The sequence below is a fragment of the Leopardus geoffroyi genome, chromosome B4, assembly GCF_018350155.1.
Source record: "Leopardus geoffroyi isolate Oge1 chromosome B4, O.geoffroyi_Oge1_pat1.0, whole genome shotgun sequence".
Classification (NCBI taxonomy): Eukaryota; Metazoa; Chordata; class Mammalia; order Carnivora; family Felidae; genus Leopardus; species Leopardus geoffroyi.
The window spans coordinates 23,022,363-23,150,919 of record NC_059341.1 but is presented as its reverse complement, the minus strand read 5'-3'; the positions used below and the strand labels follow the sequence as shown (position 1 = coordinate 23,150,919).

General features: G+C 41.7%; 1 protein-coding gene, 1 long non-coding RNA gene and 1 pseudogene across 3 annotated transcripts; 2 read left to right on the top strand and 1 right to left on the bottom strand.

Moving 5' to 3' along the window:
- Nucleotides 1-5,998: 5,998 nt before the first annotated feature.
- Nucleotides 5,999-6,599, bottom strand: LOC123591969 (annotated as a pseudogene).
- A 20,279-nt stretch (nt 6,600-26,878) lies between these two features.
- PRTFDC1 (phosphoribosyl transferase domain containing 1) lies at nt 26,879-126,395 on the top strand. Of its 2 annotated transcripts, XM_045462637.1 has the most exons (9): nt 26,879-27,043; nt 37,129-37,235; nt 43,351-43,534; nt 107,247-107,312; nt 118,792-118,809; nt 120,162-120,244; nt 120,704-120,750; nt 123,740-123,816; nt 125,105-126,395. In XM_045462637.1, exons 1-9 carry the CDS (start codon nt 26,996-26,998, stop codon nt 125,150-125,152), a joined length of 678 nt encoding a protein of 225 aa, XP_045318593.1. In that variant the 5' UTR covers nt 26,879-26,995; the 3' UTR covers nt 125,153-126,395. The 2 variants fall into 2 exon arrangements, with proteins under 2 accessions (XP_045318593.1, XP_045318595.1); XM_045462639.1 differs by lacking the exon at nt 107,247-107,312.
- LOC123589965 lies at nt 72,364-81,980 on the top strand. The gene is made up of 2 exons (XR_006708534.1): nt 72,364-74,208; nt 81,809-81,980. It is a non-coding gene; the product is annotated as an uncharacterized LOC123589965 (long non-coding RNA).
- Nucleotides 126,396-128,557: the final 2,162 nt, after the last annotated feature.

Below are 128,557 nucleotides of genomic sequence, written 5' to 3'. Positions count from 1 at the left end.
CCCATATCCACATCCAAACACACACATATACACACACACACACACACACACACACACACACACACATACACACACACACCTGGGTCATCCTACCAGGCAGGGGAGGGACAGACACCTGACTCAGGCGTTTGGTCAGTGACTGATCAGATTCTCTTTCTTGAGAACGTGAATTAAGAGACACAAGACCACAGGCATTTGGGAGAAGGCACTCGAGCCTAAAAGGTCAAACTTCATGCCTGCAGCTAGTTTGACTTGGTTTCTATTCCTATTCGAAAGAGCTCTGAATAGAATAAACATCTGATATGGTCTGGCCCCTTGCCTGTGATTTCTTCCAATTGGTTCCTTGAAATGCTACCCCCACCCCACTGTGACAGGCGTTCCTTTAATACTGAAGTATAGAAGCCTCCCAAAATTTTGCACAGTGTTTTTCTCTACCCTTTTTTTTCTCCTCCTGCCTATCTGCCTGGAAGATGTCTGCTCTTCAAGAGTTGGGTCACATTACATTTCTGTGACATCCCTTTTTGATGCCTCAGACTCTGTCCTCCTATTCTAGCATTGCTCATATCGTATTGTGCATATGTGGTTATCTGCTGCTTCCCACAAAACGGCAAGCTTCTGGGTGAGAAGGGACTGTATCTCATCATCTGCATTCCTTAGAATCTACATAATAACTGGTAGATAGAAGGTGCTCAGAAAAGTCTTTGTTGAATAAATTAATGATGCCCAAGCATATATATTAATGACCCTTTGGTATCATTAATTATCATGACAAAAATCAGACTTAGAAGATAGGGATTACTAAACAAAGCAGTTAATACAACAGCAGCTTGCTGCATGATCAAGTCAGGGGAAGGCAATTTCACGTAGTGCTTATGAACTTAAGCATTGGAGTTGGGTGGACTCAGGTTCACATCCCAGCTCAACACTTACTAACTGTGCTAAAATCTTTTAAAGCTATGTTTTCCTGGGGCACCTGGGTGGCTCAGAGAGTTGAGCACCCAACTCTTGATCTCAGCTCAGGTCATGATCTCACGGTTCATGAGATGGGGCCCTGCGCTGGGCTTTGCACTGACAATGTGGAGCCTGCATGGGATTCTCTCTCTCCTCCTCTCTCTTCCCATCTCCCCTTCTCTCTCAAAATAAATAAATAAACTTAAAGAAAAAGATATGTTTTCTTAATCTATGCGATGGGGTCAATAACCCATAGCCATGCTTTGCGGAGCTGTGATGAGAACAGAATGAAACAATACGTGTATAAAAGCATAGTCCCTGGCATGTAGAAGGATAATACATTTATTGCTAAGATTTATTATTAAGAATCCTTCAATTCTGTAGTACTTCTGTCCAATTGGTTCTGGGTCCATTAGTATACTGTCAATAGCATTTCCCAAACTTATAAAATCCAGTTGCTGGGAAGGACCTAACTGAACATTTTAGAAGTCCTGAAATTAGCCTAGTCTGGCTAATCTCTTTAGTGGCACATGCAGATGATAACTGTATTTGGAAACTGCTATCTTTAATAACTGGCAAAAATTTGGCAATACTTCCTGAATTACTCAGCACAGATATTCCCTTCTCAAAAAGATAAGCTTAAATCGTAAGGCTGCCAAGCATCACTAAGGAAAAAGGTTTGCAAGGCTATCTCTAACAAAGCCTCACGGGTTATATTTATTAGTGAATTAATGTGACCCAGGGCCTGACCCCAAGTCTGAGGTCCCACAGGTTCACTGTTCTCAGGACCTCAGAGACTGATACACATGAATGAAAAGGTACATGAGTCTGAGTTGTCATCTGAAAATCAATTTTTTTTACTGTAATCAAACACATAACAAAATTCATCATCTTAACCATTTTGAAGCATACAGTTCAGTTGTATTAAGTACATTCAATATGTTGTACAACCATCACCAGCATCCTTCTCCATTAATATTTTCATCTTATGAAACAAACTCTATAGCCATTAAAGAAGAACTCCCCATTCAGTCCCTTCCCCCCACCCCCTGACAACTGTCATTCTACCTTCTGTCTCTATGACACTTAAAAATAGTCTGAAGAATTAATAGAAGTTGGGAGAGGTGGGGAAGAGAAAGGTTGTGGGAGGGAAAGAATTCCAAGCAGAGAGAATAAAATGTGTCAAGAATCTGGGGCAGGAAACCCTCAACCCTTAGGAGGAAGGCAGCCATTGGAGCTGGAGTGTACAGAGAAGGGAGAAAGATTCAAGCTGAAGATGAAGAGGGAAGTGATGGGCATTAGTGTGTTCTAAGCAGGGAAGTGGCATGATCCAGTCCATTTTTAAATGATCACTTGCTACATGGATTAAAGTAGAATGAATGAATGGATGGATGAATGAATGTGGGAAACTAGGAGATTATCCTAATCCTGCAGGTAAAGAAAATTGTGGTATAAAATCAGTGCTGTGGTAGTGAAGACAAAGCGTAGCTGTTGGCTTCAAAGAAATATATAACAAATAAAAATATAACTTTGTGATGGGTTGAAAGAGGAGGAAGAGGGAGATTTCAAGGACGACCACCAAATTTATGGTTTTAGCAGCCAGTCAGTGGAGGTGCCATTTTCTGAGTTGGGGAAATGCAAAGGTGAACTGGATTGGGGAGGATAGGTAAAGAGATCATGAATACAATTTTAGACCTCTTGTATTTATGACAATCTTGTGATTTCTAGTTGGAGATAAATGATGACAATGGTGATGATAGACAGAATTTTACACATGTATTTGTGACAATCCTGTGACATCTAGTTGGAGATAGATGAGATAGATAGATAGATAGATAGATAGATAGATAGATAGATAATTTGAGTCAGAAAAGAGATCTGGGACAGAACTATAAATCTGGGGATTCATCAGCATGAATGAAATCACCTTGGGACAAAGTATTGAGTGAGAAGACAAATACATGTCAATGACTCTACCATGTAGAAGTCAGATGGGAGAGCAGGAAGGAGCAAGTAGATGACAGAATGAGTGGCCTGTGAGGTTAGAAGAAAACCAGGAAGCCAAGAAAATTCAAAAAAGGAGCACCCTTTTAGTAAGGGAGAGCCTTGACAATGGGAATGAAACTCTCAACATCCCAGCTGAGAGGCTTCCCTCTCCTCTGCTCTGAGCAGGATACTGGTCAACTCCTACATTGGCTCCTCTTTTCCTCTTTTATATTTGCAGTTCAAGCTCTTATGCTGAAATCCTTTTATCTCTCTAGATATGTTAATGTCATTGGCCAATGTCACAACATTAGCAGGTGACTTACGTGTCTATTAATACAACCCACATTAATAGTTTGACCACCAAAGCAAAGGATACTTTCCAACAGCTCAAGGAAATTTTTCAGTAGGTAAGAAGGCCAATGCTAGTTAATATCATAATCAACTCTTAAGAGGGCAATCTAACTTCTCTCATTTCCACATTCCTAGGAACCCGTAGAATATGATTTGTTCATAAACACTGGTGATTCCAAGCAGAAGACAAGCATAGAAGGGACAAAAAAGGGCAAGATAATTTTTCTGGAGGGTTTGTTTCTTCCTGACTGAGATGTGTTATGGTGAAAAAAAAAATCAGCAAGTTTGGCTCTGACAGTAAGTTATGCAATCTTTGGGAAATCACTTAGTGTCCCTCAACTTTAGTCTTCTCATCTGTAAAGCAACGAAACTGAAGTCGATTTTGTTCAACCCTCCCTCTGGTTCTAATCGTCTGTCATTCTAAAAATACATGACGATTAAAAAAAAAGTAAATGACCGTTTTCAATTTAGCTTAAGCAGAAGTTTGGTCTCTAAATTCATCAGGACACAAAAAAGCACTAGAAGACCCAGAGCCAATGATTTGCAACAACACTTATCAGCCCAATCTGCCATTTGCCGTACCGGAAAGAGTGTTAAGTAAAGCAAAACTCTCACTAGTTTTTTGGTCTTTTTAGATGTAAGCTTTCTTAATAATAGTCATTTGAGGTTTTCAACCACAGAGTGTTCATTCCTCTAAGGATTTTAAATAGACGGTCTCTCTAGGACGCTAGTGCAGCAAGAAAGAAGGAAAAGAGGGGAGAACAAAAAGAAGGAGGGAGGGGAACAGGGACAGAAGGAGAAAATTTTTAAAAGAAATGCAGTATGTCTTATTAACTAGAAAGAGTGGTTCCCATTAGAAAAGAACATTCTCTTTGACTGTATCACAGACTCTGTGCTCTTAGAACAATGTGGCAAAAAAATTTTAAAAAGAGGAATTTTGTCTTCATGATAAAAGATTGATTGATTCATTCATTGGTGAGTGACATCAAAGGTGGCAGCATTTTTTCTTCATAATGTACTTGGTGAGAAATAACTGAAATTAGCAACAGACTAAGTTAATGCTAATTATCCCTGGAAACTGAGCATACTTTTAACAAGATTGGTGTAAAAAAGCCATGAGCATATTAATTTTTTTAAATTGCATATGCAGATATGGCCTTTAGAATCAGACTTATTATTCCACAGGATGCTGCCTATATAAAGAAATGAGGATGGATGGGTGATATATATATGATATATATATTTCATATATATATATATGACATATATACACACATATGCAAACACACACATACACATAGACTTTTTAAATGCCTTAACTTTAGGCACTCAAATGTAGTCTATGAAGCAAGCATATACACTTATCTAAATGTTGTTATTGATATGGAAATGTTACTATCTATGGAATTCTTTTTTTTAAATTTTTTTCCAATGTTTATTTTTGAGAGACAGAGAAAGAGTGTGAGTGGGGGAGGGGCAGAGAGAGAAGGAGACACAGAATCTGAAGCAGGATCCAGGCTCTGAGGTGTCAGCACAGAGCCCGATGTGGGGTTTGAACTCACGAACCATGAGCTCATGACCTGAGCCGAAGTCGGACACCCAACTGACCGACACACCCAGGCGCCCCTCTATGGAATTCTTTTGGAGTAAAAACTATCTACCCCACCCATGAACCTCTGCCACCAAATTCTCTTTTCCTGAAACAGCCAATGTTATCAGTTTTTATGTACCTTTCAGAAATATTTTATAAAAAGAAGTGAATATATGTATGTATATGTATACATAAGACATACATAACTGTACATACATATAGACATATGTGTATATATGTATAAATATATATATATATATATATATATATATATATATATTCCTTTCATTTTGTTACCTCAAAGGAGAGGAGGATGAAATACTTACCCTCTTCAGTTAGTAATATTGTAGAGCTCATTTTTTATCAACACATAATGTTCTTCATTTCTTTTTTGTGGATGTGTGGTATTAAATTGTATGGGTCTATATAATTTGTTTCATCAGGGCTCTATTGACAGACATTTAATATTTCACTTAAGTTGTTTTCAATATTTGCTATTAAAAGCAACGCTGCAGTGAATGACTTTGAACATACATCATTTCACACATTTGGCTATATTTGCAGGGAATCATTCCCAGGAGAGAAATAAGGAGGTCAAAAGGTATGTGCACTTGTAATTTTATTAGGAACTATTTTCTACTTTGCTGTGTGTGTGTGTGTGTGTGTGTGTGTGTGTGTGTGAGAGAGAGAGAGAGAATAAGCGATGTATATACAAGGACCAATGATTTACCAAAATGGAAGTTGGGGAAAGTAAGTCTCCCACATACCTATTTCCCACAGTCACTGAATCCCCCAGAAGAAACCATTGTGACCAGTGTCTTGTGTAAGTTTCCAAATAATAGTCTATGCAGATATGTATCTATAATATAAAAACAATCATATATGTATCTATAGGAGAATTATGACAATTTGACAGATATGCACTTTTCTTCTGTTAGTTTGTGGGGATCAGAAGACTCTTGCCAAGAGAGGTTTTTGTTTTTGTTTTTGTTTTTTAAAGTCACAGACAGTTAATCTTTCTACAATGAGATTAGGAGGGGAAAAAAATGAAGAACCCACTGGTAGCAGTAGGAAGCAAGAGCCTTCTAGGGTCTGGCATTTGATGAGATAGATATTCAGTTATTGTGCATTTCCGTTGATTTTACATGGCAGAACATATGGCAGAGATTTGGGAACATGCATGCCTGAAACCAGGTTACTGTTATGCTCCCTAACTATGTTGCTCGCAGGGCTGTTGTTGCCACAGTAGTTGGCTGTGCCCACGAAAAATGGGGTGCTGGTCTGTTCCCACAGATTGTAATCCTACTCCTCAAGGTAAGGAGGGCACTGCCATGTGTTCTCAGCCAGAGTCTCTTGTCCAAGGTTCCTGGTTTGGTTGACAACATCCTCCTGTTCGATACAACTTGTATCATCACAGTTTGAGATATGGTGGCCGATTTCAGCCTGAGCAACAAGCATTGAAGGGAGAAGTGGCCAATTTGTTTGCGACATCAGGTTATTTCTTTCTGCACTTGATAAGATGATAAGGAAACCTGCAGGCCCTGATCTGGTGGTTTTTGTCATAGGGACATTGTAATAGCTTTTCAGGGTCCAGGGAATCGGTGTAAGTTTCTTCCATGTTGGAAATGAAGGAGCTAAATCCAAGTGCTTTCCCCTAGAACTAGACTGCGATGAAATGGACAAATTACATGAAGCAGTCAAGTTTGGGGGCTGGATGTATCTCCTAAAGCAACTGGTTAAACACTTAACAGGGCTGAGGTATCCGTAAAACAATGGTTTTTCTTCCTCCGTGGAGACGCGCTCTTCTTACAGTCGCTTTCTCCCCACACTGGCGCCCCTGCTTCTGGCTTCAGACATTAAGGGGCGGAGACACCCCACTTCCTGCGACGCTGGTCTTGGCTTTGCGGGAGCCTGGGCCTCCTGGAGCCTCCTTCCCCTTTGAGGGGCACACCACCCTAGGCCCTTCCCACTCTTTAGGTTCCTGTTTGTTTGTTTGTTTGATGTTTATTTATTCATTTTAGAGAAGCGGGCGGGGGGGTGGGGTGGGGTGCGGGCACAGTGAATCCCAAGCAGGCTCCATGCTATCAGCACAGAGCCGGAACTGGGGCTTGAACTCAGTAAGCATTAAATCACTTGAGCCGAGATCAAGAGTCGATGCTTAATGGACTGAGCCACCCAGGTGCTCCAGGAATAACTTTTTTGTTGTCTTGTCATTCTTTATCAGCCCACACACCAACAACATTGTGGATTCCATCAGGAAAGTTATGGTTCTACTGACCTTTACTATGCCTGTATGTACATTCTGGATGGAAGAGGGGCCATGGATAAGGGTTGAATTTTCTAATCTGTATTCGCTGCAAACATCTGAGATCTTTCATCTTCCCAGTGGTAGAGGCTGTGATGGGTCTACTGCTCCCTTTGTTTTGTGTTTTTCTCTTTCTTTACTGGGTTTTTTTTAAACACTAGAAGGTTACACATTTGGATTTTAAATTGCAAGCTGCATTCGAAGAATCTCTCCTTAACACAACTCTGTTCACTTCCATCTCTCTGTACAAACTGCATGGCCCTTGCCGGAGCTCTTTTCTCCCATTATGTCTTGCTAAAAGCAACCAAGAGCAGTCAACCCACTGTAATATTCTCCGTTTATCCAAACAGTTCCCTTCGAGGGGGTAGATAAGCAGATGATTTCTTCTCTATGACAGTTCAAGTGACAATTTTACCAAATACTTTAGCCATGGAATAACAAGGTCAACAGCTTTCCAGTCTGCCCAAGAATCTTGCCTATCATGTGTATGTCATAAAGTTCAATCACTATTAAGAGGAATCACACCTTTGTAAGGTACAGAAAGCCTGTCAAGTCTTACCTTTCATAGAATTCTGTTCCAATGATGTGGCTGTATCACCTAAGTGCCCATAAGCACCAGAGTTTGCTATCACATGCTCAAGGACCCCTGTTCACCAATAGAGTTAATCAAGACAAAGGTAACTGTCCAAAGCTGCTCATCAGCAAGGAAACCAACAGAACAGAGGCACTTAGCAGCTGTCTACTTTCCTTTCTATTCCCTGGCTTTTGTGAGGCCAATACAGAGGACAAACCCTAATCTTGTGCAATTCCCACACATGAACTGTGCTGGTTTGGACTAATGCAGGTTTCTTTTATCTTTCCTGGCTTTGAGGAGACATCAAATTTTCTTCTGGATGAGCTCTGTGGCTCTGCATAGCCAGCAGGCTTAGGCATCAGGCCCAGAGCACCCTGGAGGCCACATGTGGCTTCATCTGGACAAATACTTTAAAACAAATTCCCTGGCTTTTCTTCAGAGTTATAGAGATGACAGGCAAGTGCCACCCACGTAGTAAGACGGTGTCCAGCACTAACCTGAGGGTCTTCTAGGGTATGGGTAGTATAAACAAGTGAGATGGGTGAGTTAAGCCTGAAATTATAACATTATCTTAGAATTTGGATCACCATCTTACTATAGCATTGAACTGCTGTAGTTCTTTTGTAATGCATCTAAAGTTTTTTTTTTTTTTTTTATCACTTTGACACACCCTTTGGAGAATTAAAATACGGTAGTAAAGCCTAAAAGACTCCGTTTCTTCTAAGTATATTTTATAAAATAAAAAGTAAAATAAAGAATGTGCCAAGATTCTAAGTGTTCAAAATTTCTAATTACTTTAGTATGAGCCAGGAAATTGATGGAAACTGACCTTATGCTTTTAAAACTTTAAATAAAATGGAGAATTCTAAAAAAAGTAAAATGTAAGCCAAGGGCTTTAAGCAGAATATGCTCTTTGTAAAAGACGCATTATTCTATCAGCATTTACTCTTATGTTTCTAGTATTATCTCATAAGTTTAAGTATATTTTAAGTAATAACCTGGCATTGATTCATCATCTGGTATTTGAGGATTTTTTTTTAGACTTTAAATGTCATGTAAATTCAATTCAATTCAGTTATAATGAGTCTTTAGATTGATACTTTATTATTATAATCATTTGAATACACACATTGAGACCAATTTTCTGAAAAATGTTAGATTTTAAAACTATTTTAATTTGTTAGATTCTTTCACAGCTCACATCAGAATTCATGTGTGCTAGATAGTTTATTCAAGTGTTTAAGAGAAAACTAAATCTAAAATTATTATATTTGCTAACTAGTATTTTTCTGGGGGTCTTATGTTGTATGATCTTTCACTCGACCCCCACCTCACATATTGAACTTCTGCTTTTTTAAATGTTTATTTATTTATTTATTTATTTATTTATTTATTTATTTAGAGAGAGCCAGACTGCATGGGGAAGGGTTAGAGAGAGAGGGAGAGAGAATCCCAGTGAAGAGCCTGATGTGGGGCCCGATCCCACAAACCATGAGATCAGGTTATCATGATCTGAGCTGAACTCAAGAGTCAGATGCTTAACCAACGGCCACCCAGGTGCCCCTGAACTTCTGCTTTTCTACCGCGTATTCTCAAGATCAGATTTTCCTTATTCATCCTTCTCCCATGCCCATATCTCATTAAATCTATCATCATAGATATATCATTTTACATACCATTAAGAAAAAAAACCTTAACATACTGTCACAATGCTTTCTTATCACTCAGAATTTTTGTTTAAAAGGAAAAGAACCCTTTTCAACTTAAGATGCATATTTCTCCATGTAGTCTTATGTGAAATAGAAAGATCAAGGTTAAGGTAACCCTAAAATGTCTTTGCATTCAGAGCTGCACTCCAATCCAGCTCATTTTGGAAGCATCCAGAACTGGAACCCCATTGGATACTTCCCATTGCTCACGGAACCCTATGAAGCTGCTTACGTGGTGCTATTACGTTTGCCCTCTTTTTCAGGATAAATTCTTATGAACCATGCTGTAAGAATCCTCTCTGATATTGGTTAGCACAGCTGCCAGCTGAGAGTTGGGGTGATGCCCTTCTGGGAAATTAGAGCAGAATATAAAAGCGATGGGCACTAAGGTGCCTATTTTGATGGTCTGTTTATCAAACCTGGTTTGATCATTGGATGTGCAAAAATTTTTCCTTATATTACAGTTCGTATCCTTTCCCTCTAACGTCAGTCTAGTAAATCCACAATCTGTTGGATTTGACTCCCAACTGATGCTCAATTGATGTAGCTCAGACATTTGTGTGGAAATTTACTACAGTGACTCCTTTTCCATCTAATAGGGAAAAAGTTTTGTTCCTATGGTAACTGTTTCAGAGCAACGCATACTTACTATACTTCTAAAATATGCAGCCCATCCTTATGGGAGTACACATCATCTTGAAAGATTTTTTACCCCTTCAACAAACATTGATTTTTTTTTTCCTTTTCACCTGATTTCAGAATAACATAAAGCTTTGTTTGTAAGAACTGCTAAGGAAGAGCTTCAGGAAATAAGAACTATGGATGAGACTGGCCCCTGGCAGCTGTCGTGTGAGAGCAGAAACACAGTCCTCAAGTGATTTCTGGGAACCCACGACCAGTCCCTCCATAGCTGTATTTCTACCAGACTCTTTCTATTTTCCATGCATCATCATGTTTGCTGTGTTTGGGATGTTGCTATGCAAAACGATATAAAAGAGTGGATTTTTTTTCCTGAGGCAATTAAGTTTAGCAAATGCTACTTTAGCATGATACAAAAGTTCCTTAGAAAAATTTTAGAATTCCTTGGGGAATGATCTAAGAATGTTCATGATAAGAAAGGATAAATTTCAATAATGGCCTAAAATGTCATTCTGCATGATAAAATTCATCAGTTCCAGGGGCTTTGTGACAACTGACATCACTTAAGCCACAGTTTTCAAAAGGGTTCTTATTTGTATTTTGCAAACAAAAGGCCCTTGCCATCTTTTTCTTCAAATTCATTGGCCTCTATCAATTTTTCCCTTTAAAAATTATATACTACAATCCTGTTATAGCCAAAAAATAAAAAATAAAAAAAAAGGGAAGAAAGAAAGAAAGAAAGAAAGAAAGAAAGAAAGAAAGAAAGAACCAAAACTACAACTTACAGCATTTGTTAGAAAAGTTTGCATCATGGGGTGCCTGGGTAGCTTCAGTCAGTCAAACTGACTCTTGGTTTCGGCTCAGGTCATGATCTCATGGTTTGTGAGTTTGAGCTCCACATCAGGCTCTGTGCTTACAGCACAGAGCTTGCTTGGGATTCTCTTTCTCCCTCTCTCTCCGACTCTCTCTCTCTCAAAATAAATAAACATTAAAGAAAAACTTTTAAAAAAGTGTGCATCATGGTCTCCTTTTCATTTTATCTTTCTTTTGTGGGTGTGTGTGTGAATCGTTTTCAGAGCTCACTCACAGAAAGAGGGGTGTGGATTCTGTAGTTCTGTGATAGAACATGTAGAAGAGGAGTCATAAAGCATGTTCATAGTATCTTAAGCCTGTGACCCCCCCATCCTCAGCAAACATGGCGTATGGACTCTAAAATAGTGAGTCTTCATAACTAAAGGGGCAGCATGAACTTACCCAAGGTTTGGCAGCAGCATCTTGCTGCTTATAAAGAAGCCAAAATACAAGGGTTGGGAGAGTAGAGAGTGAGTGCTTCTATATGATCCAACTTTGGGGCCTCCATAGATAGCAGTGCCTATGTGCAGATCAACCCAGAGTAAGATACAGAATTCCTAGGTAGATACTATGGGTTTCCAGACATCCTGCCTGCCCTCATCAACGTGCTACAGTACTGGAAAAGTCTTATCAGGTCCTCTGGAATTAGATTATCCAGATAGGTAGAAAGGCCCCAATGGAAGGAGTCAGAGGGCACGTAAGGGAGTAGGGGCAGTGCAGGGACCAAAAAAAAAACAGCCATGGGCATGCCGTAATTTTGTCGAGGCAGGTCTAGGGGGCAGGACCCTGGGGGAGCTTGGACAGCAAAGGATATTGTGAAGGACAGTGGCTGCTTGATGAGTGAGGGCGTGTCAACACCTGTAAGAGGAGATTGCTGAAAGACCTAGAAGCCTTTCCTTCTTGCTAAGTTTGCCTTGCAAGACACTAAATTGGTGTCATCTCATACCTTGTGGGCAGGAGTCCCTCGGCATGACTAGGCTTACTTTTTTTTTTTTTTTTTTTTTTTTTTTTTTGCCTTGTTCATTAGCCCTGGAAAGGATTGTTGTTAAGGAGAAAGCAAACAGAATTCTTCCTCTTGGGCCTAGGAAAACCTCACTTCCTGTATCGGGATGAGAAGGAAGAAGCAATGGTACAGTGCAACATCTTACTTGCTGATAGGCTTTTAAAAAATCTACCAGGTAATGACATTTCCTACCATTATTTTCCAGTCCTTTGGTGTCCCAATGATGATTTTGTTGATAACCAGAAACACCAGAAGCCTAGACTGTGGAAATCTGTTAAAATATTCTTTAAAAATTATGCATTGCGTTACTACATTTCCTTTTATTTTTAAGATGAGTAACTTCTTAAAAAAATTTTTTAATGCTTATTTATTTTTAGAGAGAGAGAGGGAGAGGGTAAGTGGGGGAGGGGAAGAGAGAGAGAGAGAGAGAGAGAGAAAGATACAGAATCTGCAGCAGGCTCCAGGCTCTGAGCTGTCAGCGCAGAGCCTGATGTGGAGCTCGAACCCACAAACGGTGAGATCATGACCTGAGCTGAAATCAAGAGTTGGACACCTAACTGACTGAGCCACCCAGGCACCCCGAAGATGACCAATTTCTTTCAGTGTTGGGTGTGTTAGGCCAAAACTATTTGGTCAAAATAAATATATATCTATACTTTTTACACACATATATACATATAGGTGTCACCACTGTCCAAGTAAGGGCATAAAGAAAGGTCAGGATCATGTTGAGACTACTGGAAAGTCTTTTGTAGAATTTCTATTCAAGGATATAAATATTGAATTAAGCAAAGAATCATGCAATGAGAAATACTAGGGCTTAACTGAATGAGAAAAAAATTACAATTTGTCAGCTTTCCTGCCCTACCTCCATGGTGAGTATTCAGCTCATTTGGAGGGCCATTCTCATTTGTGAGAGCCAAAGCTTTTCATCATTTCTGGGCATGGCGTCCATTAAAAGCAGGCCAGGCGGTGCCAGCTGCATGTGCTGAAAGAAATCACACGGTTTCATTATGTAGAGTAATGACGGAAGAAAGGACAGTCTGGACCAGCTGGATCCATCTCTGCCACTCTCTCAGTGTGTGTGAGCACACACACACATGCTCACACATGCACACACTACAGAAAAAGAAGGCTCGGAAGCTCTGAATTTGTGGAGGCAGAAATTGAATCTGGTACTCATGGAATCTAAAATCTTGTGATCTTGGGGCGTCTGGGTGGCTTAGTGGGTTATGCCTCCGGCTTCGGGTCAGGTCATGATTTCACAGTTGGTGAGCTCAAGCCCCATGCAGGGCTCGCTGCTGTTAGCATGGACCCCGCTTTGGATCCTCTCTCTCTGCCCCTCCCCTGCTCATGGTCTCTCTCTCTCTCAAAGATAAACATTAAAATAATTTTAAAAAATACAATCTTGTGGTCTGTTATGATGAGCAAAGCAGTGGGTCTTGCTCATAGTGGGGACTAAATCTGTTTACTAAATTAAAGAAAAAATAACTGAATTGTTATATAACTTTTTGAAGCCACAAATAGCCAATAAAATGATAAACAGAGACATTGCCACATTTTCTTCTCCGTGACAGTAATAATATCAAACATCTACAGTAGTTACAGCATCTGTATTGTTCTAAGTGCTTGACTTAAATAAACTCACTTAGCCTTCATAAAAACCTTATGATGTAAGTTTGATTATCACCCTCTCTTACCAATAGGGAAACTGAGGCATAGATAGGTGGTTAGGTAATTGTCCAAGATCCCACCGTTAATGGTTGGTTCTGGAAGTGTTGATACGAGAGTGTGGATGTCCATAAATAAAGGTATATATTCGAACAACTGAAGGAGGCTAACTGAAGGACATCTTACAAAGCTTTCACTTCATCTCGAGCATTCTTCCCATACCATATTCCATTGACTTCAATGTCTACGGATGCAGAGTGGCACGTTCTAACAGAGCGAGATTGCAGAATGGAAAAGGCATTCGGGAACCGGGCTGGCAGCATGGGCTGCTCGATTGACACTGGAAAGTGACTCAGAGGAAGATGTTTTGGGTGTCTAGACAAAACCCTAGAACACTGGGAGAAAGGATGAAAGGAAACCGGCCAGGGGGTTGGGGGGAGGCGGCAGGCATGGGATCAGGAAGGGGTGTTATGGTCCCAGAGAATGTCAGCACTGCTTTCAAATTCAGTGAGAACGTTGCACACACTACATGTAATGGGGTCTTTCCTTGATTAGCCGCGTTACTGTTAAGGTCTTTTCACATACTTTATTTTATTTATTTATTTTTTTTAATTTTTTTTTTCAACGTTTATTTATCTTTGGGACAGAGAGAGACAGAGCGTGAACGGCGGAGGGGCAGCGAGAGAAGGAGACACAGAATTGGAAACAGGCTCCAGGCTCCAGCCATCAGCCCAGAGCCCGAGGCGGACCGCGAGATCGTGACCTGGCTGAAGTCGGACGCTTAACCGACTGCGCCACCCAGGCGCCCCCACATACTTTATTTTTTAAAAAATGTTTTTATTTGAATATAGTTCACACACAACGTTACGTTAGTTTCAGGTGTACAACACAGTGATTCGACGTCTCCATACATTATGCGATGCTCACTACAACTGCAGCTACCGTGTGTCACCCTTACAGTGTCATTGCAATATCATTGGCTATGTTTGCACATATTTCATTTTTCTTCTCCAATTACAAGGGTGACATACATGCAAATTGCATAAAAGACACATTCAAGTTTCTTTTGCTATTTTCTAGACATCCCTGGGGGGGGGGGGTTCATTCATACTCCCTTGGGAGTGTGTTTGAAACTTATTCTGGAGAAAGAACAGTGAATCTGCATTTATTCTGTAAACCTTTTATCTGAAGGTTCTGATCACTAGGAGTTCGGGCACCTTCCAGTTGATACAATTCCCACTAAATGCAAGAAAGGAGACTAGGTTTCAGATGGCCGGGTGGCTGAGGAATTAGTTTCTTTATTTTGTATCTGGTATGTTCACATATAAAGCCATTAAATGCAGCAAACGTATACGCCCATGACTTGCCAGTGGGCACGCAGCTCATTAGTGAAGGAGGAAGAAGATGAGGAAGATTCATTAGTGAATGAGGAAGAAGGTTGTTCCAGAAGAAAACCCAAAATGTACAAGGTAGGGCAGTAGCAATAATTAGAACTTATCTAGACGGGTCTGAGCACCTCTCGGTGGAAGTATCCTGACCACCTGTCAGGAACCTGCCCCATCCTAGATTAATTTCACAGAGAACTTAATTGTTTATATGCATAGACATCTAAGCACTTGGCAATTTAATGAAACCACTTCAAGTAGTGATAAATTGAAAGACCACTCTTCTAATTTTTTGGAAACATGTGAACTTGGTTTTCTAAAAACCTGCAGGGTGGTGGTGATCTTTCCGTAGTGCTGGGACTCAGCATTGGGGCTAAGCAAGTATGTGAGGGCTGTGGCTCCAAAGAGCCTGGGCGTGTACAAGGAATAGACACAGCAAAGGGAAAGGAAAGGGAGGGAGGAAAATGAGAGTAACGTGGGTGACAGTGATCACGATGCTAATGTAACCATCACAACAATCCCATCAGTAAATCATGGTAATTCTCATTTTTCACTGGGAGGAACGGAGTCTTGGGCTCATGAGTCCCAAGGTCAACGTAAATTGGCAGAGGCAGGGCAAGGCTTCAGAGCTGTGACTCCTGATTCCAGGTTTGCCTGTGAGAACAGGTGGGCTCACCCATGCAGGGGCTTGATCAGCATAGCCTGCACAGCTCTATATTAAAGACAGGTGTAAGAAAAGAAGATCACTTCCAGATTCTGCTGCAAGCCTTGCGAATTCAAAGTATTAGTACTTTGGGAGTGTCTGGTGGCTCAGTCGGTTAAGCCTCTGGCTCTTGGTTTTGGCTCAGGTCACGATCTTGCAGTTCATGAGTTTGAGCCCCGCATTGGGCTCTGTGCTGACAGCCCAGAGCCTACTTAGGATTCTCTCTCTCCCTCTCTCTCTTCCCCTACTCTGCTTGCTCTCTCTTAAAATAAATACATGAATTTTAAAAAGTTAAAATATTAGTACTTTGGGGGCACCTGGGTGGCTCAGTTAGTTAAGCATCTGACTCTTGATTTCTGCTCAGGTCGTGATCCCGAGGTTCGTGAGGTCGAGTCCCGCGTAGGGCTCTGCGCTGGTGGTGTGGAGCCTGCTTGGGATTCTCTCTCTCTCTCTCTCTCTCCTTCTGCCCCTCTCCTGCTTGTGCATGCAGGCTTTCTTGTTCTCTCTTTCTCAAAAATAAATAAATAAGCTTAAAAACATTAATACTTTGGACAGTCTTGAGTGTATGGGTCATCCTCCCCCTGAGACTCATCTTTCTTTATATTAAATGGAAAGAATTTTTTAAAACTCTTTTAATGTTTATTTTTGAGAGACAGAGACAGAGAGAGAGAGAGACAGAGTTCAAGAAGCACAAACTGCGAGATCATGACCTGAGCCGAAGTTGGATGCTTAACCAACTGAGCCACCCAGGTGCCCCTCAAGTGGAAAGCATCTTTTTTTTTTTTTTTAAATTTTTTTTTTCAACGTTTATTTGTTTTTTTTTGGGACAGAGAGAGACAGAGCATGAACGGGGGAGGGGCAGAGAGAGAGGGAGACACAGAATCGGAAACAGGCTCCAGGCTCCGAGCCATCAGCAGAGCCCGACGCGGGGCTCGAACTCACGGACCGCGAGATCGTGACCTGGCTGAAGTCGGACGCTTAACCGACTGCGCCACCCAGGCGCCCCTCAAGTGGAAAGCATCTTAATGAACCTTAGGGCTCTATTAATATTATAAACTCAAATTCCTATTTTGAAGGACTAGGAGAAAATGAAAACTGATCGAGTCAATGAGAAAAATTGTAGAAACCAAGTTTTGGTTTTGCTTTTTGGCCCAAACTTTAATGTGTTTCTCTGTGTTGGAGACATAGTCAGTGTTTTCTTGATGTCTGGTTATGTTTCTCTATTCCAGGAAGCATGAAAGAGAAAAAACTCTCCCTCGAACTCTTCTCACATTATGCCACAGCCAAGAGGGCTATTAACATCCATGGGTCTGTTGGCTATCGGCTACCCATTTTCCTTTACCTCTTCAAAATAGAGTAGGAGACAGTTGAGGCCAGTATAAGAGCGGTTCTTCTAGGACATTCCTCACCGGGAACAATTGGGCTCCCACCCGCTGGGAGGGGTGTTTGTTACTCTCTGGAAATATTTTTAACTACCACAACTGGGACTGCTACATCCTACACGACGAAGACTGATTCCTCCTCAATGTCAATATTGTTGAGAAACCCTGGTCTAAGTCCAGATAAAATGCATGAGAGTTGACCCACTAGGACACTGCCACTGGTGGAATCTTTTAGGCCTTCAAACCTAAGGAATCTCACTGCAGTGGAGTTGCCTAGAGCTTTCTGACAGGTGGAGAAGGAACATCTTTCCTGCATTCTCCATTAGTTTTCAAAGTTCATCGAATGAGTTTAGATAATGACTTCTACCATCTCCTTTCTGGTTTTCTCATTACACGAAAGTAACCTGGCTTTTGAGAAATTTCGCTACTCTGTTGTACATCGCTTTTCGTAGTCTGATTGTAAAGCCAGAGTTTTATATATATATATATTTTTATATATATATATAATATATATATATATTTTATATATATATTATATATATATATATATATTTATATATATATAAGAAGGAGAAAATGTGGAAGAAGATTTGGAGAAACTTTTCCAAAAATGTCCCATCTCTCTAAGAATGGGAGAAATCATTGAAAACCTATGTTTTAGGTTTTCTGTATTAATACAAAGAGGGTTTCTAAATAAATGCCCAAATGACAACTTCTGTACCAATTCTCAACATTTATCATTTTTAAGAGTCTACTATTTTTAAAAACAATGCAATCCAGGGGCACCTGGGTGGCTCAGTCGGTTAAACGTCTGACTCTGGCTCAGGTCATGATCTTGCAGTTCCTGAGTTCGAGCCCCTCATCGGACTCGGTGTTGACAGCTCAGAGTCTGGAGCCTGCTTCAATTTCTGTGTCTCCCTGTCTCTCTACCCTCGCCCCCTGCCTCAAAGATAAATAAACATTAGAAAAAATGCAATCCAGTTGATTAGACCACTGCACCAGACCCAGGGTATGTGCCTAAATCAAGAACTTAGAAACACAGATTACTTTTAAGACTTAAAAAAAATAGTGAAAAAGAAGGCAAAAAGGTCCCAGATAACAAACAAGTCATAACATACAAGGTAACACGACGTGGCTGTCAAGGTGAAAAGGTAATGAGTACAGAGTTCAGGTGTGACATTTATCACATTGAAGACTGTCTACACCACTTAAGATTTGGCAGAATCCCCAGACGGTCAGAAAAGCCTGACTCACTTATCTCTCCTTCCTGTATTCTCTGTAAAAGGTGACCTGGGTGTATATTTTGTGGCCAAATGTGCAGAACGCACTGAGGAATCTGGGCTTGAAAGGCCAGTGACGTCAATCCTAGGTTGAGAAGGAAATTATTTCTCAGGTAAGCATTTGGCCTTTAGCATACAAACTAGATTCTTCTGATCTCCAACTCCTTGGAATGGCCCTAAGTTAAAGGTGTGTTAAAATGTTTCACCTTTGTGACTTTGAGGACTGGTTGGCATTTCTGTGTTTCGTATGAACCGAAGAGAACCTGAAGGTTATTTCTCCAGCCAGGAACAAAGTCCGATAATGTCCATGTTGGCCTGAGCTTCGAGTTTAAGAGGCTCCTGATCGTTTGGCTGAGCCAAGAAATAGTGGAGAATTTGGGGTAAAGTGAGGACCAAACCAAGAAAGCCACTGGCCGCAGTAACTGAATAGCATCTCAAATGGCCCACAAAAACAGAGCCCTGCTTCACCCAAGTACTACATGCAAATGCCCACTTCTGCACCAAGGGACACCTTTCCACTATGAGACCTTCCCAGTTGTTCCTTACAGAAACACTGTGAAAAATGGTGAAGACGTTTTTTTTTAATTAAGTAGGCTCCACACCCAACATGGGGCTTGAGCTCACAACCCTGAGATCAAGAGTCACATGCTCTACTGACTGAGCCAGTCAGGCATCCCTAAATGATTTTTTAATTTGGTCCATTTATACTTATTCTTTAGATATAAACTATAGATATTGAGATTAGTGATGCATTTATGTTTGAGAAAAGCTTATTCGAAGTATATTAATACACTTTGAAGTTCACTTTTACTGTTATCCTTCATATTCCAAAGATTAAAATCATTAAATCAAGCTAATTGTTTTCTTTCTAATGTAAAATTTAAAAATATAAAAAATAGGCTTCTTAATTAAGAATCCATCATTCTTGGTGCTCATTAAACAGAAGCTTTTCCTGTAGGTTATTTTTGCTTTACACACACACACACGCGCGCGCGCACGCACACACACACAATACATATGTAGAACAAATTGATAACACAGTTTTGAAGGAAAATGTTAGCTCATTTACATGAAGAAACTTTTATAGATTGTAGGTTTATTAATTCAAAACTCTTCAACTGATCCATTTATTAATGTAGAAGTTCCACTGACTAGAAATTCCATTTAAAATTATTCTATTTTGATAATAGATGAAATGTCCTAGGCACTCCTGAGGTACTCAGTATTTTGAATACCTTATTTTATCCAAGCTTCACAATGACGTTAAGAAGTAGGAACTAACATTATCTTCAATGAACAGATGCAGAAACTAAGGCAAAGAAGTTAAGAAAGTTGCCCAAGGTCAGCCGGTAGGTGGTGAGGTATGATTTTAAAGCTGACTTTGCCTGACTGGGAGCCAAAAGCCTGAAACAGAGCACCATAAACTTTTCATTAGTCTAGGTATTACTTTATGGACTATGACAATAAAAGCACCTTGTTTTAAAGTAATCTTTAGTTAAAAATTAATCACAAATTCAAACTCACTTTTCTCATTAGTTCTCATTGCTAAGCTTCTAACATATGTTAACTAACACCCTTTTCCTCAAACTTCAAAGCGTTTTTGCAATAAAATTTTACTCAATTTCAGTTAAAAATTGTATAAAGCTTACTATAATTTTCCATCGAAGAGAGACATTAATATTGGAAGCTAAATTTAGCAATATAGGTCAAGAGCCTTAAAATATTTATACCTTCTAACTTAGAAACTCCATTTCTGGAGAATTTATCCTCCAGAAATGGTTAAAGTGCATATAAATGTTTTATTACAAACGTATTTATTTGTATATACTTATGAAATCAAAATTTGGAAGTGATAAAAACATATTGGAGAATGGCTAAATAAATGTTGGCATTGCCGTTTCAAGTGATGTTTACACAGCATTTGTTAGACCATGGAAAAATACTTGTGTTATGTGTTTATTTTGCTTCGAGTGTAAAACAGAGAAGTGAAGTGTAGAAATACAGAGCAAGCATTTAGCCACAACTATGTCAGATACTTTCTAGAGTCGCAAATTGGAAGACCCCAGAACATGTTTAAAATGCCTTCATGTTTTACTTCTATTCTTCCAAATGTTCTGATTTAAAATTACTTGCACGTACTAAATTTGAAATGGAAAAATGTATTGGAATATTCTTTTTAAAAAGTTACAGGTCAGCAAGATGGCAGACTGGGAGGTCTCTTGCTCATAACCCCCACAACGACAATAATTTGGCAGATATCCTGGGATACAAACGCCTCTGTGGAAGCTCTGGATCCAGGCTGGAGGTTATGAAGCCCTGGTGGAGCCCAAGACCATTTGGAGAAAGCAGGCCGACACCCACATGGCGGACTCAACAGCCATGTACCTGGCCACAGACCCAGAAACAGCCCTGTGGACTTGCTACAGCCCTGTCTGGGGCTCGTCCTGCCACCAGCGCCATGCCAAGGGACACGGGAAGAGTCACACCCTCTGGGAATCAGACTCAGCTCGCCATGAATCCTACAGGTACAGCGGAGGCAGTGAGTAGAGTAAAGAGATTCCTAGTGAGAAAACAAAAAGAACTCAGTGCCGTCAAGTACAAACCACAGGACTATTAATGTGAGTGCTGCAGTAGATGTCCATTGTCCTGGATACGATAGAGACCTCCTCGGAAATACCAAGAGCCCAGCATGCCCACACCCAGCGTAACTTGCTATATCCCATGCCAACTTTGCTTACTGGTTCATCTGGATTGTCTCTATGCTGGCAATGTCAAAAACAATTGTCTTTGAAACCCACCACACTATCGTTAAGAGAGACCAAAGGGAATTGATGCGGTGAGATGGCGTTCTCTTTTCGCTACTCAGAAAGTTGATCTTGTTCACAAGCTGGGGGGAAGAAAGAAGGCATGAATGGGGGTGGGGTAAGTTCCTTGTCTTCTAGGACTATGCAGAGTTTCGTGTCAACTTGAAAGGCAGTACAGAGAGGCGGCCTTGCGAAAGGCCTTAGCCATGTCTATTTAAGTTTTTATTGCATATTTTAAAAAAGAAAAACATAGCAATAAATAGTTTGAGAACAATGCTGTATTGAAATACTTCGTTCTTTCAGTGTATCTTTAAGACCACATAAAACCTCTTACTGAGAGATAATATTAAGCGTATCAATTTGGGGCACCTGGGTGACTCAGTCAGTTGTGCTTCCAACTTCAGCTCAGGTCATGATCTCGTGGATTGTGGGTTTGAGCCCCCAGTCAGGCTCTGTGCTGACAGCTCCGAGCCTGGAGCCTGCTTTGGATTCTGTGTCTCCCCGTCTCTCCTCCCCTCCCCTGCTTGTGCTCTGTCTCTCTCTGACTCTCAAAAATAAATAAATCTTCAAAAAAAAATTTTAAAGCATGAATTTAAATATTTCATGATAGTGTAATTTTAAAAACCTTTTATAAAACACCCCTGCTAAGGTTTCCATGGTCAAAAAAGTTAAGAAAACACTGCATTTTGCTAAAGTCTTCTTGAATATTGACTGTACGTGTTGGCATATTACAAGCTCTGAGAAGTTCCACAAGATAGAAGTGTGTTTAACTTTACTTGTCTCATTATTTCTCCAGCCTAATGAATTACAACCTCATCTTTTTCAAATATAAAGACAAGCGACACAAAACACACCTTGGGAGGTATTGCTCTAGGTACGCCAGTGTCCAATCTCTTTTTCTTTCTCAGTCTCCTCCCTCCCATGAGAGAACTCCAGGCCTCAAGCCACACCTCCCCAACCTCTTTCCCAAGCTCCCCCTACTTCCTTTCTAAAATACAATCCAGAAACTGGCGATAACTGGAGTAGTTCCTGGGATCTTGCCCGTGAGTATAAGACATCTATGCTGATCAAAAGAGGGTCTATGTACAGTTAAGAGAATAAACAGCTTGGTTCCAATTCCAGGTGGTCTTCAACCTCCCCACCTGAGCCAAAGTTTAAGGAGATCTCCTTGGTTTGGGGTTTTTTATTTATTTATTTTTATTTTTTTGAAGTGGACTTCTGTTCATTAGAAACTCAGCACTGGCTGAGGCACCAATTAATTTTGCATAAACTGCCACAGCACCATCAGATGCTAATCCGTTCATTCATAACCACAAGGTATTGTGTTAGGGTCATGTACATGACTTGTGCCTCCAGCCCTGTGGATTTATTTAGTGCTTAGCCTCTAGTTCCTGCAGCTGTGTCCTTTCAATGACTGCTTTATGGTGGCCAAGAGAGTTGAGGTCGGCTGCCAGGACTCTGAGATCTGGAAGGACACATGGACACATTATTCTTTTACTCTGAAGCTATCCGATTCCTGTTCCGGTCAGATGGGGAGATAGTGGGAGAATATCTCTGAGGCAGCCCAGCACTTAGTGTTGACGATATTACTCATGCCTGACATCATTGCAAAAAAAGCAGGCTTAAACCTACCCATAGTGGGTTCTTCCATGGAAGGTTAATTACTAATGAAAGTGTAATCATACAAAACATAATTCTGAATGTAGCTCCTGGCTTTCTTTGTAAGAACTACTATGGAGCCATTATTTCCTTTACTCTAAGACTACACATTGGATCCAGTCTGCTTCAAACAAGAGGCCATGAAAGAGGGCTTACTATGCTAATTGAATACTAATGAGGCTCTTGCGTAAGTTGTTTTGTGTTACAATCATTTGCAACTATATTTCTTCTGGATTTATGTAAAGGGGAAAAATACGTCAAAGGTAGCAAGATTCTTAGCCTGAGTATTTGGGAGAAAGTATCTTGCCACTTTTTCTTCTGTTCTTGCAACATTTATAAAGGGTTTTGTGCAGCACTAAGGAAAAGCAAAATATCATCATCATTATTACTGGCCTTTGTCCACAGTGGATTTCATCCAGATTCTAACCAGTGACTCTGTGACTAACAATCTGAGTCACTAAGTTTCATATGTTCATGTATTTCAACACAATTCCCAGGCTGAGAGTTTTTTTTTTTTTTTATTTATTTTCATGTTTCAGGGCTCAGAAGAAATAAATGCCATTCTGTATTTTTGAATCCAGGGTTACTGAGCGACAGACTCTAAAGCAACTCAGTGCAAGGATTGAATTGCTCCTTCCGTAACAGGTTAGTATTGGCAAAAGTTTAAAAACCACCAAAGTGTCAAAAAATCAGTATGTACTTTTAGGACAAAAGTCTTTTAGCCTAGTGGAGAATTCAGGTGCCTATAAATATTTGTGTGTTTACCATGGTAGCGGTACAAGATAATCTCAGAATTTAAAATGCAGGGAACACACAACTAAAAGGTGAGACAGAGAATGACAGGCAAACTCAAGTATGGTCACTGGTTGTTAACTTCGCAAAGATGTACCTCTTTAACCTTACAGCTCCTTCAAGGAAATACCAGAAAATGGACAGTCCGAGCTAAAAATGCCCTTTTTGTGTGGAAAATTCCATTACTTTAATAATTTTCTCATTCCCTTATCCATTTGCACACCAGCCCCAACTTCTCCGGATTGGTCATGTCACACCCCTCTTAAAAAGGCAAGTACCTTGCCATTTCCAGATCAACCGACTTTACAAGCATTTGCTCATACATTTTCACAGCAGCTCAGATCAATGACACCTTACAGGCTCATAGGATTTGTCTAAGATTCTCTTCATGTCATCTTAGGTTAATCTCATCATTATATGCAATAGAGCAAATGATGCATCGCCCTCTCCTACAGATGAGCATATTAAGGCATATTATATTGATGTCATTGGCTCAGCCTCACTGGCTAAGATCATATGGCTTGTTAGTAAAAAAATAGAATCTTATTCCAAAGCTCTTCCACTCGGCATGCAGCAGAAATTTGAGATTTAAAAAGAATTTTTGCTTCTAAATTCTCATGATGCAAGATTGAGAATTAAGCCTGGACGGATGAGCTGTTATTCTTGGATATCGGTCCTTGTAATTACTATTTATGATATCACATATTGTATCTTATTATATTAAGGCTGTCCAAAGTACCAAAGTATAATTAGATCATACAAAATGTTATCAAAATATAACAAGATAATAAATTTACTTTTTGAAATGATTTGTTAAAAAAAATGGTACATTTAAAAACCGGAAGAAAGAAATCTAACCAGTTTGTGTCAACTTTTATATTGCTTATTATAATTTCTCCCAAGTTCTTCCTGGAAAGTTCATTAATCAATTATATTTGAAATCTCATCCTCTTCTTTTCTACTCCCTTTCACTTTAAGTCAATGCAATACATCCTGGAATACTCTTGATTTGCAATACCCAAGTCTGGAAACCACTAACCACATGTGGCCATTGAAAACTTTATATGTGGCTACTTCAAACTGAGATGTGCTGTAAGCATAACATACACACTGGAGTTCAAATATTATGAAAAAGTGAATAAACATGTCGCAATAAAGGTTGAAGTGATGTTTTTTCTATTGATTTAAATAAAATGACTTGTTAAAATTAAAAAAACAATGATTTGTTCCTCATGCCTCAAAAAAATAATTTGGTCTTCTTAGAATAGTCCTATACAGGTCTATACAGCAAGGTCTTGAGTGTACATTCATAAGGTTCCTGTTGTCATTCAAGCAAGTTATATTTTTTTTCACTGTGATCCTCTTTGGTTTTACATCTGAATTAATGGTCTTTGTAAGGAAAGATTTATGGACAGTTTTTCTTCCATCTTCCACAGTGTCTGAGCTGGGCTCAGGGTTGTTCCTTCTTGAGTTCTGTCTAGCAGCTACACCTCTCATTTGTTTTGAGGTTCTTGCCCCTAATCTGGCCCGTGCACCCACACTGAGCCTCTTGTGGGTGAATTTGATTTTGACTTTGCAGCAGTAAAAGACAAAGTGGGATATTTTAAAGCATACTTGGAGAACCACCTGCATTACATTCATCTGACAGCCTTAGTAAGCATGGATTCCCACCCAGGGCTTCTCCAGATAACTTGCGTGGTGGCGGTGGGGGCGCTGGGGGCCGGGGGCGGGGGGGGGGGTGGGGGGCAGAGAAAGCGGGGGAGTGCTGGCGTGAAATTGCCTTAACTTGCTCCCCAAGGGAGTGTTGTGAACCCTGAAGTTTGACCACACCGTAATGATAGTACCTTTCAGTTTCCTGAAAGGTTTAGTGACGTTGGTTGTGTAGATACTTCCTGGGTTTGGTTTTCGACAATGCCAATGCAAGGTAGACTTTCACCTTTGGGAAAAGAGGTGAGAGGCACACTATAAAAAACGGCCCTGAACCAGGACCGCTGACAAGTACTGAGCGGAAAATGTTTACCCATGCACTAGGAAAAGGTATCACCCAGTTCATAGGGGCCAGTGGGCAAGTCTGGTGCCCAGTCTTGGGGACCCAGGGTGCTGTCTTCCTTCCTCTGCGCTGGCATCTGGGAAAGCCTAACAAACAGTGCTCAGCACGGCCACGTCTGAATGACTAATAGTTTTCCAACCTAGAGCGACATCAACTGATTATTATTTTCCCCTCAAACCAGGCAAAATCAGCATTCCTCTCCCTGCCGTGTGCCAGAACCCGAGCATGAGCAAAATAGTCTTTTGGAGAGAGAGGGCTGAGTCTGAGAACTGTGTCCAGCTCAGGGCTTCAAACTCAAAGAGGGGCTCCAAAGCACGCGACGGGACTGCAGAGACCAGGGGAATGAATATATATATGCAAGGAAAGCGGAGACTCTGAGGAATGGACAAAGAACCGGCACATTCGGTTGTGGGGAGGCTGGGATTAGGGGTTCAATTAACAAAAGATTCATAAAAGAGGCTGTCGAATCTGAGAGCGATTGCTGTTAACCGCAACTCGAAAGCGTTAGAATCTGATCAGATGGTCTCACAAAAGTGGCAAAGAGGATAATCTGTCAAGAATCTCTCTTTTCCGCATGAATGCGGTGAAGGAAAGACCCTACTTGGAATTCCAGATCCCAAATTTTGGGCTCTGGCCGGGGTGAAAACAATCACAGGGCTCTTGCAAACTCCGGGCTTGGCGGTTCGAGGATTTAAAAACACACATTTGGGTTAGTTTCGTCCACAGCCATGCTTGGAGAACATCCCACATCGCAGACTCTTTGACGGATTCGCTTGGGATGAAGAGCGCGTAAAAAATTAGCAGGAACGATTCAACGACATTGTTCGCCTGAAAGCTGGGACCGTAGCCTTAGGGAGGCGGGGGCCATGAGAACACTTTCTCTTCCTGTAAAATTCCAGCCGCGGGCAGCCGGGTCCGCCCGAGTCCCAGCGGGGAGCAGGCGGCGGGGCTCCGGGGCTCGCAGACGGGCGGCGGCCGCGAGGGACGCGCCCTGGGCCCGCGCTCAGGTGGAGCGCGCGCGGCTCCGCAGCTGCGCCCCGCGCCGCCGCCCTGCGCTCCCCGCCGCCGCCCGCGCCCCGGGACCCGCCGGGGAGGGGCCGGGCGGGGGGGACGCGGCGGCCGAGGCGCTGGAGCCGCGCCAGAAGCGGGGTCCGCGGCGCGCGGTCCTTCTCCGCCGGCTGGCCCGGGGCGGGGCGGCCTCGTCCCCGTCCTCAGCCGGGTCCCTAGTCCCATCCCCCTCCCAGCCCTCGGCTCTCCCAGATCCTTCCCCCGCGCCCTTCTTTCCTTCCCGCTTTCCCCGGGAGAAACATGGCCGGGAGCAGCGAGGAGGCGCCAGACTACGGGCGAGGCGTCGTGGTAAATGCAAACTCCCGATTTCTGGGCTGAGTCGTGCGCTCCCCGCTCTCTCCCCTCCCCTCCCCTCCCCTCCCCTTCCTTCTTGGCTCCCTCCTTTTAGATTAAATGCTTGAAATGCATTCGGGTGAAATGCAAGCGGGCCACGGCTTTGTTCTCCCGTCCCGGCTCGGATCGCTTCCATACTCTCCTCCCAGCCGCCCCTCCCCGCGCCCGACCTGACCCCACACTTAACAGCCCTTCACCCCGCGTTCTCAGTGTCCCCCCTCCGCGTCCCCTCCCCTCCGCCCCCCAACTCGGGCCAGGAATCCAATACTCTAGCGCTAAGGCTGTGCGGTGCCGGGTTCCCACTCCTGCTAGCCACCAGGAGTCACCTTTGGGAGCAGGGCGGGTCTGTGAAGACCCCCGCGTGCTGCTCTTGTGGACCCCCTTCCCTTTGTGCTTCCTCTTGACCTTTCCACGGCAGGCTTTAGGTTTTGTTTTCCAAAAGGATACCGAGGATTCTCGAGGGCAGCTAGGAAATAAAGTAGCTCAAATGGACGGAATTTGAACTTTGAAACGTGGGCTGGGACGCTGGGGTCTTTGCAGGAGCTTGACACAGGCTAGTGCCTCTGGAGCGTCAGTTGCCTTGTCTACAAACGGGAGACAGGGCATGCTGGACCTTTGAGCGAATTGGAGAGGTTGTATGCAAAATATCTATCTAGTAGTGTGTCCGTATGGGAGGATGTGGGATGATGGGTTCCCAGACTAGAGCCTCTTTATGCCTGGGAATCCCTCAAAACGTCAACCAGAGGGTACCCATCTCTCAGTGCCCTGGAATCAAATCCGGTCTTACCCTGAGGCCACTGGCCTCCACTCCCAACTCCTGTCCAGAATGGTTTCTATAGAAGGTGGTGGGTTTTATTGTATCAGGTTTAACAATGGGGAGGGTGGAGAGTGGGCCTAACTTGTTACATTAACATTCCCTTTTTCCCAGAAATCTGTGGTATTCACAGATAAGGCATCTGTGACTATGCATGGATCCTGGAGTAAAGGGGGTTGGGGAAGGAAACCCCACATGCTCACATAGAACTTATCAGGCTGAAATGTGTTGCTCAGTTCTTAATTTAGCAGCAGGACTTTTCCATCTTATTTTTATTTTTTATGTTTTTTAAGTAGGCTCCATGCCCAACATGGGGTTTGAACTCACAGACCCTGAGATCAAGAGTAAGATGCTCTACTGACTCAGCCAGCCAGGTGCTCCAGGACCTTTGCATCTAAGGATGAGGAGTTCATTTATTTAATCACTCTACACCTGTTGACTGTCCTGCAGGATTCCAGCCGGTGTTCTAGTCTCTAGGGATACAGCAGGGAACCACACAAAGCCCTGTCTTCATGGGGCTCACATTCTAGAGAAGGGACATAAGTAAGCAAATACGTAAAGAAGATGAGCTCACGTAGTGACTTGTGCGATGAAAAGAAGAGCAGGTTGAGACACAGGGTGATTGGAGGAGGGCTGGGGAGCGCTGCTTTTGCTCAGGTGGTCAGGATGGCCTCTTGGCAGTGATATTTGAGCCATGACCTGAAGGCTGAGTAGGAGGTAACCATGTGAAAACTCAGAAGAAGAGATACAGGGCATACTGGTTGCAAAGAAACCATTGTATCCTGACAAGAAATCATCACACCCAATTTATGCTTAAAAAAAAAAAAAAAAAATCACTCTGGTTGCCATGGAGAGAACAGTCAAGCCTGGGGTGTGGGGAAGGAATGAAAATATAAAAAAGGAAATAAGTTCAATTCTGGACAAATTGAGTCTGTAAGGCCTACAGGTCAAGATGCACTGCAGGCAATTTAAAATTCATTTTTACAATTGAAGAGAGTGATTGGATAGACTTGGAAATCATCAGAAAATAGAAAAATATCTGATGCTTGGAGTGGATAGGGAAGCCCCCAGAAAATAGAAAAAACATCTGATACTTGGAGTGGATAGGGATGCCCCTTGAAAATGGGGGGAAAAATCATAAACTGTTGTTACGGGTAGAAATCTGGAAAGCCCCCAATGTAAGAGGCAGAGTGTCCAGGAGAAGTCCGATAAAGAGACCAAGAATGAATAGCAAAGTCCAAAAGAACAGAGAGGGTGGTAGGTGTCTAGGGAACAGAGTTTTTTTTGGGGGGGGGCAGGTAGGGGGGCCATTAAGAGTGTCAGATACTGCAGAAAGAGCAAATGGGATAAAGACAGAAAGAGGCCATTGTGTTTAACAATGACAAAGCCTTTAGCAGTGAGGATCATTTAAACAACCATCCCATCAGTTAGAATGGCTACAATATAGTACTTCTATTTAATAACATATACTCTTAAAAAGGAATTAGGTAAATTTATATGACTAATAAGATAGGCAGATTGTTTAAATGTAAAAAGCAAATGATGGAACAGTATAAATAGCCCATTCTCTTAGTATCAGAAGAAGCTCTCTGGGAAGCAAGATAACCTTGTGAAAGATGGAGGGAGGCAGTGAGAGGGTCTCATGAGAGGTTGGAAATGACATGTAATGGGGATAGCCCTGGCATTGATGCCATTTTCTCCAGTAGAACTCGGGATAGTTAGATTAACTCAAGTTGGAAACAGGTAGGGAAGGCAAATTCAGAGTGAGTTCAATGTGCTGATGAAGCCCATGATATCTAGGGTAGAGAGGAAAGGCAAAGCTCAGAAGAGTATAGATACAGGAAAAAGAGAGCCCTCAGGATGATTGCAAAAAATAAAAGGGAAGATTTAGTACTAGTGAAAAAACAGGGGGCAGGTGTTAGTAGCAAGAATTTATTGAGCACTTACTTTGTAGTTTTCCTGTGTTATTTGTTTGCTCCTTGCCGATCTGTGACATAGGAGTATAATCTCTGTTTACAGAGGAGGAAATGGAGGCACAGAGATTAAGTAAATCAGTCACCTAACTCGCAAATGACAGAAGCAAGATTTGAAGTCAGGTTTTACTCACTGTGCTTCATAAAAAGCTGTGATTTCAGTGAAGTACTTCAGAGGTGGGATTGGTCTGGAAGACTGGATTATGCTCATCTGGAATAAAGGTGTAGTAATTTGGGTTAAGGCAGGTGAAGGAGCCACAAGACAGAGTGGCTAGTAGGATGATCAAGGCAGGTTTGGGGGCTCTCTGGAAATGAGGTGGACGAGAAAATTCTCAGTTGGTAGAAACTATGATAAAGATGCCAAGGGGCATAGAGCCAGATGACTTAAGCGTGAAGGAGGTATGGTTTGTGCAAGAGAAGGGAATATGAAGAGATTTAAGATGCCTTTTGCCTACAGATGACTTTCAGGTGAATTGGGGAGATAGGACGTCAGTAGATTATTAACAATAAGTGGCAGAGGGCGCCTGGGGGGCTCAGTCGGTTAAGCGTCCAACTTCGGCTCAGGTCATGACCTCAGCGTTCGTAAATTCAAGTCCGCATCCAGCTGTCTGCTGTCCGCACAGAGCCCGCTTCAGATCCTGTCTCTCCCTCTTTCCCCGCCCTTCCCCCATTCACTTGCAAGCTCTCTCAGAAAATAAACAAACATTAAACAACAACAACAACAACAACAATTAGTGGTAGCATCTGTGAAGCCAAATAAACAATATAGACCCTGAGTTCAGAAACTTGGCTCAGGAGGGACTGGTCGCTTGATCTGGACCTAGTAAGGTCACCAGCCCATGGTTGGTACATCCTTGTTACTTTGCAGGGAGAGATAAAGATCTCTACCCATCTGGCCTTTTGAGATCAGGCTCTTAGATAGGTTTTGTTTTTTACCAAAGCATTATCGAGAGAATCACAGTACCTACACAGTGAGTTTGGAAGGAATAAGGAGAAGAGAAAAATCCAAAATGATTGTGGTATTTCTGTCATGGGTGGCTCCCACCTACCCCACCCCACCAAAGAATGGGGGCAGTGTTGGAGATAAGTAATCAGATAATCCATCTACAACGCAACTTTACTAGGTCGGGGCCAAACCCCCCACAGAAGAGGAAGGCAATGCGTGTGATATAAGGTATGAAGGTATTATTTGGTCTGTCGTGTCCCGTTTATTCTTCTGGTAGCAGAACCTGGAGCCCTTCTTTTAGGAAACTGCTTTTACATATTTTCTCCATGTGTGTTGTGATGCTTCCATCACTGCCCGCCTCCTTCCCTGGACCAGTCAACGTTTGTGTGTGAGATTCTTGAAAGCAGAGTGGAGGGATGAGACTCCTTTCCTCTCTGACAGTCGAGGGGTAGATGTGAACCTAGAAATTGGCAGCAACCATGGTCACTGCCTGAAGGAGAGAGTGGGGCCTAGGGTGTGGGGCTCAGGGGCCGAGAGGAGCAGGGATTTGCTTTTTGTATATGTTTCCAAACTATTTTTCTCCCTGGGGGAGAAACTTGAAAAATGGTGCAAGGCATGTTTTTGGCAAAAAATTATTTTTATTGATTTAGAAGTTTCTCAATATATCTTCAGATGAGAAAAAAGAGAACCCAAATGAGTTCTGGGTTTAAATTTTGTATAAAATGGCTCAGTTAGTGTGTTTGTCGCTTCCCCAGCTTAGCCATGTTTTCTGCCTTTGAACAGAGAAAGCATTGTTCTGACTAAACTTAGAGCATATTATCTGCGATACTGAAACTATTTAAAGATTTCTTGTTTTGATTTTTTGAAAAGCAGATGAATAACATAATTATCTGCAGTTCGTAGCAGTCTCCATTCCTTCAGATTTAGGACTTCTTTGCAATGCAATTTGCATGCACCATTAAGAATTACAAGGGATAAGCCAGTAGTTTCTCTCTCACTCTCTTTGTAAACAGCATATTACTTTTTTTTCCCCCATCATAAGTGTAGTCTTTAATCCCCATCACCTATTTCACCCATTCTCCCCACCCACCTCCCATCTGTTAACCATCAGTTTGTTCTCTATAATTAAGAATCTGTTTCTTGATTTCTCTCTCTCTCTTTTCCCTTTGCTTGTTTGTTTCTTAAAGTCCACACATGAATGAGATCATATGGTTATTTGTCTTTCTCTGACTTATTTTGCTTAGTGTTATACTCTCTAGCTCCATCCATGTTGTTGCAAATGGTAAGATTTCATTTTTTTTTTTACGGTGGAATAATATTCGTTTGTATATGTATATATACCTCATCTTCTTTATCCACTCATCTATTGATACATACTTGGGATGCTTCCATAGTTTGGCTATTGTAGATAATGCTGCTATAAACATCGGGGTGCACGTATCCCTTTGTTTTTGTACTTTTTTGGTAAATACCCTGTAGAATGATTCCTGGATCCTGTGGTATTTTTAATACTTTTAATATTTTGAGGAACTTCCATACTGTTTTGCACGATGGCTGCTCCAGTTTGCATTCCCACCAACAGTGCACGAGGGTTCCTCTTTTTCCACATCCTTGCCAACATCTGTTGTTTGTACACCAGTAATTTCTTTATCTCTAGTTGCCTTTTATCTCAACAAGGAAAACACGCTGAGACGCAGAATTAAAGCCCCCAAGGTCTCACAGCTATACACCCATCCTCACATGGACGGGACTTCTAAGTCCATATGCTTGACCACTACTCCATGCTGCCTCTGAGCTACGAATTATCATGACAGCTCTTATGAAAAAGTTGGTTTTGTCATTTGCGTATCATTATTTTCTCCTCCTCCTCCTCCTCCCCCTCCTCCTTCTTCTTCTTCTTCATCTTCTTCTTCTTCTCCCTGTCCTCCTCCCCATCTTTCTCCCCCTCCTCCTCCTTCCCTTTCCCCTTCCTCTTCCTCTCCTTCTCCTCCTACTTCCTCTTGTTCTTGTTCTTGTTCTCGTTCTCCTTCTCCTTCTCGTTCTCCTTCTCCTTCTCCTTCTCCTCCTCCTCCCCCACTTTCCCCTCCTCCTCCTTCTTATTATTATTCGTCTTTTTCTCCTCCTTCTCTTCCTCCCCCTCCTCCTCCTCCTCTTCCTCCTCCTCCTCCTCCTCCTTCTTCTTCTTCTTCACCACCTCCTCCTCCTCCCCACCTCTTTCTCCCCCTCCTCCTCCTCCTTCCCTTACCCCTTTCCCCTTCCTCCTCCTCCTCGTCGTCTTCTTCTTCTTCTCCCTCTCCTCCTCCCCGCCTTTCTTCCCCTCCTCCTCCTCCTTCCCTTTCCCCTTCCTCCTCCTCCCCTCCTCCTCCTCCTTCTCCTTGTTGTTGTTGTTGTTGTTGTTCTTCTTCTTCTTCTCCTTCTCCTCCTCCTCCTCCCCCACTTCTCCCTCCTCCTCCTTCTTATTATTATTCGTCTTTTTCTCCTCCTCCTCTTCCTCCTCCTCTTCCTTCTTCTTCTTCTTCTTCTTCTTCTTCTTCTTCTTCTTCACCACCTCCTCCTCCTCCCGACCTCTTTCCTCCCCCTCCTCCTCCTCCTTCCCTTACCCCTTTCCCCTTCCTCCTCCTCCTCCTCGTCTTCTTCTTCTTCTCCCTCTCCTCCTCCTTCCCGCCTTTCTTCCCCTCCTCCTCCTCCTTCCCTTTCCCCTTCCTCCTTCTCTCCTCCTCCTCTCCTCCTCCTCCTTCTCGTTGTTGTTGTTGTTGTTGTTGTTCTTCTTCTTCTTCTTCTTCTTCTTCTTCTCCTTCTTCTTCTTAAGTAGGCTTCAGGCCCAGCACAGAGCTTACTTCAGGGCTTGAACTCACAACCCTGATATCAGGACCTGAGCTGAGATCAAAAGTTGGATGCTGAACTGACTGAGCCACCTAGGCACCCCTTTTTTGATCTTTTTGGTATCATTTATTAGGCACTTATTCACCAGGAAATGTCCTAGGAACTCTAAGATCTGTTCTATCTTTCTCTCTCTCTCTCTCTCTCTCTCTCTCTCTCTTTTGTTTTTATTTGTTTTAAACAATAGACATGTATTTCTCATAGTTCTGGAGGCTACAAGTCCAACATCAAAGTGCTGCCTGATTTCATTCCTGGTTAAGACAGTCTTGCTGACTTGTATGTAGCTGCCTTCCTATTCATCTCATGTATCCACACATGGCAGAGAGAGAGAGGTAGAGGGAGGGTGGGAGGGAGAGAGAGAAAAAAAAAACAGAGAGAAGAAGATCACTAGAGATCTCATTATTTTTCTCTTATAAGAGCACTGATTCCATTACAAAGGCTCCACCCTCATGACCTAATGGCTTCCAAAAGGCCCCACCTCCTAATGTCATCGTAATGCTTCAACATATGACTTTTAGGGGGGCATAGTTCAGTCCATCGTATCGTAGAGGCAGCTTCTTTGCAGTAACCTTCCAATGGGGTTGTTCCTACCTGCTTTGGAGACTCTCTGTTCTCTGTTAATCCTCACCCCAGCCCTGTCCAGAGGTTTTATTGTGTCTTATTTAAAGGAAGCGGCAACAGAGTCTCAGACAGGGTGAGTACTTTCTCTAGCATCACAGCCGAGTAAGCGTCAGAGCTAAGGTCTAGAACACAGAGAGGAATGTAGGCTCTGAGATGCAGCCAGAGCAGGGGGCAGTAAAGGACTTGCATGGTCGGAAGAATGGGCTCAGAAGACCACTAGTGAATGATGCCACCACCTGGGAGGGTTCCAGGGAGTGGAGTGGGTAAGCATGTGTGGTCTGGAAGGGGAGCCGGAAAATGCCGTGCACTTGAATGATCACCCTGGGGCCTCATGCTGGTTGGGGTTCTTACCTGGCCTTTACTGTGGCCTGCCAGAGGATCTTCTGGAGGCTCCTCACATACAGCTGGTGTTTAGGCTCTGACAGGGACCTGTGGTGTTAGTGGTTACAGCAGGCCCAGGGAGTTCTCAGGGCTGGAAAACAGAGCTGCTCTGTGCAAATTCAACAGTTGCACGCAGCCAATTTGCTGATAGAAGCAGAGCAAATGTGATACTTTTCAAATATGCAGATGACACACACCATTTGGCTAACAATCTGCCGGTGGTAGATGTGAATTCCCAGAGCCTTGAATAGTGGTGCTCTGTATTACAAGGAGACAAACCAAGACAAATCAGTTTGGGCTGGAGCTCAGGTAGGATTGGGTAGTCTGCGGGTGGAGAATGTGTCATTCGTTAACTCGTTGAACATTTTTGAGCACGTACTATATTCCAGATCCGTGTCCTGAGCACTGGGGTGTCAACAGTGAATCAGACAGAGTCTCTGTCAGAAGGCACTAACGTTCTAGTCAGGGGAGATAAGACAGAACACAGAGAGACATCCATGTGTCACATCCAGTGGGAATATGTGCTGTGAAGGAAAGTAAAGCTGGGTAAAAGGGATACAGCGATGAGTAGGAAGGAAGGGGGTGCTATTTTACGTAGGTGATCGGGTAAGGCCTCTCTGTGAAGGTGACTTTTTTTTTTTTTAATTTTTTTTTCAACGTTTATTTATTTTTGGGACAGAGAGAGACAGAGCATGAACGGGGGAGGGGCAGAGAGAGGGGGAGACACAGAATCGGAAACAGGCTCCAGGCTCTGAGCCATCAGCCCAGAGCCGGACGCGGGTCTCGAACTCACGGACCGCGAGATCGTGACCTGGCTGAAGTCGGACGCCCAGCCGACTGCGCCACCCAGGCGCCCCGTGATGTGCATTTATAAATGAGCGCTCCAGCTGCCCTGTTGGAATGGGGTGGAGGTGCCAACGTGGAAGCAGGGAGGCAAGCCTAACAACTCTGGCAATGGTCCCGGAGAAATGATGGTGGCATGGACCGGGAGGCAGCAGTCGGGATGCTGAGAGCTGGTCCTGATTGAATTTTGAAGGAATTGATCATGGGATTTGCTAATGGGTTTCGCGAGGGAACGAACGAAAGAAAGAAGCCAACAACAACTCCAACATTTTGACCTAAGCAAGTAGAAAAATAAGTTGTCCTTTGCTAAGATAGGGAAGGGATAAATTGGGAAGAAAATGCCATGAGTTTGGTTTGGCTGGCATTCCTGAACCCAGAACTGGAGCGGGAGTGGGTGGGGGCTGGACCATAAGTTGCCCTTTCAAAACCTGAGCTAAGATTTTGAGTCTTGGATGAGGAGGATGGAAAGTAGGGGGACATCCCAGCATTAAATGAAGTAAATGAGTTCTATAACAGGTAAGACTGAGTGAGTCAGAGGCTAGAAGAGGCAGGAGTCTTCTCCAGGAGCCTGAATGAGAGCCTTTAAAAAGACAGAGAGCTACAAGGAGCCCATTTACAAAGAGTTTGGGAGAAAAAAATCAGAGAGCAGGCACAGTCAGCAAGGCTTCCAGAAGGAAGTGGGGCCTGACCTGAGCTTCTGTGGAGGAGCTGAGCTTGAGACACAGAGGAAGAGGGGGAAAGAAAGGGGCATGCGGGTGCAAGACAGACACATGCACAGAACCCAGAGAGCTGCGAAGGGTCACAACTTGATAGAAGACCACTCTGAGGATGGGAAGGCGATGGTTTCAGGAATTGGGCTGGGAAATTAGGATGGCTGTGCATTATGAAAGCTTAAAGCTGAAGAGAGGAGTCTGACAGAAACGTGCAGGAGTCATTAAAGAATACGAACCTGCAATACAGCTATGGAATGAGTTGAGTGCTAACACGTCCCTGTTGCATCCTTTCTCGATCTGAAAGTAACAGTAACTCACTCTTCACCTTCATTTTCTCTCCCACATCTTCACTCTTCTAACCACACAACTTGTACAACCAGTGCTCAGCAAGAGTGGGATTTGCTGGCACTCTGTCCACTACATGAATAGGCAGTTTCTGGAACAGTTTTTCCCGCTAGGACCGGCTGGAGTTCCATATTAATATAATTATGAACATAGTGTGACTTATAGTCATACACGATGTAACGTAGACATAAATTATGTATTTACACATATCCGCTCTTGCAAACACTGCTATCAGGTGAGCCGTAAGACAGTAAGTTGATATTTCATTGTATAACCCGCCAAAAGTTAGGAATGGAATTCTCCGTTCATTTCAGGACTAGATTCTTTATCAGTTTTCGTGAAACAAATTTCCCACTGATCTTTTCATAGGTTGACAGAATGTAATTTAATGTCATATTGATCGTCAGACCTTTTCTCTGTTTTCAATATTATTCTTTTTCAAATGATCTTCTTTTTTGTTTATTTATGCTTTAAAAATAAATTTCCAATGAAAAATATTGTAACCTAAGTAATTTGATTTGCAGATTACGGATGACTGGCCAGGATATGACTTGAATTTATTCACGTATCCACAGCACTATTATGGAGATTTGGAGTATGTCCTCATACCTCATGGCATCGTTGTGGACAGGTGAGTGTTATTTCTTGGCGTCAGTCTTGGTCCTGTGCTGGCTGGCCCTCTCTTGTGTGAATCATACAATACACTTTACACCCCTCCTCCTGAGTCTCTCTCACATAGAGGCAGACAGAGCTTTTATAGGACAGAGCATTTGGAATAAAATGAATCTCTACTTTGACTGAACTGTTTACCTGGACATTTCAGGGGAAATGGTAAGAATATATATATTATAAGTAGCAGCCTCAAAATAACAATGTCTTGTGCAAACTGGTAAAAAAAAAAAAAAAAAGGATTTGGGAAAGCATTGCTCTTTTTGGGGGAGGGGAAGCATTGCTCTTTACCTGAGGACCTCTGTCTTACATTTTGTCACAGACTCTTGAGTTAACCTGGAATAATTAACAGGTGAACTTTGCCTTCGTAGGACACACCCTTAAAGCCCAGGCTTTTCCTGCAACTAGCATTTAGCTGGGATCAGGCAACGTATCACAGATCGGCCAGTCTGTGCACGATTATGTTTTCCAGGCAGTGGTAATATTTTGGGAATAGGAATATTTTCAGCTTAAAAATATCTGCACAGCACTATTTCTAGAATACTATTTCCAGTTCTTTCTGACCATCCTGTATAGATATTCTTTAGCCCCTTCCTAGCCAGTTGCTTTTCCAAAAGACAACATTTTCTCTCCTGTTCTAAGCCCCTAAGTCACCATTTGTTTCTTGGTTTTCAGAGAGCCTCCTCCACTTGAGTCTGCCATAAGCATCAGGATTTAAAGGTCATATACCCCGTTTCACAGAACCGCTTAATGCCCAAGCTATTACCTTTCCATGTACCTCTCATTTCTTGTGCAAAGATCAAATACATAAGCCTTCACATGTATATGGAAAGCAAGCCTCATAGATTTCACGGTGCACTCCCAGGAACACAGAGGTTCTTCAGACACCCAGAAATGGGGGTGGGAGAGGCACCAGGGAACAGGAGCAAATTGAAACTTTGGACTCCCCACCCCTTATTTTTCCTTAAACCAGAGTACTTTTGCCTCTATTTTAAAAAATCTGTTCTATTCTTCCGAGTTAATATTTAACTTTATGAAATAAGTCCTTAGCCAAAGTAAAGTATGAAAAACACAAGACAGTCACATTCCCAGGATATTATCTTTCCATCAATTCCTGTCTGTAAGCAAAAGGAAATGTCATTCTTTTCTCCAAGATTTTTCCATTGGATAAGACCTGCATATTGCATGTGCTCTCAAACTATAGTATATTATTAAAATAAGGTCTAGTTTGGAGTTTCTTGTGGCCTAACATGGCTGCCCGTGGAATACAAGCCCCAGTCTTCAGAAGGAACAAAATGTTCTGTGATCAAATAAACTTGGGAAATTTTGCATCTCCCGAATGGCCAGATCTCCCTGATGGCAATTCACATTAAAGATATGGAAATTCCTGCAAAAAAAGAAAAAACAAAAGGGAAGGAAACTTGCCTGACCTTAACAATTACACCAACTTTTGTTGTGCAGTAAAACACTTGTATTCAGTTTCCCTCTTAACAATTCAGAGCCATTTTTCCCTTAATACTGGTTCAAGAACCCTCTGGTTTAAACAAATTCCTGCTTTTCCCACCTTAATTTTGTATCTTTAGTTAATTGCATCCTGATCTAGTACAAGATTGAGTCCTGGTAAGGTTACCCCAGTACAGGAGACTTACCCAGTGAAGTTGTTAGATGCAATTTCTTGAGGCACCTGGGTGTCTCAGTCGGTTAAGCATCCAAGTCTTGGTTTTAGCTCAAGTCATGATCTCGTGGTTTGTGGGATCAAGCCCCGCATCAGGCTCCCCACGGCGGTGCAGATCCAGCTTGGAATTCTCTCTCTCTCCTTCTCTTTCTGCCTTTCCCCAACTCTCTCTCTCTCTCTCTCTCTCAGAATAAATAAACTGAAAAATAATCTTTTAAAAAAATGCATATTCTTACGTTTTATGTCTGGAAATTTTGCTTCAATGGTTGGGGGTGGAGCCCAGGAATGAATTCATTAAGATATAATTTACATATTGTAAAGTTTACCCATTGTAGATAAATGACTCAATGATGTTTAGTAATTTTTTATAGTTGGGCAAGCACAACTATCATTTTATAATATTTCTAGCATCCCCAAAAGTTTGTTGGCTGTCAATCCCCATTCCTACCTTCAGCATCAGGTGGTCACTAGTCGAATTTCTTTCTCTATAGATTTGTCTTTTCTGAACATTGCATATAAGTTAAATCATACAATACCTAATTATTGATTTACCAGTCGATAGTTATTTGGATTTCTAGTTTGGGGCTTCTATGAACATGTATCTATGATCATTCACATGTAAGTTTTTGTGTGGATATATCTTTTCATTTCTCTTGGATAGATTCCTTGGAGTGGTATTCTGTGTTTGATAGTTAAGCTTGAGAAACTGCCACTTATTTCCAAAGTGACTGTACCATTTTACATTTCTATCAGCAAGGATGAGAGTTCCAGTTTCGCCACATAGTTGCCAAACATTTAGTATTGCCTGTCCTTTTTTTTTTTTTTTAATTTTTTTTTTCAACGTTTATTTATTTTTGGGACAGAGAGAGACAGAGCATGAACGGGGGAGGGGCAGAGAGAGAGGGAGACACAGAATCGGAAACATTGCCTGTCCTTTTGACTATAGCCATTCTAGTGGATATATAGAAGTATCTCATTGTGATTTTAATTTGCATTTTCCTAAGGATTCATGTGCTTGTTATTTATTTATTTATTTATTTATTTATTTATTTTTTTTTTTTTGGAGAGATGACTATTTACGTCTTCTGCCATTTTTACACTGTGTGGGTTGTCTTCTGATTGGGTTGTAAGGGTTCTTTATATATTCTGGATACAAGTCCGTTAGCAGATACATGATTTTTGAATATCCTACCACCTTAGCCCATGGCTTGTCTTCATTTTCTTATTTATATCTTTTGAGAAGAATGTTAAAATTTTTTTTTAATGTTTATTTATTTTTGAGACAGAGAGAGACAGAGCATGAACGGGGGAGGGTCAGAGAGAGAGGGAGACACAGAATCCGAAACAGGCTCCAGGCTCTGAGCGGGTCAGCACAGAGCCCGACGCGGGGCTCGAACTCACGGACGGTGAGATCATGACCCGAGCCGAAGTCGGCCGCCCAACCTACTGAGCCACCCAGGCGCCCCAATTGAGAGAAGAATGTTAGATGCAGTATTCTGTAAGTGCTAGTTAGGTCCAGTTGATTTATGGTACTGTGTGGTTTAACTATATCCTTACTGGTTTTCTGACTGCTAGATCTATCAATTTCTGAGAGAGGGGTATTGAGGTCTCCGACTGCAAGAGTGGATTCATCTATTTTTCATTGTAGTTCTGTCAGTGTTTGACATTCTGTTGTTGGATGCATGCACATTAAGGATTGCTATGCCTTCTTGGAAAATTGACCTCTTTATTGTTATATAATGCCCCTCTTTATTCCTGATAATCTCCTTGCTCTGAAATCTGCTTTATTTGAAATCAGTAAGTTGCTCCTGCTTTCTTTGATTAATGTTAGTATAGTATGTCTCTCTCCATCTTTTTACTTTTCATTTAAAAGTGTCTTTGTATTTATAGACAACATATGTTAGGGTCTTTTTTTTTTTAATCCACTCTAACAGTCTCTGTCTTTTAACTGGTGTATTTAGATCACTCACATTTAAAGTGATTATTGATATAGTTGGTTTAATATCCACCATATTTGTAATGATTTTCTGTTCACTGCCCTTGTTCTTTGTTTTTTTGTTTTCATCTTCTACTCTGTGGAAACTGTCTCCCCCACAGTGTGTGGACTCTGATGACATGCAATTTATTTTTCTTGTTTTTACTTGTAAGTCTCACTTACTAAGGCTTAACCCCTGTGTCTGAATAGCTTAGTCTTCAGTCTAAGATTGGTTAGAGATTGTACTCAAATACCTCAAGCCAGTAAAGCTTCTGCTTTCTGCTGATGAATGTGTGTGGAGGCTGGCAAGTACATTCAAATTGCCAGCATTTTCAAGTTTTCCCTGGTTCTTATTTTTCACCGTGCTTTCTTGTGCCTCTTCTGCCCATGCTTATAGGTTCCATCTTTCAGGAATGTATGGGTAGCCTGGTCCTATGCTTGTTTCTGCTGTGCTTATGTATAGCTTCTGGTCAACTTGGGATATGTGAAGAGTTTATTGTCTACCCCTCTCCCATGACCCTAACCTTCCAAAACTCCCTATCAAATCCTTGACTAGACTAGTCTGCCAGTTAGTTGCTCAAAAAGGAAACTTTGTGATAATGGGGCCATTGGCTTTCTCTGGTCACATGCTACCAAGATGGCTGCACTAACTGATAATGCTCCCGGCCAGGTGAGCTCCCTCTGGCAGTGCCCCATCCTGACTGAACTACTTGGTTGAACAACAGAGCTAACGTGGGGCTCAGGGAGATGGGAACATTATTTCTACCCATTGTTCAATGTTTTCATGAATAAATGATTCTCAGTTTGTTATATGCCTCTAGTTAACTTCCAGAGTGCAGAAATGGTTGTTTTTGACACTTTCATCCAGCTTTATAGTTACTTTTTTGTAGAGAGGATGTGTTGACCACCTCACTCCATTATGCTGAAGACAAATGTCCCTTTGAATATCTGGCATGCTGATATACATTTTCTTGATGATCATATTTTGAGAAACATCACCTGAAGCCTGGTTGCCATTTTATATGTATATGTGTGTACATATGTAAGCACACACACATACATATAAGTTATATAATATATAAAATATATAATATATTAGATATGTAGAACATATGTAATGTAATGCTTTCTGCACACACACACATATACATATATGTATATATATATGTTCATATATATATATATATATATATATTCAGATCATTCAGTTAACTCATTTTAAATCTAATTCTGTCTGAAGTGCCAGTAGGAGTTTTTTTTTGTTGTTTTTTCGTTTTTTTTCAAGAGAATGCACATGTGCGTGAGAGTAGGGGAGGGGCAGAGAGAGAGGGAGAGAGAGAGAATCTCAAGCGGGCTCCACGCTCAGCACAGAGCCTGATGCAGAGCTCAATCTCACAACCCTGAGATCATGGCCTGAGCCAAAATCAAGAGTCAGACACTTAACCGACTGAGCCAGCCAGGCACCCCAGGAATTTGTTTTTTTAATATGCACCTTAGATCCTGCCTCCATTCAAGGTTTTAATGTTGTATGCATGTATTGGTAATGGACTTATAGACATGAAACAATTAGAAAAAATACAGTGACGGTTCCAAATTAGACATTGGGCGCCAGCCCAAGCTGCATCACTGCATAGCTCCAGAGAAACCTCATTCACATGGTGCTCCATGGAAATGATGTCTACTGGAAATTGCACTCCGGGCACCCTTCACATAGGTAACGTGCCACCTTTGTGAAATAGGAGACAGATGTTATTCTTTTTTTTTTTTAATTTTTTTTTTAACGCTTATTTATTTTTGAGACAGAGAATGAATGAGGGAGAGTCAGAGTGAGGGAGACACAGAATCTGAAACAGGCTCCAGGCTCTGAGCTGTCAGCACAGAGCCCGACGCGGGGCTCGAACTCACTGGCCGCGAGATCATGACCTGAGCCGAAGTCGCACACTTAACCGACTGAGCCACCCAGGCACCCCCAGATGTTATTCTTTTGATAGTTTCTATGGGCTTGACTTTTCTTCCCGTGTCCTCTAGTGTTATAAGGTGGGTGAGTCATTCTCCATTTCCTCTCTCTCTGCTATAACATCACCAGATACTTTCACAGCATTGTTGTTAAGGTTATCAACCAGGCTCTGGAGTGATAAAATAATAGCATTCACGATCTTTGACATATATTTTACACCTTCCTAATTTTTGTGACACAGAGAAGCAAAAATGTACTATTGACGATGCAGCTATCAGAAATGTGTTTTGAATACTCTCTCTTTGTCCAGCTTTCACAAAGCTTCTTTATCTGTAGCCTTCTGTCTCCCAACGTCTTCCACGTTCTCCTGCATAATCTAACGTGTGTAGTGCATCGTGCATTTTTTTTGAAAGGAACAAAGACACTCAGAAGTACTTATGCTTTAATATATCTTGTAATCCCTCTTTCAGAACTGAGCGGCTGGCTCAGGATATTATGAAAGACATAGGAAACTGTGACATTATGGTCCTGTGTGTGCTTAAAGGAGGTTACAAGTTCTGCGCGGATCTTGTAGAACATCTTAAGAACATCAGTAGAAATTCGGATCAATTTGTCTCTCTGAAGGTTGATTTCATCAGACTGAAAAGTTACAAGGTAAGTTATTTATTCCATTTTCATTATACAATGTTTAGAATAGAGAATTTTCTAGAATAAAAGAATTGACAATGTGATGAAAATGAAGAATAATTTTTTTAATTTGCTGTATGCAATCTGTAGTTCAAACAATAACGTCTGTGGGGAGAAAAACCCTCTTTCTGTTTTCACATATACGGAAAGTTGCTTGAGGAATGATTCATGGTTTCTTTTATGGTTATAAAGCTGAGTGGCCATTTCCTGGTGACTAGCCTCACAAGCGAGTGTGTTAACAATGAGTGTTAAGAAGGTCTGGTGAGCACTGACGTGTTTCCGCTCTGTATGTCACCGTTGGTCCTGGAGTTCTGTGGGAGGGTGTCCAGCCGCAGAGAGGACAGTATTAGCACTTGGGTGACTGCAGTCATGGCCTGGAAGTGGAGAAGGGAAGTCTGTAGGGACAGTGGGTTACCAAGTGCAAGGAGACAAAATCAGAGAACCTCCAGCAGAAGGCGCCTCCACCAGTCTATCCTGGGCTCTCTTGGTCAGCACTGGACAGAACCAAGGGAGATTTTTCCCCAAAGGTGTCATCCCTTTCGTGTTCCTCCTTCTATGATGTTACCTTCTGGATGCTTTTTGATTCAATGGATAGTAAATCATTAAAACCAGCCTACTATTGGGTCATCTGGTGGCTCAGGCAGTTAAGCATCTGACTCTTGATTTCGTCTCAGGTCATGATCTCATAGTTCATGGGATTGAGCTCCGCATCAGGCTCTGTGCTGACAGTGTGTTCGAACCTGCTTGGGATTCTCTCTCTTTCCCTCTCTTTCTGCTTCTCTCCCCCACTCATTCTTTCTCTCTCTCTCTCTCTCAAAAATAAATAAATAAACTTAAAAAACTAGCCTACTATTTGGTGATGAACTGTTGGAGTCAAAACCATGAAATTATTCTCATTGATTAAACTGGCTTGACACATTTTAATTCCCTCTTCAAATTGGTTTTCTATTGCTGTGTGACAAATTCAGTACAAACTTAGTGGCTTAAGCCAATATGCATTTATCATCTCAGTTTCTCTAGGTCAGACATCAGGCATGGGTTCTCTGCTCAAGAGTCTTCCCAAGTCCAAAGTCAAGATGTTAGCCGGGGTGGGATCTCGGCTGAGGTTTGCAGATGAGTGACCTTTCCACAATCACTGGCTGTTGACAGAATTCAGTCTCCACTTCCTGCTGACTCGAGGCTGGAGATGCTTTCAGCTCCTACAGGCTACTTTCGGGTCTTTGCCTCATAGTTCCCGGCACAGGAGAACCTTTCCATCTTTTGAGGGCCTGGCCCCTCTTTTAAAAGCTGACCTGGTTAGGTCTGGTTTACCCACGATATGCTCCCTTTGAGGAACTCAAAGTCAACTAACTAATCCCCTAATCACAGGAATGCCTTCCCATGGTTACTGGTCTCACCCACACTCAGTGGAGGAAATGAGGCACAGTGTATACACCAGGGGACAGATAGGCATGTGTCTTGGGTTCTGCTCACCACTCTCTGTGATTCAGTTGCTTCAGCTCTTGAGCAGCTGGCAAATTGTTTCTCATTTCTTAAGATGCTCTGTATTCTCCCGATGACCTCTCAGGCCAGAATAAAGCGGTTTTTGAGGCGCCTGGGTGGCTCAGTCAGTTAAGCGTCCCACTCAGGCTCAGGTCGTGATCTTGTGGTTCCTGAGTTTGAGCCCCATGTTGGGGCTCTGTGCTGACAGCTCAGAACCTGGAGCCTGCTTTGGATTCTGTGTCTCCCTCTCTTCCCCTCCCCCACTCACACTCTGTCTCTCTCTTTCTCTCTCTCTCTCTCTCAAATGATAAAAATAAAAAAAAAATAAAGCTGGTTTTTGCAGACATCTTAACCTTAATTGGTTGGTTTCATCTTCTCCTGGAAACCATTCCTTTAAGTTCCTTTCATCTTAGATGAAGTCACTGTGCTTCTTTGAAAAAATTTTTTTTTCTCATTTACTTGGCTCTGATACTGTTTTTTTCCCGGGGAAAACAGGTTTTTAAGCTCTTTTAAAAACTTAAAGTCGATTTGTTGAGGTATAATTTATATGCAGGAGATTTTATCTGTTTGAGTTTACAGTTCTGTAAGTTTTGACAATTGCATACAGTCATGTAAGTCGCCACAATCAAGACATAGGTCAGTTCCTCACCGTAAAAAATGCTGTGTCCCTTTGTGACCAACTCTTTCCCCAGATCTCGGAAACCACGGATATAGGTTTTCTGTCCCTAGAGTTTTGCTCTTTCCAGAATATCATATAATGTAATCATATACCACGTAGCCTTAGTAAATCGTAGCATATTTCATTTGAGATTCATCCATGTTGTCATGTATACCAGTAGTTTATTTCTTCTTATTGTCAATCATGGTTTCATTATATAGATACATCCTAGTTTTTTATTTTTTTTAATTTTTTTTTAACATTTATTTATTTTTGAGACAGAGAGAGAGCATGAACAGGGGAGGGTCAGAGAAAGAGGGAGACACAGAATCCGAAACAGGCTCCAGGCTCTGAGCTGCCAGCACAGAGCCCGATGCGGGGCTCGAACCCACGGACCGTGAGATCATGACCTGAGCCGAAGTTGGACGCTCAACTGACTGAGCCACCCAGGTGCCCCGATACATCCTAGTTTTAAAATCACTTATCAGCTGAAGGATATTTGGTTTGTCTCCTTTTTGGGGTGATTATGAAAAAGCTGCTCTAAGTATTCACGAAGGGGTTTTTGTCTGTACTTATATCTGCATTTCCCTGGAGATTCCTAAGTCGTATAGTAGTGTATATAAGAAATCGTAATGTATATAAGAAATCACCAAACCGTTTTTTAGATGGATTGAATAATTTTGCACCTTCACCTGCAGCAGATGAGAGTTCTAGTTGCTCCATATTTTCAACACCACTTGGTTTTGCAATGATTGTTTGCAATGATTATATATCATTGTGGTTTTAATTTGCATTTGTTTCTGTGGTGAAGTGTTTGTTCAAGCATATTTTCAAAAAATTGGGTATTTTGCTTTCTTATTATTAAGTTGAGAGTTCTTTATCTATTTTGGCCACAAGTCCATTATTAGGTACGTTGTTTCACATATATTTCCCAGCCAGTGGGTTGTTCTTCATTTTCATAACAGTGCTTTTTTTTTTTTCAAAGAGCATAATTTAAACATTTCTACAAACTCCAATTTATCAGTTTTTTTCTTTTATGGATCATGCCTTTTGTGTATCTAAATAGTCTTTGCCTCGGGACGCCTGGATGGCTCAGTCAGTTGAGTGTCCGACTTCAGCTCAAGTCATGATCTTACAGCTCGTGAGTTCCAGCCCCTCGTCGGGCTCTGTGCTGACAGCTCAGAGCCTGGAGCCTGCTTCAGATTCTGTGTCTCCCTCTCTGTCTGTCCCTAACCCACTCGCATTCTGTCTCTGTCTCTTTCAAAAATAAATAAACATTAAAAAAAATTTTAAATAATCTTAGCCTCATTCAAGTTCACAATTTTCTGTTCTCTTTAAAAAGTTTCACAGTTTTAGATTTAAATCTAGGTCTATGAGCCATGTTGTGTTAATTTATTAATAAGGCACTCCTTTTTGCAAGTGACTATCCAGTTGTTTCAGGATCGTCTGATGAGAAGACTGTCTTTTCCAATTGTGTGAGACCTTTGCTCTTTCACTGAACACTTGACTGAGTAAGTGTGGGTCTATTCTGGACACTGTATCTAGTTCTATTCATCTGAAGGCCTATCCTTTCGTCAATACCACACTGTTCCGATGACTGTGGCTAATTAGTCTGGATATCAGGTAGCATGTACTCTTCCAACTTTGTTCTTTTTGATAAGTGTTTTAGCTATTCTACTTCTTTGCCTTTCCATGGAAATTTTATTTTATTTTTTAAATATTTGTTTTTTTTTTTTTATTTTGAGAGAGAGAGAGAGAGGGAGAGAGAGAGAGAGAGAGAGCACGTGAGTGGGAGAAGGGGCAGAGAGAGAAGAAAGATAATCCCAAGCAGGGCTTGATCGAACCCCACATGGGGCTCAGTCCCATGAACTGTGAGATCATGACCTGAACCAAAATCAAGAGTCGATGCTTAACCAACTGAGCCACCCAGGTGCCCATCCATATAAATTTGAAAATCATATTGTTGATTTTTACAAAGCAACCTGTTAAAATTTTTATTGGGATTGTTTTGAATCTATAGATCCATTTTTGGGAAAATTAACATCTCAACACTTTTTAGTCTTCCATCCATGAACAGGATATATTTCTTAATTTTTTAGTTCTTATTTTTAATATCCATTTGTCTAGTTTTCAGGAGTCAGATCTTAGACATCATTGGTTAGATTTACACCTAAATGTTTAAAATGTTTTTTGGTCCTATTATATTTGGTAAGTTTTCTTTGAATTTAAATTTCCAATTGTTTACTGTTAGTATATAGAAATACTACTGATTTTGTATATCAAATATTATGAGTTTTCAAAACTCTTATTAGTTCTAATGGCTTTTTTATAGATTCTTTTGGAATTTCTATGTTGACAATAATTTTTTCTGTGAACAGAGATGGTTTCACTGCCTCCTCTCTAATTTGTAGACTTTTTGTTTCTTTTTATTACCTTATTGCAGTGGCTAGGACTTCCTGTACAATTCTGAATAGCAATGGTGAAGGAAAACATCTTTGCCTTGTTTCCAATCGGTAGGATATTGACTATTGCATCCCCCAATTTTTGATACATTGTTTTCATTTTCATTCAATTCAAACTATTTTCTAATTTCCTTTGTGACTTCCTCTTTCACTCATGAATTGTTTCTTGTTTAATTTCCAAATACTTGGGGATTTTCCGGAGATAGTTGTGTATGGTTTTCAGCTTAATTCTGTTGCAGCAACTATACTTTGGGTGATTTCAATTCTTTTACATTTGTTGAGGCTTGTTTTATGACCCAGAACGTGGTCAATCTTGCTGAAATTAACAGGCTTGTAATCCATGTGAGATTAAACAATATTGCTATCTCGCATTATCCATTTCTCTGAACATCTTATCCTTATTTGACCAATGTTTTAACCTAGAGGCACATATCTTAACACTTACATGGCCTGTTAACTCATATTTATGTGATACTAGTTCAGAACATTTGCATTTCTAAAACTGCAGTAGCGTTGTGGGCATTCTTGCTACATTTAGAAAGATATTTCCAAATCAATATATTTTTCCTAGCGATAGGGATGCGGCGGTTCCTGCCCAGGGTTCTGATGAAGGAGGAAAGCAATGGTTTTTTTACATTTTTACATTTTACATCTTCACCATCTTCATCCATTCTCACACACTGTGTATTTTAGCTTGCATCTCACATTTACATCCTGTAGGACCCTAGAATGATTGCCATGTTTCTTTTCTTACTAAATGTTCTTCTTCATATCTATCAACAAGGTGATACAGATGATCTCCTGAGAAATTAACTCACATAAAATGTAAAAGCCTACCTGCTCACTCAGAGCAAGCTTTTCCCCTAATTAGCCTCAGAAATGGATGGAAAAACCATATTCATGGACTGAGGTGTGATATGAATGGTTTTCTGCACGTAAGCTGTCCCCATCCAGTGATGAATTAATTGCTGTGTCATGTTGGGCTTGAGCTGACCATCCCTGTTACATACTTGGGCTCTTTCAACATTCCTGAGGGCAGAGATGTATTTTTAAAGAAACCAAAGACTAATAAACACCACCAAATAAGGGGAACAGGACCAGTTCATTTTCCTCTGAGGGTATTTGGTGTTCTCACATACCTCTAAACCTGTTCGTAGGGAGCAGACATCGTGAAAACATCTCAGCAGAAACAGTGACCACGAAAGTGTTCTTTTTATTCCTTTCGAAATTTCTGGAGGGAGAGCAGGACTTCGTAGAGTTCTGAGTGCTGGTCAAAAGCGTTGTGTAGTTTTACTTCCTTCTAGCCTCTTGCTCTGTGATTCTTTTTAGGTTGCTTATTTGGGGCAGAAAAGTTGAAAGTCCAGTTTGCTCAGAGGCAATGTTTCTTCTCCCTGTTATAACCATTGGCGTTCAAAAGTCACTCGAGGGGCTCTCATTGTTTGATGCCCTCCACTCTTTGCTGAGGGACCTTCCTGAGGGGTGGATGTCTCCAAACATCTCAGATTCCAGGCAATCGGACTTGTGTTTGTTGTTACATGAAACTTTCCATAAGACATGGAATGAATTTGCATGAATGATAGCTATCTAGCCAAAGATTATTTGGAAATTAGCATTAGGCTAATTCATTGGAGAGCAGGGCCAACATAGTCCTGTTCTTCAATGAAATGAGGAGCACTGGCAACCTCCATTCCTTAACAGTTCAGGTTTTCCCTTCCTTCCTCCCTCCCTTCGTTTTCTCCTTCTGTCCTTCCTTCTGTCTTTCCACCCAATGTTCATTCAGCACCTGCTATATGAATTTTCATTGAATTCTGACTGCAGCCCTGCTGGGCATCTCTCATCTCTGCTTTTATTGATGAAGAAAGGGAGGCCCAGAGAGGTTCATTAACTCACGTAATGTTACACAGCCAGTAACTAGTACAGATGGCATCAGAGCCCAGGCCCTTTGGTCTTTCAGGCCTTTGCCCCTTGCAACTTATCAACATTTTCCACAAAATTTTCCGAGGTTTTCCACAAAAGTTTGTTGTTTCATGAAATGTGAATATATTTGCTAACGTTTATGAAGGAGTTAGCTATATTTTTCTCCTAAAATATATGTCAGATCCATGCAAAGTATATATATACAATTATAATCATTATGCAATAATGTGCCTTTAAGAAATGGGGCCTCGCTTGGTACCATCCGGAAGTTGCATGGGAGAGAGAACCAATTACACGTATGACATCCCATATGCACACAGGTGGCTATACTTTGTAGCTTGTCTCGTAAGATCAACAAAATTTGTGGAAGTATTCAGTGTTTATTTAATCAAGAATCAAATATCAATTATTTCTCACAAGAATTTATTCACCTCGAGGCCTAAGTTTTCAGCAGATCTAATCCAAGGATATACCGCATCTTCACGAGTATCTATTTGTATTATACCACTACATGACACATTTGAAAAACATATTCTTTGTCTCAAAGTAATACATTCAAGGAGGTTAACAGACCAAACAGAGAGTTTGGGTGTGACAGTTTTACGGACTAGGCAATCTGAAAATCCCCTTGTTACAACCACTTAAGAATGCTAAATGAGGGGTGCCTGGGTGGCTCAGTCGGTTGAGCTTTGGCTCAGATCACGATCTTGAGGTTTGTGAGTTCAAGCCCCGCATTGGGCTCTGTGCTAACAGCTCAGAGCCTGGAGCCTGCTTCAGATTCTCTGTCCCTGCCCCTCTCTGCACATCTCCGGCTTGCACTCTCTCTCTCTCTCTCTCTCTCCCTCTCAATAATAAATAAACATTAAAAACATAAATTTAAACATGCTAGATGAAATATAATAATATATACTTTTTAAAGATTTTCAATGCGGGGCATGTGGTGGCTCAGTTAGTTGCGTGGCCAACATTGGCTCAGGTCATGATTTCCCCCTTTGTGAGTTCGATCCCTGCGTCGGGCCCTGTGCTGACAGCTCAGAGCCTGGAACCTGCTTCACATTCTGTGTCTCCCTCTCCTTCCATCCCTCCCTTGCCCACGCTCTGTCTCTGTCTCTCTCTCTCTCTCTCAAAATAAAGAAACATTAAACAATATTTTTTTTAAAACAAAGATTTTCAATGCTTCCTGGAGCTCACAAGAAGGTACAGGGCACCCAAGAGGCAGAAATGAAAAGTCTAAGAATCAAACCAGAGAGGAACTGGGAGCTGGGGTGCTGGAAGAGGAGTTATCTCAGCATCTGATTTTCACACCCATGCAGAGACAGATGATAAAGCCTTGGACCAACATAAAGTGGGAAGTTGAATGAAACCGTCCAGCAAAGCCACTGCCCTCAAAGGTGCATACCCTTGGCGAACAAATCCATCCCTTTTTAAAATTTTTTATTTTGTTAACATTTGTTTATTTTTGAGAGACAGAGAGACAGAACACCAGCAGGGGAGGGGCAGAGAGAGTGGGAGACGCAGAATCCGAAGCGGGCTCCAGGTTCTGAGCTGTCAGTACAGAGCCTGACATGGGGCTCGAACCCACGAACCATGAGGTCATGACCTGAGCCGAAGTAGGATGCTTACCTGAGTGAGCCACCCAGGCACCCAGAATCTACCCTTTAGTAATGGGAGATCTGAAGAAACTAGCTTGTCTTTCTTGGCCTGGGCTGGAATGGTAAAGTAAAATGTCCTGTGGGAATTTTTCAGTTCAGATCTGTACCACATGTGAGTTAAAGGTTTTCATTTACTTTACCTGCATTGTCTGGGAAACTCCAGCCAGAGAATTTAATATTAAAATTGGTCCCAGACCGCAATGCCCCCAAGGTGCCTGGTAGATGCAAGCTGAAAACCTCAATGGAGGGAGTGCCTCAGCCTAGGTGGGATTCCTCCAGGTAAGCTGCACTTAACCTGCACAAACCCAAAACACAAAGGATGATAATCCACCACGGGCAAGGTCAGCTGGTAAAAATAAATAGCAGAAATAGGCACACAAACTGTCTGAAAGAGAAATATAAAATAATTATACTTAAGATGACTGAAGACGTAAATGAGGGGTGCCTGGGTAGCTCAGTTGGTTAAGTGTCGGACTTCAGCTCAGGTCTTGATCTCACGGTTCGTGGGTTCGAGCCCCATGTCTGGCTCTGTGTTGACAGCTCGGAGCCTAGAGAGCTTGCCTTCGGTTCTGTGTCTTCCTCTCTCTCTGCCCCTCCCCTGCTCATGCTCTGTCTCAAAAAAAAAAAAAAAAAAAAACAAAAAAAAAAAACAAAAAAAAAAACCAGACATAAATGAAAGGATTTAAAGAAAAGGTAAGACAGCATGAGAAGGAAAAAAAGAAATGAAGTAACAGAAGGTCTAACAGCAAAAGAGATTGTAACTGAATAAGATAGTAGCTCGGGTGACAAGATAATGTTATTATGGATGTGAATTCTGAACTGGAAGGTGGATCTGAAAATAATTAGCCAGAAGGTAGCATGGGCTAGAGATGGAATATAAGGAGAAGTTAAGAGACCTGAAAGAGTCAATGAAAAGACCCAAAATACATCACGTAGGAATTCCAGAAGGAAAGACTGTTCCTGAGACAGAAGTGAGTAGAGGGAATTTCCGATAAGATAATGCCTAATCTTACTCTAGAGCCGTGAAGGAACGTGTCTGTTCAGATGTAGGAAGCACCAGGAGACCACACCTAGCATGCCTAAGTGAAACTGAGAAGCAAAGCACAGGAGACAAAGAATAGATTGTAAAAGCAACCGAAGAGCAAAGAGAAACTGTCACCAAAGGAATCACCACTGTCAGATCAACAGACTTCTCAAAGGCAACAGCAGAAATCATAAGGTCTGGAGTAGTGTCATCTGAGAGAAGATAGATGACTGTCAACCGCGAATTTCACTCCCGGTTAATCTGTAAGTCAAGTGCGAGTGCTGGCCTGAGACATCAGCAGCCACATGCTGGAAGTTTCCCAGTAACAGATGCTGGGCTGAAAGCATCTCTTAAAGGGTATATTCTAGTAAGAAGGAAATTGAACCCAAACGAATCATTGTCAGGTGAAGAAATTGACAAGGATGTAGGTAAATCAAAAAAGTTATGATTGGTTAAAATAAAAACACTGATGATGACGCGTTTTGGTGGTAAAACAAACAAGATGGACTTCAAATGCCAGTCCGCATTCAGTCGTAAATCACCCGTGAAAGCATTCTAATGTTGTGCCTTGTTTAGGAGAAGCATGGAGATATTGATCACTGGCAAACTTTTAAGTTAGCCGTGCCTATTTAAAAGTTAAGGAGAACCATTGAAAGAATAAGAATATTACATATTTTATGTGTAACTTATCAGTAAGTGGAAAGTATGGGAAGGAATAAGAACACTCAAAATTAGACAGAAAATGAGAAAACAATTAGGTAACATTATACCCATTTTTCAGAGGAGGAAACTGAGGCCCGAGATGTTAAGTAACATGTCCAAGGTGAGACAGCTTGTTAGTGGAGACTCTAGTATTCAAAGTCAAGTTTAATTCCAAAGCCCAAGATTGTCATCACTGAAACATACTGTTCATCTTGAGATGTGTTGATGTGTTGAGATGTAGAAGGCTAAAAATTTCACCCAAAGGAATCAACTTTATTTTTTTCCCAGGTTTATTTTCATACCTACCTAACTAGGTTAAGTCAGCTCCTGTAATTGTTGGAAAACACGGCAATGTCTATAAATAGACAATTAACTGCACAGGTTTTGAAATATTTTATACATGATATTAATGAACCATGAAGAAGTACCCTCCAAGAAAATGAATAATAAATGTTGACTGTTGGTTTTCCTGTAAATTAAAGGAAACTGCTTTTCTTTTCATCTTTCCCCCTCACACCATGGAGACTTTCCAGAAGATATGAACATTCACTATACCTGCTTGCTCTCTGGGTTCACTTAAAGCTGATGCTCTTAGGAAGCCAAATCCAGCAGAACTGCAAAAAAGCCTTGAGGACCAAGCTTCCTACCAACTCCTGAAGGTGCAAAAACTTGAATCACAGAGAAACAGGCATACTTCAGCTGCCTCTTTTTTTTTTTTTTTTTTTGAGAGAGAGAGGTGGGGTGGGGGGGGAGGGGCAGAGAGAGAGAGAGAGAGAGAGAGAGAGAGAGAGACAAAGGATCTGAAGCTGGCTCTGCCCTGACAGCAGAGAGCCCAATGTGGGCTCGAACTCACGAACCATGAGATCATGACCTGAGCCAAAGTCGGACGCTTAACTGACTGAGCCACCCAGGTGCCGCTCAGCTGCCTCTTGAGCTACCCAATTTAGTGTGTGGGAAAAGCTGTCAGGGTCGGGATGGGAGAATATCTGGAATATCTGTTCTAAGGGGCTTAGAAATAGAGAAACAGGAGGATTTGAGAAAAGTTGGAGGGGAGTATCGGTGAGTGCCAGCAAATGACTTTTCAGCCAGCTTTTTTGTATGTGGATGTATTATTTGCCAAGCATTTTTCCTTTATTGCCTCCAAAATGTTGCCCTATTTAAAGGCTCGTTACTTTATATGCAACCCAATGCGAGGGTAAAATGTAATATTCTGATTTCTTTGTTTTCCATCAGTTTGGTTAGCTAAACTGTGAGCAGAGTAAAATCTTCATCAAACTTCAAGGGTTTTTTAAACTGACGAGAACTTTATTTTAGGCGGTCTGGAGTTTCCCGAGATCCTTCCCCCATGCTGTTTGAACATGCACTGCTTTGTATTAATTAATAATTCCTGTGTGTTGGCAGCACCAAGAGAAAGCTTTCTGAAGATAAAATACAATCCCGAGATTTGCCATGCAGGGCATGTGGGCCCCTGGGGAAGCTGGTGTCTTTATTAAAGAGGCTCATTCAAGCTACGGGTTGGCCATAACCCTGTTCCCATGAGGGAAGAGAAAAATTAAGTGTCTTCTCTCTCATTCCTGGACTTCAGAACAAAGAGTTTAGGTCAGTCCTTTATTAGGCATGCTAGTGAGGAATGGAGACTGGATAGATAAACCAGATCCAGCATCCTTAGTGTTAACGAGAAATTTTCACTTTGCCCTACAGCTGGCTTTTCACTGAACTTTTCTACAGAGTAAGAAGGCTTTGAGTTGAATGCCCCTTTTCTTTTTGAGACAGGAACACCACCTTGGGCTTGGGGTGAGGAAAAGGACTCCAGTTCAGTTCTTTGGAGATGGACAGGTAGAGAAGAGAGGTCCCTAGTTCTTTTGGGGGGTATTGGATGGGTCCAAGCCAGGTGTATATATGTGCGTAGAGTATGTGAATATATATGATTCGTATATATGTACATTTATATCTACATATATTTTCAAGAAGGAAAGGAGGAAAACTAAAGGAATAGGAAAGTCGAAGAAAATAAAGGAATAGAGAAGGAAAGGTCAGAGAGACAAAAGAAATTCCAATACTTACCATATTTCATTAAATCTAAGACATTTATAGACCGAAAAGTATGCCACTAATTCATGTACCACTAAGAAAGAAAAATTGTTGTAAATTAAGCCATGACATGGATTGTGTGATGCATCCTGATTTTAGGTATATTAAAATGTGAAAAAAATGTACTACTTGGAATTGATGAATTGGTAGTTCCCCATCCCCCCCCCCCTTTTTTTGCAATACCACTTTCAAGGGTTAGAATAGCTGAAATGTAGCCTTGTCTTTACTCTTCGGTTATTCTTGTCTCTTAGGTCTTGTGATATTATTCCAGTACCATTTTGCAAATGGTGAGATACTCCTCTGAAGCCGCAGATTTTTTTCACCTTTAGTATCTAAAATATTTTTAATATCTTCCAAATACGTTTGCAGACTTCAAAGGGAGAATTATTTACCAAAGAATAAACCAGGGAGAGGCCTGAGTGGTTTGAATCAATCCACCAAAATCCGTAAAATTAATCAAAAGCATTTATGAAAACCACAACATAATTTCTATGTGGCCTCTGGATAGAGACACTGGAACATCTGTCATGTTCATGCGCTTGCTGAAACAGAGTGTTGACATTACCTGTTTTGTCGTTGACCTTTGGTTCTTAGGATGTATTTACTACTGGCTTTCAACATGCATGGATGAAGAAATTTGGCATGAAGCAAATATCTGGTCTGACCTTAAAAGAGATAATTTAGCTTGGCTCTAGGCAAGTTTACTTTGAGATTTCTAATTCTGTCAAGTAAAAGATATTAAAAACAACAACAACAACAACAACGAAACCAAAGCCCATTGTGTGATAAGGTTAATGGTAGGCTTATAGCAACATGTATAGTTATCATTCCTTATGGTCTTCATTTTGTAAATAACTCTGCATTTTATTGGTATACATTCTTTGTATTCAAATTTGGTTTTCTGTAGAGATGCTTTTTAGGGTTTGTCTGTCCTTGTGATAAGCAAACACTGTCAGGGCAAATAAGACAATAATGCGGAAGTAATTACTAAATTACAGAGACAACCAAGTTTTGTAAGACTACTGTGGGACCAAGCTGTGCTTCACTCAGTAACTGCCACAGCCTGGGGTTGAATCCAGGCCAAGAAACAAGACCCTGCAGGAGTGCCTGGGTGGCTCACTTGGTTGAGCGTCTGACTCTTGGTTTTGGCTCAGGTCATGATCTCATGGTTCAAGGGTTCAAACCCCACATCGGGCTCTGCGCTGCCCTCTCTCTCTGCCTCTCCCCCCACTCATGTGCACCTTCTCTGTCTCTCAAAATAAAGAAAGAAACTTAAAAAAAGAAAGAAAGAAACAGGAGCCTGGGGTAGGGTGTGCCAAGGAATGGACTGTGCTGTCGGTGGAAGTTGAAATCCAGTGCAGCAAGTGTAACAGGTAGTTGAAAAATGGGATGGAGGACCACAGACTTTAGTGCTCCGAACACTAGGCTGCCAGTGTCGGCTGGCTTGTAGTCTACCGTAAGTTCCACTGTTAATAAGACCTGGTATTCACTGAGTACTTATATACCACGGTCAACTGTTTTAAGTACGGTACGATGTATTAACTATTAAACCCTCACAAGATCCCTAGGAAGTTGGTGCTACTAATATCCCCTTTCCACAGGTGAGGACACTGAGGCCAGAGAGGTTAGTTGGACCTCCCAGCTCTGTCCAACCCCTCCATTAGGGCTATTAACCACAACACCGTGGCTCCCTTTGGGAGGTGTGGGTGAGGAAAAGGACCCCAATGCCTAGCAGGCAGACAGGCAGGAGAAGGGAGCTCCCCAGTCCTTCAGGAGTGCTGGGCGAGTTTCCGGGAAGGGGCTTGGGCACAGAAAACAGGACAAGGCATAAATACAGAACACACGGTGGGTACTGGATCTTGAGAACAAGGCAGAATGCCAAAGCCAGCAGGAGAGACATAATACTGAGTCATGGGGCATTAAGGCTCTGGTTGCCTGCCCAGTAGTCGCAGGGTTCCAGTCCATCTAAGGTTGGGTTTGTTCCTGGAGATTCACTTCAGTAGGTGACGTGGACGTGGGAGTTGAGTGACTTAGGTAATAGGAGAGAGGGCAGCAGAACCTGGGAACTAGGCAAGGCCTGGCCCAGAAGACAGTGTGTGATCTTGGAGAACTGACTGCATCTGGTGCCTCAGGATTCCTGTAGGATCTTCATGTCCCTGCCTTTGCCCCATTTATCTTTCCTGTGCATTCTGGACCCAAGGAATTTAAGCATGCTACATATCCACAGTGAGTCTGCTGTTAATCATTTTAATTTATTTGTACCTGACCTTTCCCAACAAAAATGCAATGTGGTGTTTTGTTAATTAGGTCCAGAGAATGTCTAATTTCCATCACAAAAATAATTGCCGGCTGCAAAAATCCTTGCCCTGATTTTATTAAGTTGGGCTGTTTTTATCCACATTTTGTAACTGATGTACAATATGAAACCTAGCACTGAGGCCATAAAAGTGTTTATGAAATTACATATTTCATACGTATCTTATAAAACACATGGACTTTATATGCCAGATAAGATACCAAGAAATAATTTGGACTTGGAGAGAAAAAAAAATAGAAAAAATAAAATGACCTGGGGAAATGTTCATGAGAAAATAATCTCTTTAAATATCTTTTATAATGGTCTTGTCCTATAATACAGTTCGAATTTAATGTTTTTATTCTCACTTTAGATTGTAGTATGGGTTACTTCATGGCATGAGTTTGCCGTTACTAAGTGCAATGTTATTGTTAACAGTCTAGGTAATTTCAACACGTATAAGAAAATGCTTGAGATCTGCAGCTTTCAAGGCCAGGAATTATTTAACATTTTCTTTATTAACTTGGCATTCATTTGGAGGATAGTTTCGAAAAGATTTCTTTTTTGTGCGTCTAACATTTTTTTTTCTCCTCGAGAACAGACGTGGAATCCAAACAGACATTGACAAATTAGGGAATAATCCACAAAAACAGGATGACTCTCCATGAGTAAAAGGGCACGACAATACGTCAAGGGCCCCGAAGCTCACGCCACAGAAATGACGAGGCACAACTGCCTCAGGAAGAGACTCAGCAGTCATGGCAGACCAGTAGTTGGTGATGAGTCAGCAATGCCTGTGCTAAAAATGCTAATCTAATACAGTAGTGGGAAGTATTGGCGGCCATGTGACCTGTAAAATCCCGGAATTACTCCTTCCTCTCTCACGAGCTCTTGCCTAAGCCCTGGCTTGGGCTTTGGTGCCCTACTAACCTCTTGTGTGTTTTGTTGTAGAGCCTCTTCTAATCAGCAAGGGCAGCTGGAAGGGAAGTACTCAGAAGCTACCCCAACTAGAATTCTAGAAAGGGTGCACTTCTGAAGCTCCCCTGGGCCTGTGTTTAAGAGATCTGAGAAGTGAAAGTATACAGTGTTATCCTCCCCCATTAAGAAAATGTCTTCAGATGACAATCGGGTTTTCCCTTCTTCCCCTGCTTTCTGAGTCCAGGTCATAGGAAGATATCACTTATGCCCATATTGTTCAATTCTCTAAATCACTTTTCACTGTTGTTGAATTACAGGCCGGGAAATGCCTAACTATGAAAGAAGCATATCCTAGTGTTATTTTGTTATTTAAAGCAGAAACCACTCCCTTTTAATGCAGATCGGTTGGGACCAGTGTAAAAGGCTAACTTCCGATGTTTTCAGGTAGTGTCTTATAAGAATTAGAATTGTTAGTAATTGTAGATGATAAATGAGCATATTTTTTTTAAAAAATTAAGTTTATTTATTTTTGAGAGAAGAGAGAGAATGTGCACAGGGGAGGGGCAGAGAGAGAGGGAGACACAGAATCTGAAACAGGCTCCAGGCTCTGAGCTGTCAGCACAGAGCCGGACGCAGGACTCGAACTCACAAACTGCGAGATCGTGATCTGAGCCGAAGTCAGGCACTTAACTGACTGAGTCGCCCAGGCGCCCCAATAAAGGAGTATATTTTACCTTGTAAACCACCACGTAGTTTAGTTTGTTTCTTTTACTGGATAAATCTAAACATCTTTCAAACAGGTGGGTTTATGCAGACTTTTCCAAGGGTGGTTTTTCTGTCAGCAGTCTTGTTAGGCTTATCTCTACATATAGAACACCTATACTAGATTAATTACCGCCAATATTATCTGTACAAATTCTTAGATTAAGATTTCTTTCTATTCTAATAGTATTCTGCACGGGATTTTTAAAAGTTAAGTTAGATGTATCCAAACTAATAATAGTAATGTTAGTTAATGGACTACTGTGTGAAAGTGCTATTTTAAGTGCTTTACACATAAAAACATTAATGCCAACCACAACCTGATGAGTTAGGTAACTATTATTATCACCGTTTTACATATGAAGAAGGTGAGTGACGGATAGTTTAAGAAACTGTCTTAAGATCACAGAGCTGGTTGACAATGGGGCTGAAATGCAAAACCAATCAGCCTCAGTTGACAGCATAAAGGCCTGACAATGTCTTCATGCTGTCTTCCAGAAGAACCTCATGACAACAGTTCACTTTAGCAAGGAACCCGGTTCTCATGGCTTCCCTTTCTTCTATTGTAAAATGACAAGGTCCGCTTTCAGGATTGGTAGGGTCCTAGCAGTTTTGAATTGATATGACCTTTCACATCTTTGATATCTGTACGAAAATGACAAATTGACCCCACACCTTTGATTTGCATTCTCCACTAAAATGACACTAATATATAAATGTATCCACACACACACATACACACACCCCCACACACATATACACCCATAAATGAAGCCTCGATTGACAAACTGAACAGGAGGGGCAATAACAGTGCCAGAGATGATGGACCTCATGTCATGGGAGGACAAAGGACCCAAGGGCCTGCACAGAGAGACACCAAAGAACAACAAAGAGCAAATTTAGCAGGGCCTTGAGAGTGAATCAGATAGAGCAGATAGTGCTGATGTCCGCACAGACCCTTTGCCCTTCCTCCCCTTCCCTACCTCGAGTCCCTTGTTTGAAGTCAGGTGACTGCTCTCCTCCCCTCCCGCCCCACCCTTAGCTCCCTCCTCCACTGTCGCAGGAAAGTAAAGTTTAATTTTGCAAGAACAATTGAACCAAAAAGGAGTCAAAATTGTGGACACCAAGTAAAACAGAAGCCTTGGGGTTTTAAGCTTATATTTCCATGTGAGATTCTGGGAATATCAGCCACCTTTCTTAGCAACCAGGCACACTCCCCACCCCATCAGTGAGGCACTGAGGTTTGAGATGAATGCTCTTTGAAGAAAATGGATGGTCCTAAAGAAAAGACCTCCACCTATTGCTTTTGGGAGTCCCCCCTTCCCCCAAAAGAGGACATCTCTCTCCAAGGGAATCCTCTAGTAAATCCATCTATCATCACCGTCTGCCCCTTGATGCACACATAACTCTTAATGGTTTGTTTGGTGTCTCTCTTTTAAATATGCAAAGACAGGGGTGCCTGAGTGGCTCAATTGGTTAAGCGTCTGACTTCGGTTCAGGGCACGATCTCACAGTTTGTGAGTTCGAGCCCCACGTGGGGCTCTGTGCCGACAGCTCCGAGCCTGCAGCCTGCCTCGGACTCTGTGTCTCCCTCTCTCTCTACCCCTCCCCTGCTCACACTGTGTCTCTCTCTCTCCAATAAACGTTAAAAACATTTTTTTTAATATGAAAAGAAAAGCAAGAGGAACTGTCCCTAACATGGATGAGAAAGACCACACAAAAATAAGACAAAATTAAAGAAAACCTATAAAGGGAACTTTGAGAAAATAGAGGTAAAGCAGGGAACAGAAGAAAACTTCAAAATATTATGTTTGACATTCCTTTGGAGACAAAATAAGATATAGTATCTCTAAAGCAAGAACAAGACCCTGTAACGGAGTAAGAGAAGATGAAAAAGAGAGACGTAAAATTTCTTAGAAGTCAAAAATGTGTAGACCGCAACAGACACTCTTGCTTGCTTATCCAACGAGGGTCCTTACTCCTAACGCCACAACTTTTCTGTCTTCCCTGACAGAGGCTGTTCATGCCAGCTGGCCTTCTCAGCCTCTCTTTCGCTTGCAAAATGGGCATGGGACACAGAAAGGAAACCCTGCTGCAAGTCTTTCCAGAGGGAATGGCTTCTTTCCCTAATGAGGAAATCTCTCTCTTTTTAGTAAGATTTCCTTTGTCATAAAGATTGTGGCAGTCATCTCGGGCCCACAAGAAGACAAGTGTTAGGACTCCACTAATGGCTGAGGATGCCAGAGACGACAGAGAGCCTGGGTCTTCCTTTTCACTGCTGAGTCCAGGAACTAACTCTGATCTACAGGGCACTCAGAAGACCTGAATATATGGCAACTGGGCCATAAGGGGAGGCCTAAAGTTTAGGTGGCGAAGACAGTCTTGTCAGGAAGTAAGAGATGACGCGATCGGGGGTTCTGCGAACACAAAATTGCCACAGCGCCGTCATTCAACAAATGGTTATACTACGAGTCAGGCCCTGTGCTAGGTGCTAGGGATACCGGAGAGGACAAAACAAATTCTTGGCCATTCTGGAGCTTCCATTCTAGGTAAAATGGGCGGGAAATAAAAAGTGAGGGAAAAAAAAAAAAAAGCAAATATGAAATGTGTCAAATAGTGAGAATTACTGTAGAGAAGAATAAAGCTGGGTCAGAGAGAGGGGGTGGGCTGAAGGGGGGTGCGGGAGGAGTGGTCAGCGAAGGTGGTCAGAGAAGGGGGTCATTTGAAACAAAGACTTGGAGAAAACAAGGGAGCAAACAGTAGGGATAGGGGAAGTAGGTTGTGGCAGAGGAAGCAGCAAGTGTAACAGCCTTTGTGTGAGATTATGCTTGTTTGGCACATTTGAAGAAAAGCAAAGTGGGGCAGAGAAGAGTAAGTGAGGGGAGATTAATAAGAGCTGAAGTCAGAAGTGATGAGAGGGAAAATCATACAGAATCTGGCAGGCTGTGGGAGGGACTTCGCCTTTTGCTCTCAGTAAGCGGGAAGTCCTGGTCGGATTTTGAGCAGAGTGACATGATCTGCCTTATGTTTTCAAGAGTTAAGTCTGTCCGTTGTGTTGAGAATACAATGAAAGGGGTAGGTTGACGCAGGGAGATGTTTGGAAGGCCCCTGCGGTAATCACAGTGAGAAGTAATCACAGGTGGCGGTGGTGGTTACGGAGGAGGTGGTGAGAAGTATTTAGATTCCGTATTTATCTCAGAGTCAAGCCAAGACCGTCAACCAGATTTGCTCATGGATTTGACACTGCTTCTTAAGAATGACTCCAAGGCTTGGGGCCTGAGCGACAGTACGAACTGAGTTGCTCTTTACTAAAATGAGGAAGAATGTGAAAAGAGGAGATTTGGAAGGGGAAACGAGGACTTTGGTTTTGAACTGTGTTGCCCCTTGAACATCCAAGATGAGCAGACCGTTGGCCATACCAGTCTGGAGTTTAGGGAGGAGGCTGAGGATGAAGACGTTAATCTGAAAGTGGCCAATATGTGTAAAGCCATTATAAAGGATGAGGTCACCCAGGGAGTTGGGATAGATGGGGAAGAGATCTAAGGACTGAACCCTGGGTTCATTTAGAAATGAGGAGGACAAAAAGAAACTAGTAAAGGAATCTGAGGAAGAACAGCCAGGGAAACATGTCCTGGAAGCTAAGTAGTGAAGGAAAATCTGATCAACCATCAAATGCGGTTGATAGATCAAGTGAGAAGAAGACTGAAAACTGACCACCAAATTTTGCAAGATGGAGCTCATTAGTGGCCTTGACAAGAATCACGTGTCTTTGTGAACAAAGAGAGAAGGACAGGTTCAGCAAATGATGATCTGTCAGCAATAGCCCCTAATCTAGACAACCAGTTATAGGAAGTAGAGTGAGGCATTCACAATGACTCCTTGCCTAGGATGTGTGTGGAATTCTGACATTGCCTGTAGGGTTATGGAAACCAAATGTGGGGAAAGGTCTTTAAAAAGAAAATAAGAGGCTCTGGTTTTGCCATTTAAGTTATGCTCTTTGCAATTTCTATTTATTTGGAATCATTGTAAAGGAAGCAAATGATCCATTTCCCTGTCTGAATGGCAGAGTCTTTGGAAAGAAATACGGAAGCTATACGCACAAACTTGCAAATAAAGATGTAACCAGTACACATTCCAATATCATATACTAATTTGTGATACCAAGTTACTGAGCCTTTCTGCATCTTAGTGTTCTCATCTGTAAAATAAGGCTGATCACGTCTATCTCCTGAGAAGATTTTATGAGCAATAAATTGGGTAACATATGGAAGAGTCCTCGTATAGAATCATGCAAACAGATAATTAATAAATAAAAACTATGACGATGATGATGACGATTTTTATTACATCCTAGTTAGGCCTGAGACAAGAGGCCACTCGCTTTGAATGTGGGAAAGATGAAGCATTTGTTGACATGAACCTAGTTGGAAAATGGGTTGGCTGTGCCTACAGTTTTAACAAAATTCTTTGAAAGGCATTTATTATGGCCTAGACCTTGTCAGAAGCAGAGCAGGGCTCAAGGCCATATTTTCTTGGTGGATTCCAAAATAAATTTCACTGACTTTTCTTAAACTCCACTCTTTAAACTAGATCATAGCATGTGTAAGGTTAAGATAATCCCACCCCCCTGGGATGTTGAGGGCAAAAAAGAGAACACCTTGCTGTCTAAGAATGTCGCCAGGTCAGGAAGTACATCTTTGTGAAGCACTAAATGGCCCTGAGCTTACCTTCATCCTATATTTTTCTTCTCGTTCTTACATATTTTTACTTCAGAACACTATGTACACATGGGTGTTGGTTTTATTCTCTCACTGGTTCACAAAATAGAAAGCAGATAGCAAATGCCTAAGAAATAATTTTGTGAAAGTACATTATGGCTTTCTTTTTATTGTTGTAGTAACTCGAACCAAATTGAAATATTTCTAGTAGAAATAGGCACATTCCTCACACTTGAATAAAATATTTGGAAATTTAGCAAATGGGTTCTATGTCCCAAAACAATGTTTACTTGTAGCTATTATTAACTTCATTTTCTTATTTAAATATGTAATTTTGAGTCCTGGTCCTCTGATTTATTTTCTCTAGCTGACTTGACTGTGAAACTTCATGGCACTGAAGCACTTCAGCCAAGGGATTCATAGGGCAGTGTTAGTTTTGGATTTTGTTTATGCATTACAGTCCATGGGCATTCAGTGTATCAACATAAAAAAATTCAAACAAAATGGGCATTCCCAGAAGTCAAGCTCAGACAGTGCCTGACTTCAGATTGTTTTTTGAATTTACGATGAGGTGAAAGCAATATGTATTCAGAAGAAACCGTACTTTGAACTTTGAGTCTGGATCTCTTCCTGGGGCTAGTGACATACAGTCCCATCCACTCTCGTGATGCTGGGTCTGAGCGAGCCACTGGCCACCATCAGCCCCTCGCTCACGAGGGTAAACAGCCGATAACGTTTACAACCATTCTGCACTCATACATACAACCACTCTGTTGTATGTATGTATGTATGTATGTAGCCAATAAATTACATGAGATATTCGACATTTTCTTATAAAACACTCTCTGTGTTAGATGATTTTGCCCAACCATAGGCTAATGCAATTGATCTGAGCACTTTTAAGTTAGACGAGGTTAAGCTGTGGTGTTCGGTAGATTAAGGGTATTAAATGCATTTTTGACTTAACGGCATTTTCTGTTTAGGATGGGTTTATCAGTGCATGAGCCCATCGTAAGTCAAGGAAGATCTGTAATTTCCCCAGAGGGAAACTAAAACTTCATTGGTTCCCAAACTTAAAAATCCTAACCCTATTTAAAAATAACCATGAAAATTCTATTTCTTCACATGTGACTCAAACAAAGATTTGTTTGTGCATCTTGAATGTATAGCTGCTTTGTGTATTTCCTGACCTTCACTTATATGAGTTCTAGTCCCTGTGTTAGAGGTAAATGGATTCTAAAAATTGCTTTCAGATCATTGCCTGAGTTGCCCTTGCACTTCTTAGCCTCTGACTATAATCTGAATGAAAATACATTCTAATAGGGGCGTTGAAAACCACTTAGGCTAACTTGAAAGGGACATTTCTGGCAGAAATGCCAATTCCTAAACACCCAGATTAGGTAAAGTAAGACTAATTTGACTCTGATGTCTCTTTGTTGTGAAGATCATAATAGAATTTTATTAACAAATTTCTGGGCATAAAGAAGGGTCAGTTCCGGCCTGACATAGGTTAAAGTATCTGGAGTCACGGAACAATCATGTCAATGACAGTAGCCAACGGACAACTTTATTATAATTAAAAACTGCATAATCAATCATCTCATACATCTAATATATACACATGAAGTTACTTAAAGTGTCAAGCTAAAAGGAACAATAAGATTGCCTGACATTCCCTGACTGCATACTCTTTTAACTAACCTAATTTTGAACCAACGGGAGGAAACCAATGACAGGGTTATCTCTTTTTCAGCATAAAGTTACTCTACCAGGTGACTCTGCCTTGGAAGCTGGGCAGCCCTAGAAAAGTTAGTGTTTTCTCCAAAAAGTGGTTGAAATTTCAGTGACCAATGGTATTAGAACTAGTTGCCATACTTGAAATTCTTTATATTTGATTCAGGGAAAAGATTTTATCGTACTGCATTGTCAAAGCTAGTTTCAAAAAGCGAAATGACGTTTTCTCCGTTTTAAGAACCATCTGTAATTTTTGACTTAGTAGAAAGGAGCCTTCGGTAGGTTTTGAATGGAAAGGTAATATGTTGTGATGCATGGTTTAAAAGATCACTCAGGATGCTGTTTAGAATAGAATGAAGCGGCAAGGGGGACCCGTCAAGAGGTCACTGTTAGGAGGTCCTGGCCGTAATCCAGGTGAGAGGTGATGGAGCCACGCGGCAACAATGGAGGTGGTGAGAAAGGTCAGATTCTGGATACATTTTAAGGTACAGCCAGGGGGATTGGATTAGCAAGCAAGTGGGAATAAGGGATGTCAGGATCCACTCTAAAGTTTCAGACTTGGGCACCATTTAGAAGAAAATATTTGCAAAACATAGCTGATAAAGGTCTTGTATCTAGCCATATAAAGAATTCGTGTAAGTCATTAATAAGAGGGCACGTAACCCAATTTTTACAAGTAGGCAAAAGATTTCAATAGGCAGTGCACCAAAGAGATACATGAAAGGCAAATGAGAACAGAAGATTCCCAACATCTTGAGCCATCAGGGAAACACAAATCAAAACCACAATGAGATCCTACTTTGCACCTACTCGGATGCCTATAATCAAACAGCCAGATAGTAACAAGTGTTGGAGAAAATGTTGAGAAATTGGACCCTTTATACACTGCTGGTGGGCACGTAAAATGGTACAGCCAGTTTGAAAAGTTCTTTGGCAGTTTCTTATAAAGTTAAATATGATTATGGGGCGCCTGGGTGGCGCAGTCGGTTGGGCGTCCGACTTCAGCCAGGTCACGATCTCGCGGTCTGTGAGTTCGAGCCCCGCGTCGGGCTCTGGGCTGATGGCTCAGAGCCTGGAGCCTGTTTCCGATTCTGTGTCTCCCTCTCTCTCTGCCCCTCCCCCGTTCATGCTCTGTCTCTCTCTGTCCCAAAAATGGATAAACGTTGAAAAAAAAAAAAAAATTAAAGTTAAATATGATTGACCACTGGACAAGGTAGAGCTTAGGGACATTGACCCTCCTCAAAGCCAAAAACCCAGCTGTACCTTTTGAACTGGAGAAGGGATAATCGAACTGGGGTGTATTCACGAGTAAGATTCTGCTCAGCAATAAAAAGGATTGGACTCTGTGAAAGGAATGATAACATGCAACGACATGGACGAATTTCACATACCTTACGCTAAGTGAAAATCCAGACTCGGAAAGCTAAATGTAAATGAAATTCTAGGAAAAAAAAAAAACAACTATCAGAGCGCAAAGCAGAGCACTGTTTGCCAGAGCCTGCAGATAGAGGCCAGGGAAACAACTTAAAGGGGCCCAAGCGGAGCTTTTTGGGGTGATAAACATATTCTACATCATGATTGTATTGATGGAGACGTTACTGTCTCATTTGTCAAAACTCATTGAATTACATGCTCAAATTTGGCATATGCAAATTAAACCTCAAAACAGCTGAATTTTTAAAGTAGTGTTAAATATTACTGGTTTTCCTTTTGAGGTTAGCACATGTTAATTGGAACTCGATAAATAAATGCACAGGTGTGCCGTGTGTAAGCAGTCTTGAAAAATCTACCTACCTCTCTAGCCATCTGTCTCCTCAGCTGTAAATTGGAGGCCATAGCTCCTGATTTAGTGATTTTTTTTTTTTCAATCTGAAAAGTCAGGTATAATAACTATTTTTATAAATTGTATGGAATTTTAATTGCCTCAAGTTTAGTTTTAATTTATTGGAATCCAGTGGTGATTTATTTTGTAAAGTATCCTTTTGTAGTAAAGTCAGTGGGCTTGAATTCCTTTTGTAGTCTGGTATTTTTGAATACTAGATTTTATTAAAGCTTGTTGAATCTGTAATTACATATTCCTGAGAGGGGGAAGTGCTTGCTCTCATATGGACAAGCAGAAATTCTTGGTTCTTAGCTGATTCACACTCAACTGACATTGATTACTGTATTCAATGCGATCACATGCTGCATTTTCACATACGTTATCTTAATCTTCCATAGCCTTTTGAAAGAGGTGTAATTATCCTCACTGTGCCCAGAATGAGGTAAAAATCTATGAGTTGCTAGATGCCTTACTCGTGGGCGCTCAGTTTGTAATTGGTAAAACTAGAATTAAATCTCAAGTTTTCTGGCTTTACGCTCTTCCGTCAACCAAAGCTAACTTCCAGCTCTAGTTCTTAAAATAGATGTGAGTTGTCAGGGTAATCATTGACCTTAACGTACTGAATCCCCAGCCTCCACCCTTATTCAGCATATGGGCCAAATGTATGCATCTTCTTAGAATATATCTGCATAGGAACCCAGTCATGTCGGTAAGGTCTGGTGATAGGCCCCCTGTGCAGTTAAGTTAGCCCTTCACCTAATTTCACTGAGGTGCTAAACGCTTGACAGACTTTCAAAAGGAGGCGAGATGAAACACAGTGGCATTTTTCAATGCAGAGGGTAAAATATGGAGCCAGAACATTCGAAATCTAAATGTAATGCCAGGTGCAGCATATTAGTCTTTCACTTTTGGAAGAAAAGGACATTTTTCCCTTATACAAAGCTATAAAAATTAAGAAGAAATACATGCAATATTTTAATATCCAGCCATTCAAGTGATTTGCTGAAAGTCTGCATCAGTGATTCTGCTAGATCCTGCAAATTTGGGAAAGCATTCCATAATCAGACACAATTCCTGTCCTTAAATGGACCCACAGCCTCGTAAGGGAAACAGATGTTCCAACAAATGAACGCTGAACAGTGAGATAATGGGTAATGGATACTTTTATATATAAAAAGGGAACTTGCATCCTAGCTACTTACTAAAAGTCCTGCAATGTCTTTCTCTGATCTTTGTGGTAGACCTTCCTTATCTCTACTTAACATATGAGGTGACTGAGGCTCAAGAAGGTTAGATGCCCTGTTTAAGGCTGATCATCCCAGTATGGGAGTGTATGTTTAAAATGCCTGCTCCCTTTCCTGCATATACTCACCCCAGCCAGAGATACTCTGTTTTTTTTTTTTTTTTTTTTTTTTTTCCACAGGAGCTAGAACCAAAGGGGCTATTTAGAAGAGGGGTTAACTCCAAATGTTCAACTCCTGCCTCCAAACCCCACCTGAGTTACCAGGGCCAGAGTGGAAATAGGTCTAGGTCCAGTGAGAAGGACAGTAGCACATGGAAAAGTCCAGCATTCAAGCCCTTTCTAGCTCCCTCAAGCCCTGGCTCTGCCTGTGGTCCTCGGGTGGGGAGGGGAGAGAATGGGACACTTTGTTACTTGGTGGTATATTTCTTCCTGCATGAGATTGTGAAAAACATCAAAATGTGTAAAGAAACATTGTTTAGGGATTAGAAATACTGCCTTGAAATAGAATATGGTGGTCTTCCAGTTCTTTCTTTGATGAAAGATAGAAGGCGTGCCCAATTAAGTGCAATTCAACAAAAATGTATTGAGGGTCTTCTGTACCACATTGGTTGTGATACAAGCATGTGATGTAGCCGTGGGCCTCTGGGGACTTTGTTACAGCTCAAGCAAGAGTCAGTGAAGCTATTCTAAAAGGCCCTATTCAACGTTCACTTTAAATGTCTTGGACCAAATCCTAGAAAGCAGTGCTGCCCTCAAGTAAAATTTTCCCACATTCAGCGTTCGAAACACTTGGTTGCTAGAAAACTCTATAAAGAAATTTTACTGAAAATCAAACTCTTAGGGCAAAGGTTATGACATTTTGTTGCCTGACTCCAGAATGAAATAGGCTTTTATTCCATGTCCTCTATTTATACTGGGTTAGAATACTTCACTTTGAAATGCATTTGCATGTAGTTTTAAAATGAAAGAGGACAGAAAGAAAAGGAAAGAAAACAATCGTTCCAATTTTTTTTTTTTTTATTGTAAAGTAGAACTTCCTCAGTTGTGTTGGTGAAGACTTCACAGGAATTTCAGGTGAAATGGAGTAACTACCCAAAATGATTATGTTGCTATTTTCATAGAAATTATTTTTTTCCCCCCAAAGAATTTGCCTTGAAGTGATTTAAGTCAGATACTTTTATCCTGTGGAAAGTCTAACTCGGACAACTCACTATCTCTCAGTCTCCATTTCCTGGGTAATTTTCCATTTTTATACTTATCTACACTATCTCATTTTTCTGTAATGCGTTCATGTGACTTTTATATTCAGGAAAGTAAGACACAAGCTGCTTTATGTCCTCAACGGATATAATTATAACATAACTGTATGCCTATATTCCAGAAAAATCCACTTAAGAAAAAATAAGCCAGCAGCAAAACCAGAAGGCCTCCCAAGATTTCCTGACATGTCGATTTCCCTATTCCTTTGACCCCACGCCTTTCAGAACCAGAGGCTGTGGTACTCAGATGGGAGCAGGCAGCTAGAAGCCCTCAAGACAGCTGTCAAGAGCAGCTGAGGAAAACCTCTTATGTGAGGGCCTTGGGGCCACAGTTGCTCCCATGAAATGAGGTCTTGTAGCAATCCCACTTTCATTTCCCTGATAAATAAAAATGTTCCAGTTCACTTGCCTCTTAGCAGAAATGCCAAGGATATAAAAAAAAAAAAATTAAAGACAGCCTTTTGTGTGCCTTCTGTGTGGTCTATATTCTGACCATTTACCAAGGGAGATATTATTCTCTTTGTTCCACATGGGAAGTAAGACACATTCATTCATTCATTCATTCATTCAATCATATGAGTCATTTGTTCCAAGGTTCAGTGTAGTCCATCTGCCTCCAGCAGTGTGTGTGTGTGTGTGTGTGCGCATGTGTGTGTTACGTAAGCATTCAAATATGCACATTTTAAAAATTCTTCATATTTCTTCATATTCTGTATCTTCGGACCTCATAAGATGGGTGGCCCAGGACTCTCTTGGCTTTAGAGAGGGCCTAGCAGTCACAATGTAATCAGAACTGTAATGGGGCATATATACAAAGGATGGGAGCAGAGAGAAGGTAGGGGAGGCTCCCTCAGCTGAGTCCTGGATGTGTAGTGAGGCTCTCCCGACAGACCAGAGGAGCTAAGGAGTTAGAAGCTGAGGAAGCAGCATCTGTAAGTGCACAGGGAAAAGAGGAAGCCTGATCTGGAATAGGTGGAGGACCACGTGCATGGGACATGAGAGGAAGCAGATCAGCAGAGACGAGCCTGGTCCTACCTCTGCAGTTGACCCTGACCCTCTGGTCTAGAAGTTGGGAAATCATGGGAGGATTTTAAACAGGGAAGTGATACACTCAACTATGTCATAGAAAGTTATTCTGAGCATGGTGTGCAGCATTCGAGGCGGAAGAGAGGGAACAGGAAGGCCAGTTAGGAGCCTATAGCAGTAGTCCAAGCAAGACGGGAAGAGGGTCTGAACTAAGGCAAGGACCGAGGAAAAGCAGCAGATAGAACAGGCTTAGTTTACTTTGTGGATGTACTTTGAAGGCCGTTGGGCAAATAATTGAATATTTATGAGCCTCAAGTGTCTAATCTGTGAGGTCAATATAGTAACACTTTGAAGAATTCTATCAGGATAAGATGAGATCACCACACCCACCATTGAGCCCTTCTTCTTTCTACTTTCTATGCCAGTCATACGGGCCTCCTGGTGTTTCCTGAAATACACTTTGTACCCTCACACTCAGAGCCACCCCCCTCCACTTCTCTCCGTGCTCGGATGCCTCTTAAATGTTACTACACCAGAGGTGTTATTCTGACTTCCCTATCTAAAATAGTGTCCCCTGCTTCCTTTGTTCCCCTATCCTGCTTTATTTTTTTGGTAGAACTTACCACCGCATGATACATTATTTGTGTATTCATGTATGTGCATAATCCCTGTCTCTGTTCACTAAAATGGAAGGTCCATAAGAGTAGATACTTGTTTTGCTCGCTAGTGTCCCCAAAGCCTAGAAGAGTTTGTAGCATATAGTAGTTGTGACATTGTGATTTATAATAAGAAATATACAGGGGCGCCTGGCTGGCTCAGTCAGTTAAGCGGTCGACTTCGGCTCAGGTCATGATCTCGCGGTCCGTGGGTTCGAGCCCCGCGTCGGGCTCTGTGCTGACAGCTCAGAGCCTGGAGCCTGCTTCGGATTCTGGGTCTCCCTCTTTCTCTGACCATCCTCCGTTCATACTCTGTCTCTCTCTGTCTCAAAAATAAATAAACGTTAAAAAAAAAATTAAAAAAAAAAAAGAAATATACATTTGGTTTTCATTCAGTTCCTGACACAGAGCTCCTAAAACCCTTGGAATTTCCTGTGATGAGAGTGATAAAGATGTCTTTTATTGTTTAATGAGTAACTTGTGGAAAACACCTACGCATGGGGGCTGGTTGCCAGTGGAGCCCACCATGTAATGAGAGGATTGGAACTTTCAGTCTCATTCAATCCCAACCCACACCCTGACTTTCTGGGAGGGGAGAGGGATGGGAGATTGAGTTCAGTTCACTGATGGCCAATGATTTAATCAACCATGCCTATGTAATGAAGCCTCCCCCAAAACCCAAAAGGATAGGCTTTGGATAATTTCCAGGTTGGTGAACCAGAAATCGCCCATGTGTTGCTGTGTTAAACCCCAGACTCCACGGGGACATAAGTTCCTGTATTCAGGGACTCGCCCTGTGTATCTCATCTAGCTGTTGATTCATATCCTTTGTAACAAACCAGTAATCTAGTGAGTAAACTGGTTTCCTTAGGTCTACAAGCCACTCTGGCAAATGAATTGAACCCAAGGAGGGGGTTGTAGGAACCTCTCCGATTTATAAACAGATGGTCCGAGCACAAGTAACAACCTAAACTTGAAATTGGCATCTGAAATGGAGGGTAGTCTTATAAGACTGAGCTCTCAACCCGTGGAATCTGATGGTATCTTCAGGTAGACAGTGTCAGAATTAAGTTGAATTGAAAGACACCCGGCAGTTGTCAGAAAATTGTTTGGTGTGGAGAAACAACCCACACATCAGAACTGGTGTCAGCATACTACAAATATTTTGAATGAATAAGTAATGAATGTAAAGTGTCAGATACCTGAATTCTGTCGCTTTTTGTATCCATCTATCTTTCTGTCCATCTACCCACCCATCTTGCTGATCAAAGCATCTATAATAGTGGTGATAATACTACAGGAGTAATAATCATAATTCATTGAATATTTGTTACTCAGGCACTAGGAAAGTGATTTACATGGACTTTCTCATTTAATTCTTAAAAAAAATATGAAACAGGTAATCAATAGCAACCAATTCCTCTAAGTGATTCAATTAATAGATAAGTGATTGAATATGGTTGATACAATGAAGAGAAGAGAATTTTATGGCTCTTGGCTTCTGGCTTGTGTATCTGTTGGATAATGTATCCTCACTGAGACACAAGAAGAAGAAATCATTCAGCAGGAAAGACAACAGGCACTTCTGTACAGACTGACTTTGAAGGGCCCGTGGTACACCATTGTAGAGATTTCCAGTAGACTATTAGGAATATGAAGTTTGGTGCTATAAAGATACCTTAGCGAGAGGTAAAAATAAAACGGAGTCATTGGTATACCAGTGGGAGTTGAGACTGTGGAAGAGATTGCCTACCGAATGTAAATGTGTGTTGGAAGTGGGTGATAAGATCTTGGATAATATCCATGTAACAAGTGGGGAGAGGAAAAGGAGCCCATGTTAGGAAGGGTCAGTAGTACAGGTAAAGGACCCAGTAAGAGTGGGCTCTGTAAACTAGTGTTTAGTCTTCTGTAGGTGCTTCTGGGATAATTAGGGGTCCCTAGAAGTTCAGATGTATTCCTAGGGTTTCCAGAAGAGATGGCCCTGGAATGTTAAGTCAGGGAGAGAGGATCCAAGAGATGGCACAGAAGATGACCGGCACCATGGGTCTGAGGTGCACCAAGCCTTCCAGACAGCTGACTGGCATGCCCCCTGACTTGCTCTCACAATTACTGGCATGCCTACCTCACAGCCCTGCAGGAGCCCCTCGGTACCACTCATTCTTGATGTGGAGGCACAGTTGATTGGGCAGATGTCCTTAGGAAGCGATATCTCAATGAAGGTACGTAATAGTGTGACTGGTTCCTCAAAAGTGGCTAATTGATACATACTGGTTTTTGTCAACTTTGGAAATGGGAAGAAAAATCTCAGACTTGCACATGTCAAAAAGGAAACATTTCCAACGAAAGAGAATCTTAGTGGTTTAAGTTTGCAGCCCACTTGGGGGTACAGAGGCAACCTTTTTTGTTTCTATCAAATAAACTTCATCGAAAAGAGGTACCTGTATCCAATTTCAGAAATTTACAGTTTAGTATTTCAGAATAAAGACTCAAAATTTCAGCTTAAAGTTAAGGAAGACTAGAATCAGGCAAAGAAGAAATGAAATGATACATTTTTCTGAGTGACCCTCTTCAAACATGGCCCTTAAAACAGAAAGTCATACTGGTGAAGACAGGAAGTACAATGTGGGACAATATCAACCAGGAAAACCAGCTCCTACCCCTGCCTCTACCAAAACCAGCCATGTGACCTTCCTAGGCTCCAGTACTTTCCTTTGTAAAATGAAAGAGGAGGACTTCTTTTTTTGTTTTCTATAAATATAGTAGTCCTCAGTTATCTATGGGGAATTGCATTCCAAGATCTCCAGTGAATGCCGAAAATCATGGATAGTACTGAAACCCATAAATATTATATTTTTTCCTATACCTATATACCTATGATAAAGTTTAATTTATAAATTAGGCACTGTAAGAGATTAACAACAATAATAAAATAAAACAATTATAATACTGTGCAGTAATGAAAGTTATGTGAATGTGGTCTCTCTCAAAAAATCTCAGTGTACTATATTCACCCTTCTTTTTTTTTATTTTTTTAAACGTTTATTCATTTTTGAGAGACAGAGGAAGACAGAGTGTGAGCAGAGGAGGGGCAGAGAGAGAAGGAGACACAGAATCCGAACCAGGCGCCAGGCTCCAAACTGACAGCACAGAGCCTGACGCGGGGCTCGAACTCGTGGACCATGAGATCATGACCTGAGCTGAAGTCGGACTTTTAACCGACTGAGCCACCCAGGTGCCCCATATATTCACCCTTCTTTTTATAATGATATGAGATGATAAAATGCCTGTACGGTGAAATGAAGTGAGGTGAGTGACATAAGGTGACATAGCCTAACGCTACACTTCGGATAGATCAGAAGTAGGTTCATCTGCTTCCAGACCACAGTTGACTGCAGAAAACAAAACTACAGGTAAGGGGGGACTATTGCATCATAGGATAACTGTATTGAAATATGTGCTCCTTGGGGTGCCTGGGTGGCTCAGTCTGTTGAGCGTCTCACTTCAGCTCAGGTCATGATCTCAGTTTGTGGGTTTGAGCCCCACATTGGGCGTTGAGCTGACAGTGCAGAGTCTGCTTCAGATTCTGTCTCCCTCTCTCTCTGCCCCTCCCCTACTTGTTTTCTTCCTCTCTCTCTCTCTCTCTCTTAGTCCTTCTCAAAAATAAATAAACATTAAAAAAATTAAAAAATTATGATCTCCTTGAGAACTGGGATTGTGTCTATTAATTGCTTCCTATTGTTTGCATGTTTTGAACATGTTTTATTGAAGTGTAACTACATACAGAAAAGTGTTCAAATTGTAAGTGTTCAGCTTAATGAATTTTTCACCAGGAGACTATGAATGCACTCATGTAATCATTACCAGCTAACAACAAATAGAACGTTACCGCCTGTTTGCTTTATTAGTTTTCTACTTAGCAGGGAATGCTCAGCAAATAACAAGTTAGTCTATGAAGAGGACCCAATCATCTTTTCTCACAACAGTCTCTATACCATGTTATTCCATTCCATAGTGGGGAATTTGTGCTGAATAGACTACTCAATCTTTTCTGGTCTTAGGAGAATGGCAGATATTTGTTGAAAGAATAAATGAGTGATTATAGAAGCAAACAATTATGATGAAGCACCTAGACAAGGAAAACAAAAGAAATCTAACTGCAATCTTGTTAGACTGTATCTTGCTTGCTTTTCTGCCTCTTGTCAACATGTCACTGTGTGGTGACAGAAGAAAGCCCTTTAAGCTCCACTGTCACTCCTTTGATTCAAAATGTGAAGAAAAATGTAAAGGTCAACTTTCCCCGGTGTTTCTAGGAAGAGTCTCCTTTCTTAAGAGAGGCAGTTTTCACTAGACCAGAATTTATGAAGATGGGATTCCAGTCCCAGTTCTGATATGTCCTATTAAATCACAAGGTTTTGGATGCAGGTAGACCGGGTCTCTCATCTGCGAAAAGAGAGACCCGGACAATTGCTAGAATTCATCCCTGTTCTAACATTCCAATGACTGGAATCTTTACAGTGACTGGCTGTAGCTAAGGATGTCATCTCTGCCCACAGAGCAGATAAAAATGAACTGGGGCCTCGCAATAGTGAGCCATTGGCATAGGTCCACGGCTCTATGAGTTGGCTGATCAGACTAACCAGGTAGAGATGAATGCCTAACTAGAATGTGAATTGTTGTCTTGCAAAAGAGCAATTTAAAGATTAAGGAAAAAAAAATCCTGGGCAGTCACATTCCTCTACCTTCCAGCTAAAGGGGCAGCTTTGATGAGTAATGCGTCCCCTGCTGCAAGCCTTCAGCTTTCTTCTTTCGCCCACTTTGCTGCAGCAGAGTTTTCGTCACCAAAGCAACCCCAGCTGTGCAGATTCACCTACCTAACACTCACTCTGGGGAGAGGTGGAGCAAGGATTGTAGTGACAGTCATGGAGAAGACACTGGGGCTTTGGCCCTTGTAGACGGATACCCATGACCAGTCACCACACCTTTAGACCATCTCTGGTGCGGGAGTTGGGCATTCATAGATGCTCAGGGAGAGAAATTCACTGCAGGTGCAGAGTGATACAATACATCAGTAAGACACTGTTATGCAGCATGGGGACATTAGAAATGTTCTGTTTCAGCCTTTTGAAACACACATTTTAGCATGTATGAAAGAGGGTAGGCCATGATAGTCCTTTCTCTTTAAAAGCAAATTTCTGTCTTAACTTCTATTTTTTAGCTCACGATTACAACGTGGGCAAACGTTCACCCCTGCCGGTTTCCCTTCTCCTTCTGATTGCTGACGTGATGCCAGCAAAGAAGTTCTCAGTTTCTTTCTCACACGGTTGCAGGTTCCTTTTTTCTTGCTGACTGATGTTACCCTGCTCGGCCATTCAAGAAACAAGAGCCCAACGACTGAGGGATTTTACTTGTGGCCTTGTGATCAACTACACATAAACAAAGGAACTGAGATACAGTTGTCTATTAAATAATGTTATGGTGTCTGAGGCATATGATTCTAAAGCACGTTAGAATCCTAGACAGATACTTTGCTGATGCTAAAATGTGACTTCCAGGTTATAATCACTTGGTAAGAGGTTTGACTTTCAGACCAAAGATTTCAGGCTCTAATTTCAAACACCAAGGAGTGACAGGTGGCCATGAAATAATCTCCTTTCCTAAAGACATGCACAGGAAACAGCATTTCTCTTGCTTAAATACAGTCTTTTTGCATAGATTTTATTCATATAAAATGCTTGTCTGGAGCCCTTGTAAATGGCACTTACCCTAGTTGTTTGGTTTTTAATTCTGGAAATAAACATGCACAGAATTTAGCAACTAGAACTCAAATTCCCTGGGCTTGCAAGTTATGTTATACAGATATGTTGATTTGATTTGTGGGAGAAACAATTGATTTTTTTTTTAAATCCAATTTCTGGATTTGATGAGAATATTTAAAAGACTAAAGAGCTATGTATCCCAAAGAGCATTTTTATTTCACCCAATTTCTCTTTCACAAATTGATGAGCACATTCTTCTCTATCTCCACTTAAGATTCTGGAAGGGTCTGAGGTATTGCCTTTCTGATAATTGGCCAGAATAAGAGGGCAACTTCTCTAGAGAGCTGCAGAAGTTGATGGGAAAAACTCAGTTACAAAAATACCAGGTTACATAAGGTTATATAAAACGTCAGCTACAAAACCAAGGCCTCAGACTTTCTGGCTTTTTGGTTCCTGCTTCTCTTTGAGCCTTGGCATGAAATGGTGTGTGAACTACCAGCGTTTGAAGAGTAGTTGGTCTCTGGACCAACACCCCTGCCGTGTTCTGTTTCTCACATCTCCACAATACTGGTTTAGGTGTTCACAAGAATTTATATTTGGAAAGAAAGTCTAAAGAGGCAAATATTGCCGTTCTCTCAATTTAACAACATGAGAAATTATATAAGTGGTGTTATTTTCAAAAAGGAAAGCTAGGTTACATCGGTCAATTAGGTGAGCTGTGGAGTTCTGCCTCTTGATCGACAAAAAGCAACAACTAAAGTTTCTTTCAACTGATTTTCAAACCTTCACGCATTTATTACTTTCTCCATTTAAAGAAATCTGTGAGTTCACTTGCAATCCATATTTTACTTGCTTGCTAAATCCCCCAGTTCTATTAGATGAGAATCCACAGATATCTCTGTCCGTATAATAAAGAAAACCTGTAAAAGCAGCATTGCTGTTTAATTCAGAATACCTCTTGCAGTGTTGTCGGCTATTCTCAAACAGAATTAGAGAATTTCACTGCTATGGCAACACGTTTAAAATAACCATCATTTGTCATAGTCATTTGTCTCTATTAGCTTGAAATACCGGTTATTTATTTATTTATTCTTTTTTAATGTTTTACTTATTTTTTAACGTGTTACTTATTTTTTTTTAGAGAGACAGACAGAGCATGCGCAGGGAAGGGACAGAGGGAGAGAGGGAGACACAGAATCTAAAGGAGGCTCCAGGCTCTGAGCTGTCAGCACAAAGCCTGATGCGGGGCTTGAACTGACTGAACTGTGCCATCATGACCTGAGCCGAAGTTGGAAGCTTAACCAACTGAGCCACTGAGTTGTCCCGAAATATTGGATTTTTAAAGGCTCACGTGTGTTTCCCTTTCTCTTTCTCTCTCAAGTATATGGTTCAAATACAGCATCTCTAATGATAACATGATAGAGTTCATTTCTGGTTCGTTACATGTCAGTATGTTTCAGAAATACTGTAGTGGATTTCTGTGTAACAGATAAATGGCTGTATCCCATGACCAGTTCTTACCCACTAAGTTTTGTGCAGGATGTGATGTCTTTTGTCAGTGGTGGCAGCTCATGTGTCCGATCCCACCCAAACAGTGTGGCTAGGGATAGATCCACAGTTCTGACAGTGCACACCCTACCCAATGCCCTTTATCCCAGGACCCTTCCCAACCACACAGTCAAAAGGAATCCCTTTCCTTGAAATAAAGTAAGACAAATGTACTCTTTAACCTCACAAAAAGACTAGGACCAACTACGGTGGAAAGCACTGACAAATAATATTATCAACTACAGTTGTGGGAGACAAATTAGAATGGCTCCCCAGGTCCCTGCAATTGCCCTAGTGGCCCTGACTGTGCTATTCTGGCCACTCCACTACTCTCATGGAGGGTCCAAACTGCCTCCTTGATCACAGCTGTTCCCTAAGGGTAGCTATCTGACACAAGGCAGGCCGATTGCTGCCGCTCGGGTGTACTTGACCATGAGGATTGGTCCAAGAGGCAGTCATGTGATGCAAGCCAGGTCAGTTAAATCTACTGTGGAATTTTTCACACTCAAGTTTAGAAGGAAAGATCTTTTTCTCTTGGCCGGTGAGGTTGTTAGGATGGGAAGCTAGAAATGGAGTGGAAGCCGAGACAAGAGAAAGAGTCTTGGAAGCCATCTGAGGTCCTGGTTCTAGATCCTCCCCGTTCCTCAAACTGCCCTGTATCCTGCCTTCTTAAACTTGGCTGTTAAGCTCTTCCTTTGAATCAATCACTTTTCTGTTTAAATGAGTTCAAATGAGGTACCTGTCCCTTGCACTTGAGAAAATCCAGAGTGGGACACATATCAAAAAGAGTACTTTACAGTATCACTTTTAATGGCAGGGAAGCACTCCACCACCCGCCTGTATTTACAGATTTTTCAAGTAATCCCTCATTCTTGGACATTTACATACTTAAAGTCTTTCTACATCATAAATAATGATGTGATGAACCTCCTTATTCATAAAATGTTGTGCACATGTCTAATTGTCTCATCAGGCTTGCTCCTAAAACTGTGTGTACTTTGAAAGCTTTTGATATGTTGTCACCAGATCTTCCTAAAAGCTTTGTTTTTTTTTTTTTTAAGTCAAGTATTGTTAGCATATAGTGTCATAGTAGTTTCGAGTGGACACTATAGTGACTCAACAATTCTGTGTTCCTCAGTGCTCATCGCGATGAATGTGCCCTTAATCCCCTTAGTCGATTTCACCCATCTACCCATCCACCTCCCTTGATAATCACCAGTTTGTTCTCTATAGATTTCCCTGAAAGCTTTTGATATATCAGCACCAGATTTCCCCAACAAACAATTGTATTTCATGTGTATCTCCAACAGCAGTCTATGCAAGTGTCTGGGTTTTTGTTTTTTTTTTTTTCACGTTGTCACCACCTCAGGATATGATCATTCTGTTTCTTTAATATGTTTCTCATTTTTACAAACAGAAAGTGCTAACTCTTTGTTTTTTTAGTTTGCACTTCTTGGGAAAAGCAGGTCATTCTTATAAAGAAGCCCTGGATTTCCATCACATTTTATTCTTTTGTTGTTTTTATTTTATATTTGAGAGAGAGAGAGAACACACGCGTGAGCACAAGCAGGGGAGGGGCAGAGAGACAGAGACAGAGACAGAGACAGAATCTGAAGCAGGCTCCAAGCTCCGAGCTGCCAGCACAGAGCCCAATGCGGGGCTTGAGATAACAATCAGTGGGATCATGACCTGAACTGAAGTCCCAAAGTCGGACGCTAAACTGACTGAGCCACCCAGGCACCCTTCCATTACATTAAAAAAATTTTTTTAATGTTAATTTTGTTTATTTTATTTTATTTTTTTTGAGAGAGAGAGACAGAGCACGAGCAGGGGAGGGGCAGAGAGATAGAAACACAGAAACCAAAGCAGGGTCAAGGCTCTCAGCTGTCAGCACAGAGCTTAACACAGGGCTTGAACTCACAAACCATGAGATCATGACCTGAGCCTAAGTCCAATGCTTAACTGACTGAGCCACCCAGGCGCCCCTCCATCACATTTTAGAGCATCGTGCCGGTGGTGCTCTTATCACTCAGTTGCTGCCTGACTCACTCTATCAAAATGCTAACAGAGTTTCCTGCCATCAGAGGGTTTTGTCAAAACATCACATTGCCTAATTTTGATCCAAAATACCAACAGCCTTCTTCATGCCAAGAGGAAGAGAAGAGACATATCAAGTAAACATCCTAAAAGGTGATAGCAGGTAGCAGGAGCACTTTTGCTTTGTTTTGTTGAGTTTTGGGACGTTTAGATGTAGTGATTGAGGGGGATGGGAAGGCCCTCTAACTGGCAGAGAAACTGACCTAAGGGACTTTCTTTTGACTCATATTGCTCTCAATTTTTTTTTATGCCCTTACAATAGTTTGTTCTTTTGCTATGGAGCTGGAATAACCTTGGATCTCACAGAGGCACTTTTCAGGACTCTTTCACACCATCCTTTTCCAAAGCATTTGCAATGTTTGACCACCCAGTGCTCCTCACAACGGACTGAATGACACATTTTCTCTTTCCTTTGCAGCGATTCCAAATAGGGTGCATTTGCACTCCCTTCCATTAGCAGCAGACTAAAACGAGCGTTACATTGTCAGAAGCTGAACTTCCTGAACTCTGGGATTCTCAGGAAGAGGCTCCAAGTGAAGACAGGCCACGTTTCACAATTAAAAATGTGGGGAAGCATCCCTTAGAGCTCATGCCATTGACTTCTGTGCTGCTGTTGTCCCGGACTAAAAGTCCCTATGTGCATACATCGCATGAGTATGATGTGGCCAGAGAGTTAGCTGATGCTTGAGATTTTCACTGTGTCAGTGCAGTAAAGGAAAGAAAGAATGGGCGGCTTGGTGGTTCAGTTGGTTCAGCGTCCAACCTTGGCTCAGGTCATGAACTCAGAGTTCGTGAGTTCAAGCCCCGCATCTGGCTCTCTGCTGGCAGTGCAGAGCCTGCTTCGTATCCTCTGTCTCTCTCTCTTTCTGCCCCTTGCGCTCTCTCTTTCTCTCTCTCTCTCTGAAAAATAAACATTTAAAAACAAAAAAGAAAGAAAGGGGGAGACTATTTTCATTTTATCTTTCTATATAGGTGTTGACCTAGCTTCCAGTGGTCTGAAAATTATTACATGAAAAAATGTTTAATATAGTTGAATCTGTCCTGATATATCAAAAGATTTCACTAAGGCATTTGATTTTCATTTTTAATCACTTTGTATTTTTATATATATGAAAAAATACATGCATATATGTATATGTTCATACACATCTATGAAAAGCACAGACTGATATAAAAGCGAAAATCAATATGCCTTAATGCAATCTTATTTTAACTATTACTTCAATTATACAGTGGGGGGCAGCCCCAACTCAACTCTTTACCTCCTTAGTTTTAAGGTTTTCTCTTACTTGTACTGCTCCTATCAGCACCACCCTAGCCCAGAGTTTGAAAACTACTTTACTGGGGCACCTGGGTGGCTCAGTAGGTTAAGCGTCAAACTCTTGGTGGTGGTTCAGGTCATAATCTCGCGGTTTATGGGTTCGAGCCCCGCATCGGGCTCTGCGCTGACAGCATGGAGCCTGCTTGGGATTCTCTCTCTCCCTCTCTCTCTCTGCCCCTCTTCTGCTCATATTCTTTCTCTCTCTCAAAATAAATAAACGAACCTTAAAAAAAAAAATAACTACCGTTCCCTGATGCTTATTCTGGGCCAGGATGTATTTGAGGTTCGGCAAGTTGGTTCATTTGCTCCGTGAGGCACACAGCCCAGAAATGATAGAACCCGGACTCAAACCTGCATTGTCAAGCTCCAAAGCCAGTGTCTTTACCACTCTGCCATGTCGTGTCCCATCAGGCTGGTGGTTTTCAAATGTGTTTTCACCACTGAAACATTTTATTTTTAAATTTTTTTTTTCAACGTTTATTTATTTTGGGGACAGAGAGAGACAGAGCATGAACGGGGGAGGGGCAGAGAGAGAGGGAGACACAGAATCGGAAACAGGCTCCAGGCTCTGAGCCATCAGCCCAGAGCCCGACGCGGGGCTCGAACTCCCGGACCGCGAGATCGTGACCTGGCTGAAGTCGGACGCTTAACCGACTGCGCCACCCAGGCGCCCCACCACTGAAACATTTTAGGTGATGTCTTCCATAGAACCTTGAAAGTGGAGCTGCCCTGCATAACGTAGAGCGGGAACCTGGCTGTCGGTCCCTTTGCCCCATCTGCAAGCCTAGGCTGGCCCCACTGTGCTTCCACAGAGCCTGGACTGCGTGAAGTAGAAAAAGAAACCACTACACTCCCATGACGATATGAGGCTGCGATGGAGCCGAGCCCACCTTGCCTCCTCCCCAGAGTCTCTGGGTGAAGATCGAGCAGTCAGTGTCCACGGAGGCAGAGGCCCACTCACAGCTTAAGCAGCACGTCCAATGGCCAAAGGGCCAACAGAGCTGCCCTATTTTAATACTTCCTTTGGGGGCCACAGTAACATCATCAGGGGACAAGCAGTGTCGCATTTCCTCTGTCCTGGCCCCATCACATTTTTAAAAAGTTTTTTATTTAGCTATTTTGAGAGAGAGAGAGAGAGAAAGAGAGAGAGAGGGAGAGAGAGAGCACAAGTGGAGTAGGGACACAGAGAGAGGGAGAGAGAGAGAATTCCAAGCAGGCTCCACACTGACACAGTGCAGAGCCCGACGTGGGGCTCGAACTCACAAACTGTGAGATCATGACCTGAGCAAGGGTCAAACGCTTAACCCACTGAGCCACCCAGGCACCCCGGCCCCATCACTTTTTTAAGAATTTCTTTTTAATGTTTATTTGAGAGAGAAAGAGGGGGGGTGGTGGGGGACAGAGAGGGAGACACAGAATCTGAAGCAGGCTCCAGGCTCTGAGCTGTCAGCACAGAGCCCGGTCAGCACAGAACCCGATGTGGGGCTTGAGCTCACAGACCGCGAGATCATGATGTGAGCTGAAGTTAGAGCTTAACCGACTGAGCCACCCAGGCGCCCCTCCCCATCACATTTTTAATAGATAGGATAAGTGGGGACCTTCAGGCCCTCATTTTTGAGTACTGCTGCCCCTAGCATTGCCAGTGTGATTAGTATCAATGTGTATCATTTTTCTGAAGTTCAACATAATGATGAAGTGTGAGGACTTCCATGGGCAGGCCTGGGTTCCCATTCTGGCGGTGAAGACTACTGAGTAGGTTTGGACCAGCTATTTAATTAAGATTCCATTGTCTCATCTAGAAAATGACATCAAGTAAGTAAAGCCCAGCACTGTATCTATCACAATGGAGATTAGCTATTAATATTAATATTGTCAGTTAATGAAACAGTTCCTTCTAGTTATAAGAAAATGAGAAGAATCAGTATTTCCAGAAACTTCACTAACATATATGGTAGTCTAGTTATTAAAAGATGGACGCCTCTCTTTAAAAACTTTTTTTTGTTTAGTTTGGATACTCTCCTGAATTGTATCTGAAATTTTTTTTGTTTATATGATTGCACAATAATAACCATAAATAATGTAATAATAATAATTGCCACAATAATTAGCACCAGCAGCACGTAGTTACAAATTTTTTTTCTTATGATGGGAACTTTGAAGATCTACTCTCTTAGCATGATGCGATGTACAACATGGTGACCGTAGTTAATAATATACTGTATTGTATATTTGAAAGTTGCATTAGGATTTTTTTCAATTTTTTTTTTAACATGTATTTATTTTTGAGAGACAGAAACAGAGTGAGAATGGGGGAGGGGCAGAGAAAGAAGGAGACACAGAATCCAAAGCAGGCTCCAGGCTCTGAGCTGTCAGCACAGAGCCCAACACAGGACTCAAACCCATGAACAATAAGATCATGACCTTGAGTGGGAGTTGGACACTTAACTGACTGAGCCACCAGGCTCCCTGCACTTGGATTTGAAATGAGGTTTCTTTCTCAAATACATAACATCATATAATATAGGATGTGTTATTTCCAAGTTCCTGGTGGATAAGTGTGCCATTAAAAGGATAGATGCTATAATAATCAGAGTTTAGGTGGAATTTATTATCTCTTGATAGCTAAATCCCAGGGTTCTAAGAAAAATTTTTAACGTTTTCAAGTACTTAAACCTGATGTGAAATCTTCCTTGGAAATGGCCAATCAATAAGCATTGTTACAGGTACATGTGGGCATAGCACCCTTAGCACAGAGGTCTTTCCTGGGCATTCATTCATCCAGTTGCCAGTGTGAGTCATTTCCATTTTCTGTGTTTAGCGCTACCCCCCACCCCCACCCTGCCCAGCCCACCTACTTGGCACCGGTTGATGAACATGTGGGTAATTTCCAGTTTGGGGCTATTACAGATACCGTTGCTATGAATATCTGTAACAGGTCTTTCTATGGACATACACTTTCTTTTCTCTTGGGTAAATAAATACCTGGGGGTCAATGGCTGGACTTTATAGTAGACATGTGTTTCATTTTCTAAAAGATACTCAACTGTTTTCCAAAGTGGCTGTACCATTTTACATGCCCTCCAGGAAAGTGAGAGTTCCAGTTCCCCTACGTCCTCACCAACATTGAGGATGGTTTTTAACTTTAGCCATTGAAAGGAATAGAGGTGTCTCATTGTGTTTTAATTTGTATTTCCTTAATGAATACTGACGTTATATGTTTTTCTATTTTTTTTCCTGTAACCTATTTGTTTCTTAATAGAGAGAGCTGGTATCTTGAAGGCAGCATATAGCCAATCTGATACAGTTTGCCTTTTACCTAGGATGTGGAAACTATATATATATTTTTTTAATTTTTAAAAATTTTTTAATTTATTTTTGAGAGAAAGACAGAGAGTGAGCAGGAGAGGGGCAGAGAGAGATGGAGACACACAATCTGAAGCAGACTCCAGGCTCTGAGCTGTCAGCACAGAGCCTTACATAGGGCTCAAACCATGAACTGTGAGATCATGATCTGAGCCAAAGTCGGACGCTTAACCGACTGAGCCACCCAGGTGCCCCATATATATATTCAATGTGATTATCAATATGGTTCAATTTTTTCATCTTGTTATTTGTTTTCTGTTTGTCCCATAGGTTCTCCCCCATTGTTTCCTAGTTTTTGCCTTCTTTTCAGTTAATTATTTTTTGTGACTCCGTTATATCTTTTTTGTTTGCTTACTAGTTATAGCTCTGTTCTTTTCTTTAATTTAATGGTTGTTCTGGCATTTATGAAAACATCTTTAACTTACCACAGTCTACCTCGAAGTTGTAATATACCATTTCACCTATAGTAGAAGAACCTTATAATAGTACATTTCCATTTTTACTCTTCTGGACTTTATACTATTGTCATTCATTTTACTAACACATATGTCATAAATGCCACAACACATTATTTCTCTTTTTTGTTACTTTTGTTTAAAGAGAATTATCTTTTAAAAGGATATAAATAAGCATAAGAGACTCTTAAAAACTGAGAACGAACAAACTGAGGGTTGATGGGGGGTGGGAGGGAGGGGAGGGTGGGTGATGGGTATTGAGAAAGGCACCTTTTGGGATGAGCACTGGGTGTTGTATGGAAACCAATTTGACAATAAATTTCATATACTGAAAAAAACAAAAAAAATAATAAAAGGATACAAATAATAATAAACTAAGTCTTCGTGTGCCCTCATGTAGTTACAGTTACTATTTCTAGTGCAGTTCCCTTATGCACTTCCGTATTTGCACAAATAAGATGGATTCCAAGAATTCTAAGTCATTTATGCAGATACTCTTTTCCCAAGGGGAAGGAGAGCAACTCCCCATCCCTGGAGTGTAGGCTGTGCTTAGTGACCTAGTAGAGTATGGAAAGCAGGGGAAAAAAGAGGCACTGTATAGTGGAGAAAACTGGCAAACTGACCAGGTGGAGACCAGGTGGTGATCAAGGTCAATATCATGAGAGACAAGTCATGTTTATAGCAGGTACCCTTGGTAGGATGTAATGAAAATGGCACTTCACCACTGTGATCATCTTGTCAAGCACCCATAACCCAGTCTAACTATGAGAAAACTATCACACAAACCTAAATCGAGGAACCTTCTATAAAAAACCTAACTCGCACTTTTCAAGGCTGTCAAGGTCATCAAAAAAGGAAAGTCTGAGAAATAGTTCCAGACCAGAGTAAGCTAGAGACATGATGACCAAATGTAATGTGGTATTCTCGATGGAATCTTGGGACAGAAATAGAACATTGCAGATATCCAAAAAAATCTTCAGAGTTTAGTCAATGTAATGTGTTAATACTGGTTCCTTAGTTGAGGCAGATTGACCCCGCCCCTCTGAGATGTTAACAATAGAAGAAACTTGGTAGAGGGTATACGGGAAATCTTGCTGCTAACTTTGCAACTTTACTGTAAATCTGCAATTATTCCAAAATTGACAGTTTATTTTTTAAAAAGATCTCAATACCAAGATTTTAGTACCAAATACAAAACTATCTTTTCTATTTTTTTATGTAGTGACCATTTCTGGTCATGTTCATTCCTTTGTGCAAATCTTTATTTCCTTCTCAGATCATCTTTCTCCTGCCTGAAGTTTTCCCATTAACTGTTTTTGTAGGGTAGTTCTGCTGATGATGAATTATTTCAGCTTCTGTATGTCTGTAACTATCTTTATTTCACCCCCGTTTCTTTTAAAAAAGTTTTTAATGTTCATTTATTTTTGAGAGAGAGAGTGCAAGTAAGGGAGGGGCAGAAAGAGAGGGAGACACAGAATCCGAAGCAGGCTCCAGGCTCTGAGCTGTCAGCACAGAGGCCAACGCAGGGCTTGAACTCACGAATGGTGAGATCATGACCTGGCTGAGTCGGATGCTTAACTGACTGAGCCACTCAGGCGACCCTCACCCCCGTTTATGAATAATAATTTTGCTGGGTACAGAAGTCTAGGTTGGCAGTTTCTCTTCAGTACTTTAAATGTGTTGTTCCATTATCTACACACTTGAACTGTTTCTAACCAGAAATACATTGATGTTATTTTTATGCTTTGGCATCAGTTTCTTCACGTTACCTGTACCTGGGTTTCCTTAAGCTTCTTGGATCTGTGGATATATACATTTCATCAGACTTGGACATTTTCAGACATTATTTCTTCTAATAATTTTTCCCCACCTCCCCTTGTCAGGAACTCTACTTACATGTTGATTAGGCCATATCGTAAAGTGGCTTCACAGCTCACTGATGATCTTTTTACTTGTCAAAAATTGTTTTTTTGTCCGTGCATTTCATTGGTTGTCATCAAACTCATTAATCATTTCTGCTGCAACGTCTCATCTGCCATTTATCTTGTTCGCTTTCATGACTTCTCGATTGCCATATGACAAATCACCACAGCTAACAGAGGAAAACAACATACATGCATTATCTCACATTTTCGTGGGTCAGGAAGTCTGGTGCCAGAATGCTGGATCCAATGCTTAGGCTCTCACAAGATTGTCAGCTGGATGCGTCCTTATAAAGCCGGCTCAGGAATTATACTCTTCCAAGCTTCTCCAGGTTGTTGGGAGAATTCGTTTCCTCCAGGCTGTGAGTGGAGGTCCCCACTTTCTTTCTGGCTGTCAGCTGTGGGAAGTTCTCAGCTCCTGGAGGCTGCCCGCCATTCCCTGCCGCTCAGCTCTCTGCACAGCATGGCAGTTCACAACACATGTATCCGCTTCCCTAAAGCCAGCAGGCAGGTGTCTGCTGCTTCTTCTTTTTTTTTTTTTTTTTTTTTTTTTAAGGACTTTCCTGAGCTGTAAGGCCTACCTGGGTCATCTCCATTTTGGTTAGCTAAAATGAACTGATTTGGGACTTTATTGCATCTGGACAATTCCTTCTGCCATATATGGTAACATAATTGTGGGAGTGATAGCCCATCATATTCCTGGTCCCTTTCATACTCAAAGATGTGTATGCCACAGAGGATGGGGAGTCCTGGGGCCATCTTGGAATTCTGCCCACCACACACATGTATTTTTCATCTCAGATATTTCACCTTTCATCTTTAGAAGCTCCATTTGTGTCTTTTTAAAATTTTATATCATTCCATGTCTCTATTTAACTTTTGAGAACATAGAATACAACTCTAAGAACTGTTTTAATGTCCTTGTTTTCAAATATTGGTGTTCTTTCTTCATCAGTTTTGATTTTTATTTTCTTCATTTTCCTGCCTCTTTCTGTGCCTGGTAATCTCTAATTAGATATTAAGCATTGTGATTGTATCTTACTCTGTGATGGACTTAATAAGTGAAATTATTTAAATAAATAAAAAACACATGACTTTTGCATGTGTTTGACTTATTTTGCACTTTTATTTTTTTGTATTTTTATTTCATTTATTTTTTTTAATTTACATCCACGTAAGTTAGCATATAGTGCAACAGTGATTTCAGGAGTAGATTCCTTAATGCCCCTTACCCATTTAGCCCATCCCCCCTCCCACAACCCCTCCACTCTCTGTTTGTTCTCCATATTTAGGAGTCTATTATGTTTTGTCCCCCTCCCTGTTTTTATATTATTTTTGTTTCCCTTCCCCTATGTTCATCTGTTTTGTATCTTAAAGTCCTCATATAAGTGAAGTCATATGATAGTTGTCTTTATCTGACTAATTTTGCTTATCATAATATCCTCTAGTTCCATCCACGTAGTTGCAAATGGCAAGATTTCATTATTTTTTAGTGCTGAATAATACTCCATTGTATATATGTACCACATATTCTTTATCCATTCGTCCATTGATGGACATTTGGGCTCTTTCCATACTTTGGCTATTGTCAATAGTGCTGCTATAAACATTGGGGTGCATGTGCCCCTTCAAAACAGCATACCTGTATCTCTTGGATAAATACCTAGTAGTGCATTTGCTGGGTCATAGGGTAGTTCTATTTTTAGTTTTTTGAGGAACATCCATACTGTTTTCCTGAGTGGCTGCACCAGTTTGCACTCCCACCAGCGGTGCAAAAGAGATCCTCTTCTCCTCATCCTCACCAACATATGTTGTTGCCTGAGTTGTTAATAGTAGCCATTCTGACAGGTGTGAGGTGGTATCTCATTGTGGTTTTGATTTGTGTTTCCCTGATGATGAGTGATGTGGAGCATTTTTTCATGTGTCGCTTGGCCATCTGGATGTCTTCTTTGGAGAAGTGTCTATTCATGTCTTTTGCCCATTTCTTCACTGGATTATTTGTTTTTTGGGTGTTGAGTTTGATAAGTTCTTTGTAGATTTTGGATACTAACCCTTTATCTGATATGTTGTTTGCAAATATCTTCTCCCATTCTGTTGGTTGCCTTTCAGTTTTGCTGATTGTTTCCTTCGCTGTGCAGAAGCTTTTTATCTTGATGAGGTCCCAATAGTTCGTTTTTGCTTTTGTTCCCCTTGCCATCTTAATCATTGTTAAGTGCACAGTTCAGTGGGGTTAAGTATTCCACATTGTTGTGAAAGAGATCTTTAGGACTTTTTATCTTGCAGAAATGAAACTCTATGAAACTGAATGACTCTCCATTTCCCCCTCTCCTCAGTCTCTGGCAGCCAGCAGTCTACTTTTTGTTTCTATGAGTGTAACTACTTTAGATGTTTCAAGTAAGTGGAATCATACCAGTATCTGTCTTTTGGTGACTGCCTCATTTCACTTAGCACAATGTCCTCAAGTTTCATTCATGTTGTAACCTGTGACAAAATTTCCTTCTTTTTGAGGATGAATAATATTCCATTATATGCATATACCACATTTTGTATATCTGTCCATCTGTTGAATGTTTGGGTTGTTTCTACCTTTTGGCTGTTGTGAATAATGCTGCAGTGAACCTGGGTGTACAAATATCTCTTCAACATTCTGTTTTCAGATCTTTTGGATATATACCCAGTAATAGAACTGCTGGATCACATGGTAATCCTATTTTAAATATTTTGAGGAACCACCACCCTGTTTTCTATGGAGGGTGCACCATTTTACATTTGCACTAACAGAGCACAAGGGGTTCTAGTTTCTCTCCATCCTCATCAACACTTGTTATTGTCTGTTTTTTTTTTTTTTTCATTTTTTTTTTTAAGTTTTTTGAGAGAGACAGAGTATGAACTGGGCAGGGGCAGAGAGGGAGTCAGAATCCACAAGCAGACTCCAGGCTGTGAGCTGTCAGCACAGAGCCCAACATAGGGCTCGAACCCATGAACCATGAGATGATGACTTGAGCTGAAGTCAGACGCCCAACTGACTGAGCCACCCAGGCGCCCCTGGCTGTTTTTTTGATGCTAGCCATTCTAATGGGTGTGAGGTGACATCTCATTGTAGTTTTGATTTGCATTTCTCTTAGGATTAGTGATGGTGAGCATCTTTTCATTTGCCTGTGGATGGGTATTTTTTTTTATTCCTACATGTATTCTTAAGCCTTGTTCTGAGGCTCATTTGTTATTTGGAAGCAGCTTGATTGTTACAGATATTGCTTTTATGCTCTGTCGGGTAGGTCCAGAGCAAAACTCATGCTAAGGCTAAGATTCTTCACCAGTGAGGCCAGACCCTCCAGAGTACTGGACGCAACTCCCTGTGGATCATGGGATTTTCCGTTCAGGTGGGAACAGGCACTACAGTTGGCTCTGCTTATGTTGGGTACTGTTCCTTCTATTCCTTTTGGATAGTTCTTTCTTGTTGTCAGGTAGTTTCTTCATCTGCATCTGCAGATCTGCCTCATGCTCTGCTGATTCTCTTTCTGTGCAACGCTTCTCTCCAGTATCCTGTTCTGAGAACTAGCTGTCGGGTTCTCCCCGGACGCTCAGCTCCATCCCCTACACTCAGAGTCTCCCAGGCTCCACCTGGGCTCTCCTTCCCTACCCTGTGGCCTGAAAACTCAACCAAGACTTCAGCGGGCAGTCAGAGGGTCCACTTCATTGGTTCCTATCTCTCAGGGATTGTGGGTTGCTCTTTGTTGCCTGGCATCCAGTGTCTTGAAACTGTTGCCGCCTATATTGTGCTTTTTTTTTTTTTTTTAAAGGAAAGGAGATAAATCTGGTCTTGGTTATTCCATCTTGGCACGAGGCAGAAGTCACAGGGACTTATCAAAATATAATGAAATTTTAAAACTACAACAACAACAAAAAGTCATTCCCTTAACAATGTTTTCAAATTAAAAACCAAAGCGGCAGGGTGCCTGGGTGGCTCAATTAGATGAGCATCCGACTCTTGGTTTCAGCTTAGGTCATAATCTCCCAGTTCATGGGTTTGAGCCCGCATCGGGCTCCATGTGGAGCCTGCTGGGGATTCTCTCTCCCCCTCTCTCTGTCTATCCCCTGCTTGCACGCTCTGTCTCCCTCAGAATAAATAAATAAACTTAAAAAATAAATGAAGTGCCATTACAGGAAATCGTTTCATGAACTCTGTTATGTTAAGGACATCATGAAGTTTACAGCAAATGAATTTGATGCAATCGGAGTAATTGATGTATTCAAAATTTCTGAAACCCAAATGTCATTTGCTATACAGCCCTCACCTTTGGCATTACCCATCGGTGACTACAGAAGTAGATCTGTGTAGGGGCGCCTGGGTGGCTCAGTCGGTGAAGCATCCAACTTCGGCTTGGGTCGTGATCTCGCAGTTCGTGGGTTCGAGCCCCGCATCGGGCTCTGTGCGACAGCTCAGAGCCTGGAGCCTGCTTCGGATTCTGTGTCTCTCCCTCTCTCTATCCCTCCCATGCTCATGCTCTGTCTCTCTCTGTCTCTCAATAATAAACATTAAAAAAAAAAAAAAAAAAAAAGTAGATCCATGTAGGAGTCTGCCAAAGTATGCTGATTTGGGCTTCCACTTTTCCCACCCGCCCAATCGAGAATTGATCCTTCACGTATTTCTGAGAGCCCCCCAGTGGGTCCTCACATGTGTCCACAAGTCAGTCTGTCAGCTGCGGTTACCACAAAATGTCTGTCACCTCCTCCACCAGCCCCTGCTCCGGTTCCTGCATTTCATTTTTCTGCTAGAGAAGCCTCTCTTAGGATCCTTTGTGAGGCCATTGCTGACACTCTGTTGTGAGCGTGCCCGTGCCTCTGCCAGGGGAGCTCCGAAGACTGGCAACCCTGCGGGTACCAGGACACGGCCAGGTTTCTCACAGGGGCAGGGGCCCCAGACGGTTGTGAACATGGCCCTGCCTCGGACCTTCGACCCGTCCCAGAATCTTAGTCGTTAATGAAAGCAGGCCTCTCACATCAGGACTCAAGTGCAGTGAAAGGGACCAGACAGGGAACAGTGGTCGTCTCAGCCGCCAGCCTGCTCTCCTCTCTTCCCTGCCCCCTCTGGCTCAAACAACTGCTTCCGCCACGTTTACAACACAAACGCCCTTGTGCTCATCGGCCAACGACAACGAATCCTTGACGGGGCTAAAGAGAGAAGAGCGGGTATTTACGCGTTCACAATACGTGGATGCACAATCAGACGGCCCAAGGGGCCTGTCCCGTAGCTGCTGGCCCTCTGAGGCCAGCTCTTGTGGACGTTCTGACTTTCAGCGTCCAAAGGGGGTTGGCTCTACAGTTGATTGTGTCATTGAGGGGTTGTTCTTAGATCATGCGGCAGAGACTAAGAGTGAAAGCCACCCTTCCTGGGTGATTTGGCGCCCCTCATTGGCAGTCTAGACTAGGGTGCTCCCCGTACCTAAGTCTGTATTGAACCCCACCTCTCCCATGTCGCAGAAGGCATGGCTGCTCTAAGTCAGACACTGCTGTGGAGCACTTCCTCTCCTCCTGTTCCAAGCTTCCACCAACAAATTGGTACTGCAGCGTCTCATTTCCTTTGCTGTCCCGGACCTTCCTTTCCACTGTGATTATAAAAACATTTATTAGAGAATAATTTATTCCTCGGGCACATTAATGGAGTCCAGATTCTGTTTGTATAATATGGACAGACAGATGCACAGTGTGTTGTGGTCCTTTCAGATGAGCAAACGCTGTTTACTCAGAATTTTCCCGAGACCACCCAGCTCAGTTCACATGTAGTCTTTAGCTACTTCCAAGCCCTGGCCTCCAGAGGGAAAGAAAAAATTTAATAACTCAGCGCCCCACCCAGTTTTGAAGACATGACTTAATACTGAAGGAATTTGCAAGCCTGCACTGCCAATCAACATGCCTACATCGTATAAACCATCTTTTCTTATTCTGAAAAATAAAAGGTGGCTCTAGAAGCATGCTGCTCTCCGACCTTCTCACGTAATGCTCAAGTCCCATGAGACACCTGGAGACGTCGGAGCAAAACCGTAAACCTAAAAAACAGTAACAGTAGATGAAACGCCTGACATTTGCCACCCCCCAAGTATTCCACTTTCTTTGTATTTTATATAAATTGCCTTTTCCCCTCTAGCTTGGTATTATGGCTGAAGATATTATATTAAGACATTTCCGCGTACGAAAAGTTTGCTCTATTGTTCAGAGCGTTTGCATGTATTGGAAAATCTGTTTGCTCTTTGCGAGAACTCTGACAAGCAAGTAAGGCAGGTAGTAGTATCCCCATTTTCCAGATGAAGTAAATGAGAAATCGAGGGCTTGCCAAGGAGTCCCAGTGGGTGACTGGTTAAGGCAATCATTGTGCCTGACGATAATCATTCATTTCTTCTTGTGCGGTCGTGTTACCTGGAAAGCATTACCTAATTGTAAATTTGGCTGTTTTGAGTTGCATAGGCATACCACTAGGTTAGAGTTGTGTATTAAATACATGATGTTACATTACCTTATAGTTTACTGAGATGTAAGGACACATTTGTTCCTTTTAATCGTAAGCCCTAATTGAATTTTAATCAGTGATTTGTACAGAAAATGTGAACCAGGAAATACTACTCCAGGTTTTTTTCTGTAAATGCTGATAAATTGTAGTTACGTGAATGACTGATAAATTTAGAGTTACTCACATAAGCAAAACAAAGTGAAGCAGAGCTTGATAGAGTGGGAAAATCACATGAATCAAAGTTAAGCTACCTTGAAGGTAGGCCTGGCTTTGTCCTTAATTCACTCCCACACCCTCCCCCTTCCCTTTTATGGATAACAGGAAAGGAAAGTCCAATTCAATAAGTATTTATCAGGGGCCTAGTGTGGGCAAAGCGTTCTACGTATGATGTTTCATGTAAACCTCACAACAGTCCAAACTAGTAGGTGTTATTGTCCCCACTTAACGGAAAAGGGGATCACATCACGTTCCCTTCCGTATGCGAGTCTCTGCTCAGTGTTAGGAACCACAGATGCAGGCTCTAAAGTCCCTATCCTCAGGGTGCTCTCGGAATAGCGGGAGTGAACAGATACGTAGACAACGAGCGAGAGGTATTCAGTAAAACAAGGACGAAACGAGGGCTGCAGAATTGGCGCTAAATGCAAAGGAAACACGTTGGCAGGAGAAATCAATTCTGGTTGACGGTGGTGACAGGATGAGGATCAGACGATGATTTATTATGTGAGTAGATTTTAGTCTCCATGTGCAGGGAAATTATAATTCTGACAAGCAGAGACATGGCAGAAAGAAATTCTGGGTGGAGGGAACATCCGTAAGGCACGCAATGATAAAATGCAGGGTGTTGCGCTGGACTTAGCAGGGTGGAACAGACATCCCGACGGCTCAGAGTGTGGCCTGTGGTCCTGCCCCATCGCCGTCACCTGGGAGCTTGCTAGAAATACAGGCTCTCAGGCTCCTGTCCACACAGGGTAAACAGTCCACACGGGGGATTCGAGAGCACATCACCTACGAAACACTGGCCAAAAGGAAGTGTAGTGCCAAGTCACACAGAAAGGTAGATTCTGATCAGATGTGACAGAAAAGCTGTAGAATGTGTTGATTACATGGAGGCTTTGGAGCAAGACAGAGGGTTACCCTGTTTTCAGCTCCCTCACTTTCCAGCTGTGGGACCTTGGGCGACGTTACTTAGTCAAGTTACTTGAATTGGAGTGATAACAGCACCTGTTACCTCATAGGATTGTTTTTTAATAGACTTTATTTTTCAGAGCAAGCAGTTTTAGGTTCCCATCAAAATTGAGGGGAAAGTACAAGAGAGTTCCCATGTACCCCCTGACCCCATACGCCCACAGCCTCCCCCACTATCAACATCCGACACCAGAGTGTGACGTGTTACAACTGATGAACTTACTTACATCGGTGCATCATAACTATGTGTTTGGACAAATGTGTAATGACATGTATCCATCGTTAGGATATATCCTAGAGTGTTCTTACTACCCTAAAAATCACCTGTGTTCCACCTATTTGTCCCTCCCCCACCAACCCCTGGTGAAAACTGATTTTTTTTAATGTTTATTTATTGATTTTGAGAGAGAGAGAGAGAGAAAGAGAGCACATACGTGCACACACAAGGGGGGGAGGGCCAGGGAGAGAGAGAAGGGGAGAGAGAGAGAATCCCAAACAAGCTCTGTGATGTCAGTGCAGAGCCCGATGCAGGGCTTGATCCCATGAACCATGAGATCATTACCTGAGCCAAAATCAAGAGTCAGATGCTCAACCGACTGAGCCACCCAAGAGCCCCAAACACTGATCTTTTATTGTCTCCATAGTTTTCCCTTTCCCAGAATGTCACATGTTGGACATATACCACTACAGTATATACACTCTCATCAGATTGCCATCTTCCCTTACTGAGTAATATGCACTTAACCATCCCTCCATGTCTTTTCGTGGCTTGATAGTTCATTTCTTTTTAGCACTGAATGGTATCCACTGTCTGGGTGTTACCACCATTTATTTATCCTCTCACCTGCTGAAGGACATCTCAGTTGCTTCCAAGTTTTGCTGATTATGAATAAAACTGCTATAAACACTCAGATGCAAGTTTTTGCGTGGACGTAAATGTTCAACTCCCTGGGTAAATACCAAGGGTATGGTTGCTGGCTGGTAGAGATCCCTAATGGGATTTTGTCAGGATCCATATAAATAATGCGCTTAGCGTAGTGCCTGGCACTTAGTAAATGTTCAATAAATGCTTCTCAAAGTCAAGCTTGCCTCTAATATTTATGGGGCCCAAGGCAAAATTGCAAATGCAGATCCACGCACTATTTCCCTAAATATTTAAGGTTTTGAAACTTTATAGCTTGGTCCGTGGTCGGGCTCATGTTTCTACCCAGATCACCTGAGCTGGAGACCGAAGGAGCTGGGCTCATCCCTGCAGCCTGCAAGCCTGAGCAGAGTCGTGTGTCTGCAGGGCAGGGCAGGGCAGGGCATAAGCTGGGCCCAGGCGCAGCTCCTGGGTGGTGACTGAGCCTGCCCAAAACCCGGATGAGACTGACCCACTTAAGCTCTTCTTAAGGGAGTTGGGGCAGCTGGGTTTTTCTCCCTTATGCCTCTTTCTCCTCATTCAGGTGCCTCCAAGACTCTCCCAACTGAACAGAGAGGCAGGAGGGAACACGGTTATCTGGGGAGTTTGGCCTCTGAGACACCTGCTTTGGGTGATTTTAGGGTGGCCAACTTGAAAAAAAATACCAGCCTCTCTTTTTCTGGTTTCCCAAGATAAGGCTGTGTTTTTCTCTACCACCATCCTCCCCTGCACAGACTTGACCCTGCAAGGGGGGAGGGGGCAGGGCCCAGCTCAGCACACGTGTCCCTGTTACATAATTCTCATAGCTCGAACTGTTAGAGAATTGTCCAAAAAACTTCCTTATAAGACCAAAAAGAAAAAAAAATCAAATGTCTTTGTGTTTTGGTGTTTGTGAATATGCAGGGCCCCTCTTGCCTGGCTCTGAGGGTGGCAAAAGAAGAAGAAGAAGACAAAATCAGACTTCATTTTGCAGGCCTGGGAATTTTCAGAAATATTTTGAGCTGAGAAGTGACACAAGATAGCAGAACTTTTTGGACCCAGAGTACAATTGGATGGGAAAAAAGATAGATCCAGCCGAATGCCAAAAAGTGGTGTGTGTTCTGGAGGTTTCTCTGGCATGCTATCTGCTGCCAGTTCTCTCCCTTGGTCCTTCCTGTTCACCGTTCCTTCTCCTGGCAATCTTAAAACCAGTTCATGAGAGCTGGTTTAAGATTTCATTACTGTTGAACAACTATTGTCAATTGATGTGTGTGTGTGTGTGTGTGTGTGTGTGTGTGTGTGTGTGAAGATATAATTATAAATCTTCCCTGGGTTACTTAGGAGAAAAAAATTATACAGAGAAAATGGTCTTCTGAGAAATAGTCACCACTGGGGATATGAGTGTCCCCATTTTAAAACAAAGATTTTACTGAAGTCTTTCAGGGTCACTCAGATGTTTCAAGAGCCTCCACTGGCGTGTCCGTCTGACCCAAAATGTAAAAACAAAACTTAAACCAAAACAACAGTCCATACCAGGATTCAAACAGAAGGATATCCTGCTTCAAGGTTTCAAACAGAGTTCACGTAAAGCAAAGCCACTGAATCCATTTTTAAACTGTTTCCTCCTTTCCTGGGGTCTCTTATAACTAAATTAAAATAAAGGTCCATTTTCTTCTCCCTCCTCCTTTTTTCTTTCTTTCTTCTTCTTCTTCTTTTTTTTTCTGATGACCCCTCATTATTCCTACCAGCCTATAGATTCTTCACATGATTGTGTCCCCTCTTCTAACCCAGCGCCCCTTTATTTCTCATAAAGAAAAGAGCCTTTCTCTGTCGGGTGGAGATTACTCTTAGCTAACCAGTACCCCTCTTAGAGACTGGGTGGAGTAGAATACCGATCACAATAGAGTAATAAATCATTGTCATTAAACAGAAAGCCATTTTGTCTTCGAATAAAGTCACATCATGTTTGCAAAGTTAGACACACGAAATTCAGGAAGTGCGAAATACATGTGTACTTTCAAATGAGTGAAATTGTACATCCTAACCTATATACTTTTTTCCTGGCTAAAATACTAGTTTGGCTTTCAAATATATCTTTTACTAATTATGAAATGAATTCCTGACATTAAAATATCTTAATAAATCAGATTTTCATACTTTGAGTAGTCAGAATTTGCATGGATGTTTGCATTTAGGTTTGTAAAAATATTGAGGAGACTGGGAACTGGGATAATAAGAGCATGAAAATAAAGAAAATATAATTTGGGTGCGAACCGAACATAATGGGGAAAAGGTCTATATTTTTCCAGTCTTTCTGTCCTGTAAGTTACTCACGTCAACTTTATCTAAGTCCTTCTCAGTTGAGCTTTACAGCTATTTTCTCGTGTGTTTGTTTATAGTTTTCATTTTTCTCTGACTCCCATTAAGTAGTAAGTTCCTCTAGGCTTCTGGACAGCCGGAGAAAGAACTTAAAGGCATAGAAATGAAGTGCTTACCTGAGAACACTTTTCTAAGTGGGTAGGAGAAGAAGTATTAAAAATTGGGGCTCCTGGGTGGCTCAGTCGGTTAAGCACCCAACTTCAGCTCAGGTCATGATCTCGCGGTCCGTGAGTTCGAGCCCCACATCAGGCTCTGTGCTGACAGCTCAGAGCCTGGAGCCTACTTCAAACTCTGTGTCTCCCTCAATCTCTTCTCCTCTCCCACTCATGTTCTATCTCTCTCTATCTCTCAAAGATAAACATTAAAAAAAGCATTATATATATATATATATATATATATATATATATATATATAGCTAACACAGGGTGCCTGGGTGACTAACATAGGGTGCCTGGGTTAAGCACCTGACTCTTGATTTGGGCTCAGGTCATGATCTCATGGTTTATGGGCTCAAGCCCCACATCGGGCTAACACCTGTACTCAGATGCATCAGTTATGGCTCCACAAACACTAGATGCCACAATGTGCTAGCAACAGAGGGTTCAATTAAGATGAAAATAAGGCTGCAATGCTGAAGGGGTTTTCACTCCATTGGCAATTACTATGTTCACAAAAATATCCAGCTGGACATGGTCTATTAACATGCAGATCTGTGTAGAGTGTTATTGGGACACATATAAAGTCCAGGGAACTCAAGAAAAACTTCCTGGAAGAGATGGTGCCCAAACTGAGTCTTGATGAAAGAGTATGAGTTGCGCACATGAAGAAAGATGGAAAAGTATGGTGTGAGCAACCACGAGCTAAGATATGGAGGATTAAACAGTAGATTGTGTGCCGGAAACTCCTGAGGTCTCAGTGTAGCATAGCACTGTTTATTAGTAGCAATGAGGTGCGTCACAAGTAATTTATCACTAATAATATTTATCAAAATTCGCAAATAGGGACTTTTCCTGTAAATTAGCATGATCTCTTAGTTGAGGTTCTTTTGTTTACAAGTAGTCTATAAATCAATTTTAGATGACTTTAAGCTAAAATGGTGGATTTATAGGAAGGCATTGGGCTATCTCATGACCCCCCCCCCCCAAGATAAAAATGCATCCAGGCCTAGAAAGAGATCAGAAATCCAGACATCCATTCTCATGTTCTGCCACAGATCTGCTGCTGCCATCTTGTAAAGCAGTTTCAAGGTTAACAACCCCTTGCTCTACTGACTGTAAATGGCTCCCTCAAGGATCTAATGAGAGCTAAGTGGGTCCAAGCACAATCTCCAAGTGGCTTCTACCTAGCGGGAAGAAGGATGAAAACAGCAAAGTAGAATGATAGAAACTATGCCCACCAAACAGTCCACTGTAAAGCTTCAGACCCTCCAGGGTGGGAGCTGGGAGGTCACCGAGAAATCCCAAAGGAAAGCGCCTATGAGGTCGTTTTTAAGCAAAGCTCCAGTCGTGATACAGACTAGCAGTGCAAGGACATGAGTTTTCCTTACACACAGGCCTCATGGGCAGCGGTCAGCCTCATGAGCGCTAACCACAGAATGTATGGCGTAGTAATGTGCTGAGTGAACCGAGCAAAGAATACATCACACAGTCAGTGTTAGGACACCAGGGAGCCTTGCAAGTTTCTTAGGAGAATACAGGGCTTACTTTATGTACTGCTAATTATTACATTCCAGGCACTTTTCTAAGTGCTTAATGCACATGATTTCATTTAGTCCTCCAATAATCCTAAGAGGTAGGTACTATTAATATACCCTTTTTATAGATAGGGAAGTTGAGGCCCTGAGAGGTTAAGTAACTTCCTCAAGGTCACACAACTAATGGAAGGTGGAGCTTTGACCAGAACCCAGGCAGTCTGGTCCTTAAGGGGACCTGGGGACCCCAGGTGCCTGGTCACTTAATCTCCACATTCAACTTTCCACAGCATACCCCCCATAGGTTGTAAGAATGAGTTACTAAACAAGCGATGTCAGAAGCAGATGGATATTTAAATGAACAGAAAACCAAAACCTAAGTCCATTTCAAAGGAGAAAACCTTAACATGATGGTTTTCAAACTTTTTTGCCGGCACCATCTTTCTTGGAATCCAGTCGATATAAGAGAGACAAGTGGAATTGCTCTGCTTGAACCAAGGGGCACAGAAGCCACCCAGGCTCTCACCCCACTGCCCCCTCCACCCTGACACAGGCAGCTTAAACGACTGAAGGGCCCAGTTAAGAGCCCTGTCCTACATCAACTGCTGGTTGAAGAGAAGACTGGGGATACTGAAAGAAATTCACCTGCCCTCGTTCTCTGACTTGGCATCAAATGTTAGAGCTTGAAAAAAAAAAAAAAAACATTAGGGGGCTTCTGGGCGGCTCTGTTGGTTAAGCCAATGGCTCTGGGTTTGGGTTCAGGTCATGATTTCACAGTTGGTAAGTTTGAGATCTGCCTCAGGTTCTGTGCTGACGGCACAGAGCCTGCTTGGGATTTCTCTCTCCCTCTCTCTCTGCCCCTCTCTGGCTTGCTATAAATAAATAAATAAACAAACAAGGGCACTTGGGTGGCTCAGTTGGTTGAACATCCCGCTCTTGATTTTGGCTCAGGTCATGATCTCACATCAGGGAGATCAGGGGATCAAAACCCCATGTCTGGCTCTGCGTTGTCAGCGTGGGGCCTGTTTCAGATTCTTACTCTCCCCACCCCCCGCCCCTCCCCTGCTCATGTACACATGCATGCACACACTCTCTTAAAATAAATAAACTTAAAAAAGCTTTTTTTAGTGGTTTACACCATTTTAATAAGAAACTTTCCAGCGTGGTCGCTAAAACTCCTATAATGAACTATTTCTGTTTTTTGTTTTGCATCTCAATCCATTTAATACAGGGCACAGAAGAGCTGAGAGGAAAGGTCAGGCTAATACTGGGGGTAAGCAAAGTTAAGGGATTGATGGCAGCTGAGAATATTGAGAAAGCTTTTGTCTGCACAGAATTTGAAGCAAGTGTCTCTGACTTTGGAAATGAATGGTTTAGAGAGTGGTTCTTTTGTTTGTTTATTTTCCTTACTTTTCCGCTTCCTGTTCCTCAAAAGGGCAGGAATTCAGGATATTTATTCTTCAGTAATGCTTTTTTTCTAAAGGTTATCTAAGCAGCGCCAAGTCTCCATTGGCATTGTGGCACGAAGAATCGCCACACCTGCAGGGCTGTGTGGGTGTGCTCTTGGCCTGGAGATCAGGCCAAGCTGATTTCCAGAATATTTCTTCCAAGGAACCCTGGACTAAATGTCAGAGATTTCCTTGGCTCTTTAAAGGTATGTAACCGCTGCCGGCATTTTTACCAAGATGTCGGCTTCCCTTGGCCATGTCAGCTTATGTATTTCACTTCATTAGTATAAGCGGGACCCACCCCTTCTCAGGTTCCTCTCAAAGACCAATTATGTGCTTCTCTCTTCTAGGGATACTGGGGGTGTGGGGCAGGGATAGGTTACACCAGAGTAATATGGAGCCAGGCAATCTAGGATTGAACTGGGTCCCTTTACCTATTAGCAGCTCCTCTTGGGCAAGTTACCTAAACACTCAGTACTCAGATTCCCTGTTTGTAAGTTGGGGATTAAATAATACCTACACTGAGCTCTACAGAACCTCAGCAAACAAATCAATCCATTGGTATACAAACTTTACTAGAGCATAGGCAAAAGATAAAGAACCACCCAGTGCATTATATGAGGCTAGTATAAATTTGCCTTAAAACTATAAACCAATCTTGGGGTGCCTGGGTGGCTCAGTTGGTTAAGCTCCAAGTTGGGCTCGGGTCATGATCTCGCGGTTCGTGGATTCAAACCTCCGTTGGACTCTTGCGCTGACAGCTCAGAGCCTGGAGACTGGCTCGAATTCTGTATCTCTCTCTCTCTGCCCCTCTCCCGCTAGTGCCCTGTCTCTCTCACTCTCAAAAATAAACAGGAAAAAAAGAAAAAAAGGAAAGAAAAAGAAAAAGAAAAAAAAAAACTGTAAACCAATCTTACTTATGAAGATAAGATTAATAATCCCAAATAAAATATTATCAAATCAAAACCAATGACATTTTTAAAAAGTACATCAATCCTAGGAATATAAGGATGCTTTTGAACTGCTAGAAAAATATCATGGTTAAACACAGTGGATTAGATGCATACAATTAGCTCTATTCCTTCCTAAAACCCCACCAAAATGCCAGTAAAGAAATGAATGAAGTATTTCCCCACAAGGACAAAGAAAGGGGGAGAAAACCTCAGTGGGCAAGAGATGTCAGTGGTTTTTAGGAGGCAAAACTGATTAAGAAAGGGCACTGACTCAGCTGAAGAGTGAAAGTGAAAATCCAAATGCCTATAGAGAGAATTGTCAATGAGAAGTACAAGATTCATGCCACAGAATTCTTGAAAGGCTTACAAGTTAGTAGCTAGGTTCTTAGAAGATGGAGTGAAGAAGGAATGCCCTACAAGCAGCAGGGTGCTAGGGAGCTTATGAATGGAGAGGATGGTCCTCTAGGCTGCCTTCTTCATCCCAGCAAGACATAAAAGCCTTCTTTGCTGGAGTCATTAAACCAGGAGAGCTCCAGACTCCAGTGTACCAGAGAGGACTGAGGAGTGACCATTTCCTGGGAAAGAAGGAGGGGAGGGAGGGAGGAAAATGAATTACATCCAGCATTTACTGAGCCAGGCTCTGTTCTAAATGTTCAGTTTATATTAATTCATTTGATCTTCATAACAGCCCAGCAGATAGGCAAATAAATAAAGGTACAGGGGCGTCTGGGTGGCTCAGTCAGTTAGGCATCAACTTCGACTCAGGTCATGATCTCACGGTTCGTGGTTTCGAGCCCCGCGTCAGGCTCTGTGCTGACAGCCCAGAGCCTGGAGCCTGCTTTGGATTCTGTGTACCGCTCTCTCTCTCTGCCCCTTCCCCGCACGCTTTCTCTCTCTCTCAAAAATGAATAAACATTTTTCAAAAATTAAGAAAATAAAAGTACTAAAGTAGCTGAGACCAAAAAAAAAGTAACCAAGACAATTTTTTTTAAAAGAATGCAAAAATGAAACTTTCTTTACCACGTATCAAAACATAATAAAAAGCCATAATAATTTAACAGTATGGTTTAGATGTTAAAATAGACATTTTAGGCTAATGAAACAGAAGAGCATAGAAACTGACCCTCACATAGGAGAATGAAGGATATGATAAAAATGACATTCCAACCAGTTGGGGAAAAACAATTCAATAAATGGTATTGGGACAATTGACTATACACATACTTGGAAGACCTAAGTTCCAGATGAGTTAAGGATAGATCTAATAATAAAAACATGTTGGGGCGCCTGGGTGGCGCAGTCGGTTAAGCGTCCGACTTCAGCCAGGTCACGATCTCGCGGTCCGGGAGTTCGAGCCCCGCGTCAGGCTCTGGGCTGATGGCACAGAGCCTGGAGCCTGTTTCCGATTCTGTGTCTGCCTCTCTCTCTGCCCCTCCCCTGTTCATGCTCTGTCTCTCTCTGTCCCAAAAAAATAAATAAAACGTTGAAAAAAAAAATTAAAAAAAAAAAAGAAAATTAAAAAAAAAAAACATGTTATAAACGTGGACTCTAATTAAGGCCTTCTGAAATTAAAAAAAAAAAAGTACATCAATCTGAAATAAGATTTTCTTGGCAACATGCTGAATATGTGACTTATAGCATAGTATTTAGCTTTCTGATATATTGTGGGGGTTTTGTTTTTAATCAATAGAATGAAGATGATAATAGTAGAATTATTATGAAGTTTGCTCCAATCTGGCAGAGTGTAAATCTCATTTGTTACATTAAACTTTGTGGTTTAGTAGTTGGGTCCAGTTCTGCATATCTCAGTCCCCTAGGGATACAGAAATTTTTATTTTTCCTGCTGCTATTAACAACATATTTGAGTCTGTTATGCAGAAATTCCGCCTACGTTTACTCCTATATCTCAGCACCTCTAGAAGTGACAAGAGAATCTTCTCCTTTGACATTCTTTTAATTTTTTTTAATGTTTATTCATTTTTGAGAGAGATGGAGAGAGAGACAGAGCGTGAGTGGGGGAGGGGCAGAGAGAGAGGGAGACACAGAATCCAAAGCAGGCTCCAGGCTCTAAGCTGTCAGCACAGAGCCCGATGCAGGGCTCAAACCCATGAACCACGAGATCATGACCCGAGCTGAAGTCGGGCGCTCAACCGACTGAGCCACCCAGACGCCCCTCCTTTGACATTTTTGACAAGTTCCTAACCTACTGCACGACTGCTTATGAATACATGATTGTATATGCCTGTTCAAAACCAGCAGAAGAGCAGTAAATTCTGGATGTTCTTTGACTTTCTCCTTTTGAGATCAGTTCCCATAAGAAGAAAATTATTGGATTTATCTACTTGGTGGGCTTCCTCTTTACTTCTTTGCAGTGCAGAGTGAATGCTTTACCGAGTGGAAGTAAAAACATTCTAAGGTTATTTTCCCCCCTCTTGAGCAGTAAGGTGAAAAGACAAACCTGTTTCATTGGTAAAACTGTTATATTGGTTATTTGGCTGCTTTCCCCCTTCCCAGATGACCAATGTCTATGCCTAGATAGAGACTCTGTTGCAAGTGACAGAATCCAATTCAAACCAACCCAAGAAAATTCCTAAGGGAACAGAATTGGCTTCGGTAGCTGGCATGTAGCACCAGGCATAGCTGGTTTACATAGGAAAGGCCTAGCCCCACCTGAGCCATAAGGAATGAATGATGCCCCCCACCCTCCGTGAAAGAGGCAGAATAAGGGAGGAAAACCCTGAACTGGCAAAAGCCACACCGGTTCACAGCAGCGACCTGAGATGTTTCCTGGTTCGGCACATCATGCACAAGGTACCTGCACCATCGTCTTCTCCCTTAGATTGCTGTTGGAAGGGATTGCAACATTACAGCATTCTTGCTTGGTCATGAAGCCACTGTCTGTAGGGTGTTTTTGCAGTGAGGCCAGAAAACAAGCGGCCTGCTCTATTTCCTGTTTGGCCTCTGTGTTATTTTGTTGTGATATGCACTCTGTAACAATCCATATTTAGTTTAGTGTGTGTGTGTGTGTGAGAGAGAGAGAGAGGTTTAAGTAGCACAGGACAATGTGTGATATATATATAAACCTCATGAAAGTGAATACTCATAACCTCTGAAGGAATTGGAGTGAAAGTCTCCTAAACATATTCCTGGGACTGTAGAAATTTCCTGAGGCTTCTTCGTTCATGTGTGAAGGTCTAAATGCAATAGTTCTTGATCTGTGAGCTGTTAGAATTGCCCTCAACGTCAGCAGAGAGGCTGGATCTGTGTGGTAGGTGGAGAGGAGGCCTCAACTGATTGCTCAGCCACTGTCTGATTGCTCCCCGCTGAGGGCTAGGACTGGGACTTGTTGGCACAGCAGACAAATGTGCGGCCCACTTCTGGGGATCCCGTAGCCCCCTCGGCCCAGGGAGGTCCAGGAGCATGACTGCCTTCTCCAATTCCATCTGCCTCAGCATAGGCTCAAGCACCTTCCATCATTTTTGTATTCCAAAATTAGGTTTATTTGTTTTCTCTCCACTCCTTTTATCATCCCCTCTCCACACAGTCTGTCCCCTCCCCGAGCCATTAGAATGCTTTGTCCCCAGCACAGTAGCAGGAGAGTGGCTCTCGGTAACCACGGGCAACCAGGAATCTGTACCAGCTATTTGTGCTGTATTTGTAAGGCGCAGTCTAGCCGCTAGCTGGGTAGACGGCGGGGGGATATGTGCTGTAAAGGTTTTTCTTGTACAGTGAAATATTATCTTCCCTTTTTTTAGAACGACCAGTCCATGGGCGAGATGCAGATAATTGGAGGCAATGATCTTTCAACACTGGCTGGAAAGGTTTGTTAATGTAACTCTGCTCCCTAAGCACTGATGTCATGGGGAAATCAGTGACCTTCATTTCAGGTCAGCACTTGCAATGCATTTCAGACACTCTCCCGGGTTTGCTAATTCATGCAAATGGATGTGTGAATCCTTTTAATGGTTTCTCCCTTATAAAACACTCTTTTTATAATGCTTCCAGGACCCGATGCCCACCAGATCGCCAACCTTCCTTCCAATCTTATTTCAGACAACCTCCTATTACAAAATAAATCCCTGGGTGCTCCCGCCTGCTTCCTTTTCTCCTCTTGCCGGTCCCTCCTGAAAAGGAAGCTTTTTCCTTTATTCGTCTGCTTTTTGTCTCATCTATGCCTCAGCATCTCGGCATTGCAGTAAGACATTTAAACAGGTTTGCCAAAGTGTTTAAAATTTAAGGAGGGAATAAAAGAAAGGTTTCTAGAGAGCACATTTTTCAGCCCCATGCCTTTTTCCTCCCATGCAAAAGAATGTAATCCATTAGATCATGGGTCAGACACCGCCACTTTGAACTTGGAGTTCCAAACATGCCAATGCTTAATAATTAAGTGAAAATCTGTTTGGATTCTGAGATAAATACATACATTGGAAGGAAGAGTTGTTTCCTTTGTGGAATGGATATCCTTTGTGGAAATGCGACCTGAGATCCGAGTTTTGCTCTGAAAAGCAGGCAGCGGCTGCTGCCTGACATATCTTGTATTCATTATCCCTGAACAACTTCAGCCTTCCGAATAAAATGGATCAGTCTCTTACACAAGTTTAATCTCTCATTTTGGTGGTTGTTACTGTTTGTTATGCAATGCCCGGATGGGGAAAAGGAATAGCAGGCACATTTAATAAAAATGTGTTTAATAACATTGGGAACATTAGAGAGCTACAGGGACTCTAACTCCAAACCAGCTTACTTCCCTCTACTCTGAAGATAGCATAGTAGCCATCCAAGTGTGACACGACTATCTAGAGGGAGATTATGTTGCACAGAAATTGGAATTAACTTGTTGATGTTAATGCATCACTAGGCCACCATTTGATGGCCTTACTACATCAGTGCCTAAAATAACATCCTGGAAAGCTAAAATGCTCCAAGCAATTTCCAGAAATTCACAACTTTTCACAACCGTGGAGTGGCCTTTAAATGAGAAGTCATTTTAGTACTTTGTTGTAGGACATTGCCTTACAGGTGTACGACACAAGAGAAATACCGTGCCTTGTGCGACGTTACACAAGCATCTTGCCTTGGGGAATTACCATGGGGTCTGTCAAAGTAGCAATTCTAAGAATCCCAAATGAATACCAAGAAAATGTTGTGCATAAAACTGGGACTTTTCTCTCCTGCTTTCTAAAATCATCTTCTTTTTCATTTTATTTTTTTTTTCAAAATTTTTTTTAACATTTATTTATTTTTGAGACAGAGAGAGAGAGAGCATGAACAGGGGAGGGTCAGAGAAAGAGGGAGACACAGAATCTGAAACAGGCTCCAGGCTCTGAGCTGTCAGCACAGAGCCCGACGCGGGGCTTGAACCCACGGACCGCGAGATCATGACCTGAGCCGAAGTCGGACGCTTAACCGACTGAGTCACCCAGGCGCCCCTTCTTTTTCATTTTGAAGTAATCTCCCTCTTAGGTGAGCACCAGATATTCTGTTCCTTTAAAAAATAGAGAGGAGGATGGACAAAGTTTCTTACTAGGGGTGGAATCAATAGGAGGGGTGATAGTGCTGTGCCTCAGTATCCCCTCCCAGAATTACTACAAAGACGCACCCCTCCCCATGAGAAAGTAGGGATTATGGAAGTTCGGGTAGGAGAGATGGAAAACCAGCCGTCACTAAGGACAAGCAGGGGTCAGCTTGTTTTTTGCTCGTGTGACAAATGATCCTTCCGGGTTACCAGAAGGATGCTATTTCATGGTATCTTTTTACTTGCATTTATGTGTGCATAGATGGATTCTATATATGTTTAAATGTATGCCACATAGAATCCTTTGAGCTTAGAACACACTGAGTAAATATTTCTAAGATGAATCAACATTGATTAGCCAAGTTCTCAACTGTCACAACAGCTTATGTTTAAAGATTATGCATCTTTATGCAGTTCAGGGCACCTAGGCTCACATCAGAAGAAGGGAGTGCTTAATGAACCAGTGTAGACCATGCTCAGTGCTCTCAAGTGAATCTTAAATCTGTCCATGTCTCTCTGTCTTCATGGTAATCACCCGACTCTAGACTCTTGCAGTAGTAAAGTGTGGTCTAGGGCAGGGGTTAGTGAACTTTTTAGGGAAAGGCCAGGCCATAGATTAGATTTTTAGATTTTTTAGATTTTGTGGGCTACACCCTCTCCGTTGCAACTACTTAACCCTCTATCATAGCATGAATCCAGCGAGCAGCCACAGATAAAATGGAAACAAATGGACATGGCTGTTTCAATAAAACTTTATTGACAAATATAGGCAGCAGGCCAGATTTGGCTGATGAGCCGTAGTTTGCTGACCTTTGGTCTGGGAACCAGCAAGGTCAGCACCACCTGCAAACTAGAAATGCAATATCTCAGATCCCACCCCAGATCTTCCGAATGAAGTACCCACTTTAAAAACATCCTTAGATGGTTCCTTTGCACACTAAAGTTTGAGAAGCACTGGTCTTCTAGGGCCAGACTGCTACTATCCCTCCTCCAGGAAGCTATGGTAGCCTAACTAGTCTCCCTGAACTTCCACCTTCACTTAATTCTTGCCACCCTCCAAATCATTCTCCAAGAAACAACAGCCAAAGGGATCTTTTTAAGATACAAATTGGGTCACACCCCTTGCCTACTGAAAACCTTGCAGTGGCCTCTCAGTTAGGGTTGTCAGACTTAGCAAAAAACAAAATGGAGAACAGAATGCCAAGTTAAATTTGAATTTCAAATAAACAATGAATACACTTTTAGTATAAGCATGTTACATGCAATATTTGGAACATACTTAAGCTCAAAAATCATTTGTTATTTGTCTGAAATTCAAATTTCACTGGGTGTTCTGTATTTTATCTGGGAATCCTACTCCCAAGGTTCGGAGAATACAATCCAACCTCCTTCTCCCAGCCTGTAAGACCTGTGTGATCTGGCCCTGCTTCCCTCCCAACATCATCGTATACCACTCAGCCCTCCTTTTGGTGTGATAGCCACACTGGTTAAGCTCCTTTCTGCCAAGACTTCGGATAAGCTGTGGCCTCCAACCCGAAAATTTTCCTCCTATCCTTCAGGCTTCAGCCTAATGGCTCTTATATAAGTGAGGCCTGCCCTGAGTCTGTCTAAAATGAGCACATACTCTTCCCTTACACAGTTCCCACCTTCCCCATTATATCTCTATATTAGTACTCTGTTTCAGGTCAAGCCCCTTCCAACATTTGCTGTGTTTACTTTAAGGCTAATTTTCTGATGTGTGTATTTCCCCCACCAGAATGTCAGCGTAAGATGGGCAGAGACCCTGCTTATCTTACTCACCATCCTGTCTCTTGCATTGTGCACGGTGCCTAGCCAACAGGTCGGCATAAGTATGTGGTGACTGAGTGAGCGAAGGCTCCTCTTTCTCTTAGAAAGAAACCAGAAATCTTTTCAATGAAGTCTGGGAAAGGGAGGACATGGCAGAAGGACAGGTAAATAGAAGCCCATCTAATCACACCAAAGGACACATCAGCCAGCTAGTTTGATTTAGGTTGGATGAGAAAAGTGTTGAGTGAGGGCACCTTGTTTTCGAGAAGCAGAAGGGCTTTGGTGTCACAAAAGATTCAAGATGGGGGGACTGGGTTGGTGAATGCTGTCCCCCTGAGCGTGGAGGAGGGAAAACAATATCACTTAACTTTTGGAATTTCCTTTTCCTTAAACAGATGGTGGCTGATCTACTCACCCATTCTTCAGCTCTTCAGAGAAAGGCTATGCATCAAGGGTTTGAGAGAACTTTAAAAATAAGTCTCAGAGGCCCTCCAGAATCTTTCCATCATGCAGAATGTATGCCAGCTGAGGGCAGAAAACAAACTTAAAAAGAAAAGGCACCCAACAATTAGTGCTTACTTTTTTCATGGTTGTAGAAGGAAGTCAAGCTGTTGTAAACACCTGCATAGGGTGGAGGGCTCTTGTAGATCATCATCTGACTTTGCCCTTGTATAGTAATCATGTGATTTCTTCAGTCAATAAATTTATATTTAAGCTGAATTTTCCATTAATATTACTACTGTGACATGAATTTGAGCACTCCTCTTTTTTTAATGCTTGGCACTCAGAGAAGAGCTGCGGGGATCTTTCCCCACAAGACTCTTTCCTTGAGCTTAAGGAAATCCAAAGAAGGAATGATTCCTTGGGACTGTGACTGTCTTCACAAGGGGAGGCTGAGGTTTTACTCTGGACTAGATAGCCTGGGAATAACACAGGAAAGGGAGAAGAGCATCGTGAAATGAAGGATGAAGGAGGGAAATGGGAGAGCCAGAGGACAAGAGCAGACCAATGTGACTGGAGGAAATCAGGCCAAAATAGAGAAACAACTTTAAGACACTGAAAATGCAAATTGGATTTGGTTTGTAGAATATGTTGAATATCTCAACAAAGAATTTAGCTTGCAGAAAAGCAAGGAGGAGTTGCAAAGGTTTTTGAGCAGAAGTGACATCAAGAAGTTGTGTTTTGCAGGACACCTGAGTGGCTCAGTCGGTTGAGAATCTGACTCTTGATTTCAGCTTGGGTCATGATCTCACTGTTCATGAGATCAAGTCCCAGGTCGGGCTCTGCGTTGACAGTGCAGAGCCTATTTGAGATTCTCTGTCTCCCTCTCTCTCTGCCCCTCCCTGATGTGTGCTTTCTCTCTCTCTCTCTCTCTCTCCTCAAAATAAATAAATAAACTTAAAAAAAAAAAGAAGTTGTGTTTTGAGAAAATTACCTTGATAGAGGATAGAATAACTGAGGATGGGAATGAGACTCCAGGCAAAGAAACTAGTCAGGAGGCTGTGTGGGTTGAGCAGACATGAGCACTAGAACCATAGGAGCAAAGTAGGAACATTGCAGAAGACACAGCACTGTCCAAGAGAGCAGCAGCAGAACTAAATGATGAATGAAGAAGGGAGGGTTAGAAGAGATTTTTAAAAAAACAAATTTCTTTATAAAAGAACTTTTAAAAACGCAGGGACATAGCTCACCTGTGTGATTCTCCACACATTATAAGCATCATAACTGTACTACGTAACCTCTTAAATTTTCTAAAGATGTGTGAGTTAAAATATTTGGAAAAGAGACACTGTACAGCCCCCATGGACCTTTCTCTTTCATGGTTTCTTTCTTTCTTTCTTTCTTTCTTTCTTTCTTTCTTTCTTTCTTGCCTTCCTTCCTGCCTTCCTTCTTTCTTTTTTCCTTTCTTTCTTGTCTCCATTCTTTCTTTTCTTTAAAGCAAAGAAAAGGAAGCTCATAAGGGAAGCTGGCTGAGTCATGGTTCTAAATAGGTCATGGCTCTTGAATAAAGGGAACACTCAATGATTAAGTTAAATGGCCTCAACTTACAGTGTTTAAAAGCATTTTCCTCGGTGTGCGCAAGCTGTCTGCACAACGTGCTCTCTAGCTGATTTTTTTTCAAAGTTGATTTAATCCTGGCACTTCATAAAATGTGTGTATCCATTAAAGCAAGAAGATTTTATTCATGTTCAAGAGAAATCTCTGAAAGGGGTGGAATAAAACCAAATGCATGGAAACAGACCCAGATCTGGCAACAGGAAAACACAGATGTGCAGGTTAAGTGCAAGATTTCAGGAGACGTGCCACCTTCCCCCACCAAATAAGTTTCTAATCAAATGCCAGAATGAAGCATCAGAACCTGCCAAATTTCCTCCTTGGCTGCCTTAACTATTTAAATCATTCCTTTTTATTGCATCTGACTAGGCTAAGAACAATAATGGAAATGCCCACCAACTGATGATTCTGGCAATTTTGGGAATTATCACATAGAGTGAAATGCTGAACTACATTCCTTTCTCCCTGGGGTTCATATTCACACTTGTACCCGTGCTCAGCACCCACAATGAGCCCATCATCATTACTGCCATCCCTCCGCTCAGCGTGACCATAGCCACAAAACTATGCTGCTGAAGATTAGACTGTGCTGTGCTAATAATTTTGCACTTTAAAAGACTGAAAGTGGGAATAATCTACCTACAAAAACCACTGAAATTTGTATAATGCCTTCCTTCTTTCTTTTCTTCTTTTTCTTCTTCCCTTTCTTTTTCTTCAGGGAACTTGAGGTGATAAGCTTCCCCTGGGATGGCACCATAGCAAAGAAAGGATGCACTCCAGAGACTCCGCATAGAATTTTTGCCCACGGTCCCCAGGTTGCAAACTTTACTTACTTTCTGGGAAGAGATGAGCTAGGTGTGATGAGATGGCCTAGACAGCACGTGGTTCAGTCATCAGAGGTATCAGATTGGAAGTGCTTAGGAGCCACAGTGTGCTCTGAAAAAATGTCCAAGGCAGGGTGCCTGGGTGGCTCAGGTAGTTAAGTGTCCAACTTCGGTTCAGATCATGATCTCCTGGGGTGTGGGTTCAAGCCCAGTGTTGGGCTTTGTACTGACAGCTCAGAGCCTGGAGCCTGCTTTGGATTCCTTGTCTCCCTTTCTTTCTGCCCCCCCCCCCACGTGCTTTCTCTCTCTCTCTCTCTCTCTCTCTCTCAATAATAAATAAACTTAAAAAATTATTTTAAAAAATTTCCAAGGTTGCCACTCAAAAAAACAGATGGGGGGAAATTTAGAAGATTTCTTGGTGAAAAATTAAAAGCAGTACACATTAATGATAGGTCAGTTAAGGAGGAATTGTACATTGTTGAGGGGGGAAAAATGGAGGAGATGTGTCAAAAGAATAATAGAGAAAGAAATGAGGTCAAAATTGTTCATTTGTTCCACAGGCATTCCTTCAGCACCTGCACATACTGGTCTCCATGTTATAAAGATGAATTTGTCTTTGTCCTTTAGCTTGTGGAGCCTATCCTGACATATTAAAGTTTAAAGAGATTACTTCTTGGGGAGCCTAGGTGGCTCAGTCAGTTGAGCATCCGACTTCGGCTCAGGTCATGATCTCACAGTTTGTGAGGTTGAGCCCCACATTGGGCTCCATGCTCTCGGTTCAGAGCCTGGAGGCTGCTTTGGATTCTGTGTCTCCTTCTCTCTCTACCCCTCCCCCATTCACGCTATGTCTCTATCTCTCAAAAAATGAACAAATGTTAAAAAAAATTTTTTTAAAGAGCTTAGTTCTCTTAGACACTAGTAAAAATGCTTCCAAAGTTGGGGTCACTTTCTCTGTACTCTTGGGCTACTTGTTTTGTATGGCAATCTTCCAAAATGGTACTAAACACATTGCTTTTTTGGAGGTGAGCTTTTCATACAACAGGTAGGCCACTAACAATCCAGACAGTAAACCCACATATTACTAAGGAAAGAATTTGAAAACACAGTGTGGTGTTTTGTAAAAGAAAATAAATATATATGTAATGACTGCTCTATTTAAGTCGCTAAAGAATTCTAAATTTCTACTGAGATCTCTTTCAATAGGAATTTTTTTATATCAGTATTCCACCACCCATCACTTGTGAACCCACTAAATAATTTTACTTTTTAAACACTGTACACAACTCAGAAAGTTTTTGTGTTGTTACAGATGTTATCAACCCACATAGCCTCCTTAATCCTCCAAAATCCTTTGAGAAATATAGTTAAACCATAATTAACCAATGTTTTCCTCATAATAATCATCCCAAGAAAGAAAGAAAGAAAGAAGAGGAGGGAGGGAGAGAGGAAGGAAGGAAGGAAAAGAGAAGAGAAGAGAAGGGAAGAGAAGAAAAGGGAAGAGAAGAGAAGAGGAGAGGAGAGGAGAAGAGAAGAGAAGAGAAGAGAAGAGAAGAGAAGAGAAGAGAAAGAGGGTTATTGTAGTTTAAGACACTGAATGATGACTAGGAAAACCATTGAAAGAAAAGAAACTTTAAAAGGAAACATAGTACTCTACTTGACTCCGCAGTGGGGAGAAAGTGTGAGCAGTACAAAAAGATACAGTCATAACAAAGCATCTGCATTGGGAGATGGAAAAAAGAAGTGAGATAGTGTATAAGAACTAAATTCTCAGGGAGCCTGGGTGGCTCAGTTGGTTGGGTGTCCAACTTTGGCTCAGGTCATGATCTCGCAGTTTGTGGGTTCAAGCCCCATGTCAGGCTCTGTGCTGACAGCTCAGAGCCTGGAAGCTGCTCTGGATTCTGTCTCCCTTTCTCTCTGCCCCTCCCACGCTCACACTCTGTCTCTGACTCTCTCAAAAATAAATAAATGTTAAAAAAAATTTAAGAACTAAATTCTCATCATTATATAATATAATAAATAGATGATGTCTAAAATTTTTAAATTTAGAAATAGAAGTACAGTAAGAGAGACTATTTTAAATTAAAAGAGAATTAAAGACCCAATGCATGGACTTCAATTAGACAAAGCAGCTACAAAGGCCATTTTAAAGACAACTGGAGAGAGGCACCTGGGTGGCTCAGTTGGTTAAGCATCCGACTCTTGATTTCAGTTAGGTCCTGATCTTACAGTTTGTGAGGTGGAGCCCAGCATCAGGCTCCATGCTGTCAGTGCAGAACCTGCTTGAGATTCTCTCTCTCTCTCTCTCTCTCTCTCTCTCCCCTTCTCTCTCTGCCTCCCCCCACTTGTGCTTGCTCTCCTTCAAAATAAATAAACTTACAAAAATAAAGACAACTGGGGAAATTTAAATATGTACTAGGTTTTATATAATATTAAGAAATTATTTCCAGGGGCGCCTGAGTGGCTCAGTAGGTTAAGTATCTGACTTCGGTTCAGGTCACAATTTCATGGTTCATGCGTTTGAGCCCCGTGTTGGACTCTGTGTTGACAGCTCAGAGCCTGGAGCCTGCTTCAGATTCTGTGCCTCTCTCTCTCTCTCTCTCTCTCTCTGTCTCTGCCCCTCCCCCCCTCAAAAATAAATAAACGTTTAAAAAAATTATTGCCAGGTAAAGAAGTTATCACACACACACACACACACACACACACACACACACACACACTGGAATAACAAACTAGGAAATCCTGCCATTCACAACAACATGGATGGACCTTGAGAGCATTATGCCAAGTGAAGTAAATCAGACTGAGAAAGACAAGTACTGTGTGATCTTACTTTCATGTGGGATCTAAAACAAAACAACACAAAACCAAACTCATAGAAAAAGAGATCAGATTTGTGGTTACCTGAGGTAGGGGTGGGGGGCAGGGAAATCAGGGGAAGGTGGTGAAAAGGTAAAAACTTTTAGTTATAAGATAAATAAGTACTAGGGATGAAATGTACAATATCATGACTGTAGCTGATATTGCTCTGTGATATACGGGAAAGTTGTTAAGAGAGTAAATCCTGAGAGTCTTCATCATAAGGAAAAAAATGTTTCCCTTTTTTGCTTTCTTCTTTTATTGTATCTATATGAGATGATGCATGCTAACTAAATTTGTTTAGGTAATTATTTAGTAATAGTATATAAGTCAAAGCATTATACTATACAGCTTAAAGTTATACAGTGTATGTCACTGGATCAAATGTATAAAACTGTATAAAACTGGATCAAATGAAATAACAAAATAGATTATTGTCATTTTTGTTAGATGTGACAGTATTGTGGCTATGCATTACACAGAATGCCATGATAACTTTAACATAAAGTGCATAAGCATTTTAAATACTTTACAGTTAGATGCACATCAACGTTTAGAAAACCTTTGACTTTTCTATTTGATTTGAACACGTATATGCATTACCTTGCTTTTAAAATATGTTTAAGTAATTTTGACAATATATTTCTGGATTAGTACATACATTCAAATCTCACTTCCCAGCCACCACTGTATCTTATAGTTATAGCTAAATGTTTTCAAAGATGACTCTTGTTTTGCAAGGTTCTAAGCTTTTAAAAAACAGATTTAATTATGTTCAGTGCACTTTATTTAATTAGGCAAGAATGCAGACTAACAGAGTTTTAAAAGGCCTTTCCTTATTAGATTGAAACAAAAAAAGATTATGAGCTAAGGAATCAAATTAACCAAGTATTCTCCAAGTATTCAGGTTGGTTAATAGGCATGGTTGGTAAGCGTCAATCAAACTAAAAATGCACATCCTAACTAACTGTTACGGGTTAATTGTTAAGAACACAGCAAATGTGCTCAGAATACCAAGGGGATTTCTCTGTTCCTGTGATCCTTAGGCTAGGGGATATGGACACGGTAACTTTACATTTTAATGATAAAACCAAGATTTTGTAATGCATTTAATGACTAAAAATACTATACCTGGGAGAAAATCACTTCTAGAAAGATACTTCCTTCTAAGAAGCGTTGGACACATAAAGTAATGTGATTTGGGTTGGTTGATTAACATTTTCATTACTTAAATCTCTTTGGCATTAGACATAAGTAAGATTTCTAAGGTGGAAGGCTTGATAGGATTTTTAAAGTCTTATATGAATCATAGGGATAAATGAAGAGTTATGTAAAGAAAGACAACATTACATTGAGGGAATATCCACACCATTTAGTTCATTGCAATGTCATATTAGCACAGTCACATTTTAATTTGGTGAGATAGTATTGACATGTAACTACAAATCCATTTCATTGGTCAGTTTTAATTAACCAGTATAATCGGTTATTATTCCTCCACTCAATAAATTACTGAGCATCTATACGCAGGTGTATATGCTAGGGGCTGCGAATACAATAGTAAGCAAGACAAACATGATTCCTACCCTCGTGGAGTTTATATCTAGTGGGAAGGCAGGTGTCAAACAGGAATTGAAATGAAACATAATGTTTTTAGGGGAAAAGGAGAGGTATGCCTCGAGAGCACATAACAAGCAACCCAACCATGTTTCTAAAAACATCAGTCAGGCACTTCACAGCACTCTCTCTGGCCCACCCCTTCTTCAAGGTTGAACATTTGAGAATAAATACAGAATCCTCAATGACTGGTGGCGACGCAGGGTTAGGACTGCCCCCGGCAGAGTCCATGATTCTTCTGCAGAGTACTGTCTCCATTAACAATGTAGTTTATGTGGCTTGTTTTCCTGGTAAACTCTTAGTACACTTTGTATGCCAAAGAATTCTGGATGGGGCTGCTTGCCAGAATTATGGACCTGGGATGACCTTGTGGGTAGCTCTTCAGACAGGGCATAGGGTCTGAGATGACCTTGCTGCTCCCTTGAATGTAGACACCAATATTGCAGCACCAGGTAATGGCCGAGAGAGTGTTCGAATGAATCTGGAATACCCAGATTACCTCCAAGCATTTGGGTTAGATGGATGGTGGAGGGCCAGCTCAGCAAATTGTGAAATTCCTAACTTTAAGCAAAAATGTGTGTTTCTCTTGTGAGCCAGATTTGCATCATATTCTAAATAACTGTTTTGTCTTGTTTTTAATTTCAGAATGTCCTCATTGTTGAGGTAAGCTGACTTTTCCTTACCCGTATTTGTTAGATGAAAGAATCTAATGGTGAGTTTCGAAGTATAGAACTTATTATCAAATTGGTCAAGGATTTGTTGAATTTCCGCTGTGCACATGGCTCTCCAAATTTACTGCCTACGAACCAACTAGAATCAGTGGCTTGAAACAATTTAGAAAAAGAGCTTTGCGGTAATAGTTGTGTAGTACTTTATCCGTTTTTATGTCTGAATTGGTTCTTATACTTACTAGCAAGTCAGGCATTTTTACAGAAGAGGAAACGAGCCCAACACAACCAAATGGGTTTAATAGTAAAACCAGGATTTGAACTCTTTTCACCCTTGATTCATTGTTTGTGCTAATGACCTCCAATGACTTCAAACAATTCTGCCTTCAGCAACCAAAGGATAAATACAATCAATTTTAAAATGGCAATCCAAGAGAAAGTAAGAATTTAATTTTTCTGCTTAAAAAAAAAAAAAAAGAGAGAATGGGCCCCATAGCAGCAGTGGACTAATTCAGCAAATGGCCACTTTTCCTTCAAGAGCACGCCTGTCTTATCAGCTGGCAAAAATTCAAGGGAGCTGTTTTCAAGCTTTTGTTACACAATCGCCTGTGCGTGTCATATGTATCTGCAGTCGTCCTGGCTCAGGCATCACCCGTGAAGTAGACCCTCTAGCCAAACGAATTGCCCAACCCTGGCTAAATTCAGACCTGTTGTTTTGATAATCAGCTCCTGACAGCTGATTTCTGTCCCAAGGACAATGCATTTCTGCTGCCCATTCTCCTCTAATTGTGTAGCAGCTCATCAGCAGAGATGAGCTGAGGCTCACTGCAGCCTTGCACCCTCAGAATTCACAGGCTGTCACCAGCTGCCGTCCAGACACATCTCACTTCCCAGCCATAGAATCCCCTATTGACTGGGGAGGGCAAGGGGGAGGTGTTTATCCATTCAGTGTATTCAGATGTACATCCCATGTCCATGAAAATTCATGCGTCTCGTATTGTGTTGTGCATAACCTCAGGGCCAAATTTAGTCCTTGAATGTGCATGCACGAGTCCAAATGTACTCAGTAGGAGTCCCACATGCTCTCCAAAGGCCGAACTTAGCTTTCAACACAGCTGAAGGATTCCAAGAGGAAATAATTCACCAATATATTCCCCTAAACCCAGCTTCACAGAGAGGCACCTGTCTAAAAAATATAACCAACTCTGCTTCCTACTTTAACTCCATTTGATGGCAGTTCTGATTGTGATGCATTATTAATAAGGACTACAGTCATCTGTCTGGATGAAAAATCTATTATGCTGCCCAAATGCATTCAGGTTGAATTTGTCTGTCCTCTTTGCAAAGGATGTTGTTGGAACGGGGAGGACGATGAAGGCGCTGCTCAGTAGCATAGAGAAATACAAGCCCAACATGATTAAAGTAGCCAGGTGAGTAGGACATTCACATCATTGTTGCTTCTGTCTTTCTAAATCAGCCGGAGAAGGATGCTAACACAGGATGCTGTTTCCAAAGAGAGCAGTCTATTCCAAACCAGTGACCCTTTGCCCTGGCGTGTTATGGTTTGACCACACTGAACAAATAGCCCATTTGACCACTAGCCTGAGAGAGAGGAAGGGGAAGAAGGCATGCTTTGCTGGGTGTCTGTGCCTCCATTAGCTGCTTCCAGGAGCAGCTGGCTGAGCCTGGTGCCAGTGTCCCTCTCCCTTTTATCTAGAATCACTGATGTGGTGCCGTGGTAGCAGGAGCATGAATTAGAAGGCTGTGACGGTGCTCCACACGCTCGGGGGGGTGGGGAATACATATTTTAATGATGTTCAGTTTTGAATTTGGAATTCACAGAAGTTATATCTGGATCACTAAACACCTTCTTTTCTTTTTCATGGTAGTTTGTTGGTGAAGAGAAGACCTAGAAGTGATGGCTTTAGACCTGACTGTAAGTCCTTCTGGGTTTTGTTGGTTGATTGGCTGGCGGGTGGTGGTGTTTCATGTTTAAGAATCTCTGTTTCCTATTCACCAGCATTCCACATAAAGCTGAAGGTATGAAGGTTTGATAGTCCCACGAGTCTCCCGATGTCTCCCCAGCCTTGCCGAGAGGAAAGAACCCTTTACAACAAGGGTTTTTAATTTTCCAGTTTGTGGTTTTCACAGAAACTCTGTGCATTGGATATTTTTAGTTTTAGGTTTTCCATAGCACCTTAAAATCAAAGGACTTAGCTAATGGGTTGCGAGGGATAGAGGGAGACTTGACCCCACGGGACTGGCTGGCACACGGGATCCCAACCTCCACCACTGCCCCTATTGGTCAGACATGGGGAAGGCACTGTAAAGGCTTAGAAGGATTCCCTTTCTGCCTCCAAGAACTGTCACCAGACAATGCACAATGCCTCCCTTCAGCAAGCCTGAATTTTAGAACACAGAAGGGGAAATCTGAGACACCTCCCATCACCTCCAAAGAAAAGTTCAATAACACAGAGAATTAGCAGAGCAAATAGCTCCAGATATCATCTTCACACTTGACTTCAAACGCGTGTTTTGGAGGACTTTCCTCAGCTAGGACACTTTGCTACCCTCCTCCCCATAATACGATTAATTCCAATGCCAGGAAGAATAAGCAAGCAGCTTGATTATTTATTATTCTAACATGAGAGGCAATTTTTTTTTCACTTGCATAGGCAGACTTCAGCTTGATTTTTATAACTTACATTTGCTCTAAAGCCCCTGGGATAATCTGGCTACAGTCCTCATCAGCAAGCTGAAAAAACACCAGAGCAAGAGAGGCACACTATGGATGGGTAGTGTGCCAATGACATTTTGCCAGTGACTCTTTTTTCTAAAAACAAATTTCATTCCTATGCTGGATGTATTAAATCTAGACATCGGTTCTGGGCAGGTAGACCCAACGTCAGTTCTTGCCAGATGTTTCTGTCCCGTTACTGGTTTAAGGAATATAATCTGGATGCAGTAAGGGTAGGCAAAGTGAGTAAACAGAAATCTTCTAAGGATGTCATGTAAGATACCGTATAGATAAGATTTTAACTGAAGTTGAAAGACATTCACTTCAGACATATCCAAATAATTACAGATTTTTTGTGTGTCATTTATGGCAGCCACATTAATAAAATACTAGCAGGTAACACTAGTGAGAGGTTATGGTGTGACCTACACTCTTCTAAGAGCTACGCAGAGATTAACCCCTGTAATCCTCACAGCATTCCTCTAAAGGAGATGCTATCGTTATGCCCATTTTATGGATGAGGCAATCGGACACAACAAGGTTAAACAGCTTTCAAAGGTCACACTGCTGTAAGGGTAGAGTCAGTATTGAGCCCGGGCAGTCTGGTTCCAGTCACTGCCCTTACTCTTACACTACATCTGTAAGTAACGATTGCAAACAGAAGTGTAGGGTGCACCCATGTACCAGCTAGAGATAGGTCACTCTGATTCCTAACCGGTCCCCTGATCTACTGATCCAGGGGATCCGGGTCCTTCTTTCACCCCGTGATAGCTCTGAAGGTTGGGCCTTTTGAACTGGCTTTTCCCAGTCCGAGTTGCAATGCCTGTTGTAGAAATTGCATTAGTCACTGTAAAGTCCTTATTGTAGTTACAACCAGGGTTCTTTGGGATTTTCTGATATCCTTTTAGCTGGTTCCGAATCTCTGTTTCTTCTTCCTGGATTTCTGAGGCTTGGTACTTTTCCTCCTTTCTCATAATGGACTCTTTCCCATAGGCTCAATGACATCTTTCATATGTTCAAGGACATCTTTTATATGCTCTGACATCTTTTCTTCCACTCTTGCTTCTCCTCTTTGATTATTTTTCTCAAGCAACCTTGGCAGTTTGGAAGGACCAACTGGGCTTTCTATCAATGACACATAATGCAATCTGCTAGAAAGTAAGTCCCTCCCCTCTAGCACTTTCTGCAAGCAGGAACCAGTTGCTTTCTCCATATAAAAGCATCTCTGGTCAATAGGGATAAAAATGTTGGGAGTAGTCGCCAGAAAGATAACTTTCTCCGTGCTGTAAGACCATTGGCTATACCAAAGTACGACTTCGTAAAAGTAAGCAAGTACATCTTTCATCTGCAATGCTGTAATTAAAAAAAAGATTAAAAAAAAAAAACTGGAAAGAGTTTGAAAACTTATTGGACCAGAGGCACATTTATTCTGTTTCAAGACCTCTGAGGAAGGAGAGCTATTCTCTGTTCCTTAAGGATCCTTCTCAATAAAAATCATCTCCCTTTCAATAAATGCTTCCCTTGGTTAGCCTAAGTACCTCATATTGCATTTAAATCCACTGCCATTCTTCCTTCAATACAGATAGAAAGTTAATTAGTATCATCTGCATCCTGGATTCAAAGACTCGGGGTAGAATAACCCTTAGCGTTCTCTTTCTCAAACGGAACAATCCTACTTCATCTTGTCTCCCACGTTTTCCTTTCCAGCCCTTTGTCACGCTGAGGACGTTGGGCACAGTGGGAGGAGCGCTTCCCAGTTGCAACAGTCCATGCACTTAGTCACATATCACAGTGTTGGAATACCTTCTGCTTGAACTGCACTTTATGCTTCCAAAGTGTTTCCTCTGGCATTGTGTCATTGGATACCGCTCACTTGGAAACAGTGGGGCTACATGACTAAGTCATGCATACTTCTTGTTATCCACTGGGCTGGCTGAGCCCTTACTCAGCTCGGTACGGTAGGCGTGCAGCCATCCTTCCTGGTATATTTGCTTGTTTACCTTGTCTCCCTGGCTGGTCACTCTGGTCCAGGTCCCAGTGGGCTCATCCTATGCATTGCTTATCATTTTTCCCACTTGCATCTGCCTAAATGAAAGGCCTTCACGGTTTAAGTACCAACAATAGCTAATGGTGGCTTATCTACTTATGTTATCTAAATTTTATTCCTCCCTCCCCCCTCTCTACTCAGATGTTGGATTTGAGATTCCAGATCGGTTTGTGGTGGGTTATGCCTTAGATTACAATGAATACTTCAGAGATTTGAATGTAAGTCATGCATGCAAATCCCTACCCTCCTTTGCACAAGAATTTAACAGCATCAATTTAACACATTATTGAAATAGTAGTAATGATGGCTGCCACTTATTGAGTATCTTCTGTGTCAGAAATGTGTCAGGAATATCTTGGGCACTTTGCATTAAGAATCCCAATCACAGTTGCATGCAGTTCGTAACTATCCCCCTTTTGGAGAAATGGCTTCAACACATATACCCAGCGTAGACCCCCAGCTGTGTGACCCCGACCCACGTTGAATGATCTAGAAGTAGGCATCCTAGTCAAAGTGGACCAATCGTGTCTCTCCCTCCTAAGAATGAGAAATTTAAACCAAAATTCACAGAAATCAAGGGGTTTGGGCCTTCTACCACTGACTAGCAGGGCCCCAGAGAGCATATCCACAAGCACCATGGGCTGGAGTCAGGAGTTACCCTGCTTCTTCCTTCCAGCTGCATCATTGCTTAGCTCTTCCTTTGATTCTGTGAGCTACTTCCTTATCCTACCAATAAATCCCCCTTTTTTGCTTAATTCGTCCGATCCCCCCTCTATTCCTTGCAATCAAAATATTCCTGACACGTTTCTTCTTACCTAAAAAGGATCAAGTAAGAGTCAATGTTGTGTTTACCATGGCTGTTTCTCCATTCTCCCTGGAGGCTGTAATTTGACCAGGTGGAGACTTCTTTTTTTTTAAATTTTTTTTTTCTCAACGTTTATTTATTTTTGGGACAGAGAGAGACAGAGCATGAACGGGGGAGGGGCAGAGAGAGAGGGAGACACAGAATCGGAAACAGGCTCCAGGCTCTGAGCCATCAGCCCAGAGCCCGATGCGGGGCTCGAACCCACGGACCGCGAGATCGTGACCTGGCTGAAGTCGGACGCTTAACCGACTGCGCCACCCAGGCGCCCCGACCAGGTGGAGACTTCTATCTCCACCATGGCTAACCATACCACTCCTCCAGCACTTCTGGTTGTTATAGACCTGGGGAGCCATGTTCAGAACAGTGCTCAAAAACCAGAACAATGAGGAAACTTTTCCAAGCATTCAAATGGGTCTCTTTTACATATGTACATATATACATATATGTATATATATATGTGTGTGTGTACACACCCATAACATATATGTGTGTGTATGCACACACATACATACACGTAAATGGACACATATATTTGAATGAAAAATAACCAATTACAAGATGACATTCTGTTATCACTGCCTTACATTTTCTGCACCTCATATTTTAAGAAACCGATGCATTTAAATCCTTTATTGTTTCAGCACATATGTGTGATCAATGAACACGGCAAAGAAAAGTATCGAGTCTAAAGAAGTAAATTCTCACCGTCGAATCTCCGGATAACATCATACTTACGGACTACAGTCAGAAAGCCAGCATGTGAAGTTTGTCTCCCCAGGCACCTTCACTCAGCAGGATATACAAAAAAAAAAAAAAAAAAAAAGATGTTTTAATGAGAGAGCTTTCTTTTCAGAGGTATAACACAGAGTACCAAAGGTTCTTAAGAAAAAAAAAGCAATGCTTTTGTTTGACTTGTTCCAAATTAAATATTCCGCGTTGTGACTCATGAGTTCTATCTACCTTCACACTCCTGAACTTTCCCTTTTTTTTTTTTTTTATTTCAATGCAGTCATTATGCTTGATTACTATACCCCCACCTAGTTCCTCAAATATTTTTCACCTAATTTTTTTTTCAACATTCCATTTTGGTAATGTTTTGCAATCTGAAAACTGAAAACCTTTTAAGTTAAGCTCTGAACCCATCTACTGGGAATGCAACTAGATTCCAATCCTTTAAAAAGGAGGGAAAGGACAATTTAATATAAATTTGTTTGTGCATTTCTGGCAGGCCATTACTATTTGCTTTGACAAACCCTTTTTGAACTGTAGCGTATAATGAATCTTAATGATGTTATGAAATGAGCCTTTGCTCAGTGCTCTTGATCGGAGCTTCCGGTATGTGATAACGGTATGTCATGTATGCATGGATGTACTCAACTGTGTTTAATACTCTGAATTTTAATTAGAAAAAATACAATGACAGCAAGGCTCTCGTTTCTAAGCTGCATCCTTTTATTGATGTGGGACATGAGCAAATGGAAGAATTGGCGGGGGGAGGGGGGAAGGGGTTGAATTCTCAAAACTCAAAACTAAGTATGAGTTTTTCCTCTTATTTGCATCAAAGGACAAGACACTATTATATATTATCATCAACATGAACACAGAGGTTGAATTTTTTTTTTGGAGTGGTCTCATAAGACTTATCAAATGACTGATGGCATTACAGAAAACAAGCACACTTAAAGTTTTTTCTCAGTAACATTTTTTTTTTCCATTCCCATTGTTTTATGAGATGTTTTCTAATTTATGGGGATTCTAATTGAAAATAAACTCGAGTGCCAATAGAACTGTTTTTTCTCATTCCTAAAAGGATAAAATGCAAAATAAATAACTAAGCAGGCTTTGTTTGGTTCTGAACCATATGTGGCATATTGTTATCAGGTTCTAGCTTCCTTTGAACTAATAAAGAATAAGAAACCTTGTTACATTTCATAACTGCTGTTTTTCTTCTGCCTTCATTTCTTTTATATACTTTCAGGCCCTAGAATGTGTGTGAGCCAGTAGCTTAAATATGTCACTGCGTATGTCTTTCCTGTGGCTTTATTTTTGGGAAACTGGAAAAAATCCAATATATGCACCAGTGTAAGCAAATGATTAAGGCAGACTTGATCTACTGTTTTTTTTTTTTCCCCCTCCTTAAGCTTGTTTGTGAGACAAAGAATTTTAGATGTAAGAGATTTTCCTGAATATCTTTGTTTCAGTCAGAGAAGAAAATAAACCACACCCAGATATCCCAAGTGAGAAACCAGCAAAGGGAATTCCTTTTAGCTTTGTTGCGTAGAAGAATCGGTATCCAAGTTAGAGATTAAAAATTCTAATTGGCCAGTTTCTTGAACTATCAAATTTGTGTTCTAAATACAATTTCCACTATACCACATCTATATTGGAAGACCCAGAAAAACCCAGATACATTAGATTGTGAAGGTAAAATTAACCATAATATTTATTAAACTATTTTCTTTGGAATGTTGAATTTTAATAAACATCAGTATAATTCTGGAGGCTTGTATGTTTATTCAAATTAAAAGGAAATTGATCTACTTCACAAGATTTTGAGAAGGACTTAGGCTAGTTAATGCTAAAAAAGAAACATCCATTAAATACACAAGAAGTTTAATCATTCTTGTAATTTTTTCCTATCAGACAATATTTTGACAGTGATATCCAAGAATGTCATCTTGGGAAAAATAGTATTTCCTTTTCTCTTGCAAAATTCTATTTAATACCACTGAGTTTTTTCAACCTAGACCAAAAATGTGAAAGCTTATAACTTGATTAGCGACCAAAGTATTTATTAATTTACTGTTCCAAAGCTGATTAGTAGGGGGAGAAGAAGTATGTGACATGGTTTATGTGGATTCAGTTACAATAATTAGTAATACTTTTACTACAGTAATACGACAACATAATCAGTAATATTTGGGATATTGCAAACAAATTAGAACCCTTCATTATATATTGATTCTTTCTTACTGGACTGGAATATATCACATATTGAACTATGCATTCCCAGTGTGAACTGCAAATAGTCAAATCTTGATGTACCTTATTTAACCTTTGGATGTATTTGGATACAACGTGGTTTGCCATGTTTCAGACCTTCTGAGACTATTAAAATACACACACACACACACACAACTTTCAGAGCACAAGGACACATTTTTGTCAGCCTCCCAAGGGATGAACTTGTGTCCAATGGAGAGAGAAGGCGACCTATCCCACTTCTAGAGAACTGATGTTATGGAAATATTTCCTCACTTTTGTAATAGAGGTAGTATGTTCTAGGATATCGAAACCCCAACTCACACTCCCCACCCAGATGTCTGGCTAATCTGGGCAAAAATAGCATTTGGGAGTTGCACTTACTTGGCTATCATAAAGTTTCTTTGGGATCCCCAGATGACATTTAAGAGCTGGTGGGCAGGCTGGTTTCAGGAAGGGAAAACGGGGATTGTGGAAGGGAGGTTTGCATGTTGATGCTGAGATGTGTGCAGAGGAAGGACAGAAGGTGTACATGGAGAGAACTGCTTTGTTTCTTGGCCCAGTCATACCCCATGATTGGTTCTGAACCCCGTAGAGAAAAGGAGTCAAAGACCCCAGCTGAAAGAACTGTTTTCATGGCAACCTTTGGACCACAGCAAGGGTCAGACAGGCCATTCACATTTCAGTGAGGGCCATGCATAGTCCATCCCCCCCCAAAAAAAGTGGCTTTGCCATTTCTTCTTTTTTTTTTCTTTAAAGTTTATTCAGTTTTGAGAGAGAGAGACAGACAGAGCGTGAGCAGGGGACGGGTAGAGAGAGGGAGACACAGAATCTGAAGCAGGCTCCAGGCTCCAAGCTAGCAGCCCAGAGCCCAACGTGGGTCTCGAACCCATTAACCATGAGATCATGACGTGAGCTGAAGGCGGCTGCTCAACCAACTGAGCCACCCAGGCACCCCTCTGGGCCAAGAGGACCCCCTTTTCTGGCTTTTTCTGCCAGGGTGGGCATTGCTCAGAAATGAATAGGAGACAACATGAAGTCCTGCATTTTCGAAATGGGAGAAATAGCAGGAACTGATGTTACTGTGACCTCGTTTGCATCCAGAGCCTAAT

What these genes read in the sequence shown, in the direction of transcription:
- PRTFDC1 (XM_045462637.1), top strand. Translation starts at nt 26,996, where the DNA reads ATGGCCGGGAGCAGCGAGGAGGCGCCAGACTACGGGCGAGGCGTCGTG. An exon ending in ACTACGGGCGAGGCGTCGTG is followed by an intron (nt 27,044 to 37,128) that starts GTAAATGCAAAC and finishes TTTGATTTGCAG; the next exon opens with ATTACGGATGACTGGCCAGG. An exon ending in TGATGGCTTTAGACCTGACT is followed by an intron (nt 120,751 to 123,739) that starts GTAAGTCCTTCT and finishes CTCTCTACTCAG; the next exon opens with ATGTTGGATTTGAGATTCCA.